Source organism: Patella vulgata, chromosome 7 (genome assembly GCF_932274485.2).
Source record: "Patella vulgata chromosome 7, xgPatVulg1.2, whole genome shotgun sequence".
Lineage (NCBI taxonomy): Eukaryota > Metazoa > Mollusca > Gastropoda > Patellidae > Patella > Patella vulgata.
In genome coordinates, this window is record NC_065885.2 from 68520229 (window position 1) to 68664407 (window position 144179).

Here is a 144179-nt window from a genome sequence, read left to right on the forward strand (position 1 = left end):
GACGCGGATTATATAACAACTCTTCCAGATGCTAGTGCAGTAAGAATGGTGCCCCAAGGAAGAGTTGCACCGCCCTGCCATTCAACCGGACAAATCGACCAGACAAACGAAAACGACCTAAATATATATATATATGAACTTACTATGTCTAAATGTTTGTCTCTGTCCAAATGTTCGTCCACATTCATGTCTGTCTTGTTACAAATTCGTCTGTTTTGTAAACGTCCACTGGCACCTCTTTATTCTTTGCACCTGCTATCTCTTGCTGTTATCTATTGTCTTCTGTACATATATATAAAAACCTAATTATCCTCTTTTTCACTAATCACATTGTAAATTATTGCACCTTGTATACATAACATGTTATTGTCTGCGTTATCACTTCGGTGGAAGCGGACGTAAACAATTCTAGTGCAGTAAACAAAAGTAAACCGAAATTTTGAACAATAAAAAAAAACGAAAAGAAATATGATCTGTGTTTAAATCAGATTGCCGTAAAGTGTGCTGTGAGGACAGCGGCTCTACGGCCTACTCTTAATTCGAATTCCAGCTAAAACGGTTCTTTTAACTACACGCCAATGTGTACACATGATCTCGGTATTCGTGACAGCTGTCCTTGCCAGGCCTTCCATCATGCACCAATGACAAGGGGAAACCATGCCAACTCGAGCATCAGGTACGTGTAAATGAATATTGAACATGATGAGCAGGATAGAAACTCGACCCTCCTAAATATTTCAAATATAAAGGAATAAACCCCCAAACAATTATCTGTTAGCAGCGTGTAGTCGTTCGAAAGACGTACACGGAAAGGTGCCCTCTGTAGCACACACCATGGCGTATGGTCGTTTTTAATATCAGAAATCGGATTTAACGTCCTACTGTTCTGCTTCGACTGGGCTAATAAAGACGGGCATAACACCATACAGTGTGCTATTAGAGAAATTTTGCCCGGATAGCCTCGCTACGGTCTACTCTTATATCGAATTCCCTTTGATAGGCACTCGGCCAACACCGGGAACGAACCCGCGACCATCAGGCTAGCGAGCCAGCGTCTTACTCACTTAGCCACCGTGGCTTCCCTGTCTTTAATACCCTGGTTGGTGCCGACAAGTAGGGTATTAAACCCGGTTTAATTCTGCTGGTAAGAATTGATTATAACAGACCTCGTAAAGTAGATTTTAAAATTCCATCCAGGGTGTTTAAATATTCTCAAAAATATATGGCCAGAAGACATGTTTGCTGTGTCTGTGTATAGTGATGATGAAGGATGATTATTTAGACAATATGATCGAGGCTATTTGAACAGCCAAACTCGATTACCCGGTCTGTTTATACAAGTCTCGTCTTGTCAAACAATCAGGGGTGCCAACACGTATTTCAAGATATAATCGGAAAGAATAAATTGTCCTGAAAACTGAATTAAATTGAAGTTAGACTGAGGCACCACCATGTTTTCTAGACTGTAATATGAAATTATTTATATAAAATAGACGCGAATGTAACGTCAAACACGAAGCTTAAAGGGAGATAACAAAACTCTTAACTATTACGCGGTGTCACACCACTAGTTACAGCTCTGGATATTGTTCACGAACAAGTGAATTATTCACCGTCTCATCATTGATCTCAGTTAAGGAAATTATAGAATCAGTCAAATGATAAAAAGAACAATACTAAAACTAAGTTGTCTCAACAACTCGCAAAGATATTGTATTGATTTATGCGTCAAATGGACGGAAAATTGTCTTAGGGGCAGAACAATATAACGTTAAACTCCATTTCATTTTTATTTGTGATTTTTATTTGTAAATTTTATTTTCTTTGCAGTTTTTATTCTTTTTTGTAATTTATTTTTGTATTTGTATTTTGTAATTTGTTCTTTTTGATTGCAACATTTATTTGTGTTTGTAATTTGTACGTTTTGTTTGTAATATTTGTCATTTGTTAACGAAATTATTTGCAACAACTGGATAAGAGTATTAAATTAAACGAAACTCTTGTATTCAAGGGATATCAAAACAAGATACATAAATGATATAAACATGTGGGTCAACATAATATAATAATTTTATAGAAAAACAATATAAAGAAACAAATCGTAATAAATTATATACATTAAAACAATACATGTCAAAAACCCATTTTTAAACATAGCTCCTCCCAATTACAATATCTGTTAATTTAAATGTAATAATGGAAAGTGTTCAGAGTCTTTTACATCAGATCAAATCACAAACACAGTCCCCCACCCCTCCCAATCCATCAAACGATCATGATCTATCATATTTAACATCACATAAAATAAACACCTAAAATCAAGATCCCGTCTTTCATCCAAGGGGTAAACATACATAGGTCGTAATATGTCACACGAAACCATCGGTGTCTTTTTTTTCGAATGCACATTAGTAGGTAATTTGCGTTTTTCGACACATGTGTGATACCACGTCGAAATTACCCCCCCCCCCCTGCGGCAGCCCATACCAGTTTATTTCCCTTTGGAGACAAGTTATAGTTAGTTTTTGTTTCTTGTGAGCAAGACTTCGATCCCGGTGTCAGCCGAGAATGTTCCTTTGGGTTCTCCTTGGGTACCCCGACAGAGGGCCTAGCAAGGGACAGATAGTCGTTTCAATGGCACGAAAACTCGAGGTCCCATGTACACTATGGTGTGCACGTAAAAGATCCCTTGCTAGGTGGAATTCGATATAATAATAGGTAATAACGCCGCTGTTCGGGCACCATTTCTCTCATAGCACTCTGCATGGCATATCCGCTTCTTCATTAGCCCAGTTGGAGCAGAACAGTAGGACGTTAAACCCCATTTCATTTCATTCCAGATAACTAATAAGTACATAAAAATTCCATACACCATGGAGTTATCATAGTCACAAGAATGTGATTTGATTTCGTGTACATTACGGATTATTAGCAATTATCAAGGTATCCAAGTACATCATCTAATATAATCTCGAGACTGTAATTCACAGAGAATAGCCTTGAAATAAACCAAAGTACAGACTGTGATTAAATTACAAGATACAGGAATTATATCGCTTCGTTCTTCTATTATCCCCATACTTATCTAGAATCTTGTACCCCCTAGTTAAATCTCTATCATTAATTGGGTTGTCTTATTAACGTTATTTTCTCAGACATGTCGATTTAATTCAACCCCTAAATCCATCTTCCATTTGAGAACTAATGCCTTGTTAGTCACGTGTTTTAATATTAACCAATTAACCCCAACATCGTAACGATTTCACAGAGGACAAGCTAAAGGTTCCGTACACGTTTCCCGACATCGATGGCTCTAGATATGAAATGGATTGGGGTTTAACGTCCTACTTTTCTGCTCCGACTGGGCTAATGAAGACGGCCATACACCATAAAATGTGCTATGGTGGAAATTTGGCCCGGACAGTGGCACTACGGCTTACAGTTATTTTGTTCGAATTTTAACTACCAAGGTTTCGTTTGCCTGCACGCCAATGTGTACACGGGTTCTCTAGTTTTGGTCCCATCTGAACGACTAGACAGCTGTCGCTAATTATCAGGCCCTAAGCAACAGCTTGTCCATAATGTAAAATCGTGATCAGTATTCGTATCTCAGGTATTAAATGTTTTTTATAATTATTTGCGGGGCAGAGGGCCTAACAAGGAACAATGCCTAACCTTTCAGATGGGACGAAACACCGAGATCTCCCGTACACATTGCCATGCACATAAAAAACTCTTGACAGCTGGAATTGGTTATAAGCCCAGTCTGCGCAGGACGTTTCATTTCATTTCTTGTTAAACACGCATTATGCAAGAGCTAAATCTGCCTATTGCAGATCCTTCTTGAGGCCTGAAATGTTATCTAAATTATTAATTAGACATTAATTAACTTATCCAGACAATAATCAACTCTAGATGGCATCGCTAGCCTGCGATCTTTATTGGATTATTAGCCGATTTACTGCATAACTTTCCTTCACGATTTAACGATTAAATGGATAATCGAGACTATGCTGTTTATCGTACTGACTTTAGTAATGATGATCAAGGCTAGCCGGAAATTTCAACCCCTTAGTTCTCGGTTCATAGTCGATCAATTTGAATTAAACTTTCACCAAATTGGCTTTACGTTATCTAGTTTTTAATTATTATAGTGAGAACTGCCAACTCGTTATCGAATCTCCCATAATGTATCTTTAACGTGTCAACAAGAAAACAATATATATCATAACCACGCATGCCAACAAAATCGATTCCGGTATCCATCATGTTCGTCCACTGATTTGTCAAAATGTCACAAGATCGAACATATTAATCATGTTTCTACAACCTTTTACAACTTTTTTTTAAAACTTGTATTTAAAGAAGACACCGACGCTCTGATCATTCCCCTCTCGTTGTGTTTACTTAATTTAAATACTTCACCAAAAGGATGACGGGTGATTTGATGAACTCGAACGAAAACGATGAAAGATCACGTTCTTGCGAAGCATACACATTTTTTTTCTTCGATTTTATTTTGTGGTACTAAAAATTTAAAAATCCTGAAATTAGATTATCGATTTTGTCAAGTTAGCTGATTGGTAATGTTGAAGGTCAACAGAAAAGCTTCATAATTTTTTTAAATAATGCAAGTAATTATGTGAACATACCCTTAACACGAACTCGAATGTCATTAATTACCTGCAACGGGTAAAATTCAACGTCAGTAATTTCCGTCGTTCTCCGTGAGTAGTCGTAACTTCCCGTCAATAAACAATTCATGACGTTGAGCAGAAGGAAGAGAGAGAGAGAAATGGGGTTTAACGTCCACTTGACACAAACTAGGTCATTTCGGGACTAACATATGGTTTAATTTTATTTACATAATTCGCTTGCGCGTAGGGGTCTTTAGCAGTGGGAGGAAACCGGAGGACCCGGAGAAAACCCACGAGGTTGGACAGGCGACCCTACTCCTTGCCACGTACAAACGGGGATTCGAAACCACGCCAGTCAACTCAATGACAGACTTTATGATACAGCGCGCGCACGCTAACCATTCAGCCATCCACCCCCACCCCCCACGAGCAAAAGGAAGACTAAACGTTGAAATTCGGGTTCGTGTTATACGTATGGAAAGGATATGTTGACATAATTACTTGTATGATTTTTAAAAAAATGGAGCTTTTCTGGTGACCCTTAAGTTTTAATTAACAATGATAATTGAAAACATTACCGCGACGAGCTGGATATGATAAATAGATTAAACCATGGTCTATATATAGATTTTTGTAATATTTAAAGTTATTTCATTAATTAGCCTGACTGTATTTGAACTCAGGACTGCTTCATCGAACGGTCTAACACGTGTCATTGAGTCGTGGTAGGGTCGTCCAGCTTCAAATTTATCCTTATCCGAAATAATGGCACCATGATATCTTGTTTATTTACCTTAAAGATACATTATGTAAGATTTAAATAAAGAGCTGACAGTTCTTGCGATAATAGTTCCAAAATAGATCATTAAAATTTAATATAAATATTTACCATAACATTCTAATTACTTTATTGTCAGCGAAATTATGAATGTCTGAAGTTTTCACCAACTTTAGCGGGCCTAATTAGCCTCAATACCATTTCTACTATGACTATAATAAAGAAAGTGTCGATTATGCGTTATGTATTTAAATTATTAAATAGCGCGGATATTCTACTCTATTTAATATCATCCGATAGTTTAGTGAATTGATTATGGACTTGTCGTGTAAATAAATGTCTAAATATTAATTAATATCTGGAATGAGCAGATTTAACTCTTTCATCTTTAATACAAGAGTTCTCGGATTACTAAACGGGGTTGAGTGCACACTGATCAGCAGTGAATTTTCGCTAGGCCGCTACAATCACTGATAAGGATGACATCAATGCGACTTAATGAGTCCCAAATATTAACGTTTTTCTTCCGTCCAATTAAATTCTAAAACATTTTTTTCATTTATTAGAAAAATAAATAAAGACGTTTGAATTATTTGTAGGTAAAAATCATTTCCTATTTAGGGTAAATGGGTATTAAAATAAGCAAAATTCACCATTTAGCCCTAATCAGTAACGTCTTATGTAAACAATGCACGTGCTATTGAGCCAATGATTGACGCCGTGTGATGTGACGTCACGTGTCGAAACAGTCATCTGTTACAGAGATATTAGAAGATCTCTGTGAAACAGATTGGGTTGAGTGGTCGAATAATCTAACGCCTGTACTGAGTCAAGTGGCGTAAGATCGAGCTGGTGAATTTAGTGTGGGTCCTCCAAATTCCCCCGACAGATAAAGACTCAACTCTAGATTAATCCCGAAATGGCACAGTTTGTGTCGAGTGGACGTTAAACCCTATTTCTATTTCTTTAATTTCAATCTCTAATTGTAGGCATTCTAATTTGCCATGGAGCAATCGATATTATCAAACATGAGTGAAGAATAAACGAACAAGGTCAATTAATTAACTGTTTTTGTGGTTTGTGACGACCTTGTCGTATCCGGTTCATTAGCAATGTTGGTATAAATATGTCACACCATCTCTGTCTTTAGGTTATGGGGTGGGGTGCTTAAGCCATTTTCGCAGTACAGTGACTGTTTTTTCCAATAAATTCAAATTTGCACCTCCATATCTGCTAAGAAATAGGGGTGGTCGAAAGGTTTAATGCATGTGAATTGCATTATAAGATCTATTCTTGAATCAAGTGACGCTTGTATGTGACAAGGAGAAGGGTCGCCTGTTAAACCTCGATCCCTGATGTTAGCGTATATATGGCTTGAACATAGAACCGCCTTCTCAACCCCTGAACGTGCGCTAAGAATAATGAAAAAGACAACTTGATAACAATATCACCACGGACGCTAAACACTAACAGAAAAAGATGAATCAAGTCAATAACCAACCAGTAATGCCCATCATATGACAAAAATCTGGTAAAGAAAATTTCAAACACTAATAATTAGTTACTGCCCAATAAATCCTGTTTTAGTTACAAATTTAACGTTCAATACATTATATATGTGATTAATTAAGTTATTTACATATTAGTAGTAATAAAAAAGAACGGGTAAAACATAAAATTATAAGCTCTTGTATATAAAAATGTAAGTTTAAAACACGGTGTTAAATGTCCCTGTCGTAAGAACAGATGGTGGGTCATCTTCTCACTTCGTCATAATAAAATTTATTATTAACCCCTGTATTGAATTTATTATCAAGCTACGAGGTCTGACCGAAAAGTTCTAAGCCTATCCGTGAAAGACCTGTATGAAGTCTATGGTTTTCATTTAATTTTCGAGGTGTACACACTTTTGCCAAGACGTTGCAAGGCCTGGATGCCGGTCAGGAAGAATTGTCTTCAGCCACAGTAAAACAAAAAGTCGTTCACAGCTAACATGACGTTATCATTATTAGGAAAATGACCATCGGTTAGTTCCTTTTTCATTTTTGGAAACGGGTGGAAGTCTGATGGGGCTAAATCGGGTGGGTAAGGTGGATGGCCAATGAGTTTGAAGCCACAATCATGGATCGCTGACCGGACAGTCACCTTTTTATAAACAAGAGCACTGTCTTGGTTAAACAGGACGCCTTCAGTGAGCATTCCCAATCGCTTATCTTTGATAACTTCACACTGCCCCAGTAGGTCTGCATAATATCTTCCATTGATAGTCTGGCCATTTTCAAAATAGTCAATCAGCAAAATGCCATTGGAATCCCAAAAGACTGAAGCCATCACCTTTTCGGTAGAAGGAACCGACTTGGTTATAAATCAGTGAAACAAATTATCAAGATCTGTTTCAAAACGCCGCAGATTGCCACGGGACGTCAGGATTCTGACACGTTTCTGATGCACAGTCAAGAGCTTTGACACCCATCTTGCATAAAATTTTGTCATTCCTAATTCGCTGGCGATAATGTGCTCAACCCCCTCATGAGAGATGCCCACACCACTGGCACTATGTCGAGTGGTCAATCGTCGATCAGCCATCACCCTATCATGCATCCGGGTAATATTAATTTTACTTGAATGGTTGCTGTTGATGGCCTTCCAAGACGAGGGTCATCGTCAGGGCTGTATTTTCCACGCTTAAATTCCACAGCTCATCTCTTTACTGTAGAAAAGAGAGTGCCATCATCAGCTAAAAATGGAGACCATGTCGGCAAGTAAATGTGTTGGGGTTAGTCCTTTCAGTTGCAGGTATTTTATAACTGCCCTATATCCAATTTTGTCCATTTCTCTTGATGGCCTGGCGCCTGGTACGATCGGGCATTTTTATGCGCGAATTGTTAGTTTTTCTTACTGGCATGCGCACAGGTACTATTTCTTTTTCTTTTAACAAGTACCCAAATCGGGGATTTCGTGCGCAGGTAGTTCGGAGGTAAACAGTCTGTGAAGTACAACATTTGCCACTGTACCTGTGTATCGCTAATTATAAACCGAATGTGTGAAGACAGTTCATACATATCACTCAAAAATTTTTCAGTACAAACTCAGTTGATTCACGCTCGATTTGCTACTAAACAAACCCATCGGTTTATTTTCTCAACAGTGTGACCCGAAGTGACCGCGGATTTATTGACCTTGTATGAACTTATCCATAGCTATATCCTTACACCGAGAGGAATTATCTAGTCTCGGTGAAAAGAACCATGGTTATCTGGTAGAAAATTACTTTTGTATTTTTTGGAACGGAAAACAGTGTTTTTAGAAGCAAACTAACCTGCCGCACATGAGGAAGTCCTTATACTAATAATAAAAGGCGAGACCTCTTTTTGCTGCGCAGGATTATCACTGAGTAGTAAACCGTCCACAAACAATAATATAGGAAGCCTAGTGACGAGTGTAGTACTGTAAGTAGGCTATAGACTATAGGTTTGAGTCGAGATTACTCGCTTTCAGTTTAAAAGTTGTACGCGAACTAAATGCGTTTGTTAGATACTGACAGAGCAGCCCCGAGTCGAACAATCGCCGCCCGAGCTGTCTTCGTCAGCTAGTTTCACAATATCGTGCAATAGGTGTATTAATGTGATTTTTAGGTTTAACCCCGCAAACAATGCCAAAATAGTGTTTTCACTGCTTACAGAAAACTGAAATTTAAAAAAAATTTTTTTTATGAGGGTGACCTTCCCACACACTCCCTATCGAGCTGCCGCTCGGTCTGCGCAGCCTCATGCCTAGCACATACCGTCAACATTGTATATTTTTCCGTTTCCGCCCTCCCCCCCCCCCCACAATATATATTTCACGGCTACGTTGCGACGGTACCAGCATACCCAGTTGTTGACACCCATTACATCACTCCTGTCTAACAAATCATAAAGCTGTGGTGTTACGGTGGCGGCATAGTATTTCACCGTAACACCACAGCCACTCTAACCATTCATAATACATCTAACTATCCCTTTACAGCACTTCACTCCCTACACATTTCCCCTCGTCCTACTTTCCCAAACGTCAACAACACATCTCATACATCCAGTTCGCTGATTAACCCTTGTACCACGTCTACTGGATTTCAATGCGTAGGTTCACAAGTTGGTCTGGTACTAAGACAAAATTAACAATACAGTTGCAGTTCCTATGTCTATGATTCATTCAATGATTGTACTAAGACAAAATTAACAATACAGTTGCAGTTCCTATGTCTATGATTCATTCAATGATTGTACTTGCTGGTTTTGTTTCAACCCAATTGATCTATCCTTTTCAGGCTAAGAACTTTTCAGCAAGCCCTCGTATGAAATCAAATCTCCATATTGACTTTTGGAAAAACATTTAATATCACCTTCAGGTCATCTCAATCAGTAAAATTGAAATTGTCGTAGATAATCTGACGCCATCTACAGCAATATGGCAAAAAGATAAAACCTAAATCACTTGACATTTACCTCAAGCCGTTGCCAGTAATCTTAGTTAACTTGATCTAAAGGTTAGGCTTATCTCAACATTACAAACCATCTAGCCATCATATTAAATACAATTTTATTTTCATTTGTAACCCTGTTTTTTCAACTTTTAATATATTGATAGACTATATGGTTCTATAGAGGAGAATGTGGCTGGTATGAGGTCGAATACATTAATGTGTTTTTAACTTTGAATAGAATATGAATGACTCAACTCGAGCAATGACCAAGTTCGGAATAGAATGAAATGAAATGAAATGAAATGGGGTTTAACGGCCTGTTATTCTGCTCCGTCAGGGCTAATGAAGACACGGCCATACAGTGTTCTATGAGGGGAAATATTGCTCGGACCACGGATTTTCCGGCCTGGTTCCCATTTGTCATTGCTGCAGAACGTAAGACCTTGCAAGGGACAACGTATAGTCGTTCGGTTGTGACAAAACACTGATCGAGGTCCCGTATACACATTGGCGTGCATCTTAAAGATACCTTGGCAGTTAGAATTCGATCTAAAAGTAGGCTGCAGTCCGGGCAAAATTTCCTTCATAGCACAATGTATGGCGTATGCCGGTCTTCATTCGCCATGTCGGAGCAGAACAGTAGGACGTTAAAACCCATTTTATTCCAATTCCATTTTGTTTTCCCGGGAGTAGACCAATTTTGAAGCTTTCGATGTAAGCCCGTGAACAATTGGGCACGTAAATCCTGTCTGCTGTTTTGAAACTTTGTGACAAAAGTAAATATACTTTAGCATCACATTTTAGCGTTAAAATCCCAACGCACAATGTATCTTCTTTATACAAACTTGTAGACAATGTGAACGTTGGGGATATTTAATGGTTAAGTGTTGAATGGCTGTGAGGAATAATGTCGAGTCTAGGGTTGTTTAAATAATAAAACATCATTTAAACATGGTTTCACTATAAGTTCAAAGTTCGATTTGACATTAACCCTATAATTTCATTTTTTAAAATAGAATGCGAAATGCTCACAGTACATGTATCTTGGATTTAGCCGTGAGAAATTTGATATTTTAGTGACAAATGTCAATGTTGCATCGTTACTTTAATCCCTATATTTCATTTTAAAACAAAAAGAAAGACACATGCGATATACTCATTAGACTGGTGGTTGTTTATATAGCAGGTGGTTACACTATGATATATTTTATATAGCAGGTGGTTACACTATGATATATTTTATATAGCAGGTGGTTACACTATGATATATTTTATATAGAAGGTGGTTACACTGTGCTATATTTTATATAGCAGGTGGTTATACTGTGATATATTTTATATAGCAGGTGGTTATACTGTGAAATATCTTATATAGCAGGTGTGAGATATTCATATTTTATATAGTAGGTGGTTACACTGTGATATATTTTATATAGTAGGTGGTTATACTGTGATATATTTTATATAGTAGGTGGTTACACTGTGAGATATCTTATATAGCAGGTGGTTATACTGTGAAATATCTTATATAGCAGGTGTGAGATATTCATATTTTATATAGTAGGTGGTTACACTGTGATATATTTTATATAGTAGGTGGTTATACTGTGATATATTTTATATAGTAGGTGGTTACACTGTGAGATATCTTATATAGCAGGTGGTTATACTGTGAAATATCTTATATAGCAGGTGTGAGATATTCATATTTTATATAGTAGGTGGTTACACTGTGATATATTTTATATAGTAGGTGGTTAAACTGTGAGATATTTTATATAGTAGGTGGTTATACTGTGAGATATCTTATATAGCAGGTGGTTATACTGTGAGATATTTTATATAGCAGGTGTGAGATATTCATATTTTATATAGTAGGTGGTTACACTGTGATATATTTTATATAGTAGGTGGTTAAACTGTGAGATATTTTATATAGTAGGCGGTTATACTGTGATAGATTCATCTTTAAACATATAACCCTAATACTCGTTCACAAATTGACTACATAAAAATATACTAAAAAAACACATCTTTAACAGACCTCGTCATGCACTACAATCGGTTCTTTTACAGACGTCTGACCAAAAACCTCATCACTTGTATTTCAATTAAGTTTAAATTTAATCTAAAACTCGCGATGACGATCCGCACGACATGAAGGTAATTTATTTATTTATTTATTTCACATTTATTCGTACATTAGTGTACACTTCTTTACAATATTTACAATATATATAAATACATTTAGTCAAGGCATAAGTAAGTAATTATGTCATTAAGATCTTTTTTATGTGAGTAAATTTCGTGCGACTCACGCATATTTATCATATCTACAATTTGACCAGCTCTTTTGAGATAAGACTGATTTACATTGGTATTATCCCATTTATTTATTATGTTTAAAAGTTTATTTCCTTTTATATTATATAAATCGTATCTAGAGACGCCGTATCTGTTACAGACATAACTAATGTTATTACAAGTATTGGAAGAACTTCGATGTAGGGCATGGCGGGCACATATCTTAATACATTCATTATTATTTTGAATTGAACTAATAAACTGTTTTACAAATCGTTTATGAAGCTGAGCTTCTATAGAATAATCCTGACAAATTAATGGAATAAGGACATTGTGTGTACGACATGGGATATCCCACAGCCTACGAGTGCACTTGCGCCAAGTACAGTAAAATCTTTCAATGGACCTATCGGAGAAATCCACAGCTGACAACCATACAGTGGCATACAATATGTCTTAAATAACTTATACTTTACATTTGAATGTACATGTTTGAAGTGAGTATTTACGACATTAAAACTGGTACAACCATCATATACTCTTTAATTTCATATAGTGAATTTTAATGATTTTAACTACATTACGTTAGCATATCTTATAAAGACGTGAAGTATTTTGATAGTTGAATTCTGTTTACTGTGGCTTCATACAGCATGTAAAATATACAAGCATGCCTAATCGCAAATTTGTATTTCAAATTATATTATCACCATTGGTTGGAAAAGTAAAGAGTCGAATAGTGACGATTCTCGAGTGAGAAAACGGTCCGCCATTTGCTTCACATTATCGTCGCCAAAATGCTCTAAAGTGAAAGATGGATACAATTGTAAGAACTTCATTCTATTACCTTTACGGTGCCTGAAAATAACACTAGGCGTATTGTACACGCAAAACATAAATTTTAGAAAATTGGCAATCTTTGGATGAGATTTGACGTGTAAATACTGAAAATATATTGTGCAATACTGTGTGCGAATAGACTAAAGTCACCAAAAATAGAAGCTGATCTTTGCAAAACATCTCAAAATTGGGCTAATGTATTATGTAAAGACGGATTTTTTAAGCTGTTGTATATTGTAATTATATCGTTAATTGTTTTATAATAGGACCACACATTTTTGTTTTTGCAGATAAAATATTCCAGTTGGCAGGGGGAAAATAATATGAACATTTTTCTAAAACAAAAAAAATATCATCCATTTTCACGGAACAAAAAAAAGCCAGTGTGAGCCCCGAAGACTTCATATATTCTCGATTTTATTTCAGTTCAGATAATGGATTTTAATTTTTTTAAAATTTGGGCTCAAACTGAAGAACATAATTCTCACTACATATGCTAATACATTTTTTTAAACACTTTATATACTCTGTAATATTGGTTCATGTTCGGAGCAGGACGTTAAACCCCATTTCATTTAATTTCATTTCTCAGTTAAAGGTGCTTTCTCACTTACAAACTGTGTTATGTGATATTATATCTGGACTAAAATCATACCTAAATTAATCTATCAAAAGCTTGCTTCATACCCCCGTAAGATATTTTACTCGGAAGCAAACTACCTTGTTTATAAAGTAACTCGATTGGGAAGAATCCATTTTTATCCTGTATTGGTCGGTATTCATTTTCTATAAATATCAAAGTCTAAGTAAATTACTTGATAATCATCCGCCGTTAAATTGCAGGGTCTACTGGATGTTAAATCACATTATAGGGTCTACTGGACGTTAAATCACAGTACTGGATGTTAAATCACAGTATAGGGTCTAATGGATGTTAAATCACATTATAGAGTCTACTGGACGTTAAATCACAGTACTGGATATTAAATCACAGTATAGGGTCTACTGGATATTAAATCACAGTATAGGGTCTACTGGATGTTAAATCACAGTACTGGATATTAAATAACAGCTAAAGTGTCTACTGGATGTTAAATCACAGTATAGGGTCTAATGGATGTTAATTCACAGTATAGGGTCTACTGGACGTTAAATCACAGTACTGGATATTAAATCACAGTATAGGGTCTACTGGATGTTAAATCACAGTACTGGATATTAAATAACAGCTAAAGAGTCTACTGGATGTTAAATCACAGTATAGGGTCTAATGGATGTTAAATCACATTATAGGGTCTACTGGACGTTAAATCACAGTACAGAGTCTACTGGATGTTTGATTCTCCCAGTGTTCTCACAACCGTTAGCCAATAGATCACCACGTCACCGGTGCTCCTTACGTCACTTAAGGATACAGGTTGTCTTTTAGGGATAGCCTTACTTTCTTTGTCCTGTCATGGATGTTTATGAGGGAATTGAGTATTTTACTAGTAGGAATGGGTCGTTCTTACGTTCCTTAAGGTTTAATACCCGCTTCCATCCAATATGCCATAGTGTTACTGGAAATAACTACCGTATAAACAATTTCGTGGGAATGTATCTTTAAGATTTATAGATGTATGAAATAAGAGCTAAATCGGTTTATTGTAAATCTTTATTTTGGCTTCAAATATAATATGAGACGTTGATAAGACATTTATTCACGCGAAAAGCCCCCCCCACCCCCCAAAAAAAAACAAACAAAAAAACAAAAAAACAAAAACAAACAAACTTCCTAGACCTTTGGATGATTGTGTTTGAAACACGATGGCAATTAATTTATTTATTTAAAAAATGGTAATCGAGACTTTGTTAACTATCGTCACAACGTTAGCAATGAAAATCGAGACTACGTTATTCTTAAAACATTTACAACTCCGTTCAGAATGAATTAATTTTACTGAAGCCCAAATGTTTATGAGACATTGATAAGACATTTATTCACGCGAAAAGCCCCCCCCCCCCCCAAAAAAAAAAACCAAAAAAACAAAACAAAACAAACAAACTTCCTAGACCTTTGGATGATTGTGTTTGAAACACGATGGCAATTAATTTATTTATTTAAAAAATGGTAATCGAGACTTTGTTAACTATCGTCACAACGTTAGCAATGAAAATCGAGACTACGTTATTCCTAAAACATTTACAACTCAGTTCAGAATGAATTAATTTTACTGAAGCCCAAATGTTTATGTTAATTGTCTACAGTCAGACTGCAATTCTGAATGGATCATCTTGGAACTTTGCATATGTATTCCTTATACCGTAAAGACAGCAATTATTTATTTTGTCTAATATTAGTGAGAACTATCGCCCTTTTATCTGCATCTTAAATAATACATCTTTAATGTAATTCATGGATTTAAAAGAAAAGCTTTTATAATCTGAAATGATATAATGTACAAATCTGGTTCTATTTTATAATCCTTTTGTCGGTTTTTTCGACAACATGTTGTAATAAAATCTATCTTTAAGAGATTCCACTCGTTATAATACATGCTATTTACATTCTTGTAGGCACTTCTTGCCTTAATAAAGATGAATAAAACATGTTAGGTTTAAGCGGTGGCGCAGTGAGTTGGCTCGCGAGTCTCGGGGTAACATATTCGAAGCCTGTGTTGACCGAGAAAGTTCATTTTCCGGCGTGATTGTCCCCTTGTCAATGGTGGAGGACGGAGCGACTGGCAAGGGACAACCTATAATTATTCGGATGGGACGTCAAACAGGGGCCCTGTGTACACATTGGCGTTCACGTAAAACAACTATTGGCAGTTTGAATTCCATATAAACGTAGGCCACAGCGCCGCTGTCAGGGCAAAATGTCCCTCATAGCACACTGCACTGCGTATGGGTTATGTCCGTGATCATTAGCCCAGTTGGAGCAGAACAGTAGGACGTTAAACCCCATTTCATATGATTTACATTTTCAAATAAATTCCAACGTCCCTTTGTCAGGTGGAGTTGATTAGCAAAAACATTGTGATTTCGCCTAATAGTTTGGATGCAGCTATGGCGGCTGTGGCGCCAGGCAGGGTAAGCTTACTCTTCCGGACACCTGTTAACACTGTTTGTCGTGTATTTTGTACACGAGGAGCAGTCCATTTGCTGATTACACTATTTTGCTTGAATACACTATTTTGCCTTTAACGTTTTTTAGGACTTCGAATTCTGTCTTATGGTTTGGATTGTTCTTACTTGGTTTTATTTTATTTTATTGTAACCCCGGCTGTCGGCATTAAGTCAAATAGCGTGTTTTCAATCCCACATTTGTACATGTGTTGATATATAATATCGTATTTATCATTGACTCCTTTTGTATGGTAAGTGTAAATATTATACATTTTACAGTTATTTATCGTATTGACATGTGTCGACAGTCGAATAAAAAGAGTCTTTATACTGGCAAATCAATCTACTCGTATATAATAGAATGGACAATTTTAAAATCAAAGTCGGGCTTTAACTCAAGTGGTGTAGGGTCAGCTGTTCAATCCATAGCTTTGGAGCCGCTGTCCGGGAAGAAATTTCCCCTATAGCACACTGTATGGCGTATGCCCGTCTTCATTAGCCCAGTCTGAGCCAAACAGTAGGACCTTAAACCCCATTTTATTTCATTTCATTTTCCTTTCATCTTTAAATCAAGCCCAAGAAAACTTCATTATCTTTAGAGTGTATCCATATTGTTGACAAATCGGAGTTTTATGTGCAGTATAAGGTTATTACTGTTGTAAACTCTAAATACGTGACAGGCTTTAAATAATGTCTTGATGGCCGTTCCAATCTTGTACTCGATTATCGTCCCGTAAATCCTGTTTCTGTTATCTCTCATCATGCACTTTTTTTTATCCCACTTCGAATATCAAATCAATTCCGTTGTTTTTTTTCTAAAAAAAAAAAACTTTAATATCAACTCCACGAATAATTACGTTGACTCAAACTGTAATCTCGGTAATTCAGGAAAATTGAATTTTTCTGAAATTGTCTTTGATAAAATGACGTCATATAATCAGAGATCTTGTACAATATCAGATATAATCATGATGAACTGTTCCTAATTCATTTGACATATGCCTCAAGCAGTTTCCAACAATCTTGTACAAGTTGATCTAAAAGTAAGATTTATTAAAGATGCAATCTGTAAAAGCTAAATCTGCTTATTGCAGATCCTTTTTTGGCCTTAAATGTTATATAGATTATAAAGTAGAGATTTATTCACATAATCAACTCTCCTCTCTAGACCATCGGGTGTGCTAGATTTTTAATGGGTTTATACTCAATCGCCATTTAATAATTTAATTCAAAAATGAATAACAGAGACTTTATTTATCATCGTATCAATGGTAACAGAACATTAACATTATGTATCAATGGTAGCAATAAAAAAATCAAAATTCTTATTCTTATGAAAACTTCCATCATTCATAAAGTAATTTGAAAGATATTTCACTACAGTCCCTTTGTATTATCTGTATTGTAACCATTATAGAAAGAACGACCAACTCTTTATCGAAATCCGGTTTCCTCCCACTGCTAAAAAACCCTACGCGCAAGCGAATTATTGAAATACAATTAAACCATATGTAAGTCCCGAAATGACCTAGTTTGTGTCGAGTGGACGTCAAACTCCTCCCTCTCTCTCTCTCTCTCTCTCTCTCTCTATAAAGAAATCTTACATAATGTATGTTTAATATAACTATTATAGCAAGAACAACCAGCTCTTTATCTAAATCATACATAATGCATCTTTAACTAAATCTGAACTATTATAGCAAGAAAGGCCAGCCATTTATCTAAATCTTACATAATGCATCTTTAAAATACTAGTAGGTGAACATGATCGCTGAACTTGCAAGTATTAAAGTAATATTGCCTGCAGGAAATGATTAGATGACAACTTCCCATCCTAAGTTTTTTTTAATTTCAATTATACTATTTGTTATTCAGCTTTATTATTCTGGTGTTTTCTGTATTAAAAGATTTATACAACATTGGAATTCAGCTGTTTGATTCTGATATTTATTAGATGTGGGACGATACAATATGAAAGACTGTGTGTTGTGATATATCTACGATGTAGTCTGGATTAACTTGACTTTGTTAGTAGCACCTTTATTCTAATACTTTAATGGGGAAGACCAACTATTTTCAACAAAGTTTCAATCAATCTTCAATATATATTCATATATAATACCCTCTGTAAAACAAGCAAAGATGTTTTTGTAAGCGAGAAATTAATTTTTATGAAAACCGGAAGTGAAGTGGATGGTTCAACACGCTCACTGGTCTCTATAGTAAGCACACCGATTTGGCATAAGTTGTATTTTGTGTACACGTCGTCCTTAGGTCTAACACTCTGATCAAATGAACTGTTTGTTAGGATATTATCAACACGAATGTATGTTTAGTACACAAAGCCGTCGCGTAAATGGATTCATACTGAATAGTACGCGGTGATCCAATTCACGCCTCATAGCTAATTGTTTTACATCACGTGGTTTGTTTGACAGCTTGCACGTGACATGTATTCCGTTTGTGTGACAGATTGCAAGTGACATGTATTCCGTCTGCTTCGATGTTTTTGTGCTTGCTGACAGTGTTTTTCAAGATAAACAGACCACAATTATGGGCACGTGAGACATATAGTGCATTTTGGCACATAATGTCGACGTGAACGGCTTTTCCATTGTTTCTTCCATTTCCTCTTGAGAATATAATAATAGCTGGACATGAATCTGTATACGGTATTATTATAGATCCATAGAAGCGATATCTTATATTTCGATACGTTGGTGCCTGATGTTGACATACTTTGGAAATTTATATATTTTTGTTGAAATAAATAAAAAACACTGTCAGCAGACTCAACACGCACAACAATCAAGCAAACAAAATATCTCTCACTTGCCGGGTGTCAAACAAACAACGTGATGTAAACAATTAGCCGTGTGGTGTGAATTGGTCCACAGCGTCTTTGTTCAGATAAATGAATGTACGCGTCGGATTTGTGTATTTTTTGTTAACAAAAACATAATTCCATATTTATAATATCCAAATAAACAATCCCTTTCTTCGGTTTCTCATCCACACGAGGACGCGTGAACAAAATAAAACAGCAAACTTATGCCAACTCTGTATGCTTACTATAGAGACCAGTGAGCGTGTTGAACCAACTACACCACTTCCGGTTTTAATAAAAATTAATTTCTCGCTTACAAAATCTGTTTTGCTTGTGTTACAGAGGGGATTATATATCAATATACATTTAAGATTATAGAAAGCTTGTTGAAAATCGTTGATATATACCCCTTTAAAGTAATAGATTTATGTAAAGATGTAAAGATTGTTGAAAATCGTTGATCTACCCCTTGAATAATGTAGAGATATATGGATCACTCACTCACTCACTGGGAGATCACGGGACCAATCATCGTGTTGGCCGAGTAACTTTGTTTGAATTTCCGGCGTTGTTCCCCCTTCTCAGTGGTGCAGGACGGAGGGCCTGACAAAGACAGCCGTCTTGTCGTTCGGATGGTACGAAAAACCGAGATCCCGTGTACACATTTGCGTGCACGTAAAAAATCCCTTGGCTCTTGGAATTCGATATAAGGGTAGACCGTAGCGCCACTGTCCGGGCAATATTTCCCTCATAGCACATTATATGATCTGTGCCCGTCATTTATCGTTGGATTTTCCAGCGTTGTTTCCGGTTAGGGTTAAATATTAAGGCCAACTGCAGATTTGGTCAAAGTTCACAAGGTGTAAACAGGGCTAGCGGTAACCCTGGACAATTATGTCGCCTACCAAAACATCAACAACTAACACCAGTTGATCTCTACTACAACTTCACCAAACGTCACCACACTACCAGTCTTCAAGGGTAAAGTAGAATTGAAAGGAAACGACGCCATCCACTGGAGTCCAGACACACCCAGAGCGTTCATCAACTGTTGGGTAATTTATACTAGAATCAGGGAAAAAGATCAAGAAGTCGTCTTTAGGACAGACATTGGTCAATTTGAGCGACAGCATACTTTACAAAGTCCTCCAGTTTATTCCCCCCCCCCACCATAGACCCATTTCTCAGGCAACCGATCGCTTTTAAAGAACTCTTATTCGTTGACTTATTTCTTTAGGAACAAAACCCGGCAGAGGTAAAAAAAATATTGACAGAAAAATCTTCATGGAAACCACCAAAAACTTCATTATCACCAGCTGCCATAAACAATTTCGGCGAAATGAACAACACAGAAATATTATCCATTCAACCACAATCCGAAACACCAAATCTCAGCCGGGCAGCAAAAATAGCATTAAATACCCACAAAATAAGACAAAAACATAATAATCAAAGAAAAGCGACACAGGCTCACGTTGTGTCATAATAAATCGCACAGACTATATATCCCTGAGGCAGAAAAACAATAAAGTAATCCTAAACATTACACTAAATTAGACGAACCCATCTTTAAGAACACCGCAACCTTAATAAACAACATCTTACATTACTTGCAAGACAAGGGATACATAACAGCAAAACAATGTGATTATCTATCCGCTAAATCTGACTGCCGACAACGACATCTCTATACGCTACCAAAATTACATAAAAATCCAGAAACGGAATGGTTTATACCTAATAAATTACCCAAGGGACGCCGAATAATATCAGACTGTGGCAGCGAATCATACAACGTATCACAATATGTAGACCATTTCTTATTACCCCTAGCATGCCAACACGCTTCCTACCTTAAAGACACCAACGATTTTATTCACAAAATCAAACAATTAAGAGTCCCTGAGCACACCAGCTTAATGACGTACAGGGCATGTACACGAACATCGATAATAACACAGGAGTTGAAGCAGTTTGGAAAGCATTTCTATACCGGACGAAGAAATTCTTAAATTACTTGATATTTTTCTGAGGAGGAATGACTTCACTTTCAACGATCAACTATACCTCCAGTCTTCCGGAACTGCGATGGGAAAACGATTTGCCACGAGTTATGCAAATCTCTTTATGGCTGAGTGGGAAAGGGACGTTCAGCCCCTCTGCGTCTAAAAACGTTAAAACGTTTAGCCTAATAAGAGAAAAATTCTGGATTGACAAATTGAAAACAACACCCCTTTTGTAGTTCCACTTAGCAGCAAGTACATCCGAAATTATTAGAACACACTATACTGATCTCCAGGAAAATCACCCGAAAATCTCCACAGAGAGAGAGGGAGAGAGAGAGAGAGAGAGAGAGAGAAATGGGGTTTAACGTCCACTCGACAATCTTCACACAGAAACTTATAATTGCATATTCTAAAAATAAAAATCTAAACGAAATCTTAGACTAAATAAGACTAGTCCTCACCCTAACCCAACGCAAACAATATCTGAAACCATAACCACAACCCTAAGTAAATAAAATCAACTAGATTATAAGAATCTCTTGCCCTAACCCGGGGATAGTGGAACAAAAACGTTTTTAGAAAATCCAATCTGATGTGGCTCTCACCCGAGAACCTAAAATTCATTCAAGACCATCAGCGCCTCCAACACCAAACAAACGGCGACCAGAATCACAAATCAACTTTGTGTATAAATATATAATGTATATATTATGTGTTTTTATAAAACTAGGAAATATCACGAACTAATTTTTAATCATCCTAGGTCAGTGCTTCTGTAGAGACTTAACCTCTCCCTCAAATTCTTAAACCTAACACCACACCTAGCCCTAACCCCAACCCACACCTTCGTCAACAATCACGTGCCCTAACCCTATTTACGAAATTTGCAGTTGGCCTTAATGTTTAGACCTAACCTTTGTTCCCCCTGTCAGTGGTCTAGGCCTGGCAAGGAACACCGTTAGTCGTTAAAAACAATTCATTTAGATTTCTGAAAGCAATGGCAGGAACCGTAACTCTTGTGAAGGGTTTATACATTTCTACGAATGATTAGCCATTTCATGTGTTTTTCGTAATACAAATACATCTTAAACAGCGTTGATCATAGTAAAATTTCGTTGATCGGAGCAATAACTCAATAACTCATGGTCTTGTACCACACATCACCCATACTGAACATGTTACTTTATTCTGAGCGAAGTGATAAGTGTTTGAAGTTTTCAGAAGAATAACGTAGACTTGATTGTCATTGCTCTGATAATAAACGAAGTCTCGATTATCCTTTTTAACGTAAACCGATTAAATGTAATATACCAGCCATCTTATGATCTGGAAAGTTGATTATGCGATTGCCATGGTAATTAAATGTCTAAATGATAATTTATATAACAGTTGAATCCAGAATAAACACCTGCAGCTTTACCTCTTACGTAATTCACTTTTAACCTTCGCCTCTGTCGTAACCGTTGTCGATGAATCGCTGATATGTCTTTTTTTCTAGCTAAAGATTCGATGACGTGTGATAGATATATGGCTGGTTCCGTCAATACAATATAGTTTCTGTCAGTGAAATTATCTGCTAACCAAACACATCGCACCACTCTCACGGTCTTTGATACCAGGCGTGTATTGAATTTCTCACTTTCAATTGACTAGTACGATATTGCAAAGGCTCTTTTGTTCCTGTTTTGATGCTCTTGAAGTCGAATTAGAAAAGTATTAGTTTAGCTAGTGATCGACACCATCATAGATTTTATATAAAAAAGACAGAGAAAGATCAAAAGATGACAATAATCCCTGCAGTATTAAGGCCGATAAGAGTCTAGAAAAGTTGATATTATATTGGTTTCAATATTTCTTTACTCTGACGTAATCTTTATGGGTGGATCTAAAACGCACATTTGGAAAACCTCGGCAGACTCCGGTAACCTACATTTAACCTCGGTTCTATGACGATAAGAAATGAAATGAGGTTTAACGTCCTACTGTTCTGCTCCTGGTATAATAAAGACGGGCATACACCACACAGTTTGCTAGGGGGGGGGGCAATTTGGCCCGGGCAGCGGCACTATGGCCTACTCTTATATCGAATTCCAACTGCCAAGGGATCTTTTACGTGCATGCCAATGTATACACGGGACCTCGATCTTTCGTCCCACCCGTCCTGCATCACTGACAAGGAGAAACCACGTCGGAAAATCCGCTGAACTACTACGATAAGTGATGTGTAGATACACCAATTGTGATACGGCTACCGGTTTACTTATTAGGAAAACTTGCCGCTTTTAGAAAGAAGTTCTTAAAATGGCGTCGTTCGAATAATGTGTAGAATTCCTATTGCAAAGTTGTCGTTTATTTAAAGAAAATTGGATAAACTTGAAAGAAAAACAGCATGAAACATTGCAAGCCTTGTATGATTCTCAAGATTGTATATCTATTTTGGTATATACATGGGCGCCTCCATTTTTAATCCGGGAACTTGAAAGTAGTTCCACTAGGGAAATATGTCATACAGCTGAGGTTCGATGTGGGGTACCGGAGTCTATCGAGGTTTGTTGAATGGTAAAACGCACAGAAATATGGACTAGCATGCGTGACAAGGAGTAGGGTCGTGAAGTTTCTTTGGGTCGCTGCAAATAAATCACATGTTAGTCCCAGATTGACAATTTCTGTTGAGTGGAAGTTCTACGTTCAATCTACGTATTAAACAATAGAAAAAAAGTTGCTGAAATTCCGTTCAGAAATATATAAACCGGAAGACTTAATATTATGATGTTTAGTCGTTCCCGTGTATACATTGGCGTGCACGTTAAAGATCTTTTAAATTCGAAATAAGAGTAGGCTGTAGTACCGCTGTCCGGGCAAAATTGACCTCATAGCATATACTGCATGGCGTATGTCTGTCTTCATTAGCTCAGTCAAAGCAGAACAGTAGGACGTTAAACCACATTTTATTTTATTTCGAGGTCGCGTGAAATTCAATTGCTGTCCAGCAAATACCCCCCCCCCCCAAGCACACTGCATGATGTATGCCCGTCCTCATAAGCGTAGTGTATGTCCGCCCTCATTAGCCTGGTGTATGCCTGTTTAGCGTAACTTTGCTTTAGTGTGTTACGTTTAATTTGATCGGAAGACGTGTTCGTCGACCTCTACGTCAACCGACAACACTGCAAGAATTGGCCGTGGTACTGCAAGAGGAGTGGGTCAGATTGCCCCAAATTGTGATTGGACGGTTGATTAGGAGAATGCTACGACGAATTGCTGAATGTCTGAGGATTGGTGGAGCAATTGTCATTATTAAGACAAAAATCAAAAACGTCCATTTTCACTTTTGACAGTGTATCTCTTTGCGAGTGAAATGGGCCGTCAGATAAGCCGCCCATATGAAGTGTTTATGTTCATGTGTAGGCAATTGGCCTGTTATTAACATTCACTGATTACTTCTAATAAAAACAGCAGTTTTGTATTGTTTCTGAATATCCCCTATTTTTTTAGAAGAGTATATTATGCTGGCAAATTGACAGCTGGAATAAGAGTAGGCCGTAATGCCACGGTCGGGGCAAAATTCCTTTCATAGCGCGACAAATTATTCGATTTGTAGAGAAAATTTAATCTCCCTTTAAATTCCACCAGATATTTTGATGGCGAATATGTGAAAATTATCAAGAATGTTTACGTGGGTCGTTAGACAGTTATGCTAAAAGTCCTTCTCTTAGTCAAGTACCAAAATCAAGTAGAGTGATATGTTGAGGCGGCGGAATATAAACCGCTAATAGTGATACTCGAGACAAACTGTTAACACAACGATTGCTATTGTGTCCGGTATCGGACACTCTTTAACAGCAATGTTCGTATTCATTACACCAATCATCCAGTTATATTCGTGCTTAACACCCGGTCCATGTACAAATTGAAGAGAATTGTTTTTAAATTAATAAATGCGTCTGATTTTATGAAATGTTGAAGTATAATTTGGCTGCCAGCGATTGTTGGTTGATTTGCGGCTTATTGCATGTCTGCCTTCATTTCGTCACGAAATGGATAATAAAAAGAACCGTTTCATCATATTATTTCTTTCTGGATAAAATAGACAATAATAATTTTATTAATATAAACTCAATTAGATGCATATTACATTGGCGAAAGTTTTTGGAAAATGTAATCTCCCATGAAAGTGATCATAACGTGAAAACGCTATTCGCATAATTTAATGGAGAGAGAGAGAGAGAGAGAGAGAGAGAAAGAGAGACTAGGTCATTTCGGGACTAACATATGGTTCATTTTCATTTCAATCATTGCCTGCGCGTAGGGGTCTTAAGCAGTGGGAGGAAAACGCACGAGGTTGGACAGATAACATTACTCCTTGCCACCTTGCACGTACATGCGGGGGAATCGAAATCACGCCACTTGACTACATGACAGACCTTATGAATTTACGCGCATGTGTTAAACCACTAGACAACCCAACCATCTATTAGAAATAGATGAAATATAATATTGAAATGTGTGGTGATAGCCAGAATATATTTAAAGGTGTTATGTAAATGCTATTAAACTAAATAAATGCGTGAAAATACACCAGGATAACGAGGGCGGACATACACCAGGGTAATGAGGACGGGCATACACCAGACTTATGAGGACGGGCATACACCAGGTTAATGAGGACGGGCATACACCAGGCTAATGAGGGCGGGCATACACCAGGCTAATGAGGGTGGGCATACACCAGGATAATGAGGGCGGACATACAACAGGTCAATGAGGACGGGCATACACCAGACTTATGAGGACGGGCATACACCAGGCTAATGAGGACGGGCATACACCAGACTAATGAGGGCGGGCATACACCAGACTAATGAGGGCGGGCATACACCAGGTTAATGGTCTAAAGAACCCTTCGCACAGAGGAATTGATGAAATAAACTATTAGTACCGGAATGGCCATGGTTGTGTAATGAGTGGATGTAACCCCCTTCTCTCTCTCTCTCCAACCGTTTCCCTTGCTCCCTCCCGTCACGCTGGTGTTAATATCGCCATCTTGATTTTAATGCTAAAAATATAAATGCAACATGTAAAACAATAGCGTTGTGTTTGATTGTAGATGATCTAGCAAGATTATTTATGAATTTTAATTTAAATACTTTTGTTCTAGAGTCAGCTTACAAGACTCTGACCCTAACCCTAGCGAAACCTAGGTCCACTATGGAAACGAAAGCTTTAAATCCAGGGACAGTGGAAGTAACTCCACAAAAAAGAAAAAAAAAGATATTTCAAGATACTGGATAACCTAGTCTAAAACATACGCATCATAACATAACCAGGATAACCTAGTCTATAACATATGATACGCATATTCTAGCAAACAGTCCTTTATGTCCATATGATGGAGGTCATAAATTTACTGAACGGTAAAAACTGGTTGCTGTTTACCTCCCTATAGGCCGATTTAAATTTACTGAAAGGTAACCCCCTTGTAGGCCGATTGATTTGGTTATTATAATCCCTGTCTAGGTGGTAATAATATTGGAGAGGGCGGGGTCATCTTCTCACTTTAATACATGTATTCGGATTTGAGTGGGAGCAGAACAGTAGGGCTTTAAAACCCATTTCATTTCATTTCCACAGATTTGTACTACAAAGTAAAAAAGAAACTTTTAAATGAATGAATCTTTAATTAATTAAGTCCTTCTGTCTGGGAAGCCCGACTTTTCAGCCTTTAATCTATATAAGAAGAGCTTTCAACATATTTGGTTAGGGTGTTCGTCGATAGAGAGACGGGTTAAACATTAAATCCCTCTATAATGATATTAACTCGACTTAAAACTACTCGTATCCTTCTCTTATAAGTCTTCTTTGAACTTAATCATCCCCACTACAGCAATCAAAGTATGATCACAGCCCACTTTATGTCTCAAAGATTAGAAAGTAATTACCCATAAACGACTTAACTGAGAAAAACAAGAATCCTTAAAGGGTAGATAATTCCGTGTTTACCAAGACGGATATTGAACTCAAAATGGCTTCTAGATCAAATAGATAGCGAAGAGTATCCCCGACATTTGACACTTTTCTAGGGTCTGTTTAATGACACGGGTCTCACTCAATAGGGTTCAAGTCCTTATCGGCATAACATATACCAGTCCTACTACAGTCAATAGGGTTGTAGCCCTTTTCGGCATAACAAACCAGTCCTACTACAGTCAATAGGGTTCAGGTGTTTATCGACATATCATACCAGTCGCAATCAGTTGTGTCCAATTTCGGTTCTGCATAACACATTAGTTTCAATGCCACCCATTCGCCTATCATTCCACTGTTTGATAGGCTACACTTCCTGTATGCCGACCTTCTGGGATTTTCAAGATTACAATCTTAACTTGTGTACCGTACAAATTATCTGTTACCTCTGACAAAACAGGCAGAATTGACAGGCAGATCTCAAGATTCTGGCCCATTGACCCCCATTTCTGATCCTCCCGTTCACAAGAATTTACTCCTTGCAATCACCTCAAAAGTCTGGTTTTGCCTCAAATTTACTAAATTCTCTCAGCGGTTGAACCCTCGCCCAGCCCCCCACCCCCATCCTTAGGTTGCTCAGTGTAACTTATAGTCACTTCTCTAAAGTTGACAAAAATCAAGAACACAATCAAAATCAATCATAATATGACATGAACTTTATGTCAACTTGAATAAAATTGCTTTTCGGCAAGATAACGATCGGCGAACAACTAATAAGCAATACGATATACGTTCTACAGGGGTGCTCAGACAGTGTTATAGCCATTATTTTGTTGACATTCATTCATTTTGGAGTGGGATTGTGGCGATGGCGCTTTAGATTTGGCCCCCAACCAACCCCTATTCACAGTTTCTAGATCCGCTACCGATGACAGACCTTAGGATCCATCGAGCACGCGTTAAGCCATTCGACTACCCAACCCCTATTTTTGAAAGGCCTATCTATAAAAGAAATTGATGTGTATAAATGTATATAATTTTATATAATCCATCAATGTATTATAACATTGCACTGTTTTTCCAAAGTTATATAAGAATATCTAGCATGTTTTTATACGATTCATATATTCAAAAGAGAAACTGATGAAGATTAATGATGGAGGTGTTAAAGTACATGTTAACTTTGCTTTCAGACTGGATAAATGACATCAATTCATTTAAATCTTGATATATAGCCCTCTTATCGTGAATAAAACACACGAGAGAGAGAGAGAGAAATGGGGTTTAACGTCCACTCGACACAAACTAGGTCATTTCGGAACTAACACATGGTTCAGTTTTATTTCAATAATTCGCTTGCGCGTAGGGGTCTTTAGCAGTGGGAGGAAACCGGAGGACCCGGCGAAAACCCACGAGGTTGGACAGGCGACCCTACTCTTTGTCACGTACAACCGGGGAATCAAAACCCCGCCAGTTGACTCAATGACAGATCGTGTGATACAGCGCGCGTGTGCCAACCATTCGGCCATCCACCCCCCTCCCCACACACACACACACGAGAGAGAGAGAGAGATAGCCTTCTTATCGTGGATAAAACACACGAGATAGAGAGAGAGAGATTCATTGTCACGTACAAACGGGGAATTGAAACCACGCCACTTGACTCAACGACAGACTTTGTGAGGAAACGCGTACGCGTTAACCATTCGGCCACCTACCCCACCCCACCCCACCTGACAAAGAAAGAATTTCCCAATCCCAAAACATTGTATGATAATCAGCTACACCGCGATCCCAGTGTAAGTGTGGCGATGTTTCACAATTTCAAACTAGCCGAATCTTTACAATGTTTCAACCAGAACAATTTCTTTAGCCCAATCGGTACAGGCTACTAGGACTTTAAACTCCATTTCATTTGAATTTGTTTACATAAAAAGTTATAGATCTATCGTATGGGAGAGTATCGCTGCCAATATTAAATGCTCTGCGACCATGTCGTTTCCATTGATTATATGTAAAAAGTACAATGTACAAAGTCCGAATACCGATATTGATAAAGTCAAAATACATCTAAGGCAAGAGTTAAATGTAAAACGTCAAATGTTAAGTGTTAAATGACAAATGTCATCGGTATTAGGACTTGGTACTTTTTACATATAATCAATGGAAACGACATTGTCGCAGAGCATTTAATATTGGCAGCGATACCCTTCCATACTATCGGCCTGTTTGAATGATTAGCCCGGCCTGTGTATATATAGAAACGTAATTTGAATTTATTAACCCGGCCTGAATACGTGCAGTTACGTAAGTTGACCTGTTTTACTGTATCATTTTCTCTTAAATCATTCTTATATTTCCATATTTATTTGATAAAATCAAACAATCTCTTCAATTCAGATGTTTTTTCTCTCGATTCAGTGTTTAAAATAAATGTTTTATCCGAAAGCATGAATCTAGCGTTATATTCCCTTTAATTTGTCAGTAATGCAGGACAGAAGGCCGGACAACGGATAACGGATAGTCCTTCAGATGGCGTGCACCCTTTGCAATTGGGATTCTATATAAAAGTAGGCTATAGCGTAGCTATCCGGGCAAAATTGCCCTCATAACACACTGTATGGCATATACCCGTGTTCATTAGCCCAGTCGGAGCGGAACAGTAGGACGTTAAACCCCATTTCATATACGCTTTCTTTATATTAATTATAGTTGAAGAATTGCAATCTGTGGTGGGAATGAAGTTTGTTCAAGACTACCTACACATGTTTATATATATATCTGATAACAGATTAATAGTCCTTCGCTAAATCATAAAAACTGATTTTGTTCGAGAGTGCATCATCGAAGAGAAAGAGCGAGCGAGAGAGAGAGAGAGATAGAGAGACTACATAGTAGCAAGCATGGTCTTTTTCACTTTATACTACGTTAGTTGACTCAATGACAGACATTACGATACAGTGTGCACGTGCTAACCATTCGGCCATCCAATCCACCGTGCATCATCGCATAAAGGTAGCGAAAGCGTGGGAACTTTGCCCGGGCAGCTATTGAATTCCAACTGTGAAGGGACCTTTTACGTGCAAGCCCACCTGTACGTGGCACCTCTGTTTTTCGCCCCTTCCGAACGACAAGACGCGAATACTTGCCAGCCCATGCGCCATTGACAAGTGCAGACTACAGCGAACTTATCGAACCCAAAACCACTTGGTTATTCAGCCACCACTGAGAGAGAGAGAGAGAGAGAGAGAGAGAGGGAAACTGGTATTGGACAGGTGTTAAAAGATTCTCCCACTCAACTCCCTCTTATAAATATAACGAATAAACAATTTGTGTAACTTAGCAACATGCCATCTGTCTATTTTGAATTCTGCAGTAAATGTTCTTTCTGTATTGATCTGTTTCTGTGTTTATTTCATTGAGTTCCGACCTGTCTATCAACTCCAGTTGACATTTACCTTATAAATCTATACAAATTTAATTTTTATTTCTATGGGGTTCTTGATAAATGAAACGACATTGTGTCTCACAAGAAGAAGTTTTATTGATAATTTCTATGAAATATAATGGAACTAAAAGATCCACCGAAGTAATGTAAATTACTATATATAGATAAAATACAAAAATGAAATTGTTGTTCAAAAGAACATGCCCCGAGTTCACAAAACATTCTCCGACTTAAATTAAGAAGATATTCAACTTTCAATCCACTGTTTATGAGACATATCTTGATCCAGAAACCCAAAACTTTGCACATAGTTTCTTATTGATGTATTTGATACATTAAAACGACAAAAGTTTTATAAAGGGCTATATTTCAGTTAAAATAAGGCGAACAATTTTGAGTTCATTTTAACGTAAATCTAAGAGTGCTTTGTGATCTCGGGGGCCGGAAGTTGAAGTGGTGTAAGCCATATCAACAGTAAATTAAAGCGTGGGACTTCTTCTCTTTAGATGTCCCAAAAGGAGTGTGTGATAAAGTTTAATTATAATAGCGATTATGTGATTTAATATGAAATCTCGCCTCTCTGGTGTCATTAACATCTATAAGCCTAGTGAATCCTTAGTATCTAGTCCTTCAGATAGGACGAACAAACCGAGGTCCCCATGTACACATTGGCGTGCACGTACAAGAACCATTGAATACGAAATAAGACTAAGCCGTTTTATGGGGCACTATTCCCTCATAGCCCCTATTCTAAGAATGACATTGTATTATGTATCATGCTAGCTAGCCCCTACTTTAAGCATAACATTGTATTATGTAACATGCCGGATAGCCCCTATTCTAAGAATAACATTGTATTATGTATCATGCTAGCTAGTCCCTATCTAATAATAACATTGTATTATGTATCATGCTAGCTAGCCCATATTCTAAGAACAACATTGTATTATGTATCATTCTAGTGGAAAAAATTGCATTATTTAAGAAAACGACCGGTAATGTCAATACAATTTCACAAACATGTCCGTGAATTTTTTTCAATATTATATTTTATTTAACCAAAAATTGATTTACTTGGACATAGACTTGATAACGTCGGCTACACGACGTTAAACATGGTCGCCGTAACCAATAGCAACCTTTAATCTGATGTTATTTTCTGCACAACGATCGAGGTAGGTTAATTAGCTATTGTCACGGCACAGGCATTGTTCTGGTGGTCGTATTGCCTTCAAATTTTCACAGCTAAAAATAGAACAGTGTCCGATTCCGAAAACATTGAAAATAAATTCGAAGCGCAACCCCACCCATCAAATTGCCGTTTTCTCAAAACAGAGGTTATAGCTTGCACCAGGTGCAAGACGAGGTCATCCACGTCCCAATTCGTGACGTCAATCCAATATGGCTGCCGACGTTGGTATATAAAGAACAAACAACACGTGTTTCAGTCACTCGCAACTCATCTCTGGTGTTCTAACGTCTTCATTAGCCCAGTTTAGGAGCAGAACGTTAAACCCCATTTCATTTCATTCAAAAATGTTTTTTTTAAGAAAACAATCAACAAGCTAACCAGAACCAGGCGGACCGAATACAAATTAGAGACTTATGAGTACATTTCGCGTCCAAAGGCTATCCGACTTTGTGAAACTCACCCACTTTCAAATCGCGCAGGAAGGTACTTAGCATTTGTAGGCGACGAGGAGCGGCCAAGCTGTGATTTTCACAGGGACCTCGTCGCCTACCTGGCACTTTGTTGCCTTGTATATTCAAGACAGAGAAGCCTACGTTTTCTTTGTGGAATGACTATCTCTGACGTTAGGTGTGCCCGACCCTCCGAGGACAGCCATATTGTGCTGGTCACGGTTGGGCCAGCTAACGTCAAACAAATAAACATGCCCAACAATTTCTTTTGGCATTTATTTGAATTTGCAGGGCTCCTTGAGTCAGACTCTACCCAACTACCCGCCATCCCACCCATACCACCGAATCATTAAAGAATGCTATCAGGACGAGGTATGGGCTAGCAGTTGGGAAGGCGCCCAGACCAAAAATTGTCAAACTGGGGCTGGTTGCAGGGGCCAGGAGGTTCGCCGCCCGGCGATTTGCTCGCCAAACTGGGGCTGGTTGCAGGGGCCAGGAGGTTCGCCGCCCGGCGATTTGCTCCTGAACCTGCTAACGAGGAGATCGCGTTCATGTAGCACCACAAGCACCTCCTGCTCCTGTCCCAGACCAGCAACAACCATTGTTGCCTCCTCTGTCGTGTCAGATCCCGGCCGGTACCAGGCGATCTTTTTCGCCTGCGTGTCGATTGGCAGTTCGGCGATTGTTCACCCGAATCATCGAGGGTCGACTGCCAAATCGGCAAGCGGTGATCCGCGATCTCCTGCTGTCGGCCCCAAGCGTGGACCGGGAAATGCTATCCGGGTTCTCACTGAAACAATTGTACGACAGGGTGAGAAACTTTATTCAAAACCCAGGATCCTAAAAACCTAATTAGCTGGGGAAAAAAAATGAAAAAAAGTTAAAAAAAAAATATAAAAAAAAAATTAAAAGGGTGTTTTGTTTAATTGAACTGTCTCCTACTTCGGTTAATTAGTTACTTGTATTAAGCAGTTCAATAAAACAAAACCCCTAGCCAAAAAAAACCCAAATAACATGACCACATTTGTGTGCCTCTCCGCGGCGTGGTTAGAAACTAGGTTGGCTAATTAACCCAACTAGGCCAAACACTACCCCCCCCCCCTAAAAAAATATCAACAAAAGTTCATGACCTTGGCTGACATATCACGACCCTGGCGGCAACATAGGTAAAAAGTCGGATTCAAAATCCCGGACTTTGAAAAAATCCCATCCCCAGACACGACCCCTCGTCTGTAAACGCCCCGAAGTGATCGTGGGCGAGGTCCCCGGTTGGGTATTCGTAAAGTATATCGACCCCCAAATTCTCCTTCGATCACATCAAAATTGACTTCCGGCAAACGGAAGTGTGTCAAAGACATACTTGATGGTCATTTGACCTTGACCTTTAAGGGTCAAACCAAGGTCACCACGCGACTCCCAGGGGTCGATTTAGGTTTAAAGGCCGCGACCTCAAGGTCGTCGGATGAGATTTGGACATCAAGTTATCTCCCCTTACCATCGGTAGGGCTAAAAACCGGCTACTTCTGTTTTTGCAGTCCAGGGGCTGAGAACCATCGGACCTTGACCTTTCGACTTAACATCGGAGCCCGCATGACACCGGTAAGTCAAGGTCATCTGAGAGGGTCGAGGGCAAGGTCACCAAAATATCTACCGTCTCACGTGCTCCGGGGTCTCGGGATCCCAAGGCCACGTGGCATGTCAAAAGTCATGACCTTGGATGGACCCATCAATGATCTTTTATTTGTGACCTTGACCTTTGATCTGACATTTGACCTTAGGGTCGAAAAATTCCCAAAACTTGGGAGTAAAGCACAGAGTCTGGGGTGGTAATGGACGTATTGTGTTCAAATTTCAGGGTTTTCGGACAATCGGTGCCGGTGTCGGAGCCAAATTCCACTTTTTTCCCCTTGTGGAAGCCGCAATTGCGGTGGGTATATTTCGGAGTGGTTTTGTGGGTGAGTCAGGGTGGATCTACAAATGGTCGCCGTATCCAATAGCAACCTTTGATATAACGCTATTTTCCACTAACCAATTCTTTTTGCGATACGGCGCTATTATGTTACGACCCAGGCATCTTTCCGGTAGTCAGATTTTAACAGATTGTACCTTGGTATTCTAGCTGTGACATATGAAACATAGAACAGTGTCCGTTTCCGAAAAAGGTTGAAAATAAATTTCCGCGCCCCACCCATCAATTTCCCGGATATGATCGATACAATCCTCGTTATCGTGATTTAAAATTTTCTTTTCTTAAGGATAATGTGTATGGTACTAATACCTATCACGTACGGAAGAGGCGATAAAATCCCTTTGCATTTGCAACTCCAAAAAAAAAAATGAAATCTGAATAGCCTAGTGTAACGGTTAACGCCCTTTTTAATATGGCCGCCGTAACCCCTAACCCTTCTGTGTGGTAGCAACGTCAGACATGACGCCGTAACCATGCATTTAAATTATTTTAATTTGTGCTGACCTAATTCGCAGTATATAAAAAACAGACACAGCGGTTTTAGTCACTCGCTCGTTTAGCTTGAGCGGGGCCACAGCCATGCTTTTTGAGGTGTGCAACTATTTTCTGGGAAACTCGCCCACACACGAGTTCCGCGCCCAGATATGGGAGTACATACGCCCCTCCAGGGCGCTGTTCATTTTTGCGAATAGCCAGGCGTCTGAGGGGTCCGCTGATTTTCTTTCCATGACAAGGGTCAACGAAAGGCCAAATCCCAGGGTGCACAATTGCCTATTTGGTCATGGCTATGCTCTTAAATAATTTTCGCAAGCTGCGGGCATTCGTCCGGATGACGGTGGACAACGTTCTCAGAGCTGTGCCATCCGGGAACGGCTACCGCATCGCCGTGAGGGTAGCGCCCGACGACATCGTCCATATCAGAATTCCGCCCAGCGTCTACGGCCACCTGTCAGAGTTCGCGGCCATCTTGCCCAGGGCCCTGCTGAACCCTGATTTGTCTGTCTTGCCGGCCCTTCCGACATTGACCGGTCGTGTGCACACACCATCGCGCCCAAGAAGGCTGTTAATGAATTGGTACGGCATCGCATACGGGGTCGCCCCAAGCTAATCAGGATGCACCTGACCGATCCAACAATCAGGCCCGCCACCCGTCGTTTCAGGCCCTTGGCCCTTCATCAGAACCCTAACCCCCAGCACCTGCTGTGCCCCCTTCCCAGCCCCTGCTGTGCCCCCTTCCCAGCCCGCAGCACCTTCTGTGCCCCCTCCCCAGCCCGCAGCACCTGCTGTGCCCCCTCCCCACGGGGAAGCAGCTATACGATCGAATCCGGAATTTCCGGACTGCTAGGGCTGCGCGAAACTGAATTACAAAAAAAAACAATGAAAAAAAAACAAAAAAAAAAAACCCATGTATCACTGCATCTGGAACTTCTGGAATCTGAAATAAAAAAGAAATGAAAAAAGTTAAAAAAAAAACAAAACATGTATTACTGCATCTGGAACTTCTGGAACCTGAAAAAAAAAAACCACATGAAAAAAATTTAAAAAATAATTAAAAAAGGGGGTTTTGTTTTATTGAACTGTCTCCTACTAGTGGATTATTAGTTACATATATTAAGCAGTTCAATAAAACAAAACCCTAGGAAAAAAAAAATCATTTGGTCACACAAGGACTGTAATTGTTATATATTTACATAATTACAATATTTTAATACAATTTGGCTAACATGTCCAAGAATCTTTTGCAATAATAAAAAAATAATAATATTGGATGATTATTGTTTTATTTAACCAAAACAGTGATAGGGTGCACAGTGGCATGCGCATATCACTATGACTTTATATTTGCATATATTTTAATAATTTCAAACGCTACAGCGTTCTAATTTTAATGACAGTTTTTAGAAATATCCACGATCATTTTATAATAAAAAATATCAGACTACTGGCATTATTTTTCTTTAAATTATTTAAATAATTACTTAAACAGTTCAATTACCCCTATGTCAAGGTCATACAATTAACCCCGACCACTTAAAAACAACCAGTCTGGCTGCGCAGCGCAGTAGGAGATGCGCATATCACTATGACGCTATATTAGCTTATATTTCAATAATTCTAAACACTACAACGTTCTAATTTTAATGACACTATTTAGATATACCCAGCATCATTTAGCAATAAAAAATATAAGACTATTGGCATCAGTTTTCTTTATTTTAGCAAAATAATCCGTCTACTTGAATGCAAATAACCTCGAATCACGTGATACTGGACTTAGGACATTTTCTTGTTTAGCAGGTTTAGTATCCAAAACAAAAGCCTTGGATGAATGGAGGTATCGTCTTGAAATTTTCAGGGTACCTTGGCATTATCGTGACGAGTTCGTAGCCGGAGTTTGGTAGTCATGGTAACATTGGTTCCATCGTGCGCATGTGAAAACTTTAAAATTCCCTTTCTCGGCTCTGCACAGTAAGAATCTCAATGCTATAGTCCCATGGGAAGACTTAAAAAGACAGACTTACTTCGGTCGAATATTGGGCATGCACATAATAGATCCCTTGACAGTTGGAATTCGATATTAGAGTAGGCCGTAGTGCTGTCTAGAATTAGTCAATGCACAAAAAGACTAATAACAGCGTAAGTGCGTTTTATATGTCGACACTGTGGAGCTAGCCCACGCCTTCTTTATCAATCTTGCTACTTCCTGGTTTAGTTCTTGAACAAGGCCATCTGGAAGACATAAAATTAGGGGACATATGAGTCTGTAAGTTTGCTAAGCTAAATTCTTCTAGCTGCAGAGAAGGGGCCAAAGTATACAGCAAGTCAAACTTATCCTGGTCGTGTAAACGCGAGCAAGCATCAGTGATTCTGTTGTCTTTACCAGGGTAATAAACAGCAGATAACGAGCAATTGTTAAAGGCACATATCCAAAATAACATTCTGCACATGAAGAAAGCAGGGGACTATTAAAATGGTTTCGTCCGCCCATCTGTCTGTCCGTCACACTTTTTGGGACACAATAACTCTCCTTCTAATTGACCTAGAATGTTTAAACTTGGTGTATGTGTTTATTAGGTCAATGCCTTGATGGAGTTCGAAAATGAGCATTTTCTGCTTAGGATAAGTGAAGCAGTCAAGAGCCAGGATGATCGCGACTGCTTTGTTTTTTATATTTACTGATACTATCATATTTCATTATTTGTTAGCGTAGTACATTGTCATTTCTATATATATTAAACATGTATTATATCATAGAAGTCTATAGTGTTATGTTCTTTCGTAATCATTTCTATATATATTAAACATGTATTATATGTCTTATCATAGAAGTCTATAGTGTTATGTTCTTTCGGAATCATTTGTTTAAATACCTTAATTGATCGTACCTTTATAACCAGTAATGTGCTCGGACAACAATCAAATTCCAACTTTTACACGGGGTTGCATCCGAACGACTAGACCCTGTACTCCTTGCTAACCCCACCCCGGCCCTACACCATTGACAAGGGAAAGTCACAGTGGTATCATCCTCAGTTTCCCCGGTAGTATCGTTAAGTTCTACTCAACTAACCCATGGGCCCATTCACGGGGGACAAACTATCCAAATTATCGCCCCTTATTAATGTTGCTATTTTTATCGGCCAATCAAACAATTTCATGAATTGAAAAGGGGTGGGCGAAAGGGAAGTAACTTGCATTTTGTTGTAATTAAGATCGCCGAACCTTTTTGTCAAATTATTTTACGTTTTTGATGATATTAAATTTCTTGCAAACTCTCTCATTATCTAGCGTTTTAGCTGCTGTACTATGGTGAACGTAAACATTGACGCTAAGACTGGTATGTAAACTGTGTTTGGATTGGTTCGTAGATTCCATTTAGGTGGCCAATGAAATCACCAGGGACAGATAACTAGAATACCATATGAATGGGTCCAAGGATTAGTGGAGTAGAACGGAACGAAGTTACTGTGATACATTCACATTCATTTTCCATCTTCTTCATCCAAATATCCGTTGTCTTATTACGACTAAGCTGCGTATCATCAATACTGCTTCAAGTGCCATAGTGATACCTTTTGACTAGAAGGTTAGACCACAATCTTGAAGATCCGTGTTCATAATTCCCTCTGTATCTTGACTACTGTATGATTGTTCACCCTGAAGAGATAGTCACCATCTCACTTGTACCTAGTTTTTTGTTCTCTGGTATAAACATCGTATTTCACTGGCAATATTCTCTATAGGCCACATGTTATGGCACATCTTATTGAGAACTTAGGAGAATGTTTCGTTACAGCAGACGACATCTGGGAGTGAGTTGGGGCGTAATTAACTTACAATATACGATCTGACCATACATGCACATTATATCTGATGTGGGAGTATAACGATATTATAAAGAGTCGCATGTATCTATAATGTACATGGAACATTACATCATTCTTCCTCTAATCTTAGACTGGGCTTGAACAAATTGATTGTGATTGAAGTTTTTACTGTGTTGGTCTATCATAATAGATCATCTATATTGCATCGTCTTCGTTTGAAATGTGATAAAAGTTTCATGCATCCTGCATCTTCTCAAATATGTTTACAATTTTGTTGTATCAGTCTTTATTACATTCAAAATTAATGAATAAAACGAAACAGGCATTGCCGGCTCCATGGACCTGCAGTTTGAGACTACAGGTTTGGATGGGCCAATTGTACATCTACAAGTGACTAATCTGATATCCCGATTGTTGGTTGATTGTCCGTCGTCAGGACGGAGGGCCTGACAAGGACAGTTGTCTAGTCGTTGTAATGGGACGAAAAACCGAGGCCCCGTGTACACATTGGCGTGCACGTAAAAGATCCCTTGACAGTTGGAATTCGATATAAGAGTAGGCCGTAGTGACGCTGTCCGGGCAAAATTTCCCTCATAGCACACTGCATGGCGTATGCCCGTCTTCATTAGCCCAGTTCGGAGAAAAATAGTAGGACGTTAAACCCCATTTCATTTCATTGCATTTGTCCGTCGTATATTTTAATTAAAGTCCACACCCAGAGCATATTTTCACAACGTTGGCATGTAGTCTTAGGATAATGCAAGAATACATCGATGTAGTTCGTTGCTTCCGGATATTTGTCGTACACGAATATAACCCTCATCCTCTAATTCTAGTTTTCCATCTGATGTTTATAGTTCAAAATCATAGACAATGATTGAATGTCGACATGATGCTCTACTCTCCATCATGTGGTGTAATTAGGATGAATTCCAGTTGAATACACGTTCGTGTTGTTTTGTCAATGTGTAGCCGTTATGAAGAAGCACATTAAACAGTTAGATGGACATACATGAGAAGTCGGAATTACTGAAACACATAGAACTGGAAACATAGCTCATCAATTTATAGGTTAAAATTCTAGAAAAACACGAATGGGTATCTTACGCTAGAACCATCATCTACACATGGATTGTTTGCCATATAAATCGAGGTCGTCTAGGATAAAACGTCAGTCGGGTACGTCTGGTGGTCCCCGGATCCATTCCCTTGATTTGATATTTGATTCAGTCTTGTCGGCGGTTTTATCTTGTATATTTATGTTGTGTGTGTAGTGCGGTCCTCCTGCACTTGCTAATAGAGATAGATGGGGTTTAATTTTAGGACTAACATATGGTTCAATTTTATTTCAATATGGGGTTTAACGTCCACTCGACACAAACTAGTTCATATGGTTCAATTTTATTTCAATAATTGAATTGTGCGTCTGGGTCTTTAGCAGTGAGAGGAAACCTGAACAACCGGAGAAAACCCACGAGGTTGGACAGGCGAACCTTCTCCTTGTCACGTACAAGCGGGGAATCGGAATCACGCCAGTCGACTCTATTGCAGACATTATGACCAACGCGCACGTGTTAAAGAATCCCCCGGGCCTTTTTCCCTGTGTAAATAAAACAGTCCAGTTTTATTCACTACTTTACATGAATTAGGTCAACCACCGCATTTACTACCACGATAATTGGGTCGTCTAAAATAGAAATATATTTTACTCGTCAATAAAACCCCCATATATTACCATGAACTGTTCGACTATATGACATATACCGGAAATGACCGTCCATTCCATGAGCGGAAGTAGACTGATGTGTTTATTATGTGTATAGATTTCTGTAATGGATTCTTCAAGAGTCGATTGAAAGTCGACACTGATATATTTGTCTGGTATATGTTTAATTCGGACAATAATGGCGGTAAATTGAATGCTAAATGTATACATGCACACATGTATCAAAGGACAATATGTGCCGTTTGTCAAGTAGTTTGTTCGGGTCCCAATTATAGACTTTAATTCTTATTTTAATAAAGACGATGGATTAAACAGTAAATATAATCTATTTGACGATATTAAAACGTGAGTTTATAATTGAAAGTCAAACAGTGGTGTATTTGTTTAGTTTAATACTCTTCAGGGGATTTGTTTAAACAGATACGGTTGTATGTGACAAGGAGTAGGGTCACCTGTCTAACCTCCTGGCTTTTTCTCCGGGTCCTCCGGTTTCTTCCCACTGCTAAAGATCCCCACACGCAAGTGAATTATTGAAATAAATTTGAACCATACGTTAGTTCCGAAATGACCTAGTCTAGCTGACATCAATTTCATCATATCTAGGTCATTTATGGTCCAGTTTTATTTCAATCATTCGTAGATGTTTTTAACATCAAGTAGCATGGTTTGGATCCCCCGTTTACTCCCACTGTTAAAGACCCATGCTCTCAGGGTCAAGTTTTTTTTATGATTGATTGGTTATGATCTTCCCCCACTTAATTCCCGCTAACATGCTAAATTACAGTTCCACGACCACTGTATGCTTATTCCTTGGACACTTGCACATCGTTATGGCGTCAAAATTACCAGATGACATGAATGGCGTCATAATTACAACATCAGATGAATGGCGTCATAATTACAACATCAGATGAATGACGTCATAATTACAACATGAGAGAGAGAAATGGGGTTTAACGTCCACTCGACACAAACTAGGTCATTTCGGGACTAACACATGGTTCAATTTTATTTCAATAATTCGCTTGCGCGTAGGGGTCTTTAGCAGTGGGAGGACCCGGAGAAAACCCACGAGGTTGGACAGGCGACCCTACTCCTTGTCACGTACAACCGGGGAATCGAAACCCCGCCAGTTGACTCCATGATACAGCGCGCGCGTTCTAACCATTCGGCCATCCAACCCCCCAATTACAACATGAGATGAATGGCGTCATAATTATGAGATGACGAGAATGGCGTCATAATTGCAAGTTGACGAGAATGGCGTCATAATTACAAGATGAAAATGTCGTCATGCTTGGTTTCAGGTCAATAGTACGGCCGCACTAGTTTAAAACCAGGGACGAATTATCATCATCGTCTATACACTAATTGTTTTTGAAGTCTCTGATTGGAGTAAATGAAGTCCACAGTCTATTTGTTTTTCTTAGGGTGCCTTTGGGGTTAATGAATGTCTAGCTAGATGCTGGTCACATTAATTGACTCCTAATTGTAATAGCTGACTGTCTGGAGCTGTTACAGCATGTTTATTATAACAAGTAAGGATATCGACCCGTTGTTTTAAACATACATGTATTTATTGTATGGTTTATATTGATAGGTTAATTATTCCACATACAATGTCTTCTTTAATAGTAAGAACAGGACGACCGCACCACACATAAACAATTACATAAGACAAACCAGCGGACACGACACACAATATACACAGACACCTCAAACAACAAGTGAATGGATTCGGGGGCCAAATGTTTACATTTTGTTGGTTTGCAGCGGGTATGTGGAGTCGCGGAGGCTCAGTGATTAATGAAATAAAAATGAAATGGGGTTAAACGCCCTACTGTTCTGCTCCTACTGGGATAATGAAGACGGGCATACGCCATACAGAGTGTTATGAGGAAAATTTTTTGCCCGGGCAGCGGTACTATGGCCTACTCTTATATCGAATTCCAACTGCCAAGGGATCCTTTACATGCACGCCAATGCATACTCGGATCCTCAGTTTTTCGTCCCATCCGAACTACTAGACAACTGTTCTTGTCAGGCCCTCCGTTTTGCACCACTGACAAGGGGAAAACCACGCCGCAAAATCCCGATAAACTTTCTCGGCCAATGCAGGGATCGAACACGTGATTTCTAGGCTTGCGAGACAACGTCTCACCCACTTAGCCACCGGGATCGAACACGTGATTTCTAGGCTTGCGAGACAGCGTCTCACCCACTTAGCCACCGGGATCGAACACGCGATTTCTAGGCTTGCGAGACAGCGTCTCACCCACTTAGCCACCGGGATCGAACACGCGATTTCTAGGCTTGCGAGACAGCGTCTCACCCACTTAGCCACCGGGATCGAACACGCGATTTCTAGGCTTGCGAGACAGCGTCTCACCCACTTAGCTACCGGGATCGAACACGCGATTTCTAGGCTTGCGAGACAGCGTCTCACCCACTTAGCCACCGGGATCGAACACGCAATTTCTAGGCTTGCGAGACAGCGTCTCACCCACTTAGCCACCGGGATCGAACACGCGATTTCTAGGCTTGCGAGACAGCGTCTCACCCACTTAGCTACCGGGATCGAACACGCGATTTCTAGGCTTGCGAGACAGCGTCTCACCCACTTAGCTACCGGGATCGAACACGCGATTTCGAGGCTTGCGAGACAGCGTCTCACCCACTTAGCCACCGGGGCTCCCCAGTGAGTAATGCGCTTACTCGCTCACCAGGTGGTCTCCGATTCGATCTCTGTGTTGGCCTATAAAATACCCCGGGATTTTCCGGCCTGGTTTCCCCCTTGTCAGTGTTGTGTAGGACGCGGGGCCAAGCGTGGGGAAGTGTCTAGTCGTTCGGAAGGGCCATAAACCGACCTCCTGTTTACATATAAGTACTGCACTAAAGAATCACATCGTCATGCAATATACGACTTAGAACAGAGAGAGAGAGAGATGGGATTTAACGTCCCCTCGACACAAACTAGGTAATTTGGGGACTAACAAATGGTTTAATTTTATTTTAATAATTCGCTTGCGCGTAGGGTTCTTTAGCAGTGGGAGGAAACCGGAGGACCCGGAGAAAACCCACGAGGTTGGACATGCGACCCTACTCCTTGTCACGTACAACCGGGGATTCGAAACCACGCCAGTTGACTCAATGACAGACTTTATGATACAGCCATACTTTATGATACGTACTAACCATTCAGCCATCCAACCCCCCACGACGTAGAACGTCCACTCAACGCATATTAGGCAATTTCAGGACTAACATGTGGTACAGGGGTCTTTAGCAGTGGGAGGAAACGGGTAGACCCGGAGAATACTCACTCGATTAGGCATCCCCTGTCACTGTCAAGCTTCGAATTGATTCCACGCCACTTGGCTCAATGACCTTGTGATCGACCACATCAATATAATATAATATATAAATATCAATATCTAAACATTATAATTGTAGAAGACGGGTTGAGATAAAATAAACAACCGATAAAAGCGCTACTAAAACCATTCACACAAAAATGAATATTGAACGATTCGGATGAAGGAGTGCTTTTAATAGTAAATGGATGTTTGTTCCAAAAGTTTGGGGTGAGATTCGAAAAGGGTAATTTTAAAGAACGAATTACATATTTTAATTTAAGAAATAGCCCTGTCAATGGCCAATACAGCTTAGGTTGATCGGGTACCAAAGTGTTCGGATGATAAAAAAAATACGATGTCTAGCCATTCTCGTCTTATTGCATTTGTTTACAAACACACTGTTGTCCCCGTCAAATCACAGACGTGAACATACGCAATCCCCGACTCGAAATAAAATGGCGGTTTAACATCCTACTGTTCTACTCCAAATCGGCTAATAATGGACGACTAAACAGTATGACGCCAGGGACATTTTGCCTGGACAGCGGCGCCACGTCCTACTCTTATATCGGATTTCAACTGTCCATGGTTCTTTTACGTGCACGTAACGGTTTTTCCTCCCACCCGAACGACTATGCATTCGCCTACATCACTGGTAAGGGGAACCAGGCCAGAAAATCTATATAAACTTTCACAACCAAGACCGGGATAGAACAGGGGAACTTCAGGTTAACGAGATAACGTCTTACTCACTGAGCCACCGCGACTCCTGGCAAAGAATTGACGAAACGCTATTTCTATCCTCCGTTCGATAAAACAGTCTTTAAAAGAAAAATGGCAAATTATCATTACTAAAGGAAAAACAGCTAAATAAAAAAACCCAATGAAATCAACATTGCCATAAAGTTGTTATATTAAGGTCATTAGCTACAACAGGCATTAAAATGCATTTTGAAAACGAAATTCCTTCATTAGCCGATGTAATTTGAAAGCTTCAACGTTCAAACGAATATTGAATATTTGGTTAAATAACCATTTCAGATAGTAATGCCTTGATGATGTATAATGACTATTACAGGTCTGGTATAAAAACCAATTACTACTTTTATATTATGTTTTTGCATCTTTATGATTCACGATACCGCCATTACCCATACCGATTACTTCAAGTATTTGGGTATAATTATTATAGTGATGATGGTCTTATATCAGTTTTTGTTTTTAGAGAGAGAAGTCTAATTATAATTATTGTAGAGATGATGGTCTCATATCAACTTTCTACCGTTTATGTTTTTAAGGAAAGTTGTCTAATTGTAATTGAAGGTTTCGTTAGGTAATAACTAATTCCTCTTTAATAGAAAGAAAATATAAATCTCCTTTGCTTTTATCTTTCTCAATATTATGGAACAGGATCAGAAATCTCGATAAGCCAAAGAAAATAGACACGCGTACTCGATTACTTTGTGATTTTGTTTTTCGTACAGCTCTGTGTGTGATATAATAATATTGAGGTGTAACATCTAAACAATTCTTATAATACACTTTTCATTTATTTTATTTGGCTTCTTTCTACTGATCTTGGCCAACTGATGAAATATTGTTGTAAAAGGAAATGTTTTTTTCTCGCTATTTAGACCGTTAAAAATAATGTCAGTTTAGACCCGTGTATCCCCCCCCCCCTCTCTCTCACTGTGAACCTTATATGTACTTTTGAGCAAGAGATTGCCACACGTTTCTCTCTCTCTGTAGTAGAGAGCGTTCAACCCAACGAAAATTTGTGAAAAACTTAGCGCTGGTAACAGAGACGAGAATTAACATTAGAGACCATGAGGAGGTTAATCTATTAAATGTCAACTTGACCGACATTCTAATAAAAATAGAAAATAGAGCCATAAAAAATAACGTTCTGTTCCGGAAATAATTCCATAATACTGTCTACCGAACTTGTTATTTGTAAGGAAGTGAGTTTTTACTTAACAGTACATATTAAATAACACAATAGTTTCAATTTCCTCTAATTGTTTATCTGAAATCGACCAGGTTGACATTAAATCGAAAGATATATTTCATATTATAGATTATTTTTATTATGATATAGACCTATTAACTCTAGAAATATTCTCATTGATTTAAAATATTAAGCTTTGAAACATGCAACAAACATAATCTCTTAAGCTTCTTATATTGATACATTTTTACAGATAATGATCGATTGGTTTTACATAGATAGGTATTCAAACCCACAGAAAGAAATGTCGATGACTTCTACAGAGATTGAAATATCGACGAACAATAGAGTTTAATGTTATTGTGGAAATTTATAGCCAAGATTATGAAATCTCAACATCAATACATGATATCACGTGATACAATACATCAATACATGATATCACGTGATACAATACATCAATACATGATATCACATGATAGTTAAAATATTACGTACAATAACAAGTAGGGGCCTACTATGGACCATGCACTAAGCATGACGTCATCGCTGCCATATAACGTCAATCAAGTATGCCAAGTTTTATAACTCGGCAAACCTCGGCAGATTCCGGTACCCTACATCTAACCTCGGTTGTATGATAGTAATTGATATGTACCTACGCCCATACATTTGCGATGCGGCTACCGGTTTACTTTAACAGGAAAACGTGCCGCTTTTACAAAAAAGTCCCAAAATGGCGTTTTTTGTCGAGTGTATATAACCAAACGAGCAGATATATTGTCTCAGGCTGCTGGTTTAATATAATTCCTTGGTAATTCCCCAAACCCAATGCCAAACTTGACGTTTGTTGATATAATACACTCTCCACAGAAATCTCTATGGGTGCAGACATTTTTCATCCGGGACCTTTAAAATAGTTCCAATATGTCGGAATTCGTCATACAGCCGAGATTAGATGCGTAGAATCTGTCGAGGTTTGCCAAATGAAGTTTTATGTTAATCGAACTTCAATTGATGGACTTTTGACTTGAGTTGTTTTCGAAGAGCATCGCGACCAATAAGTCCCCCCACCCCGCCGCCAAGAACAAGAAAAACAACAGAGTAAAGCTTGAGACCCAGTTCCTCGTCCGATAGCACATCAAGGGAGAGGGGGAGAAATGAAGTTTAACGTCCACTCGACACATACTAGGTAATTTCAGGACTACCACATTGTTCAATTTTATCAGTGGGAGGAAACTGGTGGACCCGGAGAAAACCCACGAGGCTGGACAGGCGACCCTACTCCTTGTCACGTACAACCGGGGAATCGAAACCCCGCCAGTTGACTCAATGACAGACCTTATGATACAGCGCGCACCTGCTAACCATTCGTCCATCCAACCCCCCGCATATAAATGGAACGCATGCAGCAAATTTAATGTCAGCGACTGATTTCCCCATTAGTTTAAACGATGTTTATTTTGTTTGAATTATATTAGGATTAAATCTAATTTTCCCTCCACTCTTCTTAGTTGAATATATTTATATTGCAGTAGATCATATTACCAACAGTAATCCATACTACTTCTTTCCGTCACGAACTGTCACAGCTGTCATTTAACAGTGTCACAAATGTCGTTTCAAAGTATACAGATCTTGTTAAATACAGGTAAAAAATCCCTACTTAATATTCGATCACCTCTTTTCCCCTGAGTACATGTCAATTTGGATGTTCTGTCCTGTTGTTTTTTTAACGAGAATTCTGTTGAGAATGTAAAGTGTCAGTGACTCAGAGTATGATATTAAAAGCATGCGTTGCGTCTATATACATATATACATATCTATTGCTGCAATGAAACGACCAGCTAAGTGGTTATGTACGTTTAAGGAAACCCCCGAATGGCTAAGTGGTTATGTCCCTTTAATGAACCCCCGAGTGCGGTATTGTTGTCGAGATCAGCTATATGGCATGTCCCTTTAATGGAACCCCCTGAGTGTGGTATTATTGTCGGGGTCAGCTAAGTCCCGAGTGTGGTATTATTGTCGAGATCAGCAATGTGATATAATTGACATCATATTGACAATTGATTAGTATGTAAGATCACGTTCCTGTACCAATTAACATTAGTAGTACTAACTTAATTTACCCACACCAACATACAGCATCATATACTCTTCTCTATACTCTAAAGCCTACCTGATGTCGGCCACTGGTTTACGATCAAGTAGAACTGATCATTCGTGACTACTTGGGCGACCTGAGCGCTCTTACGACTGGTGTCGCCGTCCAGTCGTCTCCAGTGTCTTTGAGTCGCACATGTTCTACTCTTACGACTGGAGGCAAGCGACATGAGCGCACCTACGACTGGCTTGAATCGGAGCCTCGCTGACGTAGCCAATGGGATTCGGTTATTTAATAACGTGGTGCCCATGGGGCGGTAACAACCATGGTGGACAAGTGAAATGAAGCCATTTTAAAGGTTATCACGTGTCAGTCATGTGATCAGTTGTGGCCCCATTTCTTCAACTGACGCCGGGCGACATGAGCGCTCTTACGACTGGTTGCTGGTGATTGCGTCCAGTCGTGGATAAATTCAGTCGTAGCCACATAATATTAAGCTGTCAGTTGGCGTTAGTCGCCGTCAGTTTTATCGCGTCGTAGGGTGACATACGCTAGGCTTTAACCACACTGTAAGCCGCGGTAACTCAGTGAATAAGACATTGGCTCGCTAACCGGGAGGTCCCATTCAAGGAATGTTTCGACCTGCCCGGACAGCGGTGTTATCGCTAACTGTCGAGGGTTCTTTTACGTACACGCAAACATTAACACGAACCCCGGCCTTTCGTCTCATTAGAAAAACTAGACACCTTTCAACTACAAGCTCTACAGGACTAGTTGATAACCTATAGAACAATAATGACATGAAACGAAACGAAGGGTTTTAACGTTCTATTTTTGGGAACCATCCGGGATTATGCAGATAGACATACGTCATGCAGGTAGACATACGTCATGCAGGTAGACATACGTCATGTAGATAGACATACGTCATGTAGATAGACACACGTCATGCAGGTAGACATACGTCATGCAGGTAAAAATACGTCATGCAGGCAGACATACGCCATGTAGATAGACATACGTCATGTAGATAGACACACGTCATGCAGGTAGACATACGTCATGTAGATAAAAATACGTCATGCAGGCAGACATACGTCATGTAGATAGACATACGTCATGTAGATAGACATACGTCATGCAGATAGACACACGTCATGCAGATAGACATACGTCATGCAGGTAGACACACGTCATGGATATAGACACAGTTCATGGATATAGACATACGTTATGAAAATGAAAGTGGTAAATGGTTTGATAACATGAAAATATCACCAGATTTTATTGTATCAATACGTCCAGGGGTCTCACTAATATCAAAGCATCAATAGCCTATAGAAGCGCCGATACATCATTAAAAAATCTTTTAAACTTGTTAGGCTTTGGTATTTTGGGTAACTTATTAAGCTGATTGTGAATTCTACGAAAGAATAACGATAAAAACTGGTTAATGAGAATTAAAGAAGATTATAGTTAATCATGTTGTACCATATCAATCATTAGACGTACAGATCACGTAATTTTAGACCAATCAGAACTCACGAGTCTAACGCCCACACACGTTTGCGCGCTATTCAAACGCTAATGCTAAAGGCGCCATGTATATTTACTTTAATTATAATCGATGCAGCTGCGCTTGATCAAACATTGGGCCAGATACTGTCGCACTTCCATACCCATAACATGGTTGACTACGAGTTTCATTACAGGAGGCAGATGTCTGCGTGGGACTTCTAATTACCATGTAAAATGTAAAATTCCAAATTGATTGAGATATTGCAGAGAGTATTCTGGCATTAAATTGGTTCTCCACAAATAATCGATAACAATAAAAACAAATAGTGTTATGTTACTGCATAAACTATTAATTAAGAACATCCGAATATAAAAGAAACCCAACGTCTCCGCGATACCTGTCTACAATCTTGGCAATCTATCCCAATCATTTGTTCAAGATATAAAATAAATATCGAATTAAGTCCTACAAATACTCTTCCTGTTTTAAACCTATGTTTGAAATTTGTAATTTAAAATGTGTTAAAACCCAAAGTTAAACGCGCCATGGAATACTTCCCCGCAGCTGTAGTTATATTTAATATCAAAATGTTTCCAGAATGGTGGACATTGGGTGTTCTCAAGGTGGGTTGATAGACGTGACACAGTGTTCTCACGGTGGGTTGTTAGACGTGACAAGGTGTTCTCAAGGTGGGTTGATAGACGAGACACACCTATCAAGGTTATTTGATAGACGATACACACCTATCAAATCAAGTACATGTTATTTGTAATTCGCAAGAAGATATTACTTACTAAAATTGCATTATCATCTCAACCTGCCCTGTAATTTCCCAACCTGTTTCAAGGTGTTCCCATGTGTGAAACATGTCGGGTATTTCAAACCTTCTCGCTGGTGTTCCCAGGCTGCTCTCGGTTGTTTCAAACCGGATCCCAGGTGTTCCGTCATGCCTTTGTTTTTCTTAACCGTGACTTTGGTCTTCCTAACAGGCTTCAAACCTGATCTGTGATATTCTTGAAAGAATCAGCATAACCTGCCCCTTGCACAGCAGGCATCATTACCATGATCCCCAAAAGGAGATGGAACCTGAACCACCGTACTGTTGTTAGTTACATCTATTTATAGATTATAGGTTCTGCATGTCCAATGGCCATTCGCCTAATGAATGATGTTTTGGATGGGCTTAGTATATCCACAGAATGTCTTGTACCGGGTACAAATTCCTTAATGTCATCTTCATGATGGACTGCCTAAAGGAACTCATCACATTCGGTAACTGGAGACATCATGGCTAGCAGCGTTTCTCTATTTGTCGTCGATGGCCTTACTATTAAATGTACAAACACGGAAGGTTTAATTACGTCTGGGAATTCCGGCATATATGATTTGGTGATCTTTCATATGTCAATTAGTAACCAACGGCTTTCTTTTAATAATCGTGTTAGCTAACAGTATTTCATCTGACCATGACCCTGCACCTGGTCTTTAAAATAAAATCAAATACAATATGTCAGGTAGCAGATTATAGATTGGTAATTATTTCTTCTATTATTGCGGGTAAATGAGAGGTAGCAGACCTGGAATCATTTTATGGAACAAATAATTGCCATGTTTCTTCCAAAATAATCGAAATATCGACGATGTCGTATTCGTTATTTTAATATAATATAATGAACCTTTCTAGGAACCCCCTAGTTTGTTCAGCCGTTTCTAGGACCCCCCTAGTTTGTTCAGCCGTTTGTATAAAACAACTAGTTTGTTCAGCTGTTTGTATAAACCACGCCGCTGTTCTCAAGAACATCGCAACACGTGAAACATGGGAAAATAAGGTTGTGCACAAGTACCAGTAAATTCTGGCAAGTTAAACCTAAAGATTCTCTGTGTAAATCTAGCGGCTATATAATTCCTTATAAATTACAGGATTGAGTTGCATCTCTTAACGGAATTTCAGTACAAAAATGGTTGAATTCCTGGTAGTATTCACAGTGAATTGATCTATGTTGCCCGCTATGTAGCAAGCAAACCGCCTGGTTTAAATCCGATTGAATCAGAACCGGGTGTAGTGGTCGTGGCAGTGGTGAGGGGTATTGAGGTTTTGCCTTTTTCATTATCTCTTAAAATAATCAATCCGAGTACATTTTAGTGTGGAATAGAGAGGGAGGGAGAAATGGGGGTTTAACGTCCACTCGACACAAACTAGGTCATTTCGGGACTAACACATAGTTAACTTTTTTATTTCAATATTCGCTTGTGCATAGGGGTCTTTAGCAGGGGTAGGAAACCGGAGGACGCGGAGAAAACCCACGAGATTGAACAGGCGACCCTACTCCTTGTCACGTACAACCGGGGAATCGAAACACCGCCAGTTTACTCAATGACAGACCGTGTGATACAACGCGCGCACGTGCTAATCATTCGGCAACCCCCTTAGTCTGGAATAAGTCATGATGAATTTGATATTTTCCTAAAAAGCCCATTACACGTATTTTTACTTTAATGTCACACCACAAAGCCAAATTTTACCTCTTAATGCATATTGAAGCTAAAGAGTCGTTTCCGTGTCAGTGATCAGACGAACGATCACATTAGCAGAGAACGTTACAATTAAAATATGAAGATGATGGCCATTCACTGTAAAACTTTATTAAAGGGTAAAAGAGGTGGTGAGATTATTTGAGAAGCAATTTGTATGGGATATGTGTTGTGAAAATCCTCGTCGATACCATTGATCTATCTGGAAATACACATTATCGCTACTTTCATTATAGTTCTAATTCCATTTTACATTAAGGCAGAGAAAAACAGCTGTCGTTAATCGTATTTAACGATATAGTAATGTCATACAGGCATTAGTCCAATATTTGGTTGTAAATTTAGAACGGACCTCGGAGCGAGCATTTTAATAAGTAACGAAAACATGTTATTCCCCGATCATTAAATACATGTTATTCCCCGATCATTAAATACATCTTCTCCACTTTTTAAAAACCCACTTTTTATGATGCCAATAAAAAAACGAGTGACATGCAAATGGTAATTGGGTGATATACTTTATAAAAGGCCAGACACGTTTTAGCATTTAATTTCGTGTTTTCTGTTTAAGTTCGATGTCCACTTTGATTTTAAATTTTAAAGAGAGTAGCTGAGTGGTCCAACACGTGCACTTTAGATCATACGATCTGTCACGTGACGTGGTGTTTATCCCATACTTGTAAACCACGTGAGGCGTTGTGATAATTATGTAACAGGGTGAGTTTTCGCCGTGTTCCCATTGTTTCCTGCCACTGCTAAACACTTTGAATGGCTTCCGTCTTTAAACTGTTAATTAGTTTATTGTTATCCACTTGTATATAACCTTCTGTAACATGTTTGATTGTATCATTGTTTGATAACGGTGAGAGTATCCTCATTGAAACGTTGTAGGTAATAAACCTAGTGGTATCATTGTTTGATAACGGTGCGAGTAACCTCATTGAAACGTTGTAGGTAATAAACCTAGTGGTATCATTGTTTGATAACGGTGCGAGTAACCTCATTGAAACGTTGTAGGTAATAAACCTAGTGGTATCATTGTTTGATAACGGTGAGAGTAACCTCATTGAAACGTTGTAGGTAATAAACCTAGTGGTATCATTGTTTGATAACGGTGAGAATAACCTCATTGAAACGTTGTAGTTAATAAACCTAGTGGTATCATTGTTTGATAACGGTGAGAGTAACCTCATTGAAACGTTGTAGGTAATAAACCTAGTGGTATCATTGTTTGATAACGGTGAGAGTAACCTCATTGAAACGTTGTAGGTAATAAACCTAGTGAAAGTTATCGCGTTTACTTAATGCCCTTTAAAGATACTGCTAAATACGCAAACAAATTATTGTAATATGTTAGTCCCGAGATAATCTAGTTTTGATGGGTTGTCCTTTAACCCAATTTCTCTGTTTCTTTGTTTCAAAATACACGTATGACTAGTGTTTTTTAAATATTGATAGATCATGATAAATTATTCCCATTCTTCATCATTATTTCTTACGAACGAGCTACACTTTAACTCTTTCCTAATGTTTTCTAATTATTACCCACATGATTTCAATTATTACCCACATGATTCCACATGATTTCAATTATTACCCACATGATTTCAATTATGTCTGAAACGCGCTGTATCCATCAAATATAAATGGTGGTAGTAATTAACACAGTGTACACACATATTGACTGTCTCTCGGGTTAGCTCTGTTATGTGTTTTGTTGGATTCTCAGCTCGTAGGTGACAAGGAATAGGATCATGGCATCATCTAGTTTATGATAGTTCCGAAACGACCTAGTTTGTGTCGAGTGGACGTTAAACCCCATTTCTCTCTATTTCCTATAATAGATGTATGTCGTAAACAATATTAGTGGGGTTCGCTTTGGTGTTTATTTAGCTATATTTTCTACGTGTCACAAATCCGACCAAATATCAGTAGTTCATATCAACATCCCAGCCTGTATCTCAAAAACAAAATTACTGGTTACTGGACATATAGCGTGACCTAATTGTCAACTACTGCGTTTCATTGAAAACTAGCGTGTAATTTCCAGTTTCCTGTGCAAATATCACTCACATCTTGACACAGTGCTGTAATACAACTACTATTTTATATTACGCCTCAAAAATAAAACTAGAACAACAGCTGGACAACGTCGCAGTAACAACTAGAAGAAATCGGAACGATGAGCACAAAAAGCCAAGCCAGAGAACGTCGCCGTCAGCCAGGCACTAAGCTTCAAGTGTCCTTCACCTTGGTAACGAGCTCGCGGATATATTCGGTCAGCTAACCTGGATTAAGTAGGGAATAAAGTGTATGACGACGTTGCCGGAAGTCATCTGTTAGATCTCAGCTGCGTAGCAAGTGCTTGTGTAATGGTTGACCCCCTGTATGTCCCGGGGTTTGTTTAAAATGCTGAGTAATGCCTATCTGCAAATAAGCTTAGTCTTGTCAGCAATTAAAGATGACATTTATCCAAGTCCCAATGGCCATTCAGTATAATGCGTCGCATTTCATCTCGGCACTCGTCTTATTTGAGCTTTCAGAAAATAATCAGTTTTTTGGGTTTCCTTTATATTGACGTTTTTTTCTACCCTGAAAAGGAGTTTGTGTAGAATGTTCAATTAAAAACAAACTTTTCAGCGGGTTGAATATTTGAAGACTTTGTAAATGTTGTTGCTGTGTGTGTGGTTAGTTTGTTGGGTGGTCTATCGCCTTGATGCAACTTGTCTGTGATTCGATCCGAGCTTTTCCGGCATACGATGTAGAGACCTCTTGATACAGTCACATAATATCATGTATATCACGTATTGTATCATGTGATATCATGTGATATCATGTATTGATGTATTGTATCACGTGATATCATATGTAGTGTAGCATGTGCTATCATGTATTGATGTATTGTATCACGTGATATCAAGTATTGATGTATTGTATCACGTGATATTATGTATTGATGTATTGTATCACGTGATATCAGGTATTGATGTATTGTATCCCGTGATATCATGTATTTATGTATTGTATCATGTGATATCATGTATTGATGTATTGTATCATGTGATATCATGTATTGATGTATTGTATCATGTGATATCATGTATTGATGTATTGTATCCTGTGATATAATGTATCCTATTGATGTTGAGATTTCATAATCTTGGCTATAAATTTCCACAAAAACATTAAACTCTATTGTTCGTCGATATTTCAATCTCTGTAGAAGCCATCGATATTTCTTTCTGTGGGTTTGAATACCTATCTATGTAGAAGCAATCAATCATTATCTGTAAAAATGTATCAATATAAGAAGCTTGCATGTTTCAAAGCTTAATATTTTAAATCAATGAGAATATTTCTAGAGTTAATAGGTCTATATCATAATAAAAATAATCTATAATATGAAATATATCTTTCGATTTAATGTCAACCTGGTCGATTTCAGATAAACTTCCAATTACAATTAGAGGAAATTGGAACTATTGTGTTATTTAATATATACTGTTAAGTAAAAACTCACTTCCTTACAAATAACAAGTTTGGCAGACAGTATTATGGAATCATTTCCGGAACAGAACGTTATTTCTTATTGCTCTATATCCTATTTTCAATTTTCTATTAGAAAGTCGGCCAAGGTGACATTTAACAGTTCTTACTTTTATGACGTTTAACTTTTTAATTTTCAAAATGACTGTCCATTAGATCTGACCTCAATTTCATCATATCTAGGTCATAATTATGGTTCAGTTTTATTTCAATCATTTGTAGATATTTTTAGCTGTGCGAGGACATCGAGGGACAAATGAAACTCATGAGCTTGGACAAGCGACCCTACTCTCGTACAAGTGGGAGATCGAAATCACGCTACCACCCTCACCCACCGAATACAAGATCAGAATCTGACATCGTAATTTTATACATGGTATAAAAACACAACGCCCCCATCCGAACTTTCCAGATAAATCATAAACCTATTCTCAATAAATCTCTACAAACATCATTGTCAATGTTGGAGTTGCCATTAAAATAACACCAGGAAATTCAATTAACATGGTAACGTTGAAACTTGATCTAAAATCTTCAAAATAAAAGTAAATAAATATTAACTTATGTTGTTTGAACTAGATTGATAAACAAGTTTCAGGTTTTTCTATATTAAATGCAATCTTTATAATATTTTATATAAATATCAATGTTCTATGCAAGTGAGGGGGTTTTAACCATGTCATTTCGGGATAACATATGATTCAATTTTTTACAATAATTCGCTTGTATTTAGTAATCTTTAGCTGTGGGAGGTAAATCATATACGGCATCGTCAAAAACAATATTTGTTCACGGCGTTAGTCTTACATTCTTTTGGAGATCCCTTGTTATACTAGACAATAACTCTGCGAAGGATTTCTACAATATAATCCAATATATAAAAGCAAATATACAGATGAAGATATACACATACGTGAACCCCCACTATAACTTGTCAGATCGTCATGTAGTGTAGGCCATGGAGAGTATAAAAAAACGAAACGAAATATAGATCTGTCTTTTAATCAGCTGGACACAAAATAAAATAAATAAAATGGGGTTGAAAGTCCTACTGTTTTGCACAGACTGGGCTAATGAAGGCGGCGAGATACAAACAATATTTTCATCATTAATTAATGTGATTTATGACCATTATAAACATTAATATGTCTAATCATCTTTCTAGGTTTAAGCGTATTAACGAAATACCATACATAACAGAATTATTACAATTATCTCAAGGAAGCATTAGAAATAAGCACAGAGGACATATTGGTGTATAATTCAGATGGTGAAAGCTAGAAGGGTCAACCATGTTCGTTAAAAGATTGGATATTAAGAAGAAGACATCTGCGAAGACTATAATCAGATTAGAGAACTAACTACTGACAATTAGTGCTGATCATGTGGGGAATTTTAACCACGGAAGGTCATCGGTATTTCATACTCATTATAAACATCTTACTACGTGCATCACAAAAACATCTTACAAAAATGAGAGTGGGAGAGAAATGAGATTTAAGGTTCACCAATAGGGATGGAGGGATTGGGGGCGTGGGGGGAAAAAGGGTGGGAGAGAGGGGGAGGGGAGGACAGAGGGAGATACGTGGAAGAGACGAAGAGAACGAGTGGGAGATGAGAAGAAATGAAGTTGAACGTCTACAAATATGCCATTTCGGGACTAACACTTTGTGGGTTCGGTTTTATTTCAATAATTCGCGTAGGGATTTGGTACTGGGAGAAAACCCACGAGGTTGGAGATACGGCCCTACTCCTTGTCACTTTGAAGAGAGGAATCGACACTACAGCACTTGACAAAATGACAGACCTTCTGATCCAACGCGCACCCGTTAACCATTCGACACTCCACCAACGGCTATGAAATGGGGGTTAACGTCATAGTATTGTCTTACGTGGTTAATGAAGTCAGTCATACATTATGCAATGTTCCATGGGGGACATGTTGCCCAGGCAACGGCGTTTAATAAGGGCTACTCTTATTCCGATATCAGCTGAAATGGGTTCTTTATCGTACATCCAATGCTATACGCGGGGTCTCTATTTTGTCATCCCATGTGGACGACTACATACTATTCCTAGCCAAGTCACCCATCCTTCGCAACTGACATTACAAGGTAAACCAGGCTGGAATATCAATATAAACGAACACTCTCGGTAAAATTTAGGATCGAATCCGGTACCACCGGGGTAACGAGCCAGTGCCTTCCTAGCAGAGATACCATGGCTTAACACCTCAGCAAAAAAGCTCAAAGGATGGCGTCAATCTGGCCCCAAATAAATATGAATATTGGAAGAGGTAACTAGCTATTGATTTGCTCGAATTGTCAGAATACAAATATGAATATGATTCCCAAAATTATATTTTACCAAACGAAATTATCGTCTTTGCTATGTATGGAAGCGTACAGGGGCCAATAGCGCGATAAATACTGCGATGATGCGATGATTTTACACCCCAAAAGAAATTTTTGCCGAGTTATTTGAATCAACGCACTATGTTGTATATCGTCATTTCGTTTTAAACAGGCACGTTTGCGTAAAGCTTTTGCTATCCTAACGGTTTGTTAAAATATTCCATTTCACCATAATATATGTCGATATAGCACATGATAAAAAATGGAAGATGTTGACAAAGCCTCGGAATAGCGAACGCAAAAATATATATTTAAAACGAAATGACGACAGATTCAATTAACAAAGCAAAAACTATGGAAGCGTATGGGGGTCATTATCCGAACGATATTGCGATATCAATAAGGTAGTATGTCGTTGACTTGATTTTAACTCTAAAAAGACAAGTTTTGTTGAGTTAATTGAATCAACGTGTCATGTTGTGCCGTCATTTGGGTTTAAATGCTCACGTTTGCGTTAACATATTGCTATTCTAAAGCACTGCCAACGTATTCCATTTCGCCGTAGTATATGTCAACATAGCGCATGGGTATCAATGGAATATTATGACAAAATTTCAGAGTAGCAATATCTTAATGCAAACATGAGCATTTAAAACGAAATGGCAACATGCAACATAGCGCATTGGTTCCATTAATTCGGCAAAAATTGTCTTTTGAGGGGTAAAATCATCTCAACGATCACATGTAGACATATTATCAGATTAATATTGCGATATCTTTCGCGCTATTGACCCCTATACGTTTCCATAAAAAAACTAGCTTCTCAGGAGTTGAATCATCCCATACCGAGGTATCTTTCACCATATTGACCCCTATAGGCTTCCATAGTATAGTAAAAAAAAAATGGCATTGTGTTGCTTTTTTAAAAACCTGCTCCTGGTTTTGAATTCAACTGCCGCTAATTTGTCACAAAAACACTATGGCTTAGTTTTTCATGCTAAAGAAAGGAAATGAAGAAATTATGCAATTGGCCCACAAAGGATATTATAGAATTGTCTTGTGATGGGATTCACTAAAACATCACGCATATTTTTTCTATTACCATAATCAGAATTGGTTTTTATTATTTCTCCAGATATTTTCTACGTAATTGCTTCTGATGTCGTCTGAATTTGTTTTGTGTTGCTACATGTATATTATTTTTTGTAATTCCTGTTATAAAAGACGTTGTAGTCTAAGAAATCCTGTTATAATATCGGCAATGTTGGCTGTTGGCAGATTATCTTAACCTTATCCAGACCACTTGAAACTACTTGTTAATGTGATGATATGTAAAAATGTGATATTATTACCAGTATTTTAATTGGGGATACGTTTATAATTCGCTGCCAGTAAGAAATATACAATAATAGCGTTTGACCTGGTGTAGCATGGCTATAGCCATGAACCGGAAGTACTAGCGTTTGACCCTGTGTATCACGGGTATAACCATGAACCGGAAGTAGCATAACTCAGAAACAGGAAGTGGTAGTCCATCGCCACCAGGCCCATGTAACTCCCTGGTCTAAACTACCCGTATCCGCCAAATATCAACCGCGGCCAGCCCTAGTGTAACCGCGGACAGATAGACACACAAACAAAAGCCATAACAGTCACAAACGTATAGATAGATATACCTTAGTGTACTTATAGTAGGGGACCGCAATACACACAAACAAAACACAAAACAACAAACCTATGGACATGACAAACACTAGACAGACATGGCAAGACAAACACCAGACAGGCATGGCAAGACAACCACTACACAGACATGGCATGACAGACACTACACAGACATGGCAAGACCAAAACTAGAAAGACATGGCAAGACAATACTACACATACATGGCAAGACAGATACTACACATACATGGCAAGACATATACTACACAGACATGGCAAGACAAACACTACACAGACATGGCAAGACAAACACTACACAGACATGGCAAGACCAAAACTAGAAAGACATGGCAAGACAAACACTAAACAGACATGGCAAGACAATACTACACATTCATGACAAGACAGATACTACACAGACATGGCAAGACAAACACTACACAGACATGGCAAGACAGATACTACACAGACATGGCAAGACAAACACTACACAGACATGGCAAGACAAACACTACACATACATGGCAAGACAGATACTACACAGACATGGCAAGACAAACACTACACAGACATGGCAAGACAAACACTACACAGACATGGCAAGACAAACACTACACATACATGGCAAGACAAACACTACACATACATGGCAAGACAAACACTACATAGACATGGCAAGACAAACACTACACAGACATGGCAAGACAAACACTACACAGATATGGCAAGACAAACACTACACAGACATGGCAAGACAAACACTACACAGACATGGCAAGAAATAAACAACAAATAGTAAATCAAGTGAATAGATCTGACGACCAGCCGTGCGAAGCAATTTGAATACGAAATGAAATGAAATGGGGTTTAACGTCCTACTGTTTTACTCCGACTGGGCTAATGAAGGCGGGCATACACCATACAGTAATAGGGATATTTTGCCCGGACAGCGATGCTATCAACGCGAATACCTTAGGTTGTGCAATGTTCATTATGCTCCTTTGCACCACTATCCTAAAAACAGACGGGCCTGCATCGCGATTACCAAGGTTGTTTAAGACTTCCCGTGCTTCTTCTCAAGATAGGCCACTGGAAGTAAACCACAACCACGTCTCCGATAGCAAGCGGGTTGTACCGATTTGTCACCACGATTTCCAATCTGGAACAACAGTAACTAAATCGTGGGAGGAGGAATATCGACTTTATATTTTTAATTAAATATAGAACTGCACGATCGGCTATGCGCCAGGCTTTGGCCTATACGCTTACACGTCATGTCGACTAATGCCGTTTTTCAACAGAAAACAGTGCAGGAATGATAAGTCTAGCCATCATCTGGCGCGAACAAAAAGTCGACAACGACATACTTTAAACTTTTCTTAAATCACTGCTGTATATAATCATATTTTATAACTATAGGTTCTAGATCTCCTTACTGGAATAAACTATTTATTTATATATACTTTAAACACAGGACGGAGAGCCTGACAAGGACATTTGGATGATACGAAAAACCGAGGTCCCGTGTACACATTGGCGTGCACGTAAAAGATCCCTTGGCAGTTGGAATTCGATATAAGAGTAAGCCGTAGTGCCACTGTCCGGGCAAAATGTCCCTCAAAGTACACTGTATGGCGTATGCCCGTCTTCATTAGCCAAGTTCGGAGCAAAACAGTAGGACGTTAAACCCACTTTCATTTCATTTCATTTTCCTGTTTATTATTGAGAATGGCGAGCTCCACAACGGGTTTATGAATTGGTATACTACAGTTAATCGAATACCAATAAACACATACACGATTGACTTGTGATAAATATACAACAATCTTCAATACAACCAAAACGGGCACCTGTTCTGGCATAAAGACCAGTCATTAGACATTTAATATATAACACTGTTGATTCAATTCTATCACATGTAATACCCTCTAAGGCTGTGCTTGGTATTTGTCGATAGACAATATGGGCTCGGACCTGGAAGTCATTCTCCATTGATGACTACCCTCCTTGCATTAAGATGTTTTTGAATATTCTGACTGGAATTGGAACTGTGCAGATAATAAACTCAATTATAAAGTTGTCTTTCTTGCAAGAGGTTTTCTTTTTTGCTGTAGAAATATCATTACATATGCATTTTCTACACACCATATTCAAAATTTAAATATTTTCATGAAATATATTGCAAAATAGATGAATAAAAGGCGACGTAATAGGAACTACAAATGTTTTGTAATACTTGTAGGTTCTGGTCGGTGAATACGTCCAAATGTTTCAGCTCATTTTGTCAATGGTTTATGATAGAGAACCTGGCAAGGAACGGCATCTAGTCCTTCGGATAGGACGGCAACCTGAGGTCCCGTGGATATTTTGGCGTGCACGTGAAAGAACCAGTGGCAGTTAAAATTCAATATAAGAGTAGGCCGTAGTGCCGCTTTCCTGGCAAAATGTCGCTCACAGCACACTGTATGTCGTATTAGCCCAGTTGGTACGTGAACCCAATTCATGTCATTTCATTTTATACAAAATGTAATTACATTCAGTTACTCGTCGGATAAAATGACACACAACCAGAATGGTTCGCGCTGAATGGTTTAAGTTACATGAATATATCCAGACTTAATTAACACCGGTATCGTCTCAGATTGAAAATAATTACTTTAGGAGTTATTTTTATCCACAGGTTATTGAAACAGGTGGCCGGTCAATATTATTATGGGTTAGAATCTTGTAGAGGCAGGTGCGTTGTCAATATTATTCTAGGGTAAAATACTTACCACCTTTAATATCAACCGCTTAGTGTGTGTAAACGGAGGCAGACCACCATTATTTTCCCCATTGACTTCAATGCTAATTCTGTCTCTTTTCCCTGGTCCATCTTTTCCTCAAACCTTTGTTGGGCTGAATGCTTTTCACTACAGACAAAGGAACAAATTGTCATGTCTTTACACTAAAATGTGTATGAGGTTTATCACCAAACTGAGATACACCTACTTAAAGTAGCATGTAGAGAGGGGTAGGGAGAGAGAGAGAGAGAGAGAGAGAGAGGTGGGGGAGGGAGGGAGAGAGGGAGAGAGAGAGAGAGGGAGGGAGAGAAAGGTGGGGAGGGAGGGAGAGAGAGAGAGGGAGAGAGAGAGAGGGGGAGTAAGGGGAAGAGAGAGAGAGAGAGGATGGAAGAGAGAGGTGGGGGAGGGAGGGAGAGAGAGAGAGAGAGAGAGAGAGAGAGGGAGAGAGAGAGAGGGAGAGAGAGAGGGAGGGAGGGAAAGAGAGAGGGAGGGAGAGAGAGGTGGGGGAGGGAGGGAGAGAGAGAGGGGGAGAGAGAGAGGGGGAGTAAGGGGAAGAGAGAGAGAGAGAGTGGAAGAGAGAGAGAGAGAGAGAAAGAGGGGGGTAGCTACAAATAGAAGAACTACAAAATGTTGAAAAGTTCAGTCCAATTACTTCATTCTGAGCGAATTATTGCCGTTAGAAAAATAGCGTAGTCTCGATTGTCATTGCTACTATTGTCTCGATTATCCATTAAACATGTATCATGAAATGAACTGAAATGGGGTTTAACGTCCTACTATTCTGCTCCGAACTGAGCTAATGAAGACGCGCATAAGCCATGAGGAAATTTTGCCCGGACAACGGCACTACGGCCTGCTCTTATATCGAATTCCAACTGTCAAGGGTTCTTTTACGTGCACGCCAATGTGTACACGGGACTAGGCACCTGTACTTGTCAGGCCATTGGTCCTGCATCACTGACAAGTGGGAAACACGCCGGAAAATCTGGATGATCTTTCTCAGCCAATTCAGGGATCGAACGCCCGACCTCCAGCCTAGCGAGCCAGCGTCTTACCCACTTGGCCATCGTGATCCCCCAACCATGTAATCTAAAGCATTCTAAGACGATAAGTCATCGATCCAACTTTGATCAGAATTAATAGAATTTTCAAAGTCTGTTAAACATATCCATAGAGCATATTAATAACATCTATCATCACTCATATTAATAACATATTTAATGACAAACAAGATATATAATTCTTGATACCAATATTTATAACTGTCAATATTGACTGACACCTAAAGATACAGGTAGGATAACCTAACGATACCTGCTACTCAATCCCGCTAACACATGTCCTTCCACTATGGCTATATAATCATCATCACAAACTGCAGATATGGCATTCCCGATACCACCCCCTCTCCCAACAAAACCGTAACGATAGTTTGTACAAGATTACACTCATACAATCTGTCTATCCACCAGTAGGAGGTGGGTGGCCGAATGGATTATAAGGTATGTCATTGAGTCAGCGGCGTGGTTTCGCGGCGTGACAAAGAATAGGGGCGGCTGTCCAATCTCGTGGGTTTTCTCCGGGTGATTTCATTTCCTTCCCCTATAAAAATAAAATATCGAAAAATGTTAGTCCCGAAATAAACTAGTTTATGTCTAGTGGATCTCACTCTCTCTCCCTATCTCTCTCTCTCTTTCTCACTCTCCCGTTCACTGCCCTCTGCCCCAGCCCACATCTCCATCCACCATCGCCAACTGGCGATAGAAAAGCTAACCTAGGGATATCATGTACAAACTATCTATCTTCCATTGGTAAACAATCACCATAAAAAAAATTGATAGATACTGAAATGTCAACAGGAAATCTCTGCCCACATGATTTTTGTTACGTCGCATAAACAATGATGAATATTTCTCCGTTAAAAGGATCAAATATGTCATGTATTACATTTATAATTCTACAGGGAAAACAGAATGAGTAAATATCCATATTATTTTTACTTGGTTCGAATAAAACGTGTAAATGTTTTATATAGATCAGTCAGTACATGCAGTCTTCTTCGCGTAATGTGCAGAAGTAATCGTATTATGGTTGAAACATTTTCATTTTATTATTATTACAATTCTGTTTATTTCTAATGCTTTGTGGATCATATTAGTTACAGTAGATTTACAGTTATACGGTGTGATGTTTCTCTTGAATCAGATTATTTACAGCCGATTTATTGTTATTGTTCTTTCTCCTGCTCTGATATTGGTCTTTAAATAAACGCACACTCATCACTATTAATAATAGCTTTAAAACGCATACTCATCACCTTTTGTAGCTAAATAAACGTAGATGGTTACAGCTAAATACACGTACACGACAAACATCACTATGGTAAAATACACGTACACAACACACATCACTATATCTATATACACGTACACGATACCCATCACTATAGTTAAATTTCACAACGACCGTACTACATGAATTGGCTGGACCTTGGACTAGATGAGCGGTGGATGGGGAACAGTCTCCGGTCTAAATGAAATAACTTAGCATTAGTCTCAGACTAATCAAAAATCAAATGAAAATTCCCGATGAACTTTCTCGGCCAACACCGGGAGCGAACTCGCGGCCTCCAGACTAGCGAGCAAGCGTCTTACCCAGACTAGTGAGCCAGTGGCGGCCAGCATCTTACCCAGACTAGCGAGCCAGCGTCTTACCCAGACTAGTGAGCCAGTGGCGGCCAGCATCTTACCCAGACTAGCGAGCCAGCGTCTTACTCACTTAGCCACCGTGAATCTCTCATACTAATCTACTGGAATATTTGGAAGACAAAAAAAACTTACTGCTGTGACACGAGGCTGTTTGTTCGTTCTTAACGCGACTGATAAATATATATCGCGTTAAGAACAAACAATATATATAGAAACAAATATCACGTTTTTGTCTGGCAAAACACAATTAAGAAGTTTCAAAATATACACCAAGACTTCTAAATTTAACAGTAGATATGAATGAATTAACTCCCACATATTTAGACAGACAGTTTCAACAATGAAAATCTAAATATGTAAATGGTTCTATAAGGAAATCCTTTTAGGGGCTGATAAACTCCTATCTTTACGTCATCAATTAGGTATAGAACAAGCACCCCCACCCCCGATAGTTTCTCTAAACTCAATCAAATAACATTTAAAACATTGCCCCATAAAACACACCACATCCCCCCCCCCCTCACACCTCCCTTCTGAAAGGCAATCTAACCATGCAGTCCTTTAGACAAAATGAAACAGGATTGAACGTTCGACTGTTCTGTGCCAACTTGGTTATAAATCAAGACGGGCATACGCCACAGAGTGTACTAATATGAGCGAAAATTTCCCCGGACATCGTGTAAGCACGAGGGCTCAGGATTTCGTAGCAGACAACACTGGTAAGGGGGAACCGCGCCGAAAAATCCAGATCGAACACGGAACCTCCAGGACGTCTTACTCTAAATTTAAAATTAACTGGGTATGACGTTAATAACAATTTCATTTCAATTCATTTGAAAGCCTCAAGTCGACAGACGAACTAATAATACGATAGTATTAATGTTCTGGAACGATTATGTATACCCTACAACGTGTACAACACAGTACATTTGAAAATAGATGCGAGGTGCGATCCCAAGATATACCGATTACATACTCTCACAATGACCTTAGTAAATGGGTAGGGTTCAACTATAGGCATAGCTATAGTTGAACGTCTCCATGGTAACCATCATATGTTGAATGATGGCGATCTGTCTCCCTGGTAACCATATCTTGAATGGTGTCGATCTATGATCATTATCTCCATGGCAACCATATGATGAATGGCGTCGATGTATAATCAGTGTCTCTATGGTAACCATATCTTGAAAGATGTCGATCCCTCTCCCTGGTAACCACATTTTGATTGGTCGATCTAGAATAATGTAAAATTAGTTCTTTCTTTTTGTTAATCTATTTCGAGAGGGCTGGTCGGGTTGGTGGGATGTCTGACTTTTCAAAATGATTCCTGGGAATGTGCTGTCAAACCTTACTCTTTCAGCCGCAACCTGGCGTGATGTAATCAAACCATGCTTAAATGCTCCTGGGAGGGTTGGATGGCCGAATGGTTAGCACGTGCGCGCTGTATCATAAGGCCTGTCATTGATACAACTAGTGGTGTGGTTTCGAATCCCCGGATGTACGTGACAAGGAGTAGGGTCGCCTGTCCAACCTCGTGGGTTTTCTACGGGTCACCCGGCTTTTCCCCCACTGCTAAAGACCCCTACGCGCAAGCGAATTATTGAAATAAAATTGAACCATATGTTAGTCCCGAAATGACCTAGTTTGTGTCAAGTGGACGTTAAACCCCATTTCTCCCTCTCTCTCTTAGATGCTTTTTGGATATACAATACCACTGCGGATCTACGATAAACCTTTCAAGACCCCGAAGAAAGGAAAATCAAGTGGGCGTGGCTGTAACGTCATGTACAATCCGAATGGTGATTTACATTAGAACAATATTCTATGCACACAGTGATCCATCTATTTCATACTTCGAGAAAAGATCTCTGCCCTAAATGGCCGCCATATCCAACAATTAGTATACTGTTTCGTGATGCGGTTCTACTCCGTTTCACATCTGTTCTACACACAAAGACTAAATAAACTTTTTCAATTTTATTAAATAAATACTTAAAATAAATACTTAACATAATTCTAGATGTATACTTAGTGTTTTCGACTAGGATTTAAAATAACGGTCAACTAGCTTTGTGTCTGTTGTCAAGCGGAGCTAACTGTAGACAGACAGCCTAAGTTTAGTATATCTTCTATGCTGGTCCGTCTATTCAATTATAATAATATAATATATAATTTATTTATAATGTGCTCAATGGCACAGTTAACATTTTGTGGACATCACACATAGAAAAATAAAATAAAATTAAATGGATGATAAAAGAAATTAAAATGGCACACGATAACAATCAAAGTATAATAGTAAAGTTTATAAAAGAATATGACACGTAATAAACAAATGACAATAGCTAAAATGATAAAATAGAACAGCTCCTAAAACAGAATAAAATGAACTCGGATACCTGCTTTAAAATCTATAGTAGTCAACAGAAAGGTGTGTTTTAAAATTGCGTTTAAAATTTTCAATGCTATCAGAGAGGTTAGGTTTTCCACAGAAAAGGAGAAGCGTAGGAAAAAGAACGTTTACCATAAGATGTGGAAGGATAAAAAGGTGTAAGCATGGAGCATACGGGATATGGTATTTAAGGTAATCTAGCGAATTGTCTGAATGTAATGTAGAGTAAGGAAGTGTAAGTATTTTGAACGTGATACGGTGTGATATAGAGAGCCAGTGTAGATCATGTAAAATAGTGGTAATGTGATCGGTGGGTTTATTTCTGGTAATGATTCATGCTGTTTTATTCTGAATTTTCTGGAAGAGAGACAACTTATTTGCAGGAAGATTACATAGCAGGGAATTACAGTGGTCCTTACGAGATGTAACAAGAGTATTCACAAGCATAATTTTACAAGTTTTGATGTTAATGAAGTTTCTTATTCGGCCAATTTTATACAGTTGAACATGTGATGATTTACACATAAACGATATATGGTTACACATGTTAAATCTACTGTCAAAATAAACATCTAAATTTCTAATATTCTTAGCTGGAGACACTTCACAACTACCAACTTGAATTTTATCGATGGACAATTTTTGTAGTTTTTGATTTGATCCAATAATAAGCACTTCCGTTTTGTCGTCATTTAGTTTCAGGAAATTGTTTGTAATCCATTATTTTATTGAATAGACGCAGTTTTCAAGCTTGGGGTTGATTGAGAGTCTGGTTTGATAGCTAAATTTAGTTGTGTATCGTCGGCATAACAGTGATAGTCCAGATTATGTTTTCTAATAATATTACCTAAATGTGTAGTGTAGGCTGTAAACAGAAGTGGGCCTAATACCGATCCTTATGGCACTCCAAACTGTAGATTAACTGGATTTGATTCAGCTTGGTTAATAACAACTTTATGTGTTCTGCTATTAAGGTATGACGCGAACCAACTTATAATAGCGTTTGTGTTATCTAATTTACATAGAATGTAATCATAGACCTGACGGAGGGCTGTTTCTGTACTGCGGCCAGTTCTATATGCTGATTGAAAAGGTTTATTTAAATTGTGATTCTGAAGATTTTCTCAATTAATTTAGAATTGACAAGTTGGATACAGGTCTATAGGTTTTAAAGCTGATTTTAAGTTGTCAGAAAAACATCCGGTTTCGAGAGACGTGTTAATAATATGGGCTAAATAAATAACAATTCATCGATACACTGTTTAACAAGTTGGGTTGGTAGTGGATCTAGTGCACACGATTCAGATGAACTGGACAAAGCTACTTTTTTGATTTCACAATTTGTTACCTTTTTCAAATTGGAACAATGAAGTGCAGTTGGGGCTTCCTTTTTCAATAATATCAGATGTTTGTTGTAAAGGATCACGAAAAGGATTCGGCAAGTGTAGCATTATATGAGTGTTCGGGGAGAATATTGGTAACATCACTATTTTTCAATTGACCATTTATTATATTTTGGACTTCCTTCGGATTAGACTTATGTTTGGAAATTTCACTGATAACGTAATTTGGTTTAGTGCGTTTATCAATCCATTAATTTCATTCCTAGACGGACAATAGAACTGTCTATGAATTTCAATTATAAACTGATTTTTTTTTGACAAGACATATGGCCTCGTTACTCCAGTATATATATTCATTTACTTGGACGACGTCTACCAATCCTGAAAGGAGTCGCATAAATGTCTGTATAAATGCTGTCTCTACTGATCCACTATCAAACGCTATTAATAAAGGCAAGAACTTCTCACTAAACGTCTCCGAGGTCTTGTCTGCGACATCACCTTTATAGAAGTGGACGTTAAAGAACTAAGGTAATAGTAGTCAACGTGTTGTCAAATTCTTGATAAAGAGAGGCACAATCGTCGAAACGTCGCTAATAACATCAAACCGTAATATGTTTTAGTTATTATCCATCCATATGTTTATTAATATGTTTGGTTATTGTTTATCAATATGTTTGGTTATTGTTTATCAATATGTTTGGTTATTGTTTATCAATGAGATTATCAATATGAGATAAATATTACTCTAATCGAGGGTTGATATGTGAAATAACCCATGTGAAATATACTGAGCGCCATGGAAAACACATCACTTAGTTTTTCGTATAATAAAATGATCCTGTAAACATATCTTATTTATTTTGCTTCTTATTGTGAACAATATTCAAATGGGAACACATCAATAACAACACATCTGTACACTTATGGATGTTTAATCTGTAATCAAGGGTACAAAGTCAGAGGGGTCAAAACCAAAAGTACGACACAGATGTCAGTAGCGCGCGTGTCCTCCACGGGCCATCATCACGATAGGCTACAGCATTAATGCGACCCCTGCAAATGTTTAGGGCGGTCCGGTGATGAAATGTGAAGCCTCCCCACACCATTACACTTTCCCCACCCCTTCGATCCGTTTCGAAGATGCAGCAGTCTGCAAGACGTTCCCCAAGACGTCTCCACACACGTTGACGGCCATCAGCGTGATAAAGATGAAAGCGACTCTGATCACTGAAGAGCACACTTTGCCAGTCTACTCTTCTCCATGTCTGGTGTCCTTGAGCCCATATCAAACGCCGCTGACGGTGATGATCCCCGAGGATAGCTCAAACATAAGGTCGTCGTGCACGGAGTCCTACTTCTCTTAGACGACGTCTTACGGTGTTGGCACTTACTGGTCCTTGTCTTCCGACGACTGCTGCACCTGTTCGAGTCGCTGGGCGGAATCTGTCACGCAGATGAGTGACCCGGATGTAGCGGTCTTGAGTCTGGGTTGTAACGCGTTGTGGACCAGGACGTTGACGGTCACGTGTTGATCCAGTAACTCGAACACGTTCCACCAACCTTACAATAGTCCAACAACAAATTACGACAGATTGACGTTCACAGTTCATGTACTGCACGTTAAGTTGAAAACATGCTTTTAAAGGGCTCACGCACAATGCTGCGCGTGAATATTGGGTTTTTCATGTGCATCTCGTGCAATTTTTTGTGTGCACATGGGCCGATATTTTTTGCGTTTTGGAGCATTGTGTGAAACAATAGTTCATAGTATTGCATAATATTATACATACAAAACCACCTAGTAATAAAATATTTGAGAAAACAAGTGATGCGTTTTCCATGGCGCTCAGTATAATAGGGTAATATTTGTCTTATATACCGACATCAATGTTAAATCTATCCTAATTGATTTTACCATATCGGTCCTGTGAATGATATAACAATATTAAGAAAACCAGTCGTAAGTTGCACGTGCATTACATTTTAGTATCCACGTGTTTACAAACTGGCAATCATTTTGTGCAATGTTTCTAAACGATTCGGACGACGAACTGATCCGCGCACGTCAGTTCCCGTGTGTGCTGGAAGATATGTTTGATTATTGTTTATCAATATGGTTGTTTGTTGTTTACCAATATGTTTATCAATGCGTTTGATTATTGTTTATCAATATGGTTGTTTGTTGTTTATCAATTAATAAAATGCCACTTACAGAAGCAAAAATTATGATAATAGTTGATTCGTCATGTCTTTCTCAAATAGTTGATTGAAAATTTATATATTTGTCATTCGGTAACTCCTCGGGTGGGGGGGGGTGGCCTAGTGGTTAGTGCGCGTGCGCTGTATCATAAGGTCTGTCATTGAGCCAGCTAGTGTGGTTTTGATTCCCCGGTTGTACGTGACAAGGAGTAGGATCGCCTATTCAACCTCGTGGGTTTTCTACTGCTAAAGACCCCTACGCGCAAGCGAATTATTGAAATAAATTGAGCCATATGTCAGTCCCGAAATGACCTAGTTTGTGTTGAGTGGACGTTAAACCCATCTCTCTCTCCCTCTCTCTCTCTCGAAAATTCCCCACTGTCACTTTTGAGAACATGAATTGTCTATGTTCATCCTTCTGAAATTATTTTTTTGTGTGACAATAATTGTCATAGTTAATATGTCAACCATCCAAACAGATTAATGAAAATTTGTTTATTTGTCATTTTGTGAAACTCATTTCCTTTCTAGTGTGGATAGAACTGTCCGTGCCAGAAGAAATGAGATATATTGGTTGTCATTTTTCTATAGGATACAATAAATAATATTAAAGATTAAAGCTTTGACAGTTGCTGTCAGATATGAAAATAAATGTTCATTTAGGTAGAATCATGTTATGTCATTTTGACTTGAACAAAATAAAACCAATGACACATGTCACGACACATGTTATTTATTCAATAACCTTTAGTAGGCTATAGCTTTGTTGATTAAAGTATTATTACAATAATTACTATTATTCTGACAAGCTACCAGATCGGAGAAAAGTACTATCAAAATTTCGAAATCAGTGTTACACATTGAACCCCGTGGGGAAGGATCCACTTGCAGTAAGAACTTCACATTTTTAGATACCATAGCTACGAATCACCTGACAGATCAAATTGTTGGATACCATAGTCACGATTAACTACGGAAGATCAAATTGTTGGATACCATAGTTATGGATCACTTCACAGATCAAACTGTTAGATACCATAACCATGGATCGCTAAACAAATCACTGGATTGGCATTTAAATATATTCTGTTATTTTTGTGTACCTAAGTTTTGTATCACACTGAGTAATTGAGAGAGGGAGAGGGAGAGAGAGAGAGAGAGAGAATTTGTGGTTGTTGTAAACTGGTGAAATCGCCATTAACAATAAAACGTTGTTATCAACTAATGATTATGGTGGATTAGTATTTATTCTCCAGTTAGGTTTAACGATCTCAACAGCTGCTGCTAGATCAATAGGAGAAGAAATAAAATGAGATTGAGATCAACGTCCTACCTTTCTGTACCGTTCGGATTAATGAAGACGTGCATACGTACTGCAGTCTGTTGTGAGGGGAAATTGTACCTACTATTATTCTAAATTCCAGCTGTCATGGATTTTTGTACGTGCATGCCAATGTGTACACGCGACTTTGGATTTTCTTCCTGTCCGGGTGCGATCGAGAGCCAGTACCTTACGCAAAGAGCGACTCCGGTTCACAGAGATAAAACGGCCAGTGATACGTCGGTGAATTCCAAATATCAATGGGATCTGTACTTGCACCTAGGTTTGAACACGGATGGTACGCTTACTTTATTTGTCCACCTCACACGGATGGTAGGCTTACTTTATTTGTCCACCTCACACGGATGGTAGGCCTACTTTATTTGTCCACCTCACACGGATGGTAGGCCTACTTTATTTGTCCACCTCGTACATTTTCTATAACAACTCTAATTCAATATCATTGACTGCACGTATAAGTGGAAAACGAACTTGTGGCTAAAACATCAATTAAGTCAAAACTACACGAAATTAAAATGACCTGATAAAACGGAGAAAATCTTCCACGTCTCTCAACACTGATTGATAACATCGACCATATTTTCACAGAGCCAAATGGACACTTATAAAAAGTGTTAAGATCTTAATTGATGGAACTAAAAACTATAAAACTTAGATGAGGGTGTCGATAGAAGACGATTGATTTATGTTTCAACCCAGACGATGTAGCCATTACTCATTAGCTGATGAACAACAAGACAAGGGTCAAGGTCGAACAAGTGATTACAGATCCAACTAATTAACGACAAGCCCCGACAACATCGTTTCTTTTGTTTTGGTAGTTTTCTTTGGGGTGAGGTGGGGGATGTTATGTTAATCTTTATGATATATAAATTTTGGATATGATTAGTAGCCCGGAATAATTACAGTTCTTAAACATAAATAAAGATTATATGCTGACACCAGCGTTCCAACCTCGTGGGTTTTCTCCGGGTCCCCCGGTTTCCTCCCACTGCAAGCGAATTATTGAAATAAAATTAAACCATATGTTAGTCCCGAAATGACCTAGTTTGTGCCGAGTGGACGTTAAACCCTATTTCTCTCTCTTTCTCTCTGACACCAGCGTAGTTTTTGTTAAAGTAGGCATAATTGTGTCGATTATTTTATGAAATCATTTCAGTTACAGATAAGATTAGCGAATAGGTTAGCGAATAGTAAGATTAGCGGTATCTGGGGGGGGGGGGTACTGGATGGCCGTTTCTTCGGGTCCTCTTGTCCCCCCCCCCCACTGCTAAAGACCCTATGCAAGCGAATTATTGAAAATGAAATTGAACCATATGTTAGTCCCACAAAGACCTAGTTTGTGTCGAGTGAACGTTAAGCTATTTATTTTATTTTTATTTATTACTTACTTTGAACGATGAAATGGTTTTGGAGTGAGAGGGTGAGAGAGAGAGACACAGAGATAGAGAGACAAACACACACACAGACAGGGGCAGACAGAGGCAGACAAAGAGATCCACTCGACAAAAACTAGGTCATTTTGGGACTAATATATATAATATCTAATTCACTTGCGTGTAGGGGTCTTTAGCAGTGGGGGAGAAACAGGGGTGACTAGGAAAACCCCACGAGGTTGGATAGGCTGGAAATCGAAACCACGTCACTTGACTCCATGACATACCTTGTCATTTTAACGCGCACGCGTTAATCCATTCGGCCACTAAACCCCCTCGGTGGTTATGGAATCAGTATCATCACTATCTCTGAAATGTACCTATTATTTGTGATAACGGTTTACCAATGCCGAGGGGAAATGTCCACGTTAACTTGTAAAGTATCAACATATCAGTAGAGACAGCCACAGTGGCTCAGTGCGTTGGCCGAGAACGTTCACTGGGGTTTTCCGATGTGCTCCCGTCCCCCGCCCTTTCATTGGTGTATGGTGTATGACGGAGGGCTTGGCAAGGAACAGGGTAAAATATCCCTTGACAGTTGGAATCCGTCGTAGCACACTACATGGCGTATGTCGGTCTTCATTAACATCTCAATAGACTTCTGGCTATCACACTATATTGATACGAAAAGGATGAATATTGACTTATTGAATGTCGGGTTTCTTTCACCAACAATACTCCTCCTGCTTCAACTGTACAGTTCAATGAAAGTGACAATACTTGGAACATGTCGACACGGATTAATCTAAATTTCTCTACAAATAACAATACAATAGAATGATATTACAGGAGAGAAGTTGTTGAGACATTAAGCCTAAAGCACTTCTATACGAATCGTATTTTGTATCCCTCTCGAGATTTTAAGAGTACATGCTGTTGAATTATCTACAAAGATTGTTTAGATGAGGTCGGATCAATGTATCTTAACAAATAATTCAAACCTACTCCAAACATTTAAGAAGGAGGCTGTATACGTGTTGTCTAGTATATTGAAACTAAAGAACAATAGACCATGATGAAAACTCTCCCGGCAATATAGTTCATTGAAAAATAAAACAATTTTATAGACAATTTATCATTGTTGTTGTCATATACCAACAGAGAAAACTAAATTAAGCACGTATAGACCGCTAACGTTTGACAATATTAACAATAATTATCTTTTTATTGTATTTCGTTTTTGGAAAATATAATTGGCTTGTGACGTGAACCGACCGAAGAGAAGATAAATTAGAATGTTGCATGCAATAAAATTATCGTCGCAGTTTTTATAGGCTCTCCAAACTGAAAGGTTATTTTTCAGTCTGCAAATCAAACGCGAAACAGTACATCTTTGACGGTACATCGTATTTGTTTCTCCACTGTGTTTGCAAATCAAACAACCTTTCTAACTGATCACAAAACCAGACAACAATATGTTACTCCTAAAATGACTTACTTTGTTTCGAGTGGACGTTACTCCTCATCCCCCCTCTCTCAAATGGACATTAAACATCATCATCTTCATCTCCCCCATCTCTCTGTTTCTCTCTCTCTCCCACACACACACACTTGGCGGTTGGCAATCCCAATGGTCGTAGCTGCAGTGCCATATTGACCGGTAGATACTGTAGCCTAATTAACCTTTGTTCCACTTCATCCCATGATCATATACATGTATACTGTAGCCTAATTGATATTATAGAGCTTGTTCGGTAATACGCCAGGTAAAGATACAGATCAATCCACGAAATTTAATGCTGGGGAACAATCATCACATGACTCATCAATTTCCATCGGTAGTACATCCCCGAGGCAAAAACAAAACCCCAAAAAACAGTGGGACCTGGGCCTTAACGCCTGTATCAGCTGGGAACATTGTGAGGCGTGGTCACTGGTGCAAAACGCGTTATTGTTAAACAGGCTTCAGGTGTTCACGGTTTGAAAATAAATAACATGAAATGGGGGATAACATCCTAGTTTTAATTAGGATTGTCATTCATTTCTAGAACCATATTTCTAAAAACATTTATTCACATAATTTATTGAAATGTCAGTTCAATAACAAAAACTGCTAAAAGGCCCAGGTGGTCAATGGAGTCGTAAGCAATTAATTGAAAACTCGGCAAAAAAAAAAACAACAACAAAAAAACAAATATGGAATATCAGATAAAGGTTCGTGAAACCTATTTTCCAACTCAGTAACAGACCAGCTGATCGCTCGGAGCGCGAGAAATTATATGGAACGCGTTCATTGGAAAATTAAAAAAAACATGAAATCTTAAACGTCAATGGAAAAACTATGGAAAAACATTCGAAAAGGCGATAAATCATTACCCAGTAGAAGTTTGTCAGGGGTGTAAGCATTACCCAGTATAAGTTTGTCAGGGGTGTAAGACAGTGTGTGTGTGTGTGTGTGTGGGGGGGGGGGGTGACAACCCGAAGCCCCGTGTACACACTGCCGTGCACGTAATATACCCCTTGGACACAATCTCCCTCATAGCACAAATACACTATATGGCGTATGCCCGTCTTCATTGGCTGAATGGTTAGCGTATGCGCGCTGTATCATAAAGTCTGTCATTGAGTCGACTGGCGTGGTTTCGAATCCCCGGTTGTAAGTGGCAAGGAGTAGGGTCGCCTGTCCAACCTCGTGGGTTTTCTCCGGGTCCTCCGGTTTCCTCCCACTGCTATAGACCCCTACGCGCAAGCGAATTATGTAAATAAAATTAAAAACCATATGTTAGTCCCGAAATGACCTAGTTTGTGTCGAGTGGACGTTAAACCCCATTTCTCTCTCTCTCTCTCTCTCTCTCTCTCTCTCAATAGCCCAGTAGGAGTAGAACAGTAGGACGTTAAACCCGATTTCATTGCTGTACATAATATTGGTAATTGTTAGGTCTACCGGTGGAAACTGTAGACAATGACCTGGGGATTTTAAGCTACAAAGCAAAACACGATTAAACAGTATCCAACAACCCTGGTCTTAGTATAACATCTGGATTAATTTAAAACAAAGACGGATGTTATAAGTTGTGTCATATTGCATATAATTGAGAAATGAAGTTGTTTATAATGAGTTAATTATTTTGATCATATTGTTTATAATGTGTTATTTTTTTTGATCATATTGTTTATAATGTGTTCATTATTTTGATCATATAGTTGTGATAGATAAAAACATAAACAATTTTGTGATGAAGATGCAAATTACCACTCCCCGCACGAAGATCAAACAACATTACTGAACAAATTTCACAATTCATCAGCGATGATGGAAATTTTGCCCGGGCAGCGGCACTATCGCCTACTCTTATATCGAATTCCAACTGCCAAGGGATCTTTTACGTGCATTACAATGCATATACGGGACCTCGGTTTTTCGTATCATCCGAAGGACTAGACAGCTGACACTACAGCTTGGGTATAATTTAGTTGTGTAGTTTTAGTGGGAGTTTCTGTATTTAATGTTTAGTTTCAAACCACTGTTGAAAAACTGTTCAAATCTGTTGAGAATTATAGAAAACCATTGGGTTTCTACCATTGTGTACTTTAAAGGGTCTGTGTATATAACTATTAAGTTTCTAGAGCAGTGTTGATTAATTCATTAGTCTGATAATTACTCAACACCTTTTGAGAAACAAAACAGTTATAAACCAAACAATGGCTTAAAACTATACATTAAAACAGAAACTCCTGCTAAAACAACACATCTAAATGATACCCAAGCTGTAGTGGGAGCAAAATGAACAAACAACGTGTTACAACTAAATGTTGCAAAAAGAACAAACCGCATTTTACAACTAAAGATAACTAAAAGAACACGCAGCTAGAAATGGGGTTTAACGTCCACTCGACACAAACTAGGTCATTTCGGGACTAACACATGGTTCAATTTTTTTTTTAATAATTCACTTGCGAGTAGGGGTCTTTAGCAGAGGTGGTGGGGGGACTGGATGACCCAGAGAAAACCCACGAGGTTGGACAGGCGATCCTACTTCTTGTCACGTACAACTGGGGAATCGCAACCACGCCAGTTGACTCAATGACAAGCCTCATGATACAGCGCGCACGTGCGAACCATTCGGCCATCCAACCACCCCGCTAAAAGAATAAACCACCTGTTACAGCTGAAGATAAATAAACTTAAGTGTAAACATTTTCATTCCACGTGACACTTTCAATGTACACTGTATCTAAATCACAAATATGTAAAAATAAAATAATTAATGTATTTTGTAATCGGTCCAAAAACATCATTGTCTAAAATTACTAACACCAATTTAAATATACGTATTGGTTTACATTGTGTAGTCGCCTGTAATGTGAGCTCGTGTTAATGGTGTAATGTTTAATATCTATTTCGATTATCATGGCATCTAAAGGCCCGTTCTCACGGTGCGACTTGTAGTAACTACTTGTAGTATCTACATGTAGATTACAAAATCGTATATAAATGGGTTGATACGACTTGTAATCTCGCGATAATCTCGTCTTGTCTTAGCATAATGGCGTCATCAAGCGACGAAGAGACGCTGGCTATTATTGCTCTACATTTGATAAATAAGAACAAAAAGAAAAAGAGAAAACCCAAATCCGTCTGGGTTAGACAGTGGATACTGCGTAGACCCACTGCCGGCGCGTACAGTTCCCAATTACGTGAACTTGAAGAAGAAGACCTTCTCAGTTTGAAAAACTTTCTGAGCGCGTCCATGTTTACTAACAACAAAGGGAGAGAACTCGCGTTTGTACTAATACTCGACGTCTCTGATTGGTCAATTTCATACGATCTGTTGACTGAAATAGGGAAGTTTCTATTTCGCTCAACTCGCTTTCAACTGGTTGGGAGCTTGTAAAAGTTGGTACGACTAGGGTGTTCTCACGCTGCATCTCGGGTCGATACTACAAGTAGTTACTACAAGTCCCACCGTGAGAATGGGCCTTAAGATGAAGCTATGTTATTTTAATCTTAGAGATGACATTATTTAACAATAGTAAAACATCTCTATCTTGTAACTTCAGACCAAGATAATTGTAATTTCCTCTCTTTCCTGGTTTTTCGCTGTATTTAATAAATAAACTAGGAAGAGGATAAAATCGTGACAGGGGGCCGCTGTGGCTCTGAGTAAGACATTAGCTCGCTAACCTTGAGGTCCTGTGTTCGATCCCAGTGTTGGCCGAGAAAGTCCATCAAGATTTTTTGGTGATGCAGGACAGGGGCCCTGGGGGACAACATTTAATCGTTCGGATAGAACCAAAAACCAAGCCCCAGTTTACATATTGGCGTGCACGTAAAAGATCCATTGACAGTTAGAGTTCGAAATAAGAGTAGGAGGTAGCGACGCTGTCCGGGCAAAATTTCACTCATAGCACATTGCTTAGCATATGCCCGTCTTCATTAGTCCAGTTGGAACAGTAGGACATTAAACCCCACTTAATTTCATTTCACCTCTACAGTAGGGCTTGCCAACATTGTTTATACCATGCATCCATTTGTACCCCGCTGGTCCACACCGTGTAAAAAAGAAGTTTATAGACGGGTCGGTTATACATGAAAAGTAAATATTTTCATTCAAAACAAATTAATATGAAAGCCAACTACAATCGATGGTTGACAATTCTGTACATAAAAAATAAAATCCTTACAAAAATGAGAAGGGATGTCATGTGTCACTTCTAATAATCCAATTCGCCAGGCGTGCTGCCCCTCAACGAACCCCTTGTCAGGCCAGTGAGGAAGTACAGGGAGAATGACAAGGGAAACGTATAGTCGTTCGGACGGGATTAAAAACCGAGGTTACGCGAAGACAATGGCGTGTCTGCCATCATTAGCCCATTCGGTGCAGAACAGCGTTAACGATTCTGGTCTGATATTGACGATTACCATTTATAAGGTTTTTTTTATCTAAATGTTATAGTCAGTTAATCTAAGTGCATGAACTTCTTAGCGATCATAATTCAACTCCAGGCAGAAACACTGCTCGTTGCAAATTTTTTGTGATTTATATTTGTTTTTCGAAAAGCCGTATTTCACAATATACACAGCGTCAATTTCTACAGAGTGTGTTTTCAGTACATATAAGTCAATTTGTGCAGCCGATTACATCAGGAGATATTATTGTACGCCTTATTCTTTCTCCAGCGATATACGGTAGTGATGAATCGCTTTCTGTACAGGCGTGGTAGTAGGTTGGGTAGTCAAATGGTTCAATGTGTGGGCTTTAGATCGTAACACCCGTCATTGGGTTAACTAGTTTGTTTACGATTTCCAGTTTGTACGTGACAAGGAGTGGTGTCGCCTGTCAAAACTCTGGGTTTTCGTTGGGTCCTTTGGTTTCTTCCCCTAAGCGAAAGCGGATGATTAATCCCAAATTGTTTTATTTTATGAGGGTTAAACTGGCCTTTAAACATCAACTCTCTCTATCTATCTCTCTATCTCTCTCAAACGAGTAGAAATATGCTCCAAGATTATGGCGAAATTGTCTTTAGTGTTTGTCTATCTTATCAATCCCTCACACATGCGTTGGTTTTTCTGGGTTATTATTTATGGTAAAATTAGCAAAATTTTGCCAGCGGTTTGTCTTAAAATAAACCTCATTAAGATGTATGACTATTTATGCTATCTGTTGTTGTTTGGAATCGGTCAATTAGTTCTGTCCTCAGTTCAGGTATATAGTGCCAGTTATTTACAATAACCAAGTCTTCCCTTTGGTCTTTGCAATGCTCGTTTTGTTTATTTGTCCAATAGTGATGAAATTTTTTTAGAATATATATATGGACACTCTCTCCGTACTAAAATAGAATATTGCACTCACCGAGTCCCTCTTGAACCTTATTATTAGGAAGTTGAGATTACTACACCACGGAATTTAAGGATTAAAACAATCCCACGCCTTTGGCAACTTTTAAGACCACCTCATCTGATTTCGCGCTTTCCTGTTTCTATGAGTGGGATAAAGTAGACGCAGCGATCCTGGGGTCAATGGGTGCCACAGTGACTCAGCAAGTGATGTGTTAGCGTATGAACTATGTGGGTCCCGGTTTCGATGGCGGTGTTGGCTGAGGCAGTTCCACGAGATTTTCCTGCGTCGTTTCCACTTGTTAGTGTGGCATGGAACAGTTTCTCCACTGGCGTGCACGTAACAGACACTTGGTAGTTGGATTTCAATGAAAGTTAGTAGTATACGCTGCTATGTCTCTCATAGCACACTCTATGTCTCTCATGGCACACTACTTTTCTCTCATAGCACACTACTTTTCTCTCATAGCACACTCTATGTCTCTCATGGCACACTACTTTTCTCTCATAGCACACTACTTTTCTCTCATAGCACACTACATGTCTCTCATAGCACACTACTTTTCTCTCATAGCACACTACATGTCTCTCATGGCACACTCTATGTCTCTCATAGCACACTACTTGTCTCTCATAGCACACTACATGCTCCCATAGCACACTTCATGTTCCTCATAGTATATTACATGTCGTATGACCGTCTTCATTAGTCTGGTAGGCCGTTAAACCTCATTTCTTTTTACCATCAAAGACCTACTGCTTTAAGACAGTACAAGTTTCAGAAGCTACGTACGCTCTCTCCTATCCAATGATAAATTTTGTGATTTTGGCGCCAATCGTAATGATGTTGCTTTTTAGCAGGAGATAAGAGGTGGACAACGGGTTCGCTTCTTCTGTTGGTGTGTTGTTTTCTTGGGGCTAATGCCAACACTAACGACAATTAAAAAATTGTACTTTTAATAAACGTGCGTCTAAAACTGGCTAACGGTCACAATAACGAGATGAGTATCGCTCGGACGTGCCGATCACCAGATTATATAAAGCGTATGTGTGTTATATTATATAGGTCTAATCCTTATAAAACATATAGAAATAGATTTCACAAAATTAGACTTGGATATACTTCTTCTGAAATTATACAAGAGCTAAATCTGCCTATTGCAGGACTTTCCCGGTTTACAGTGAAATAATTTGACTGAAATTTTCAGCATATTCCCTTTACATTATCTATTTTTTAACTGTTTTATCTCTTTATCTAATCTTTTATAATGTATCTTTAACATAGCATGTTTATTAAAATAAATTTCATATTTTTTATTTTTAATTTGATCTGTAGGTGTGTTATGTATTTACAGTGTCCTATATAATAATATACTCATGTATTTTTGTAATCTAAGTCGATGTATTATTAAAACAATAAATTGTAAAGAAATCAAAGGAATAAAAATAAATATATAAAGATACACTATAAAACTTATGTCTGGTCAGCTAACGAACTGTCTGACTTGATGTATTGTTTCAATTCTAATTTCATCTAATCAATGTTCATTGATGGATTTTCTTATCTCGCTTATCCATTTACCAAATTCATTCTCCATTGAACTGGAGCGAGTGTCATAATTGATTACGGTTGATTCTATATTGCCTCGGTATCTCGTTTCTAAATATAAAACAGAAAGAAGAGTGGGGATGGGAAAGGGCAAGTGGGGATGGGCAAGTGGGGGTGGGCTGCAAATTTATATCTATCCGCACGTGCGCCGTTCGAAGCTCTACTCGTCATCGAATTCTAACGACGGGTGCTCCACTGACCCGGGCGACCAGCCCCAGGAACCATATTTTTAGCGGCGTCTTTAACTCTTAACTGACCCACGGCGACTTTTGTCGACACCTATAACGTTACCGTTAAGTACCCACGGCGACTTTTGTCGACAAAACCGGTTAGCCGAATGCAACGTTTCTAGCGTAATGAGAGTTATTTCCCTTACGGACAGACGACTTTATCTCATTTGTTTACTTCCTGTTTGACATTTTGACAGTTAAAAATCTTACTGTTTCTCCTTGAAAAATTAAAATAAAACGGTGATATGTCTAGACCTATTCGGCAACGTTCTTCTTATGACGGATTACCATCCTTATTGAATGACAGTGATTCAGATTTTATCTGTAGTGTTGATTTTTACAGTTTTGCGTTAAATTAAGCTTAAATTAAAAGAGATTCATGATGAATAATTTTTAGTTCACAACAGCCGAACAAAAAATCGAAATAACCATTATATACATGAATTTTGCATGAAATGTCTTCATTAATTTTTTGTATAAATTTATATTTATGAAAATGGCATTAAATTTAGATTATTTCATCCATTTACATGAAGGGTCTATCTACAGTTGTTTTCTTAATGATATGACTTTAAAATGCATATGTATATTTTAATACTATTGACCATTATGACGTGGGTTTTTATGACGTCAAACCCCTGGGTCGTTTAAGAGTGTGACATACATGAACTGATTAGGCAATTATTATTCTATCTTTGTACCATCTTTATATCTTGTGATAAGATGAAGGGTGTAAATCAGGATTATATATAGAGAGTTATCTCATTACTAATGATACAAGTTGTCAAGTAGAATAGGGTAAACGCTTGTTTCTAATCTAGTTACAGATTATTTAATATCTATAAATCATTGTCTAATAGTCTGATCACCGACATTTATTGAATTCTATAGATTACAATATATCTGGAACCAATCATCAAGAAGGGTTGACATAGATCCACATCGTTCCGCTAAATGTATGTTATTGTGTTTGTTAATTCTAGTCTCGTAAGTACCAGAGGACCGCACCACACGCAATATAAAACCGACACGACAACGATGCGGACAAGAAAAAGCAAGAGGAGAGAGGTGATTATATGCCTAGCCTGTTCCTCAATCCTTTTCTGAGAATAAAATATTGTTTATAAAAAAAGGAAATAGACACTGCAAGAAATGAAATGGGGTTTAACGTCCTACTGTTCTGCTCCTATACTGGGCTAATGAAGACGGGCATACGCCATACAGTGTGCTATGAGGGAAATTTTGCCCGGGCAGCGGCACTATCGCCTACTCTTATATCGAATTCCAACTGCCAAGGGATCTTTTACGTGCATTCCAATGTATACACGGGACCTCGGTTTTTCGTCTCATCCGAAGGACTAGACAGCTGTCCTTGTCAGGCCCTCCGTTCTGCACCACTGACAAGGGGGAACCAGGTCGGAAATAGACACTGCAAGAAATAAACAACTGAATATCCGATCATGTGGCCAGTCGATTGCGTCCACTGCCCTGAACAGGTTTTACTCAATGATAAAAATATGATTTACATGAGAGAAGTAACAGAAATAATGCGAACCATCTTGACGGCTGTCTCTTGAATGGCGATAGATAATAAGTCGCTTTAAAGAAATTCAACTTTCGAGTCAGTTTGTGTGTATAGAAGGTAGGTTCTTCACAAAAGGTGTAGTTACCAGCGTTGGTGACAACGTAGGATCGTGACTCCATCGTGCGGTTACCAGCTCCATGAAGAATCGTGACCCCACCGTGCGCAATGTAGGTTCTTAATCTCAGCTTTGTGAGCATAACAATGTAGAATCGTGATCTCAGCATTGGCGATGAACACAATGTCGGATCGTGACCAAAACGTGCAGTTACCAGCGCAATGTAGGATCGTGACAACAACGTGCGATTACCAGCGCAATGTCGAATCTTAATCTCAGCATTGGCGACCAACGCAATGTAGGATCTTCATCTCAGCGTTGGCGACCAACGCAATGTAGAATCGTGATCTCGGGGTTGGCGACCAACGCAATGTAGAATCGTGATCCCAAGGTTGGGTTACTATAGATACCGCAATATTAAGTTGGTAATATGTCAACATAATGTGGCTGTTCTGATGATTTGAATAACTCGCCCTAACCCTTATCGTCATTTCGTTTTAAATGCACACGCCGTCGACATAGCGCATGGCGATATTTCGCGAAAATGTCGACATTTACTATAACGACGAAATGGAATATGTCGAAAAAGCTTCAGAATAGCAATATCTTAACGCAAACGGACACATTTAAATCGAAATGGAGACATATAACATAGCGCATTGCTCATTCAACTCGACAAATTTTCGAAGATAAAATCATCAGAACAATCACAATATGTTAACATATTACCAACTTAATATTGCGGTATTTATGGCGCTATTGACCACTATACGCTTCCATACTAAAGTCTTGTCATTCCGTCGCAGTATATTTTTATAATTTAATCTTGATTTCTGTCATGAAATAACCTGATGCAGAATAGTTGTAGAACAGAAAACCTAATGGTGAATAGAAAAACTGATGCAGAACAGAAAAGTCGAATTGAAGATAAAAAGTACATGCATGTTAATTTTGCTACCTCACTAAACAGACTCATAAAATTGACGAAGTAGTCAATAAAAGAATTTGTCCTTGATTGGACTAGACAATAAACGAATATCGGTTAATGAAATAGGTTGTTATTGTCGTACCTACCATCTATGTGGTTTTAAATAAATGGCATGGCTTGTGCTATATACCCATATTCATTAGGGGGAGCATCACAGTGGATATAAAAACACAGATAGTTTCAATCAAACGATGATCAACTTATCCTAGTTGTATCCAGAGTTTCTGTAAACCGGAAAGGCTCACTTGGTTGTCATGGATCTACGTGATAGCGTTCTGAAGGGAGTATTTTTCTGTTCATTTTCCTCATCTGATTTAATAGTACTAGGAGAATTCTGTTCATTTCTCGTTGTTTTCAGCCAGTTTCTTTTTAAAATCCATCGCATCTCTCATAAAATAATCCGCGGCGTGAAGGGTGACTAGTATTCCACGCAATAACAGGAACATAAATACCTTTAATTTAACTGGTTGAATACTATCCAGTTTCGTATCTTGGGTCACATTCATTCGAACAAGCGGTTGTCATGCAAGATACACTCACATTTTGCAAGCTAAAAAATAAAAGAGATTTTTTTCCCGCACAATCAGGGGACATAATCCAGGAAGTTATGGTCTGATATGCGCGAATATCAAAATGAATCGAAATCTCTGGGATATATTCTGACCTCTAGAGGGTTCACAACCTTGGTATTAATACTTTAACGGTATTTGCCTACAAGGAGCTGCCATTTTGTTGGGAAGTGTCGGTCTGATTTTCACGAAATTCGAACTCAATCGAATATACATTTTGACCTCTAGAGGGTCCACATGCTAAAACTGTATTTTTTGTACAACCAGGGACCATAATCCAGGAAATAACGCTCCGATATGCGCGAATATCGAAAGGAACCATGATCTTTGGAGTTTAAACACGTTTTAAGTTTCATCAAAGTCGGTTCAAAATTATAACCTTGATATTACATACTTTAATATTATTGGCGTACGTAAAGCGGCCATGTTGTCCGGCAGATTTGGTTCGATTTTCACGAAATTCGAACTCAATCATTATTATGGTGTAACGGAGATATATTTGATCGGATTTTGAAATCGGATAAAAATTGTGAGCTCTATTTATGGGGACCTGCAAATAAAAAACGCGATTTTCGTACAATCAGAGCCATAATTTACTGTTCAAATTTAATGAAAATAAAACTGAAAGAGTAAAATATCAAAGATAGGCCTTTCATTATTGATAGACTCGAGTACATGTAAGATATTCCCAAAGTTTCATATTTATTCGTGGAGCGATGCAATACATAATTAGCGTTTGAAAAAGAGGGATATTAGCTATTTTCCTGTGTGAGTCACCGAACATAATTTATTAGAAATTACAATAATGGCTTAAAAATTGAATGCCAATCACTTAATAAACACTCATATTATATTAATATGTGCTTTTGGACCCGTGGACATTGTCTCGCAAACCTGTAGGTCCCATATTCGATCCCGGCGTGGCTCCCCTTTGTCAGTGGTGTAGAACAGAGGGCGTGGCAAGGGACAACGTATAGTCGTTCGGGTGCGACGAACACCGAGGTCCCGTCTACCCATTGGCGTGCACGTAAAAGATCCCTTGGCAGTTGGAATTCGATATATGAGTAGGCCATAGCGCCGCTATCTGGGCAAAATCCCCTAATAGCACACTACATGGCGTATTCCCGTCTGTATTAGCCCAGTCGGAACAGAGCAGTAGGACGTTAAACCATACTTAAGTTCTTTTCGATGCATTTGGACCCATATTTAAAGGTTCCGGAGAATAGAACTATTGGTCTGAAAGAAACATTGATATTTCTGAACGCAATATTGTTTCATTGACCAAGCTTAATTTGCTTATCGTTAGTAGTAATGCTCCACATTACTGGAACTCCCTTGCTTGTTACGCGCCTAGAACTCTATCCGATGGGTCATCAGGGTTATCTAAGGGTACATTGTATCTGATTGTTAAGATTGAAATGACCACAAAGGGGGAGATGGAAGAAATGAAATAAACGATTATAGCCAGAGAATAAATGTAAAGATGGGATCAGCAGAAGATAATGGTTAGTGGGGGTCACCAATAAATTGTATTCTTGGTTCTTATCTTAGAACAATTATATTTATGTAGGGGAATATAAAACGACTTATCGTTCATGATTTATTCTGGTGGTCAGTTTTGTCTTTTGGCCATAAACAACTGTCTATTGTAACGACATGATCTAATGGTTCTTGTATTGAGAGTATCAAGTTGAAATTACCGTAGACCCTTCCAAAAATTGGAAATGTGTGAATAACCATATCCAGTCTCTATAGTGACCCAGGCTCGCAATAAAAATATTTTAAAAATATGAAAGAATAATAAAAAAAATAATTATATTTTTAAAATTTAAAATAAAATAAAAAAAAATATATTTTTTTTAAAAATAATATCTGTCTGGCTGTATACTGGGTCTGGATACTCAAGACACTTAAAATGTTATTTTATCTATTTATTTTTTTTTATATCGTTTTTTTATTTAAATTCGAAATTTTATGTAGATTTTACTTTTAGTTTTAAAAAGAATATTTTTTTTTTTATTTTAATTTTAAAAATATTTTTTTTTTATTATTATAAATTTTAAAAACACTCCTTTTTTTAAAAAAAATTGTAAAAAGGTTTTTTTTTGGTTCATATTTATTTTTTAAAAAATGTTTCTTTATTAACTAATATTTTTTATTACTTTAAATGAAATACTAATAACCTCAAAACGCTATTGCAACCATAGAGGCCGTATACGGTTATTCACATATTCCCAATTTTTGGGAGGGTCTACGGTAAGACCAAAATAAAAAAAAATAACAGTGTTTACCGTTACCCGACTAGCCCTCTCGGTTCTCAAGTCCTATAACTCGTTTTAAGTGTGGTTACTCTGGACAATTCCAACACTGATATTTCGGTGTTATTGTCAAGATCATTCACCAGTAATTAAGCTCGAAATACTAGTAAACTCACCGAGGGAAAAGATCATCCGATCGACCGACCCTAACCGTAAACACGGGTATTCTGTTTTTCTTGTCCTAACAGTAATAGTGCCAAGCTATAAATTGCGAGGTCGTATATAGTTAATCGCTCTTTCCCAACTTTTGGACATTAATTTGAATCATACGATGACCTATTCATTTAGACCTCTGTTCAAACATATGACATTAATGCAAAAGACACTTTCTCGGGACAATATACATATGTCAACTCAGTGGAGAATATTTGTGATGGAAAGGTTTTAAAAATTATTATGTACGAAGTCGTAGTACCAACTCGACTTGCGGGACGAGTTGATGAGTTAAATTAATATTAAACGTACCAAGATGACACGTACGACATATAATGTTCACAGGTTCGCGGAATAAAAAAATAGGGCGCTATGGAGAGAAGGTAACCGACCCTTTATCTTTAATAGAGTAATACTACCATTGTCCAAGTAAAATAGATATTTTCATATCAGCTTTATCTGACATATATGGGGGCCACAGCGGCTCTGTAAGACAGAGATGGTTCTATGGGACGTATCAGCGTGGTATACATGTGTCCGTGTCGCTAACAAAATGGTGAGGCCACGTGTACATGATGTCATACACGTAAAATATCCCTGACACATTGCCAACTTTAGTGAATGTTCGTTTTTATTAGTTCAGTTAGTGCAATGGGGTGTGTAACCACATTTCATTTCATATCATATGTTAAGTTATGTGTCTTAGTACCTATTGTCCTGTAAACCGATAAAACCACTCTGACCCAACAACTAATTGATGCATTGCACTCTCTGTGATAAATTAATTGAGTTATGATTTGTAAGGACTCCCCCCTGGGGTGCGTAAAGTGATAGAATATGTATGGCTACCTACACGATTTCATAGTTAAGCAAATGTTATTACTTAATTCATCTACTGAGACCAACCGGTAATCGCCCGAACCAATCGCATTATGTAAAACTGACGGTCCACTAATAACTCTAGGGGTTTCCAATTTTATAAAAGTCTTGAGTTCACGCGATTCGTCTGACCTAGTCTGAAATGATTTGACCCAGTCTGGAATGTCTTCCGAGTATTCTTTTGTCACACTTAACAGATGAAATATCGTGAGCAACGAATTGTTCTGCACTCTTACTTCCGTGAAACTGTGAATATCGTCGCTGTAGTTTATAACTATAGGGTCATTTGCTAGATTAAATGTTCACTGAACACAGACATTTTCATTAATTCGCGAGACCAGATAAACATCATATTTTGTTGCATGTCCGTGTAAATAACTTAAATGTTACAGGCGGATTCCGTGGAGCCGGGTGGCATGCGTTACAGTTACGGGTTGTTGATGACGCCTGTGACTTTTGTTCTTATAATGTATAACAACCTAACAGAAATACAAAAGGCGCATCATACATATAGTCTCAGTGGGTTTATACGAATGCGTGAGTTGAGCATTGATGGGTAGGGTGTAGCGACATTGATTTCCACCCGTGTATTTGGGTAGATCGATATCTCGAACAACGTAATCAATTTCCACCACCCCTTACCGTACATATCTCGAACAATATAATCCTTCCTCCATCCCCTTGATTTTATCGTTGAGCATACAGCTTCGCTATTTACACTATAATGCGAAAACTACATGTTTGAAGATAAATCACTGAGGATAGTGAGAAATGAAATGAAATGAAATGGGCTTTAACGTCCTACTGTTCTGCTCCGAACTGGGCTAATGAAGACGGGCATACGCCATACAGTGTGCTATGAGGGAAATTTTGCCCGGACAGCGACACTACGGCCTACTCTTATATCGAATTCCAACTGTCAAGGGATCTTTTACGTGCACGCCAATGTATACACGGGTCCTCGGTTTTTCGTCTCATTCGAAGGACTAGACAGCTGTCCTTGTCAGGCCCTCCGTTCTGCACCACTGACAAGGGGAAACCACGTCGGAAAATCCAGATGAACTTTCTCGGCCAATGCGGGGATCGAACACCCGACCTCCAGGCTAGTGAGACAACTCACAGATATTGTAAGTAATATATAACAGGGGTAGCTCTGACTGGGGAGTAACATAAGCCTGGTGGCTTCCGGTTTCGGATTTATACTACTTCCGGTTCCGGTCACAACTCATGCAGCGCCGGGTCATTCATAAAACCCTGTATGCGTTGAAATTTCTAACAACTTTAGTTTGATATTGACTGTGGATTTATTGTCGGTACTTGTGTGTTACATTGATCTAGTTTGTTAAATGCTGTCTGATATCATTGACTTATGAACCTAGGCGGTTTAGTAATGAAAGTCATTAAATCATATAAGTTATCAATATTCTAAAATAATGTTTAGTATGTATAGAAAGTCGTTAGAAATTATACAGTAGTCCTAAATTACAAGGTGTGTAACTAGCTATAAAAGATGCCACTAATGGTGTAAAAGCGTGACTAACACCTATCAATATTAATACACAAACTTAGACAATAGTGGTGTATATCATTCAAATGTCACGGTTTTAACACCTTAGTGACATACCACCTATTTAATAACTAAATATTGAATATTAAATCACAGCTGAAGACATCAATCTTCAAGCAAATATATGACTAGCGCTCTTGAGCAGTTTACTAGAAAGAATTGCGCGCTACAAATTCATAATTTATTATTATTATTATTATTATATTATATTATATTACTGACTGATTTCTAACAATTTTAACTGACTAATACACATTATGTATACAAACTGACGAGTTTCACCTGCAAGTGTCGTATACTTCCATTTATAAAAGTTATTTTTCAACGATATCAACAATATAGGGTATGTAATGGTAGGGCCAGATAGTTCACTAATGCGAGTTGAGGCCTGTAAGTCCAAACGGAAAATGATGGAAACCCAACCCGACTTCCATCTTACTACAATTTTGGGAGTTAATCACGAGAAGTATAGGTAGCCACGGTGGCTAAGTGAGTAAGACGTTGGCTGGCTAGCCTGGAGATTCAGTGTTCGCAGCCAGATGTTGGCCGAGAACGTTCATCCTCCCATAGCTAAAAACCCCTAAGAGCAGGGGCTTTAATTGAAATAAAATTGAACCCTATGTTAGTAGGGAAATGACCTAGTTTGTGTCGAGTGGACATGAAACACCATTGCTCTGAACACCAATCAAAGTAAGAACAATGTTTAATTGACATTGAGTTATGTAAATCGAATACAATACTCGAATATGTCTGCATTTTGAAATTAAATTACGCCAAGTTGTATCAGCTGGCAATTAAGGAATAAAGTATAAAGTAAACTTGTTGCGTGCATTTTACACAAATATAAAAAGGCCCTTGACCCGCTTAATAATCTGCTAATAGACGGTAAATGAGATACTTCATATCACAAGCGGAACCTGATGAGGTATTTCTAATCTATAAAGAGGTACTCGTCATGACTAATTGAGGATACAGGAAATGAGGTCACTTCCTTCAAGTTACCATACGACTGTTGATAAATTAATAACAACACAAATTTAATTGGTTTCGTCCACTTGAAATTGTAATCCTATAACGACCAGCCTTATGAATAATTGAACACATTGGAATAAACAATATCTTGAAAATGTCTGCTTGTTTCAGCGAGAATAGAACCAGAGAGAGAGAGAGAGAGAGATGGGGTTTAACGTCCACTCGACACAAACTAGGTCATTTTGGGACTAACATATGGTTCAATTTTATTTCTATAATTCGCTTGCGCGTAGGGGTCTTTAGCAGTGGGAGGTAACCGGAGAACCCGGAGAAAACCCACGAGGTTGGACAGGCGACCCTACTCCTTGTCACGTACAACCGGGGAATCGAAACCCACCAGTTGACTTAATGACAGACTTAATGATACAGCGCACACGTGCTAACCACTAAGCCCCCCCCCCCCCGAGAATAAAACCAAACCGACGTCCAACAGAAGGTTTAGGATGAGATGGGGTTTAGCGTCATCCGGTGTTCCTGCGCGACCTGACTAATGAACAAGAACATACAAAGACACCCCACGCCTACACCACTGACAACGGGAAACCATGATCAAAAATCGGGCTTTCTTAAAAAACACGGAGATCGAGTCTGACCAGGGGCACTTCCGTCTTCTCTTCATCCCGTATACCAAGGTGTACACGGGCACCTACCCCCGGTGAAGTAAATTGAGTACTTTCGATTTGATTAAAAATTAATAAAAAAAAAATAAAAGGTTATAACGAAACGTTGTGTATTTTGAAAGCACGCCAGGAAATCCCGAGGAACTTTCTCGGTCAACAGACGATGGTTCATACAGCAGGTTGTATAAACCTGTTAAAATATAGACAACATTATTCTACACGAACTTAATATAAATAATATCAAATATATTTAATCATATTTATTCTACATGTATGTATTAATACCACATTTAGCTTTCGTCGGATAAACCTGACAGCATCAGATTATTACTGGCCATTTTTTTTAGCTCTGATGGAGCAGAGGACAGAGACAGAGATGGGGGCTAACGTCTACTCGACACAAACTAGGTCATTTCGGGGCTCAATTTTATTTCATTAATTCGCTTAAGCGCGTAGTGGTTTTAAGCAGTGGTAGAGTCCGGAGAAAGCCCACTAGATTGGACAGCCAATCCTACTTCTTGCCACGTTCACGCGGGCAATCGAAACCACGCCACTTGACTCAATGTTACCCCCCCCCCCCCGTTGGAATCGAGATGTAGGATTAGTCATAATAAGAGACTTGCAACTGGTTATCATAATATGGAGGCATATATTTAAATACATATAGTATAAACACATTTTTTATTCTAATTATCATTGGTCCAGAATTATAATCGCAATAAAAGATACATTATGTAAGATTTAGATAAAGAGTTGGTCATTCTTGCTATAATAGTTTAAACATAGATAATGAAATTACTGATGAATGTTTCATAATAATACAGATCGTTGAAATTATATGAGTTAAAACGTTTACTAAATATCACTGGATTCATTCAGGTGTCGTTATTGTGATAAATCCTATCCTAGTCTCTCGAATATTGTTCGAACGATCACTACTGACCTCTGGCTAATCCTATCCTAGTCTCTCGAATATTGTTCGAACGATCACTTCTGACCTCTGACTAATCCTATCCTAGTCTCTCGAATATTGTTCGAACGATCACTACTGACCTCTGACTAATCCTATCCTAGTCTCTCGAATATTGTTTGAACGATCACTACTGATCTCTGACTAATTCTATCCTAGTCTCTCGAATATCGTTCGAATCATCATTCGTACTGAAAACCACAATATGCGTGGAAAGCCGCAGATGAAACAGGCGCATTGACAATTTGACCAAGCGTGCCTTTTGATCTAGCACTCTGATTGGCTAATCAAAATCGTCTGCGCGAACTGTCTTCAAACATTAACTCTGTGTGAAATATCCACGGTTTCCCCCGCGATCAACACTTCGGCACGTGCTTTCTCTCTAGAACACCTGGAAGACAACTGGCCGTCTGATGACTGGGACCATGTGTACACGGATGGCTCACGCAATCCTGAAAGAGGCACCAGCTCGTTTGGAATATACCTGCCAAACGGGGAACAGGGAATAAGCAGGAAACTGCCCAATAACTGTTCGGTGTACACTGCAGAGCTTGTGGCCATTCGTGACGCTATATCATGGATTTCCCATCAAAAGACTAGTAAGTTCGTCATTCCAAGCGACTCTCTGAGCAGTCAGATTTCAATCCAAAATGACAACTCGGACTCAAGACCAGAAGTCATTTTGGAAATCAGGCAGCTGTACTAGAGGGTTTTAGAGAAGGGAAGCAAAGTAGAACTCGTGTGGATTCCATCACATGTCAACATTAGAGGAAACGAGTAGGCAGATCGACTAGCCAATGAAGGTCTCAAGGACACAGCACAACTCCGCACCATAGACTACAGCACCACGGAAATCTACAGTATGGTCAAAAGACAGGTCAATTCAATCTGGGAATTAAATCTTGTTGAACTTGACACATACAGATTCCGGCTGGATGATAAGATCTATACAAAGACAACACTCAATCACCCTAGAAGAGATATATGTAGACTTATATCGAAGCTAAGGGTGAAAGAGCGGCTGCGAGACTACAAACACCAAATCATCATCTGTGAGTGCGGAGAAGAATGTACCACCAACCATGTACTGGTAGACTGCGAGGTATACAAGGAGGAGAGAAGGGAACTAGTGAGAACAATGGAGACCAACAACATACCATTCAACACTAAGAATCTACTCTTCCCGAGACCAGATCTGAAACTGCAAATCTTCGAACAAATCCACGCCCTAATGGACACAGTTAGACTAAGTAGAATAGTGTAGTAAGAGGGGGTCACGGTTAGACGGGCTCGGCATCTAAACACTAAACTACATGGGGGATTTATACCAATCTGGCAGGATAGTGGAGTAAGGGGGAGTCACGACCAGACGGACTCGGCATCTAAACACTATTCCGCCAAAATCAGACACCAAACCTACAGAGTGGGATAGTGGAGTAAGGGGAGGTCACGATAAGACGGGCCTGGCACCTAAACACAAACCCCACAAAGATGACATCTACCAAACTAGCAGGGTAGTGGAGTAAGGGGGAGTTACGGTCAGGCGAACTCGGCACCTAAACACTATTCCGCAAATAAGACTGATACCAAGCCCAAAGAGTGGGATAGTGGAGTAAGGGGAGGCCACGATAAGACGGGCCTGGCACCTAAACACTAACCCCAAACGATGACATCTACCAATCCAGAAGCAGACGAAATCATCTACCAAACGATATGTTTTATATTAAATAAAGGGAAGAACTTCCCACTAAACCAAATCCATGGCCTAAGGCCAAATGAAAAGATTGCAAAATCATATTCTAAAAAACAGGAATCAGCTTCGGCTCTCCTATGTCTTGTCTGCGATATCACTTATGTGGAAGCAGACGTTAAACACCAAGAACTACTACTACTACGAAGTTAATCAATCGTTCATCGTTCGCGCTAAGAAAAAAGACCGGGGGGGGGGGGAGCGAATGGTTAGCACGTGCGCGCTGTATCATAAGGTCTGTCATTGACCTAGTTTGTGTAGAGTGGACGTTAATCACCATTTTTTTCTCTCTCTTTAAAGACCGACTTTACAAGTAACGTAACCCCTGACCCAGCTGTCAGTCAGCTCTACAAACCTTGCCTAGGCAAGATCATAGCATTGATGGCAACGCAGACCAGAATACACACGCTCGCCATCTTAGGTTTTAGTACCCGGAGCAACCCCTTTGGGTGAAATTTTACCTTGGACGCCACCCTACAAAAGGTAAAGTGTCTTTTTGTAAGGAAGCGGGATCAAATATGCCTACTAGTCAAGTATGTGGCTTCTCGGGCAAGTTTCTTAGGAAACACTTGTCTGCGATATCACGCAGGGTGGAAGCAAGTTAATAAGATGTGATGGTTTTGACCTACATGGTGAGTAATAGCTAAAATAAACAGCTTCCCCCGAAATACTCCCCTATATTTCTTTCCGGCGTGGTTTCTCCTTGTCAGTGTTTCATGACAAGAGACTGACACGGACAGCTGTCTAGTCGTTGGGATGGGACGAAGAACCCGAGGTCAGGTGTACACATTGCCATGCCCTCAAAAGATGGAATTCGATATAAGAGTAGGTCGTAGCACCCATAGCACACTGTATGGCGTATGCCCGTCTTCGTTAGCCCAATGTAGGACCCGAACAGCAGGACGTTAAACCCAATTCATTTCACGTTTTCCTTCTTCTGTCTAATGGTCTATTAAAGTTTTCCCCATCTTCTACTTCAAATGAATTGTGACATTTTTATCGCATTAGATTCAAGTTTCATTCCTTTAAGACGGATGCGGTAGGGACATAAATAAAATGTAATGACTTTCAAATTCAATTTGTTTTATTGAACCTGTAAAGATGGTTACGTTTGTATAAAAGAAAATAATGGTTGAAATACAAGGCCTATACAGCATCAAGTCCCTAAAGTCATCCATAGCGGATGTCATGGCGACTTCACGTGTATGAGCCACAATGCAGTGAATCGGTGGCAAAACTAAATACGCATTGGGGACGATTGATGAAGTTAGTGCAGGAAGTACCTAGACTGTTCCAGACCCATAGAGTTTAATATAATTATTTTCAAATGTGTGTGACATCATCAAAATATTGTTTTCTGATTGGACGTGGCTAATACTCGGGATAATAGCAAGACCAATTAATAGTACATTGGTTATTGAAGCATTTATGGTGCTGAACTTACTATGACGTCATGTTTTTTGATTGGTTGAGCTAATTATCCGTTCAAAACACATGAATACTCATGTCATATGTGTAAATGTGTTGGGTTTGCAGACATATGTATTATAGTTGAAAGGGGGCATTTTCTAATATTTATGGCGTCATCAAAATGTTTTAATGGTTGGCCAAGGCCAAATGTTTTCTGATCAGCTGAATGAATTATCCAATTTTTCTTACGATTTCCATTTGCCTTTAGATTTCCATTTTTGATAGGCACCACGTCTTCCAACTATATTATGGAAGCCATCTTGGATCTTCCAACTATATTATGGCATCAATCTTGGATCTTCTTGATTTCTGCTATGAATCAGTTAAACATAAATTTCCAGGGTATACAAGAATATTATCTAGAACATGATTAGAATACTTTTATTGTCAGGACAGCTGTCTAGTCGTTCGGATGGGACGTGTACACATTGTCGTGCACGTAAAAGATACATTAAATAATACAACAGTAGAAAATCAGTCACCATCATTAACTTGAACCCAGTTTTAGGCATCCTTAATTTCGTAACTTATAGGCAGTGTGGACAATATCGTTTTCTTTTTTTGGTAGCTTCACTCATCAACAATGTATACTTAATAAAGTAGGGAATATAATTTGACACTTGCCATCCCATATTTATTATATGGAAAATGGCCGCTGCGTGACTTGAAATGGTTTCATCTCACTAGACTACAAGATATAAGTTATGGTCCGTCATAAAACACGCTGTACTACCAGTTTGTGTAATTTATCAAGAGAAACTGTCCGTATTATTATCATCGAGTTTATGTTCAGCTATCGTGAGAACATCCATTGTTAGACGGACAAAACATCACCTCAAGAAGTGACAAAATACATAACATAATTCAAACAATCTTCATCTGCCGCCATATAACTGGTAACACGCGACTATAATTGTATTTATGTGGCATAGCGATCCCGTCTCTCTTCCTTCCTTCCACCAATTGACGGATTATTAAATACCACAATTAGATGACAAAACGTTATTCACGTTTGAAAAAGTCTGCCCTTGAGAGTCGTGAACTTCAGACTTTTGAACTCCCATAGTTATCGTACATAATGTTGTCTACACAACTCTATTAGACGAAGGAATGATATGGGGTTTAACGTCAAATAGTGCTGCACCGATTGGCATAATGTTGTCTACACAACTCTATTAGACGAAGGAATGATATGGGGTTTAACGTCAAATAGTGCTGTACCGATTGGCATAATGAAGAGTAGGCAAAATTTTGAAAAGTCGAGGGGGCTACTATCAATTCAATTTTTCAGGAAATTGTATCGTTTTCCTAGACTTTTCCTTCTAGCCCTTCTGTTGTAGTTTCCGGTGTAACCCAAAGGGTCCGTCCTCGGACTGATCTTGATTAGCTTATACTCTAAACCACTTGGTTTCATAGTAAAACATCATCTACATGCTGATTGTGGATGATACACAATTGTACATTTCGTTCAAACCAATTAAGAGTGACTTTCAAAGCTGAAATATTAAAACTTGTATTGCAGACATCAACATTTGGATGAGCAACAATTGTTTTTAAACTTAATGGAGATAAGACAGAATATTTGTTTATTGAGTCGTCTTTAAACAGGAAAAAGTGAAACTTAAACTTTGATTTTTCAATACAAGCAGGAAACAGTCGCATTGTCACTTCTCAGTCAGTCAGAAATATTGGTGTAATGCTTAATTCAAATTTTATTTGGGAAAATCGCATAAACTACATCTGTAAAATAAGTTATTTTAATTTAAGAAACATAGGTGAAATACATCAATATTAATACATTAATAAATTCATTAGTTATTTCTCAGATAAATTCTTGTTATTCTGTCCTGTATGGTCTACCCTCCAAACAACTTGACAAACTGCAAAAGTTAAACAAAACTCAGCTACAACTCTCCTTATTTCTAGAACATTATACAGGGATCCTATCACACCTATTCTAGATAAACTACAATAGCGTCCTGTAATTTTTAGAATTGAATATAAGATGTTATTATTAATTTTTAAATGTACAAATAACCTGGCACCTACTTATCTTAGTGATCTTTTATGTTTTTATGAATCTCGTCGACATTTGTTCTTCAAGTGATAATTTGCTCCTTATTGAGAAAAATGCCAATCTCGACCGGATGGAATGAACTTCCTTATTCCGTCTTTTAAACAATAGAGATTTTAAATGACGACAGAGAGGTTCATGACCGGATACTATAAGTCTTCTCGCTAAAACTGACGAGATTGGCATTTTCCTCACTATGGAAAATATCGGGACTAACATATGGTTGCAATTTTATTTCAATAATTCGCTTGCGCGTAGGGGTCTTTAGCAGTGGGAAGAAACCGGGGGACCCGGAGAAAACCCACGAGGTTGGACAGGCAACCCTACTCTGGAGCAAATTAACACTGGAAAATATTGAAAAATGAACCCAAATATGCGATTTGGTGGCATATCTGATTATAATCTCTGTCAAATAATATAGCTCATAAATCGATTAATTTAGGCTAAAACCCCGACCTACAAGTAATTTACAACCATCAACCTGTGAAATTATCATATCGTCATATTATTAATAAACGTGTTATCATTGAATATTTTTGGGGGGAGTTACGAACCCACAAACAGTGTGCAGGTGACTTAATATTTAGTAAATTTGCGGGCGACAGTGTCGGGTGAATCTGATGAAATTTTCGGATGAAATTCGGAATCTCCATTGCACCCCCGGCCCAGAAAGTCTATTATACCAGCCCATTCCAGACTCCAGTGATGGCGTGGCTGCCCGTTAAAGCCACCGGCCACATACAACTTGATCATCATCGCTCTATGTTAGTCCCGAAATGACCTAGTTTGTGTTCATTTCTCTCTCTCTCGAAGTTCTAACTAAGTGAAAGTGAAGACACTTGGTGAATAGCTTTATTACATCAATGCCTTGAATAAGTTTGATAATTTTCTGCGAAGGGTAAGTAGAGCGATAAGCAATTTGATTGGTTGAGAATTTGGAACACAATAACTCTCCTTCTAATAGAGGTAGAATGATCAAACTTGGTGTAGGCGTTCATTGGGTGAATACATTGATGGAGTTAGATGATGAACATTGCCTGCTTACGGTAAGCAGAGATAAGCAATCTAATTGGTTGATGCTTTGGGGCACGATAACTTTGGTTATAATGAGGTTAGAGCGATGAAACTCCGAATATAGATTCATTATATCATTACCTTGACTAAGTTCGATGGTGCTTAGGCTAAGGAGCGATAAGCAATTTGATTGATCAAGACTTTGGAACATAAAAACTCTGCTTGCTTTTAATTGAGGTAATATGTTTAAACTTGATTTAGATGTTCATTAGGTGAATGTCTTGACTGAGTTCAAAGATTAACATTCCGAGCTAAAGCTAAGCAGAGCTAATCAATTTCATTGGTCGATGCTTTGGGACATGATAACTTTGATTCTATCTGATAGAGAGTGATGGAACTTAGTGTATAGTGTGATTGCTTGATGCTTTTGAAAAAAAAAATAAATAAATGTGCGATTAATTAATATGTGTCATCTATTTATTTTGGGATTTCGGCGGGGACATCAGCCTCACTTTTGGCTTGTTATGTCTGCCATACAAGTTGCAATATTCAGCTTTGAACGTGACTTTTAATAGATTTGAACGAAATGTACAATTGTATATCATCCGCATGTAGATGAGATGAGAATCCATGATGTGTTTATGAGACCAAGTGATTTAAGCTAGAATAGAATAGAATACTGTAATATACATCCAAGACCAAAAGTTACAAATATAACATATGTACAACTTTATTAACATCATAAATCATCAATTGGTGACATTCCAAATAGATTACATTAATAATTTATAATAAATAATATATAATGTAAAACAGATTTGTTAGAGCAAACTTTTACAATAATTTGTAACATTATAGATATACATAGATTTTGAGGACTAAATATGAGGATCATTTGTATTTGACAAGCTGAAACATACATTATGCAAGAGCAAAATCTGCTTATTACAAGTCTTTCTTTAGGCCTGAAATGTTATCTAAATTATCAATTAGACATTAATTAACTTATTCAGACCATAATAAACTCTCGATGTGAAGGCTAGCCTTCGATGTTGGCTGGATTAGATTCCTAAATGCCGCTAACGGCCATTGATAATTAAATCAAAACAAGTGGATAATCGAGACTATGCTGTTTATATTAATGATTTTAGTAATGATGACCGAGGCTATGCAAAAATTTCACCCGCTTCTTTCTCGGCTCATAGTGGATCAATTTGACTGAAATTTTCAGCAAATTACCTTTACACTATCTTGTTTTTAACTATTATAGCGAGAACTGCCATCTCTTTATCTTATCTCCAATAATGTATCTTTAAATAATTAATTCGATTTAAATAAAATAAATCAATAGTATCGAAAGAAACCGATCTGTTTCGTTTTACAACATTCAAACATAAAATGGAATAAATCTTCTTCACATTGGTGAATCAACAGTTAGCTTTCTCTTCCCATTGGTGACATAAGGGGCAAGTGGAATCGACAGTTAGATTTCTCTTCAAAACAATTGATTTTGTGGGTAAAAGATTTAATCTAAATTTTGTAATGTTACGTTTATATTTAAAGGGAATATTACTTGTTAACAGGTCTCCTGGCTCAAACTAATATTAAAGTTAGAGTACTCACTTAAACTTTCACTTTCTAGTAATTTTGCTGACCATTCTTGTAAATTTATATCCATTAATCTTCCTTTAATTTGACTTAAAACACGTTTTGATTTACATTCACTTTCAAAAGCAAAACCAAATCATTAGTTTACACCAATTCTTAATACAAGATAACACATTCTCCTAAGGTGCCAACAATTGGTGAACTCTTGCTTATTTCTAAAATAAACTTGTAAAACTTATTATGTACTTTTTCTACTCCTGAACTATATTCTACACCGCATAATTCGCTACCATAAAACAGAATTGGTTTAATTACATCAACTATTTTAAAATAATCTTTCATCCCTAAACTTGTTTTTTGGATTAAACTTTTTTATCGGTATCGATGCCGTTTCCGCTTTGATTGACAAATTATGTATATTCTTACCCAGTTTAATCTGGAAGAAAATATTAGTCCTAGATAATTATAATAGGTTACAGTTTGTATTCATAGTTTTTTCAGGATTGACTTTAAGGTTAATGTTTTTTACAAAAGCTACTTAATGCATTAATCTTATGTTGTAAATCACCATTATGTTGGCTGAGTACATTAGCTACTTCCTCGTGTACAGAATAAACGGCTTTTATACAAAGTCATTTTCCGGTAACAATGGAGTCTAACTGAAACAGACCGGAACCGGATACACTGGGAAAAACAGGCAATGCGCATGTCCACATAGCCAGAGTTATCTCCCCTCTACCAAATCGCGTCCAGACGGAGAACGCAAGGTCGGAAACGGTCGGCCTCGCACATATGATTGTGGGGTAGGTTTAAGAATTTGGGGGAGACATAAGCACTGACCTAGGATGATGAAAATTTGGTTCGTATTATTTCCTGGTTTTATAAATATACATACAATACATTAGATTTATATGCAAAGTTGATTTCGCTGGTTTTCTGGTGATGGTGGCGCTGATGGTCTACCTTCATCAAACGTCCCCACATTACCAAATTTCAAGGGCAAAGTAGAAATGAAAGGAAACGACGCCACGCACTGGAGTCTAAACACGATCAGAGAGTTCATCAACTGCTGGATGGGGAATTTAAACTAAAATCAGCGAAAAGGAATGGGAAGCCGCCTTTAGGACAGAAATTGGTCAATTTTGACCGACAGACTTCTCAACTTAGATTATTCCAACCCCCACCATAACATTCATAAATCCTATTTTTTAGGCAACAGACCGCTTTTGAAGAACTCATTCATTGTCGTATTTGTTATGAATAAACCCGGCAGAGGTAAAATATTATTCACAGAAAAATGTAAATGGGTCACCAGCCGCCATAAACATTTTCGACGAAATGACCACAGAAATATTACCCATTCAACCACTATCACCAAAACTCAGGCGGGCAGCACAAACAACATTAAATACCCAGACAAAAACATAATAGTCAAGAAAAGCGACAAAGAGTCGTGTTGTGTCATAAAAAGCCACACAGACTCTATCTCTGAGGCAGAAAAACAATCAAGTAATCTTAAACATAACACTAAATTATACCAACCCATCGTTAAGGACACCGCAACCTTAATAAACAACATCTTATATGAATTGCAAGACAAGGAATAAATAACAGCAAAACAATGTGATTATGTATCCGCTAAATCTGACTGCCGACAACGAAATCTCTAAACGCTACCAAAAATACATAAAAATCGAGAAACGGAATGGTTTATACCTAATTTATCACCCAAGGGACGCCCATTAATATTAGACTGTGGCAGCGAATCATACATTTATAGAACATTTCTTAATACCCCTAACCTGCCAACACGCTTCCTACCTTAAATACACTAACGATTTGGCCACCCAGTCCACCTCAACAGCTTAGAAACTGAATAACTGTTTTATAAAAGGGTTTCAAGCACCCAGAGTATATTGTAGCTGAACAGCTAATAATATCTGGTTTTCAGCTCCACCTCATGTTTCTAAAATCTAATCTTTCACTTAAATACTTCCCTTAAATATTTTTATTTGGCATAAAAACTACTTCTATGCTCATGGTTGGCTTGTGTATTACTCCCTACTGATTTCAAAGTTAAATTCCTGGCATATAACAAGTTCCTTAACATTCCAATAATCTTAATATTTATGATTAATACATTAAAACAGGTAAACCGTCTCGACATTTTATTTACACCAGGTAATGTTAGTAGCCTACATAGATGATTTCTTTAATCCATGTTTGTTTACTTCTTGGTCTTTCCGCTTCCGCCTCATGAATATTCAACAAAAAATGGCTGGAAGATGTGAATTCAAACACTCTTCGTGTATTGTATACCATAGCGACAATAACAATTATCATGCACAAGGGGGCTGGTGGCGGGGGAAAGGATGGGGGGGGGGGGTGCGAGAGACGAAGCACAATAATAGTCCTAATCGAATATGGTGCCTTTTTCTCATGAGTCGATGATCGTCATTTGCTCAAGTTTTATTCTCTACTGAACTGCAAGATTATAGAAGATGGATCTCAAAAAGGATCATTCCAATAAAAGTTCAGATTCCTTTATACAGATACGATACTATCACTGAGAGTGGTGACAGCGAGGCGAGTTAATTAGCACTCAATATTAACTTTCTTTCTGCAAATTAAATCGTAAACAATTTTTGAAATGATTAAGGAAAAAAATAAAGGTTTTAGAAGAATGTTTTCTATTTAGTGTAAATGGGTACATAAATTAGTACGCGAAGGCCCGTACCAGTTTGTGTTACTGTGTCTTTTGTCAACAATGCAGGTGTTATCGCATACTGCACGCAACGACCCATCTACGTCATACTTCCCAGAATGTGACACTGCCCTGATAAGCCTCCATTTAAAACGCTCACGTGATCATTTTGGGGCGGGACTTATCGACTAGACACCGTTTTGTTTAGACAACAGAGTAAAAATAACCCAAGCACGTGTGTTTTATGTAAACACGCCATGTCTATGTGCTATAATATGTGCTATGGGTAATATTGCAATAAATTCTTTACCATTGTAAACTGTCTTTAGAGTTTCAATCTGTTTATCTTTCAAAACAAGGTTAGATACTCCTAAATTTGTTTTCGCAAACAAAACCGCCTCTGTGAAATTATCTGTCATAGGCGCCGCCATGTTGAATAATTAGGGAACTTTTTTGTGATTCGGCTCTGATTAGTTTGACATCTTTCATACACACAACGGCTAAATAAACATATTTAATTTCATTCAATATGACAATAGAAGATAAATAAATACTTCTAAAAATTTCTAAAAGCATACTCAGTGTTTTCGACTGAAATAGTCGATGTAGGAATTAAAATGTCGGTTAATTAGCTTAGGGCCTATTCTCAGCCGGAGCTAGCTGTAGATAGGCAGCCTAAGTTTGGGATGGTGTTATCGGCGCCGTCTGATGTGACGTCACACTCGACCAAAACTCCACGTGACCTTAAAGGCCAGTCATTTTGTACAGAGTTAAAAGAAGTAATTCGCAATACCCATATGAAACAGATTGTAATTTCCCCAGCTTCATATTTGACTGGTGCGAGCTCAACGCCCAAGGTAGTGGTGGGGCATCTTGTACACATGGGAGCCTATCAACCTGCTTTCATAATGTCGCTCTATTCGCATCGTACACTAAGCTGGTCTGAGGGAATTCCTACTTTTAGCCTGTCAGAAAGCAACAGCATGACAGCTACGTTAACATTTGTAGATTGTGAAAAAAGCATACATGAAGAATATGGATACCTACATCTGGCTTAATTGGTAATATTGACATCTTAAAATCCTGATTGCCCCTGCTGTTACATTTGACGATAATAATGGGTCGGTATTCAGTAGCCTAGTTTATGAAAGAGAGCAGGACTTTAACCCCTTTTTCATTTTTATATCTGTAGTAACTGTATAAGTGAACGACATTCTGATAGTTTAAGGATATTGAATTTGGAAAAAAATGGATTCCACCCAATTCTTAAAATATCACGTGCTGGTTGCTGATAACTTGAAAAATGTCACGTTCCACAAACCACGTTAGACGATCAACGATAAACAAACTAAGACGATATTGTTCCATAATACACATCAATATATGGAGTTCGTGATATTTTACTCTTTCGTAACCATCACAATTCTTGATAATAGACCCTCCACCCACCCCCGACGCAAAAAAAAAAAAAAATAAAAATTTAAAAAAATATGAAATGGTATATTACGTCCTATTTTTGTGCTCCAACCGCGGTAAAGAATACGAGTTTATACCATGCAGTATGATATGAGGGACATTTAGCAGGGAAAGCGGCACTTCTGACTAAGATTTATATCGAATTCCAACTGTCATGGTTTCTTTGAGGTGCATACTAACAGGATTCGGTCAGGAGTATCAATAGGAAATTTCATAAATTCTGTCAAAAAGTTTCTTTTTAAACTGAAAATAGAAAATATCTGTTTTTAAAGATAAATTATATATGAATATAAAATGAATAAAAAAACGAAAAGAAATCATGAATTCTTCTTTTAAATGGAAATTAAAGCGCACAAAAATACAATAATAATAATAATAATAAAATTTTAAAAATGAAATGAAATAAAAAATAAAAAAAATGAATCGTATTTTATTTTTAAAATTGAAACAGAATTGTAAAACACCTAAGATCAAGGTCAACAGAATAATTAAACTCTTAACAATAGGCCAGATGTGCTCTTTAAAAAAATACGATTATAATAATATTATAATATGTTTTTTATTTTTCAAAAATTTAATTTCGTTTTTTTTTAAATTCAATTATTATTATTTTTTTTAATAGAATTTATATTTTCGTTTTTTTTTTATATTTTTTTTAAAACAGATGTTTTCCATTTTCTATTCACAAAAGGTAACTATTTAACAGAATTTCCTATTGGCATTCCTGACAGAATCCTGTTATTCTGATGTGGCAACCATGGGCCACCATACTAATGTATTTTGCATCCCCTCGCAACTTAAGTAAAAGAACCATGCACAGCTGGAATTTGATGGAGAGTTTGTAGAAACGCCGCCATCTAGACAATATTTCTCTCATCGAAAAATTTATGAAACAAACTCTTCTTCCTTACATCGACTGGTATAGAAGAGCAGGTAGTGAAACACCATTTCGTTTCATTTCGAAGTATTTCGTTAATCTGGTCTAAACAGTATGTTGATATACGATTGTCTGACTGGACTGCTAACGACTATACGACATAGACTAGCTTACCATAGAAGGTCGTCTGTCTAAATCTCGCGGGTTTTCGTCAATTGCCGACTACTTTTAAAGATACATTCAAATGTCACGCAATATACATCCGTGTAGAATCCAGAAACCATTCCATCCCACGAAATCAAAATCCTAACTGGAGGGTTTTCAGTTAAAGAGTTGGTATCAGGTCCAATAAGAGATAATATTGGAGAATAGATACAGTGTTACCATCTATTCCGTGTACTCTGTTATTCATTGTGTGTGGAGGGGGGGGGGGGCGAATTGTTAGGGCGTGCGCATTGTGTCATGAGGTCTGTTATTGAATCAACTGACGTGGTTTCGATTCCCCGGTTGTACGTGACAAGGAGTAGGGTCGCCTGTCCAACCTCTTTGGTTTTCTCCGGGTCCTCTCCGGGTCTTCCAGATCGCTCCCACTGCTAAAGACCCCTACGCGCAAGCGATTTATTGAAATAATATCATAGCATGTGGTAGTCCCGAAATAACCTAGTTTGTTTTGAGAGAACGTTAAACCCTATTTCTTTCTCTCTGTTCCTTGTGCTCTGGTGTCTATTTCGTGATTTCTATTTATATTATGAAAGCAGGTTGATAGACTCCCATGTGTACAAAATGCACAGTCTTGCTCTCGCACCAGTCAAAAATGACGCTAGGGAAATACCAATCTGTTTTATAGTAGCAATGAAAAGGGCTTGGAAGTGGCCAGCACACCAATGAAAACCATTACTTGTGTGTGTGACAGAGCGCGAGGGCGTATTACGAAACCTTTTAAATTGCACCCGTATGACAAAATCTAAATGTAATAGCCTTCTATAGAGCCTCTAAAAAAGTACTAAACGAAACACCAATACTTTTGTTTTTACAGCCGGTTCCTTATTAAACGTTCTAAATTGTATTTGCACGCGTCTTCTGACATTTATTGTAACGACGGGATAAAATGACACCAACTGCTATTGCCATATTATCTTTTTCAAGTTTTTTTGTTCAAATTTGTAAATGCACACAGACCCAACTGTAAATTGATGTAATTCTATTATACTAACTGCATGTAATTAACATTGAAGGGGGTATTATATTTCTCTCCTAACAAGTGCCATTACACACTCTCAGATAAACAGACAAAAAGTCTGCCAATAATTTTTTTTGTTTCTTGTAGTTTAATTTGATACTGCATGTTATTTTTTAGTGAACCAAACTATATGTCATGTGGCAAGTCGAGAAATGTCAAAGACAATTGAACGATTTCCATTATTGCAATGCTTTGTAGGGAAGGTTAAGTTATATAAAATATTTATGTGTTAATTCTCTCGAGACTCAATCTTGATTTGTCACAGACGTACATTTGCACCCATTCTGATTAAAATACAGATCTATATTTCGTTTCGTTTTTTAATACTTTCGATGGCCTCTACTACATGAAGATCTGACCAGTTGTATTGGTACGTCGCGTCAGGGCTATTGACCCTATGACGTCAGACATTGATAAATCAATCATCGTTGACGTTTGTAGTGGTTTACCCACAGTTCCGTGCACAGCATGCCAAGAACTCGCCGTAACAGATCGTTTCATTAACTAATCCCTCACATCAAGCAGAACGCCTGTTATATAACAACTCTTCCAGATCCTAGTGCTGTGAAGACAAGTAAAACGAAATTTTGAACTATAAAAAAAAAGAAACAATATAGGATCTGTGTTTTAATCAGATTTGCACCGCACGTGTTAGTATTGATCAAATCAAATAAAGTGTTTTCAGGTGGTTGGAGTTTAACATCCTATTGTTCTGTACCAAGTGGGCTTATGAAGGCGGAGATACGCCATATGTGCAGTTAGGGAAATTGTGTCCGGACAACAGCGCTACGGTCTACTCGTTTTTTTCGAATTGCAACTGCCACGGGTCCTTTTACCTCCACGCCAATGTGTACATTGGACCTCGGTTTGTCGACCGTCCTGTACCACTAACAAGGAAGTCCCCGGAGAAAACCCACGAGGTTGGACAAGCGACCCTACTTCTTGTTACTTACAAACCGGGTATGGAATCCACGCCACTTGAGATTGGACAACCGACCCTACTCCTTGTAACGTACAATCGGGGATTCCACGCCACTTGACTTGATGACAGACCTTATGATCTAACGCGCATTGAAAATAGCCACACAACCACTAGACCCCCCCTCCCCACCGACACACACACACCCCTAGCCACACAACCACTAGACTCCCTCTCTCCCCACCGACACACACACACACCCTAGCCACACAACCACTAGACTCCCCGCCCCAGTAATCTTTAAGAGAAAAATTTATAATAATATAAAATACAAGGTAATATATAAACACTTATAATGTTATAGAGTTGTTCTCTTAAAGATAACCCCCAAGCCTGTGAAGCCTGTGAGATCATTGATTTAAGTCGCTCAACAGAAATGGATGAATATGCTGGTGACTTAAGGCACCATTGTAACAACAACATTTTAAACCGCAGATTAGTTTCTTGCAGCTTACAGCACAATACTAATCAAACATATTTCTTGAAAATAATCAAATTATATCCGCATTATGATTTAAACGCAGCCTATGGGGATGATGATTAGTATCGTCGTCTTGTGTTTTGATTAGGTCCCGATGGCGAGGTTGTTTTACACGTTTTGTTACACAATCACATGCTGTATGGAGGACTTCATAAAATAAAGAGCAACCACGTGGTGTGATTTCCTTATTTGAAAAGCATCACCGTATACACAGACTGGACAAAACATATATAAGGGACAATACTCAATGACGAAATGAAATGGGGTTTAACGTCCTACTTTGCTGTACAACCGGGATAATAACAACGACCATACGTCATGAAAGTATGCTGTGAGGGAGCTTTTGATTGGACAGTTGTATTTTCGCACACACTTCATCGATTAAATTAACGTATACGCTGGACCTTGTTTTTGTCTCACTAACCACTGTTTCTTGAAGGTAATCAGTCTTGCACCCAGACCAAAAGAAACAACGCTAGCTCCAGCCAGGTGTAGCGAGCCAACGTTTTACTTACTGATCCATCACCTCCAACCAGGTTAGCGAGCCAACGTATTACTTACTGTTCGGTGAGTTGTCCACCCTTGACATGCACATATGTCACATGACGACTGCCAGTTGTCACTTGACTTGAAGACATCAACCCGTCAACAGTGTGCAAATGCGACAGCAAGACCGATCTGGGATGTTGCAAAACCTTTTCGAATAATGGAGGTTTTGAAATTGTTCAGGGAAAATGGTAATCCACCTAAGAGAAAGGCAGATTTAAAAAAAGAGGAGAGGATAGAGATTTCGTCTTTAGTAGATTTAAATAAATTTTTCAAGACGGCAAAATTAGACAAGGCCGAGATAACTACTATTTTAGGTATCCCCCCATCAAGAGAGAATTTAATAAATGTTGCGGTGGCAGCTGTGTTATCCCAGATTTGCATGACCCGACAACTACAAATGACGACGTTCCAGAACCGCCTGCAAAGAAAGCTAGGACGGATGAAGCTGAAAAGGTAGAAATGTGTTTTGTAAGGGTTAATACTAATAGTATGATGAATTTTTTGGTTGATATGTCCTGTGTGGCGTAGAATTTAGATATGTTAAAGAAGTAAATCCACGAGTTTACGCATTTTGCTGATTTGGGGTGAAAAGACGGGGTGGTTTAAGTAGATGTAGTGATATGAAAATAAGTACCAAATTTGTTTTTTTTTTTGTTTCAAACAGCATTTGTTAGATTTTACATACAAATTTTGAAATGTTTGGTATTGGATTGAAATTTTCATAACCCACTCCAGGTTTTGACGTGTAACCAAGTCTGGAAAGGGGTTAGAGTGTGGGTTAGTTGTATATTACGTCCACTTCCACAGAGGTGATATCACAGACTAGAGGGGTTAGAATTTGTTAACCATTTTTTTCTTTTTCAATGAATTGTTACGATGATGATGAGTTAGTTGTATTTTACGTCCGCTTCCACCGAGGTGATATCGCAGAATCGTTACAGCAGCTATTTTCTTTTTTTTGCTTATTGAAGTTTGATAATGTAAGGGGATTCCATGTTCAGTTTTACGACCGTAATTTGAGGTTATTAATATAATGTTCGATTTTTAATGTAGTATTATATCGGTTTGTTATTTTCCTGGGTTTTGGTTTACCATTTTTCAGTTTATTTCTACAAATCTGTGCTTTAAATATTAAATTTTAATTTAGTTGTTTGTAGTTTATTTTAATTGTCTCCCTTTAACGTTATGATTTGATCTAGCTCTATCATAAATACTTTAAAATAGATCGTTTTTGGCAAAAAAAATGGTGCCGTTACATTTACGGTAAGATAGGATAGTCAAAAAATAAGCCATTGGTCCAGTAACATTTGATAGTATTACGTGTTTTAAAACAAGCCATGGTGGTTCAGTATTGAATAAGATGTTCGTATACTAACCATTTTCGATTCCTTTGTTGGCATAGAAAAAATTTCATTGGGATTCAAGAGTACAGTCGTTTGGATGGTCCTGTGTATACATTCACATGTTGGTTAAATATTCTTGTCAAAATTTAGTAGAATTTAAGCGATTTTTTCTAAGGTTCATGGGTATAGCACAATTTAGTTTCTAGAACTAGTAAAAAAAATAAGAATTAGATAATGATCTACTAGTGGTTTTATTCGTAGTAGGCATTAAAATTCAGAGAATAAACTGGGGTATTTTCAGTATTTGCCTGCTTGGAATTTTGCAGTTTCGTTTTGCAATGACTGGAGAGGAAATGGGGACCTAGTTGTTATTTAATTTTGATAGCTTGCATTTTAATTGGTAGGTCGACCGGTGTTGAGTTACATCAGTTCTTGGTTTTAATGGTTTCCTGTGTGGAATTTAGTATTTCGTATTTTGCTTGTGATGTTTGTCTGTATGGAGATTTGGATAGTGTTTGGTTTTAGTCTTGTTGCCTTTGTGGAATTTAACACTTCGTAATATCTGCCTGTGTGGAGATATGAATTGGGTTATTGTCTAATATGAAAGTTTTCTATTTTTTAACTATAATGGCTGCCTGTGTGGAACTATTGAATGAGTGGAAGATCATGTCGGAAAAAGAAGTAAACACATATTATTTGGTTAACGTTTTCAGTTCTTTTGAACCCCTTCAGACCATATTTAATATAATTCAATATAAGACAATTGAGGTTACGTTATAATTAGTAGGGGCTTGGATAGCCAAATGGTTGGCGCGTGCGCATTGTATCGCAGGGTGTGTCTGTCCAACCTTGTGGGTTTTCTCCGCCCCCCCCCCCCCCCTGCTAAATACCTATACGCGCAAGCAAATAAAAAAAAACGAACCATATATTACTCTCATAACATAGTTACTAAAACAGAAAATAATTGTATTCAGAATTGAAATTTGTTAATTATTAATAGAAGCTAGTGTAATTTGTTGACAATGTATTTTTATTCTCTAAAAAGGGGCTTGGTAACACCCCCCCCCCCTCCAATGACATTTAAAAAAAAAAAAAAAAAAATTTTATTTTTTATAAAATGCTATGTATTTAAAAAATTAGTTACGGCATGTTGTCAAAAAAAAATGACAAATGTCTCAAATATAAAATTATTTGGCTAGTCTGACTGAGCCATGGGTAATGCGGAGTTAGTCATGGGGCCTAAGAAGTTTCGATAAATGTAATTTTACACTGAAATTTTATCAAGATGTTCATTTAGAAAACCAAGGTTTAAAACATAATAATAATGATAGTAAAGTACAGGTATTTTGTATCTAAAATATGGAGTTAGAGGTTAGTTATAGGGCTTATTCGGTTTAGATGGTAATATATCAAGCAAAACATAAAAATAGGCTCCATTTCATTTCAGTACGATAAAGATCTCGTTAGGAAAAGGATAAATGATTTGGATGGCTTACTTGAAAGCAAGAAATACAGGAAACAAAAAGAAATATTGGAACGGGAGTTAGAGGAATTTTGTAGTTATTTGACACCTGCAAAGTCGTTGGACAACGTATCTCCGTATAACCTTAGGGAATTTTTAGTATTAAAGGATCGCGGCGGGAAAACTCAAGTGCATGTGTTGGGTTGTGAGTTCAGAGGATGTGAGGGTATTCAGTCTTGTAAATGTCCAGTTAGACGGGCTGCGTCTTCGTTGGATAGTTTAATAGGACAGATTCGAGCGATTTTCAGAGACAGGGGCAGGGGATCATATTGGAATGCAAAGCTAGCTTTAGGAAATCCGATGGCGTCTGCGGTCATTAAGCGCCATCTTGAAGCAACTAAACTTGAGCAATCCACGGCTATGGTCATTCCACGCCAAGCTAAACCTTTCTTTTTGAAAAAGCTCGTGCTTTTGTCGCGTTATTTGGCATACAAACTTTCGAACACAAAATTGTCTAAGCATGAAACGTATCTTTTTAGACGAGATAATGCATTTTTCAAGTTCCTGTGCTTTTCGGGGGATAGAGCTGGTGATTTAGGGCAATTGCGGACGGATCAGGTGAAGAAAATGGATAAGGGTTTACTTATTCGAATGACGAAAGGAAAAACGATAAAGGGGAAGCTCGAACATTTGTGTTAATGAAATCTGATGAAGTAGAAGTCTACCCAGTAAATGAAATTAAAGATTACATTACTTTTTGTGATGAAGAAGGTTTTGATATAAGAAATGGATTTCTGTTTCGTTCATGTAGAACATTATGCGAATTGGTATTAGACAGACCCGTAAGTTCATCGGGGATGAATCGAAGGCTTAAGATACATTTAAAAGCTGTTGGAATTTGGGAGGGCGAGACACCCCATGGAGCAAGGGGGGGGGGTGTGCGATGTCATTGCGGATGCTAGGTGTACCGGAAAGTCAAATTCTTTCGCATGTCGGTTGGAATTTGAATAAAATGTCAGATAGATATTCTAAAATGATGAAGTTGGTTGAGAATAAATCCTCGGCACTCGCACTGGCAAAGACTGTGGTTCCAACAGATTATACAGACGCAGTAGTTGATGTTTGTAAGCATATGAATGACTGGTCTGGAATGTCGTCGTTATGATTGTGTAATAATTAGCAGTTTTTTGTTTGTAGGATTTATCTAGAGAAGTGAAGGAATTGAGACAGATAATAGAGGAACAAAGAAAAATTTCATCGGATGAATCGGTAGAGGTAGCGTTACAAGAGGTAAAGGAATATGGTTCTAGAACTGTTGATTTTAACCTAGACGTGCTATTACAAAAATTGATTACCCTGGATCAACGTGCAAGGAGAGCTAACCACCCGGACGCGGAGATGTATTCTTTTGTAATTCAACGATTTAATTATTTTAAGTACCATCCTAATGTTGGAAGTATGATTGTAGCCATGTTATCGACATCAGTTGAGGCGAAGTTAATGAAAAAGGAGCAAGATTTTATTAAATCCTGTTCCCCTTTAAATATGATGGGTGACAGAACAATGTTTCCTGGAACAAGCCAACCGTATAATTTTCGTAACCGTTTATCACAAAACATGAAGATCAGGTGTTACAATTGTCAGAAATATGGTCACATCTCTCGAAACTGTACAAAAAAATAGTGATTAACTTAAGTTCAAACAGTAAATCTCATTGAATGTATATTGTTAGCCCAATTTAGGTGATGGTGTTTATATGTTGTAATTCTGTTTTAGGAACAGTTTGACAGTTTGAAATCAGAGATACAGTTATCAGAATGGATTTCATACAAAGGTGAACCAATGGTCTGGTCTAATCACCCATCCGCGGAAGAAATTGTTAGCTGTAAACAACCCCCGGATTTGTGTTTTATACCATTTCGAAATCCAAAGAGCTTTAAAGCTGGTCAAATTCATAAGTATGCGTCTGAATGGGAGACGGTATTAGAGAACAACAAAATAAGCGGATTAGACATCTTTGATATTGTTAAGAATGGTGTAAACATATATGATTACATCGTTTCATTCCATGGTACTTTTAAGCGGAAATTTTATGATTGTTGTTTCCCACCGTCGATGCATTTTAAGAATGCCGAAATTTGTGAACGATTTGATGATTTTATTACAAAAGAGATAAAAAATCGATTACAGACCGGGGCTGTTTCGGTTTTTCAAAATGAACGCTTAGAAAGACCACACGTTGTATCACCTTTGACAGTTGAGCCCACAAAACCGCGCCTCTGTTTAGATTTACGATATGTTAATTGTTGGATGAGGGATACCCCGTTCAAACTGGATACACTGGTGGACGTACCAAGAATAATTGATAAAAACACTTTAATGACGAAATTGGATGATAAATCGGGATCAATGAAAAATCAAAATTATTGGTGGGGTTTTGTTGGAAAGGAGTGTTTTATGTAAATAATACTATCCCATTTGGCTGGAAAAATTCCGCGTATATTTACCATTCATTTAATGTAGTAATAGCGTCTTATCTTCGGGATTTGGGCATTTCAAATTTAATATATATTGATGATCGTCTTATTGGCCAATTGTACTCCACTTTGTGTTCAGACTATAAGCTGGGAGCAAGAATAGCGATATATGCAGCTTGTCAGATTGTAAGTCGATTGGGGTACTGCGTAGGAATACAGAAATCTGTACTTGAACCAACAAATTCGTTGGTATTTTTAGGTTTGCGTATCAATTCTTTGAAGCAGGCTTTTTCTTGCCTGATAACAAAAAACAGTCTTTTGCTATTTTGAGAGAATCAATTTTGGCTAAATCTGTTGTTTCATTGGCATCTTTGCAAAAATTTCTTGGAAAATGCATATCATTTGTTTTGGTTGTACCTGGAGCAAAATTATATACATCCTCTGTATGTATCGCAATATCCCAATTAACTAGATCTGGAGCTTCACACATCCCTGTTCGTGGAGATCTAATGGAGGAAATTCAGTTTTGGAGAATGCTAGAAAAATGGGATGGGATTTTGCCTTGGAAAGATGAGGGGCATTTAGTTGTACACCTCACAACCGATTCATCCGAATACCGTTGGGCGGGAGTATTGAAATTACAAAAAAAGTTCATTAAGTTTGGTGATTATTGGACAAGGAATATTATTACAAGTCCTATAGTAGTTAAGGAAGCAAAGGCTGTTTTTAATTGCATGTGTGCTATTAAAGAGTACATAACCGATACTCGTATTGATATCGGTGCGATTGTAAATCGTTTATTGCCGCATGGGAGGGACAGTGTTCTCGTTCGAAAGAGTTAAATATTATACTAAAGAATATTTTTGAAATGGTAAGAGATTTAAGGGTAGTTATTCGCTTTAGCTACGTTTCATCAAAAGATAATTTGGCTGATGATTTTTCCAGAATACTTTCCAAAGAAGATGCTATGCTGTCGTCTATGGCGTGGGAGAGAATACAACAGGTTATTGGGGGATCGGGACATACTCTTGATTTAATGGCCTTGGATTCTAATACCATGTGTGATCGGGAGGGTAAGGCGTTAGCACACTTTACACCCTATAATACCCCTTTTTCTGGGGGTGTTAATATGTTTGCACAGGATATACTGGAATCAGAAATTTGTTATGTATTTCCTCCGTTTGGAAAAATAGCTTCAGTATTAAGGTTTATTGAACAACAAAATATCTCTTGTACAATAATTGTTCCGGAATTTCAGCCTAAATCGATTTGGTTGCCAAAATTACGAATGAAAAGTTCTGTGTCCTTTTTAATTGGGAATGAATCCGACAAAGACATAATTTTATATCCCTCTAAAAAACGGGGATATTTCAGAGATAAAAAGGGCCTTCCTTGGGATTTGTTCTGCTACTATATTTGTAATGCCAATTGTGTCGGTACACACAAAACGTTTTTACCAAGGCATCTTTATGAATCGGGCGTTTCAAAGGTCGTCGTTGGAGATTCCATAATTAAACAGATGGTCGACGAAGTAGATCGCACATGTTGTGTTTTGTCTTTTGGGGGTGCCACAATTAAAACGATAGCGAGTCGTATTTCGGCTATTTGTTCTGAATATAAACCGTTATATCTTTTTGTTCATGTTGGGATAAATGACATCAATAACTCATGTAATGACGGGTTTAAAGTAAATGTTGTTCAAAGTATTGCATATTTATGTCACATATTAAAACAATTGGAAAATGTTACCATTTTCATTTCTGCTGTTGTCTTGTCAACATTAGCTGGAAGAAAGATAGGGATTGGGATTGTAAATGGGGCGTACCGTGATTTATGCAGGAAGAACAATTGGCGGTTCATAGAGCATACTATATTGGAAAATCATCTTAGAGACGGGTTGCATTTAGAAAGAGCGGGTATTAGAATTCTGTGTGATAATTTGGGTCTTCTGTCAAGTTAATGGAATAATAAACCAATTCCCTTCATTACTTTACTGTATTTAAATATGTAAGGGGGTTTAAGTATGTAATGGGGGAATAAAGAGTTTATTTGTATAATGTTTTTTCTTATTACTAATGTAATGTAGATTGTCCGTCCAAGTGAACGCACTATGACTCCCAATACGTACATCTGCAGGGCAAGGGTGGGCAAATCAGACAGAAAAGTATACTGTTCCATCACGTTATCCGTTTTTGAACGGTACAATCTCTCTCTCTCTCCGGTACAATCTCTCTCCCCTGGTACAATGTAATCTTTGTGTTGTGATAGGCAACCTTTGCTTATTCTATTGACCTATATTTCTCACAACAATGATTGCCATGAGTACACATGAACTGTGTGGTGTAATAACAAATCTTGTGTTCATCTGTAAGTAAACACGCTATTCAATCAATCTTCCATGAAAATAATTTATCTTATTTACAGACAGAAACAATAATCTTGATATCATCAGTCATTCGTTACCTGATAAAATGTGGAAGGTGACAGTTTTGTCTCTAGGTTTAGACTTTCTCAATAGGGAAAAGGGAAGTCGTCCGCGATATATAAAAAAGAATAAATCTGTTAGTCGCCCCCGTGTTCAATAGTGCATTTGGGTCACAAACATCAATCTCCCGAGGCAGGTTTGTCCGGCTTCCCAGTAGATCAATCCCTTGCAGGTTTGACGGGAACATTTCAAGATTTGTACAAAATACAACGTTAACTAAGTGCCAGTGTCAATATACCCAATATACTAGGACCAGTGTCAATATACCCAATATACCAGGTGTCAGTGTCAATATACCCAATATACTAGGACCAGTGTCAATATACCCAATATACTAGGTACCATGCGTTAATATACCCAATATACTAGGACCAGTGTCAATATACCCAATATACTAGACACCAGTGTCAATATACCCAATATACTAGGACCAGTGTCAATATACCCAATATACTAGGACCAGTGTCAATATACCCAATATACTAGGTACCATGCGTCAATATACCCAATATACTAGGTACCAGTGTCAATATACCCAATATACTAGGTACCATGCGTCAATATACCCAATATACTAGGTACCATGCGTCAATATACCCAATATACTAGGACCAGTGTCAATATACCCAATATACTAGACACCAGTGTCAATATACCCAATATACTAGGACCAGTGTCAATATACCCAATATACTAGAACCAGTGTCAATATACCCAATATACTAGGACCAGTGTCAATATACCCAATATACTAGGTACCATGCGTCAATATACCCAATATACTAGGTACCAGTGTCAATATACCCAATATACTAGGTACCATGCGTCAATATACCCAATATACTAGGTACCATGCGTCAATATACCCAATATACTAGGACCAGTGTCAATATACCCAATATACTAGACACCAGTGTCAATATACCCAATATACTAGGACCAGTGTCAATATACCCAATATACTAGACACCAGTGTCAATATACCCAATATACTAGGACCAGTGTCAATATACCCAATATACCAGGTGTCTGTGTCAATATACCCAATATACTAGACACCAGTGTCAATATACCCAATATACTAGACACCCGTGTCAATATACCCAATATACTAGGACCATTGTCAATATATCCAATATAATAAGACGAATATAAAACTGGCGAGGAAGTTATAATGGGAGACCTGAATTCTACCCCTGGTAAGAAACAGGGCTGAATCCTGTTATGATGTTTTAAAGGGCAAACAATCCTATTCTTTGCAACCTTAATATAGACCATAATGGGTCTAAAAGCCCATATTAATGTAATATGAATGTATAAAAAGTTATTTATATTCAATTTTTAAACAAATTTTCGTCATTTCTAATCAATTATGTTCAGTGAAATACGTAAGCAGTCCTAATTGAATGGCAGCCCAAATATTATTTTGTCATTTGGGAATCAGTCACTAATATAACTTCCGCATTGTCTTATAGAGCATGTTCATTTCAAATGGCACCCGAAACCATAGACTACAAGAATCGTGTAGGGATTGTAAAATAATGGATATTAGAATACAAGACTCGTGTAGGGATAGTAAAATGTTCATTGTGTTTTAAATGATGGATAGTAGGGTCTCATATTTTGAAGGCAAAATAACAACATTAATATTGTTTGAAATGAGCCAATATTAAATTCCTATCGAATATCAACTCTAGAGTCTGACTTCCTGATCGAAAACCTGTAATGTAGACCATTTTTTGTATTTAAATCATAAATTTAAGCATGCAATTGTATATATGTGGGCTTTTATGTACATTTAAATTGTATAGTGTTTTTGTAAAGCCCCTCTGGGATGGAAGATGAAAGTCATATAAATATTGTTTTAATAATAATAATAATGATAATTAAACTGAAACCAAATATCAGTTCATCATATCATCCAATAACCCATGCGGACACATTGTAGTATAATCGTCATATCATCCAATAACCCATGTGGACACATTGTAGTATAATCGTCATATCATCCAATAACCCATGTGGACACATTGTGGTATCGTCAAATTATAAAACCGTTTTGTTTAAGATCTAAATTCCACCAATAATGAATGAATGAATGAAATATGGTTTTATGGCACGCCAGCTCCAACCGGGCTATATTGCGCCAACCACCAATAATGGGAAATCATGGTAACTAGGAGGTTGCGTGCTCGATCCCTGCATTGGCCGAGAAATTTCGACTTGGTTACCCTTTGTCAGTGGTGCAGGATGGAGTGCCCGACAAGGACATCTGTCTAGTCGTTTGGATGGGTTTCCCGGGCAGAATTTCACTCATGGCACTCTGTATGGCGTATGCCCGTCTTTATTAGCCCAAATAGGAAAATAGGAGCAGAACAGTAGGGCGTTAAACCCCATTTCAGTTCCACCAGTAATGCCTATCAGAGCAAGACCAGATAAAAAAGGTCTATTCTATGTCTTAATGAACTGCTATAAGACACATTATTAAGAGTGGTGATATTAGGATAGTGGATGTATATGGTTTTGTTAGTAACATATACGATATATTCAATCCGGCGTTAAAGTCGAAATAAAATGGGATTTAACGTCCTACTGTTCTGCAGCGACTGTCTCAGATCGACTATAATGGACAACAACTTCATTTCTTATTGATCGTAAGGTTTAACGTCTCCTTCCACAGAGACCTGACCTTTATCACACCAGGGCTGTAGATCACGGGGCTAGTGATATCGTACTTCCCAGTATCCCTATAAGTAACTACATACACTGTACACAGCTTGTTCCAACGTAGTAAAAATAAAACTGGGCGTCCACGCTGACCACTTGTACCGCCGACATGTTATAAATTAAAACATAGGATATTCACAAACACAATCACATTAATGACTATCGTCAATTCCTCGACTTTCATTACTCAGACCAATATAGTAGAAACACATTGATTTAATTAACACTTTGGTGGTAGCTATAATCACAGGGACCTCATCGTCGATGGATTGTTGAAAGTAAAATCATACGCCTCAATCTACCCAGGTCACGGGGGCAGTTTAATTAATAAAAATGTTGTGTGATCTTCGCGTCGAGTGATTCAATCTATATCTACTTCGCTTGTCGTTCGACTTACTCCTGAAAACTTTTTCTTTCATCTATTGATCGAGTTGCTCAAATCCTGTCGTATCTTGAATAATGATAGACAGAATCTCAAAGTAAATTCATCTTTTTATTCGACTTAAAAAGATGCTTGTTGATTAAATCTCCACCATAGATTAAAGGGAACTATACATTTAGTCTCAACTTTCCACTTTATCATGATTAGCACAGCCGTCACATAATTCTATCTGCGTTAAATTCACAAAATATCAAAAAAAATCACTTGGATATTTTTTTATTTCTATTTCTTTTAGTAATGATGTAGTTTGATACTGTCACATACTCCTATTTCAGTTAGATTCATTTTAATTCAGAAAAAAAATGACTTGACTTTGGTATTTTTACTTATTTTTTTATTGATTTTAGCTATTATACAATTTAGGACTGTCAGATACCTTAATTGAGTTAATTGAGTTAATTGAGTTAATTGTATTTAAAGAGAGAGAGATGGGGTTTAACGTCCACTCGACACAAACTAGGTCATTTCGGGACTAACACATGCATCAATTATATTTCAATAATTTGCTTGCGCGAATGGGTCGTTAGCAGTGGGAGAAAACCGGAGGACCCGGAGAAAATCCACGAGATTGGACAGGCGACCCTATTTATTTAAAGAAGCTAAATCGCCAACTCAATATTTTCCATAAAAGTAGGGAGTTAAACTCTAACTAGTTTCGTATCAATTTAATGGTTTTTATTTTCGATCAGCAAATCAGGATTAAATATTGATAGGCGAAAGATATCTGTAACTCAATATTTTCCATTATATTCGAAATTAAAAACACGAATAAAAAATACAATTCAATACTAGTCAATTTAATGTTGATAATATCCTAATATCCAATATTTAAGACACAATTAGCATTTTGTAATCAGTACACGATTCCTATATTCTTTGGTTTCGGGTGGCATTTTGCAATGAACAAATCCAATCAAATCCTACAAGAAAATATGGAAATAATAAGCACTGTTTGATCCACAAAACGACAAAATAATATTAAAAAAAACCTCGTAAAATGGACTAAGCAGGCGTAAAGACTGTCATTCAATTTGGACCGTTCACTTATTTCACCGAACATAATTATTTAGAAATGACAAGGTTCCAAAAGAACTAGAGCCACGCCCCCTTTAAATTAAGAAAAAATGATTTTGCGTTGGCATGTTGGCAATACAGGAATTAGATACTGCAGAGTGAGAAAATTTAATAACAAATAAAAATATTAAATTATGATTTTATTTCCTTATCATTAGTCTAATCCATTAGAAGTTTTTTTTATACCAATTTGTTGAGCGCCATTTCCTGTATATCATACTAAAAATCCACCTAGGATTTTGGAAGGTAACGACCTGACAATTTAACCTTCAAAATGCGATGAATTCCCCCGAAAAAATTGGTCCGTAAGAGAATATCCATGGAGACTATGACGCAATAGGCCTCAAATGTTATATAAATTTATTTACATGGCAGGCCCATAATCAGCTATCTAGAACTTCGGATGGTTTTAATTTTCAGCAGGTTTATGGTATAATTTAAAAATGTCAATCGAGGCTACACTATTCTCTAAACGACGATAACTCTTCTCAGAATGAAGTAATTTGACTGAAATTTCCAACATATTCCCCTTCCATTATCTATTTTTTAAACTATTATTGCGAAAACTGCCAGCTCTTTATCTAAATAATACGTAATGCATCATTAACTTTCTCTGATTGATCACCATGTCATGCTATATTAATAATCGAGTTACCTATACACCATCATGTTATACATCAATAGATATACTGTATTTGAATATTAATAATTCAGAGACCACAAAGCGAACGCGAATGTAATGGATACTCAATAAAATCAAGTATAGATTAAAATAAAGGAACAAACAATTCGATACATCCGTCGTCTTTCAATAGCTTTGCATTGTATAAAATAGAAATGCATAGCGTGTTGGGTCACGGCAAATGCCCCAGTAGTCAGCTTATGTTCTCGGTTTCTGTGATTCACCATGTAACAAATACTAGTATTTATTGACTTTTATTGTTCTTTATGCAAGGGGGGGGGGGGGGTTAACGCATGCACTTTAGATCATAATTTCTAATTTGGAGTCAAGTGGCGTGGTTTCGATTCCCCGCTTCTACGTGACAAGGAATGGGTTCGTAATCTACCCTATTGGCGTTTCACCTGGGCCTCTGGTTTCCTCCAGGGCTAAAGAACTTATGTGAAAGCGGATTAATGGTTTGTGTCGAGTGGGCGTAAATCCCATTCATCTCGTTCTCTCTCTTCTCCCTCCCTACCTCTAATGTTTTGAGTTTTAAATTGCCCACTGACAATAATTGACTTTGTTTATTCCACAGAAAAGTTCCAGCGTAGGACAAAGCACGTTTTCCAAGTTGTAAGCTAATAGTTGGAGATTATAGAAGATGTTTTGTTTCAGAACGGAGATTTCTACTGGTAGTGCAGAGGTCTTTACAATATATTTATTTTTTTATAGATAAGATGGAGATTAATTATATTTATTTAATTTTATTTTGTTCAGAGTATGCTGACGGCCGTGCTGTTGTCGGTTTCACTAGTAGTAGTGGTTGTAGTTGTAGTGCAAGATGAAATGAAATGAAATGGGGTTTAGTGTCCTACTGTTCTGCTCCGAACTGGGCTAATGAAGACGGGCATCCGCCATACAGTGTGCTATGAGGGAAATTTTTACCTGGACAGTGGCACTACGGCCTACTCTTATATCGAATTCCAACTGTCAAGGGATATTTTACATGCTCGCCAATGTGTACACGGGACCTCGGTTTTTCGTCCCATCCGAACAACTAGACAGCTGCCCTTGTCAGGCCCTCCGTCCTGCATCACTGACAAGAGGGAACCACGCCGGAAAATCTGGATGAACTTTCTCGGCCAATGAAGGGATCGAACACCCGACCTGCAGGCTAGTGCAAGAGGGAATGGGTGTCAATGTTGTTATATAAATTATATTCGTTGATTCTTGTCTTGGCAGAGGGCAATATTTTTCATTTCGATCTTGACGTGTGTTTCTTCAGAAATTTCAATATTTACAAGTATCGATGCAGGTTATTGAAAGATTAATTTATTAATTCAGTTATTTCTAGCCAGTCTAAACCCCTAGAAAAACAAAAAGTATAAAAATGTTTTCCGACCGACCGACATTAGTAAAATCGGGAATCTTTTATTTATGGATAATGCACCATCCCATATCTGTCAGAAATATAGCAACGTAAATATTAAATTTTTGCCACCAAATACATCATCTATTTTACAGCCACTAGACCAAGGAATAATCAGAGCCTTTAAGGCACGTTACAGACATCATATGGTGTCTCATTTGATAATGAGGATTGATGAATGTAGCAAAGCCAGTGATTTAGTGAAGGATGTAACTATTCTAAATGCCATATTGGACCGCGAAAGCATGGCGGAGAACAACAGAATCAACAGTCATCAAGAGCTTTAATAGATGCGGATTTGACGTTCGTGTATCTTCTGACGACGATGAAGACAATATACCACTTGCTAGACTCATGGAGTCCTTGATGCCCGAAACAAATGCGATCGAAGACAATTTTGTCAATTTTGACAATGAAATTCCGACAGAGTGTGACGCCGACCTGGACATAGAACGACAGATTATCAATGAACACGTGACAGCAAAGACAAGTGTGTAATCAACTGAAGACGGAGACGATGAAGAAGATAAATTAACGACAGACTTGACCTATTCCAAATACCTACGCATGCTAAATGGAATTCGCCCAGATTAAGGACGACACGATGGTCGTAAAGACTCAAGTATTACGGTATGCATCCGATAATCAAAAGCAAGCAACATTAAATGATTACTGTATATGAATATAGCATGCATTGTTATTGTTAAATAACTTTAAATAATTATAATATGAAAATAAAATAAATTGTACGCATGCATTGTTATTATTACATATTTTAATGTAATACAATTTTGAATGTACAGAAACGTTTATCATTTTTATAGGAAATAATGTTCTGGGGATTTGAAGCTACATTATAATACTTCCGGTTTTCGAAGTTACGATAATATTTCCGGTTTTGAGAAAACTGAGTATTCCGATACTCTGCATAATCCGACATATTGTAACGATCCCGCACGATGTCTGAATTGACAGAGTCTATTGTATGTTTATAGTATTGCTTGTTTCTGTTATGACGAAGTGAGAAGATGACCCACCCTCTCTTCTCTCGACAACGATTTTAACACCGTGTTTTAAAGTAAATATCTGATATACAAGAACTTGTTTTTTTATGTTTTTACTCATTTTCCCTTTTTTTTTTATATATCACGCCTTGGTATATAAATAACTTGATTAAATCAACCTTTCCATAATATCATATTACAATGTATTGATCATATTACAATGTATTGGTCGTTAAATATGAATTAAACTCATTAATTATATGTCCATAAAATTGTAGTTTGTGTTCATATTAAAGTTCCCATGGAATCTCATTTTGGTAAGGTAGTCAGATATATTAATTTACGCTAGTTATATGCCAAATACACGGGGTTGAACGCATTACTTTTCTGCGCCAACCAGGCATACGTAATACAGTGTGATTTGAGGGAATACATGTAATTGTGCCCAGGCAGCGCCTCTACGATATATCAAATTCCAACTGCCAGGGTTTTTTTTTCACGTGTCCAGACCTGCACCACTGACAAGGGGGAAACCTCGCTGGAAAATACCTGGGAACTTTTTCGACCAACACCCGGATCGAACCTGGACCCTCCTGGTTAGTGAACCAGCGCCTCTAACGCTGATCCACCATCTGAAACGATCCGGGTCTAAACAGGTTTGATTAATTCCATTAACAAAGGTTAGATTTCTTAATGCGTTGGTTTATAGAATAAATGACAACTTTTCACTTTTCGAGACACGTTTCCTGACCTGTGTCATCGATTTAATTTGGTTCATCAACTAGAAACAGGGAAGTAATATGACTTCCTTATCATTCAGCGTCTGTCAAAACTTTGATCTTTAATATTATTTCTTTATCCTATAGAAACGCAACCAATATCTCTAGTTCCTTCTGGTATTTTGATATCAATATGGACAGTTCTGTCCACACTAGAAAGGAAATGAGTTTTACGAAATGACAAATAAATTTCCAATATCTGTTTGGATGGGTGACGTGTTAACTGTTATAATTCTTGTCACAAAAATCATTTCATAATTGGATAGACGGATGAATATAGACAATTCGTGTTGTAAAAATGATATTAGGAAATTTTCACGACTTTGTCTTCGGGGAATTCTTATCTTGATCTCTGTGGAAAAAATGTCGCGTCAAGAAATTGACAGTCAAATAATCTTAAGCGATGACATATGACTGTGGTATTTTCAAATATGGAGGCCAAAATAGTAATAATTTAAAGGTTGCTTTCCATACAAAACCAAAACATCGGTTAAATATGTAAGTACAAGTGGTATCAGGTGTTCTAGAAATAGTAAGCATACCCTGTATAATGTACAACATCTATCAATACTATATATCAACACTAGGTGGTATCAGATGTTCTAGATATAGTTAGCATACCCTGCCTCATGTACAACATCTATCTATACTATATATCTAGACTAGGTGGTATCAGATGTTCTAGATATAGTAAGCATACCCTGTCTAATGTACAACATCTATCTATATTATATATCTAGACTAGGTGGTATCAGATGGTCTAGATAGAGTTAGCATACTCTGTATCATGTACAACACCTATCTATACTATATATCTACACTAGGTGGTATCAGATGTTCTAGAATGATTAAGCCACTATTTTAGCTGGACTGGGACATATAGGATCAGGGTGGGGAAGACTGATATAAATTCCACATTATGAAACATTTAGTGAAACAATGGACGTTCTTGCTGTAATAGTTCAAAAATAGATAATGAACAATAAACAGTTATATTGAAATTTTCCATCAAATTAATTCTGATTGAACAAAGTAATAAGGGTTTGAATGTTTTGACAATACATGGCCGTGATTGGCAGATGGACAAATTTTATTCCATTAAATATGTATGCAAATTCTATATGAATATGCATACGATATAATACACTAAAAGTAATGCCTATATTAATCTTTCAGTCAGGCCTTGCTGGCTGCGGAGGGGCAGTGAAGGGTTTAGAGGGGGGCACAGTCTACAGTAGGTATTTTAGAGCTATGGTCGGCACCTTTTTTTAGGGGGGGGGGGGGGCTCTCCCTTAAAAACTCTAATTACTGCTGATAAGCGACGTCTTTTTCAAACGATTTTATATTTTATCTTTAATTTGCTTGATAAAGACGAGATAAGTCGAAACGCCGCTCAGTAATAAGCAGTAATTGTATTCCGTAGAATGGTAACCTGTATATTAGTATATAAAATATAAAATGTAACATCGCTCAGTAATAAGCAGTAATTGTATTCCGTAGAATGGTAACCTGTATATTAGTATATAAAATAACCTGTATAGTTCCATTTATTAACACGACAAGTCCATAATCAACTCTCTGGGACTCAGATTTTAAGCAGCGGCCAAGTTAGGCACCGTTGTTACGATAATAAACAGTAACAATACATTTTGTGGAAACTTTAAACACTCAATATTTATTTTTGAACAAGTATATCAAGGATGGCCAGCTCTTTTTTTTATGCCCGCCTACTGCATCTTTAATCCTATTAAAACAATTGATTTTCTTAATCTTTTAAAATATCTATGAAATATGTAACCTACGTTTACAATAACTTCAAGGTAGTCGGGGTGATGGCCGACATGGAGGAGTTCAATGTTTTAAAATAGATATGTTTGTTGCTCTTAAAATTAAGGTAATAATTATCTATCTATTGTATTTACATAGTTTGATAGAAAAGAGAGAGTGAGAGAGAGGGAGAGAAGACCATTCGGTCAAGCGTCTTGATCAACCAATCACTTTATATTATGCTAGAGTATCTGTCACCATCCTATTCATCCGCACATTTTGTTCATTATTGGTTCAAAAACGGATAACGTGATGGAGCAGTAAGACGTTGGCTCGCTAAACTGGCTGGACGTGATGGCGCAGTGAGTAAAACGTTGGCTCGCTAAGCTGACTGGAGGTGATGGAGCAAAAAGTAAAATCTTGGCTCGCTACACCTGGCTGGAGCTAGCGTTGTTTCTTCTTGTCTGGGTGCAGGACTGATTACCTGACAAGAAACAGTGGTTAGTGAGACAAAAAGAAGTCCCGTGTACACGTTAATTTAATCGATGAAGTGTGTGCGGAAATACAACTGTCCAATCAAAAGCTCCCTCACAGCATACTTTCATGACGTATGGTCGTTGTTATTATCCCGGTTGTACAGCAAAGTAGGACGTTAAACCCCATTTCATTTCGTCATTGAGTATTGTCCCTTATATATGTTTTGTCCAGTCTGTGTATACGGTGATGCTTTTCAAATAAGGAAATCACACCACGTGGTTGCTCTTTATGAAGTACTCCATACAGCATGTGATTGTGTAACAAAACGTGTGAAACAACCTCGCCATCGGGACCTAATCAAAACACAAGACGCCGATACTAATCATCATCCCCATAGGCTGCGTTTAAATCATAATGCGGATATAATTTGATTATTTTCAAGAAATATGTTTGATTAGTATTGTGCTGTAAGCTGCAAGAAACTAATCTGTGGTTTAAAATGTTGTTGTAACAATGGTGCCTTAAGTCACCAGTATATTCATCAATTTCTGTTGAGCGACTTAAATCACTGATCTCACAGGCTTCACAGGCTTGGGGGTTATTTTTAAGAGAACAACTCTATAACATTCTAAGTGTTTATATATTGCCTTGTATTTTATATTATTATAAGTTTTTACTCTTTAGGACTACCGTGTGGGTGGTGGTTGTGTGGCTACTTTCAATGCGCGTTAGATCATAAGGTCTGTCATTGAGTCAAGTTGCGTGGAATCCATAAACCGAGTGTACGTGACAAGGAGTAGGGTCGTTTGTCCAACCTCGTGGGTTTTCTCCGGGGACTTCCTTGTTAGTGGTACAGAATGGCTGACAAACCGGGGTCCAATGTACACAATGGCATGTAGGTAAAAGGACCCATGGCAGTTGCAATTCGAAAAACGAGTAGGCCGTATGTAGCACTATGGCCCTTGAGACAATTTTGGCTCTTTATAAAATTGTCTCTTCAATTTGGTCTATAACGTCAAATCATAAGTACTAAATGAACGTGGTTATAGTTGTTCGTAAAAAACAGTGATGTTTTAGTTAAATTATAATCATTGTCAAAATAGTCCACAAATTCTAGCTGTTTATTGACCTATGGTCGGTTGACCAAAAATAGGTAATGTTGCCTGTCTTGTTTGTGGGAAATATAGAGTTTTATTCCTTATATGGCGTGGAAATTCACGTCAAGGTTATTAAAGACCTTGGAAAGTAGGAGGTATAAATCAGGGTGTAGAGGAGAGCTAGATTAGAGCTCACCCAGAAATTCTTACCAGTCATTACCATTGAGAACGAGGAACCTGCAAAGTTATTTCCAGTTTACTAATAAAGCTGTGAAATCATTGTTGCTGTAGTATTATTTACGATCACAAGGAACACAACAAATAAAGAAGTCCGGTAGTACTACACGTAGCGCTGTTGTCCGGACACAATTTCCCTAACTGCACATATGGCGTATCTCCGCCTTCATAAGCCCACTTGGTACAGAACAATAGGATGTTAAACTCCAACCACCTGAAAACACTTCATTTGATTTGATCAATACTAACACGTGCGGTGCAAATCTGATTAAAACACATATCCTATATTGTTTCTTTTTTTTATAGTTCAAAATTTCGTTTTACTTGTCTTCACAGCACTAGGATCTGGAAGAGTTGTTATATAACAGGCGTTCTGCTTGATGTGAGGGATTAGTTAATGAAACGGTCTGTTACGGCTAGTTCTTGGCGTGCTGTGCACGGAACTGTCGGTAAACCACTACAAACGTCAACACTGGTTGATTAATCAATGTCTGACGTCATAGGGTCAATAGCCCTGACGCGACCTACCAATACAACTCACGCGCGCGCTGCATCATAAAGTCTGTCATTGAGTCAACTGGCGTGGTTTCGAATCCCCGGTTGTACGTGACAAGGAGTAGGGTCGCCTGTCCAACCCCTACGCGCAAGCGAATTATTGAAATAAAATTCAACCATATGTTAGTCCCGAAATGATCTAGTTTGTGTCGAGTGGACCCTAAACCCCATTTCTCTCTCTCTCTCTCTCTCTCTCTCTCTCTCTCTCTCTCTCTCAACAATACAACTGGTCAGATCTTCATGTAGTAGAGGCCATCGAAAGTATAAAAACAAGAAACGAAATATAGATGTGTATTTTAATCAGAATGGGTGCAAATGTACGTCTGTGACAAATCAAGATGGAGTCTCGAGAGATTTAACTCATAAATATTTTATATAACTTAAACTTCCCTACAGAGGATTGCAATAATGGAAATCGTTCAATTGTCTTTCACATTTCTCGACTTGCCACATGACATATAGTTTGGTTCACTAAAGAAACATGCAGTATCAAATTAAACTACAAGAAACAAAAAATTATTGGCAGACTTTTTGTCTGTTTATCTGAGAGTAGTGTGTAATGGCACTTGTTAGAAGAGAAATATAATACCCCCCTTCAATGTTAATTACATGCAGTTAGTATAATAGAATTACATCAATTTACAGTTGGGTCTGTGTGCATTTACAAATTTGAACAAAAAAACTTGAAAAAGATAATATGGCAATAGCAGTTGGTGTCATTTTATCCCGTCGTTACAATAAATGTCAGAAGACGCGTGCAAATACAATTTAGAACGTTTAATAAGGAACCGACTGTAAAAAAAAGCATTGGCGTTTAGTTTAGTAATTTTTTAGAGGCTCTATAGTAGGCTATTACATTCAGATTTTGTCATACAAATACATTTTAAAAGGTTTCGTAATACGCCCTCGCACTCTGTAACACACCCAAGTCATGGATTTCATTGGTGTACTGGCCATTTCCAAGCCCTTTTCATTGCCACTATAAAACAGAATGGAATTTCCCTAGCGTCATATTTGACTGGTGCGAGCGCAAGACTGTGCATTTTGTACACATGGGAGTCTATCAACCTGCTTTCATAATAGAAATAGAAATCACGAAATAAACACCAGAGCACACGGAACAGAGAGAGAGAGAGAGAGAGAGAGAGGGAGAGAGAGATAGAGAGAGTTATTTCAACAATTCGCTTTCGCGCGTAGGGGGTCTTTGGATGTAGCATGAACGCGGAGAAAACGCACGAGGTTTGATAGGCGTGACATACAGTTGGGGAATCGAAAAGAATGCAGTTGACTCAATGATAGGCCTTGTGCTTTCACCCGCACGCGTTAAACACTAGATCAACCAACCCCCTATATACAATAAAATTAAAGGAGATAAATCGCTAATAATCGGGACCTAGAAATTGAAACAAATGGGTCGCAACGCATATAATAATGTAATATTAATGTATATGAACTGATTTCAAATAAGTTAAGTTCGGCGAAATACGCCAGAAGTCTCAAACAAATGCCAATTTCTAGCTTTATGACTTGTGGAATATTTCTAGCCTCGTTCTTCTAGTCCCTTGTTACAAATGGGACCGAAACGCGTTATGATTCGTGACCAATGGTTAAATGTCGATTTAAATTGACAAATAATTCGTGTTTTTAATATCGAATACTGTGGATGATATTGACTTTAATTATATTATTATTATTATTTTAACCAGTTGTATGTTTCTATCAATCATGTATTATTATTAACAATGATGAATATCAATATCATATTGTTTATTGATCAATAATACCGGGTTATAATATAAACAATGATGAATATCAATATCATATTGTTTATTGATCAATAATACCGGGTTATAATATAAACAATGATGAATATCAATATCATATTGTTTATTGATCAATAATACCGGGTTATAATATAAACAATGATGAATATCAATATCATATTGTTTATTGATCAATAATACCGGGTTATAATATAAACAATGATGAATATCAATATCATATTGTTTATTGATCAATAATACCGGGTTATAATATAAACAATGATGAATATCAATATCATATTGTTTATTGATCAATAATACCGGGTTATAATATAAACAATGATGAATATCAATATCATATTGTTTATTGATCAATAAAACCGGGTTATAATATAAACAATGATGAACATCAGTATGTGTATTAACCAATAAAACCGGGATATAATTGACTGTTGTAACGTCTTATACTGAAAATATAACGTTGACCTGGTAGAAATATTTTATTGTTGATTCCCATTTAGTAAGACATTTAATATCACTCTTGAGACAAAATTTATTCAATAATATTCACTAGATTGTTGCTTAATATATCTTATGCACTGCGTTTAAGTATCGCATTGTTCTCACAAGCACTAACCATTCTATTATCAAAACGAAGCGCCTCCTCCTTCGTTATTCAAACAGACCAACAAACGAACAGACTGCAAATTAGTGACCAGGCATATTTTCCTCTTGTCCTCGTATTGTTTTTTTTTTCAGGGAACTAGTATTTTTTATAGTGTCTTTATTTCCCTATTTATAAAATTTGTCATACTGTTAATGAAAATAAATACCCCATAAATACTTTCGTGGGTATGTAGCTTTAATATATTATTTCATATTTTTTCTCAGTTTTATATTTACCAGTTTAACGATGCATTAAGTAAGATTTAGACAAAGAGCTGTTCATTCGTGCTATAATATTTCATATATACATAATGTACAAGGAATATATATATATATATACATATATTTTTAAACAATATTTTTATTCAGGATATCTGAATATAATTGGGGAACAGTCTTAGCCTATGTACAACTCATCTCCCTAAATATTATATATACATTTAAATATTAATACAAAAGAAGAAAGGGCTTTATATACATAGTTAAAATGGTAAACACATACATATTATATAAATTTATTACAATGAACAGTATATATTATAGAGTATATCTATACAAACATACATACCAATTATGCTACTAAAAAACATTATAGAACAAGCTAACAATATACATAAAAATTGAAAATAAAATACTAATTGATTAAAATATATTGAACATTTCAGTTAAATTACTTCATTCTGGGCCAAGTTCTGATTGCCTCGATTGTCATTGCTACCGTTGTTACTATAATAAACAAGTCTTTATTCATTTTTAAATTAAATGGGGGTCGTGTTTCAAGCGGTTCGAAATGCCTACCATCCGATGGTCTAGAGAGTTGATTATATATTTGTCATGTGAATAAATGTCTAATTGATAATTTATATAACATTTGAAGCCAAAAGAAAGACTTGCAATAGGTAGATGTAACATAATACATCTTTGAAATAATATTGCATACGTTCTCAATTTCATATTTTCCTAATTTCGTTAAACATTTGCGTTAGTTGTCAGTTTATGATATTTTTGAGTTAATGTGTTTTTTCATTATGTTTGTTTTTCTATGTATAACTGGAGATTAAATTCCATTAAAAAACGATATGTGTCATCTTGTTATTCTCTAGCCAAATAAAGTTTATAATATGTGTGTTAACATGATTACTAGTGTTCATTGGATGGGAATCAGGCCTCCTCCATATTAGCACGCGCGTGTTGTAATAGATTCTATATCTTGTAATCAATCTAAATATTTTCACAAGAGAAACTAACACGTGACAAAAACAATTTATGACAATCTTTAGAGAGCATTTAAGTCAAGAATTGAAATGAAATGAAATGGGGTTTAACGTCCTACTGCTCCGAACTGGGCTAATGAAGACAGACATATGTCATACTGTATGCTATGAGGGAAATTTTGTCAAGCGATATTTTACGTGCACGCCAATGTGTAAACGGGGCCTCGGTTTTTCGTCCCATCCGAAAGACTAGATAGATCCCTTGACAGTTGGAATTCGATATATGAGTAGGACGTAGTGCTGCTGTCCGGACAAAATTGCCCCCGTAGCATACTGTATGGCGTAAGCCCGTCGTGGCATTAGCCAAGTCGAAGCTGAACATTTTAAAGTTCAGCTAAAAACTTTCCAGTGTCCAGTGATGTTTTCTATAGTGCAATAAAGAAAACTTGAAAAAAACACAAAAGAAACTTCTGTTTAAGCAGCATCGCGCTATATAAGTGAAGGATTATTATCATTACCTGCACTATTCAATACTGGATGAAACTCGCAATGTCTCTGGTAATGGTGTTTGGATTTCTTGTATCCGCCTTATTATACACTGTCGGATGCAATTCTGGACTTCCGCGTTATACACTACCACTGTCGGATGCAATTCTGGATTTCCGCGTTATACACTACCACTGTCGGATGCAACTCTGGACTTCCGCGTTATACACTACCACTGACGGATTCAACTCGTGGCGTTGTGATGTTTCTGCTACGGATGTTTGGATTTCTTCTATCGGCGTTATACGCAGCAACTAGCGATTTCCATGCTACTGGCAGAGTTAAATCAGCTCTACCTTTCAGAAAAGTGAACACAATAGACCAATCACCCAATCTTGTCTTGCAATATTACTGTGACCATGGACCCTAACCCTAACCCTAACCAAAGTAATCCGAGAATAAATTCACGAGTTCAGTGTCCGTTTCCCATTACAGAACCATCACCGGTAGCATCAAAACACGTAGCATCAGTCCGTACACCCACAGAACTATCACCTATTACTTTATGACCCGTTGCATCCGCCCGTACACCATTACAGAAACATCACCGGCTATTTCATGACCCGTTCCATCCGCCCGTACACAAACAGAACCATCACCTATTATTTTATGACCCGTTGCATCCGCCCGTACACCATTACAGAACCATCACCGGCTATTTCATGACCCGTTCAATCCGCCCGTACACCAACAGAACCATCACCTATTATTTTATGACCCGTTGCATCCGCCCGTACACCATTACAGAAACATCACCGGCTATTTCATGACCCGTTCCATCCGCCCGTATACCAACAGAACCATCACCTATTATTTTATGACCCATTCCATCCGCCCGTACACCATTACAGAACCATCACAAATCATTTGGTTTTATTTTGTTCCTGTAGAATTATGAATGTAACACATGACAAGATTTCATCCTTTTACCAGAGAAATATTGATGAGTGTTTATGGGAAATAAAAACTAAATTGCACAACGATTTCCTTTTGACATTTCAGTGAATGGATACCATGTCTGTCAAAGAGTGTTATTGTCATTATAAAGCTACAATGGATGGACAGAATGCAGATGAGTTGGATTTCGAAGGAGAAATGTTTTCTTTTTTTTTATTTTGATCGACGATACCATTTCAGCAGTTTGGTGGATGCCGTATAGCAATGTGGTTCTGTGGAAGAAATCGTCAGGTTTTTTTATTGTCCGAAATGCCATAACTATGGGTCAATAGCGCGATATTGTAATTGTTGGGATGATTCTACTCCAGAGAAGACAGTTTTTGCAGAGTTAACTGAATCAAAGCGCTATGTTGTATGTCGTTATTTCGTTTGTGCTAAGAAAATGCTTTGTCAATATATCTCATTTCGCCTTAGAATATATATTGTAGACGATGTTGATAGGTTGTTTTTCTATTATCGAGGGTGCCGTATCTGCAGTTTGTGGTGCTTATCATATAGCCACCGGTGATAGAGAGATTGTATACGAGCATGATCTCGTTAGGGTGTTTGTTTGGGTTTTTTTTATCATCGGGAATGCCATGGGTTTGTGATGGTGATTATATAGCCATAGTAGATGGACAGATTGAATATGAGTGTAATTTATTGGAGAAATCATTATGTTTTTTTTTTATCGACGATGCCATATCTGCAGTTTGCGTCTATTGCTGTCAGTCAATATTGACAGTTATAAATATTGGTATCAAGAATTATATATCACGCTTGTCATTAAATATGTTATTAATATGATTGATGATATATCAGTATAGATCCTTTACTCCTGATAGACGTCAAGTTTAAAAAAGCAATAAAAAAACATTTATCAAGCTGCATTATTGGTATCATGAAGTACGAATTGGAGTATAACGTCCCCCCCCCCACCATCCAAGATTTTATTTTTGACAAAGTCTTGTTGACATTGGATACTATTTTCCTCGTTTGACGTAGGACAACCATTGTTTTATTTTTGTTGGGGGATCACGGTGGCTAAGTGGGTAAGACGCCGGCTCGCTAGCCTGGAGGTTGGGTGGCCGTGAAAGTTCATCGAGATTTTCCGGTGTGGTTCCCTCTGGTCAGATGTGCAGATCGGAGGGCCTGACAAGGACAGCTGTCTAGTCGTGCGGATAGGACGAAAAAACGAATCCCGTTAACACAATGGCGTGCACGTAAAAGAAAACTTGACAGTTGGCATTCGATATAAGAGTAAGCCGTAAGCCGCTGTCCGGGCAAAATTTTCTTCCTAGCACGTTGTATGGCGTGGTCTCCGTCTTCATCAGTCCGATCGGAGCAGAGCAGTAAGACGTTAATCCCCATTTCATTCATGTCTAAACCTGTTCTCCAACTACCAAAACAACCCTAGTTAAACACAGTCTCGTATTAGACAAGTCTTTCGAGAATACTTGATGACACTTTGTAATGGGGCGTTTACATAAACAGCAAAGTTATATGAAGATTCAAAGAATGGACCACGGTGGCTCAGTGGGTAAGTTGCTGGCTCAGTGAGTTAGGTGCTGGTTCAGTCAGTTAGATGTTGGCTCAGTCAGTTAGGCGATGGTCCAGTCAGTTAGGTGAGGGCTCAGCGAGTTAGGTCCTCTCGCAGTGAGTTGGGTGCTTGCTTAGTAATTAAAGTGCTGGGTCAGTGCGTAAGGTGCTGGGTAGGAGATTCAAGCCCTATGGAGTTACCTTGTTTTTTTTATCGTGGTTTCCTCATAGCACACATCATAGCGTAGACAAGTGGGATGTTAAGCTCATAGCACACATCATGACGTAGACAAGTGGGATGTTAAGCTCATAGCACACATCATGACGTAGACAAGTGGGATGTTAAGCTCATAGCACACATCATAGCGTAGACAAGATAAGTCCCAGTTCATTTCAATTCATAACCATTCTAAAAAATCTAATCAACTGTTGATTTATGAGCTCGAGAGTTTAAATCAAAAACCATTTATCGTCATATCAAACTTCTAAACAGACAGATTGTCTAATTCCTATCTTACCAGCAATCTTAGAGAAGCAATTTTCATAATACTGATTATACGTCCAGAAATAGCCGAGACGTAAAACGCTTGAAATTAATCTAGAAAGTAAACACCAATTAATGATCGTCTGGTGGGGTGGAAATAAAAACTAAACCTTCTCAACATTGAAAGATCGGTTCCCGTACACTAGCAGCTTTGTCGTCACAGTTTTCCACTTGATTTGTGAGAGAGAAGGCTGCCTATTGCGGGTATTTTTCTGGTTTCATATGATTGTTATTATTAAGAGGACAAACCCTCAATCAACCCTCTAGACCATCGGATGGCCGTGATATGAAATGGATTAGAACACTTTTATTTTTTTTAGTCATTTCGGGACTAACATATGGTACAATTTTATTTGAATAATTCTCTTTTGTGAGAGGGTCTATAGCTTTATATCGAAACCATGCCATTTGACTCCGCGACAGATCTCATAACTCAAAGCCCCCACCCCACCCTCACTTTTGTTGATATAAGGCAATATTTATACAGAGACAGAAAACAATAAATTATATGAATTCAGAAGCTAGTATTAATCCGTTTCCAAATGAATAAATGAAATGAAATGAAATAAAATGAGGTTTAATGTCGTACTGTTCTGCTCCGAACTGGGCTAATGAAGACAGGCCCTCCCTGCACTACACTACATATACATGTGATCACAGACTACTAAATATTTCAGAAACTAGCCAGAATCCCAATATCTCAACACAACGATAGGCAAATAACCCTTTTTCACTGAAATATAAGTATTAAGATAGATACATATGTTATTATCTTAATAACCAGTCTGGCTGTGATAGCGATATGGTTCTTATCAAAAATTATACAACGTCATAAGGAGGAGTTTTCAATATTGTATTTTTTGTCGTAGAAATCGACGTCATAATAAACAGTTTCCGAACGGTTTATTTTACTCAATGAGAAAGAATTAATTACGTAGATATTATACAAGAATCTGTTTATTATTTATTAATATTATCAAAAGGATTTCTACTGGCAAATAGAAACCCTAACCGGCAATTCGTTTAAACAAAATTTGGATGGGCGGTGTTTAGTTAATCCGATGTTAATTAGGATATTTATTTTTCTTCATTTATATAATAATTGTCTTAAAATAGCCAAATTCGACTTCCAGATTGGTAAACAACGTTTTATATTGGTGACCGGGGTTTATTTAATACAAGGTACGGTTTTATAGATACACAATTACTATGGAGTGTTTCGACGTTAAGTAAAGATTGGCAACACAACGTTTTACAACGTTTTATATTGGTGACCGGGGTCTATTTAATACAAGGTACGGTTTTATAGATACACAATTACTATGGAGTGTTTCGACGTTAAGTAAAGATTGACAACACAACGTTTTACAACGTTTTATATTGGTGACCGGGGTCTATTTAATACAAGGTACGATTTTATAGATACACAATTACTATGGAGTGTTTCGACGTTAAGTAAAGATTGGCAACACAACGTTTTACAACGTTTGATAATTGTGACCGGGGTCTATTTAATACAAGGTACAAAATTTAAGGAAACTGCGATTCGGGATTAAATGAATCAGATTTTGGTTTAACCGGGTTCAAAACTAATAAACAAATAACGACTATACGTACCATATTTTAGACGTAAAATCATTTTATTTAATAGAATAATGAGCCATAAAAAAATTATGTTTTTTTTTATGTTCGAGACTCGTACGCTATGACAATTATGATGTCGCGTTAAAACTTGGGCCGTATACTTGTTGAGAAATTAATAACGAATGCTATAAAAATATTCTCAGACATTTGATGTTCATATTGGGCCATTAGTCCATCAATATAGATAGCCATGGTTTAACTATCTCTATTTTTACTCGATGGAAACGCCATTCCTTTATTTATCTTTGATAACAGTTGATGCCAAACGTTGTTAAAGGAATATCGATTATCTAGGATATCTCTAGGCTGATATCTTTAAAATGAGGAATTGATTTCTTCCATAATCCTTTCAGTAATCATCGTTTTCGTTTTTTTTTCAATTTTCCTTTTGACAAGTTTCAAGAAATATGGTAGTGGGGTCTAGATGCGTTTCATAAGCGGATTTCATTTTCATATTTTGTCTTTATTTCGGGTTTGTTCTCATGATAGCCTAAATACAGATATTCTGTTTTGAACACATGTCCTAGATTGGGTCTAAAAGCATACGTTGAAGTCTGTGTGTGTTCTTTTAGCGCTGTATGTTCTCTAATTGGAATATCGGTCTATTGAAATTTCACAGATCAAGGTTGTTCGCCATGTTATAAGCCTGACGCCATTTTGTTTATCGCGGAAACTTAATGATAGGACTGTTTAAGGCTCTAATCGAATTCAAGCCGAGACATTATCTAGCTCTGGTCATTTAATTTTGATTTCTTAATTCAATTTTAAATAATCAATCTCCGAACATATTTACGGAAGTGTATTAGGGCCAAAGAAAAAATAAAATAAGATTAACTCCTAATTTAGGAGATACTTAGTCCTGATTTGGAAATAGTAACTACTAATTATAACATCGTATCTCCTAATGAGAACTTACCATCCCCTAACCGTATCTGCCAATTAGGACATTGTATCTCCAAATTAGGACATAGTATCTCCAAATTAGAACATGGTATCTCCTAATAAGTATCTCCTAATTAGGACTTTGTTATTCCTAATTAATACTTAGTATCTCTTAATTAGGGCTTAGTATCTCCTTAGTAATATGGACTTATTTTTGGTGGCCTGTCCGTCCGACCGTCAGGCCACCCGTCCTTCCGTTATCAATGTATTTCTTAAGTATTTGGTGTGAGCGAAGGGGTCATAATGGACAATCCCTATCGATGCCCCCCACCCCTATCCCCCACGCCGACAAGTTTGTAAACGCGATAGATGCTACCGATTTTAGCACTGGTGTCATGCGACGGAGTGCCCTATCGATATTAACGCTAGTTAAACACTTTCATGTAAACACGAAGTGTGAAGTATAGTGTTAAGGACATGTTTCAAATTTAGTTTAAATCACTGGGGTTTTGAGATGACAAACCCCATCGGTATTCAGCGTTCCGTAACCCTTTCTTGCCTAGTTACACCCCTCTAGGAGCTACAGTTCATAACTGATATTCTACAAATTGTATGTGAAATATTATATCGGTATTCAGCGTTCCGTAACCCTTTCTTGCCAAGTTACACCCCTCTAGGAGCTACAGTTCATAACTGATATTCTACAAATTGTATGTGAAATATTATATCGATATTCAGCGTTCCGCAACCTTCTATTCCGGGGTTACCCGCCTTTCCGAACGCGATAGGCGCTACAATTTTAAGCTTGTCCAGGGTCCTCATCAAATTATTAGATCCATGTTTTCCTTTCGTATATAGCTGCTCTGTGGACGTATTTCCACGTTTTGTGTAGCTATTCTCTATTCTCTATTTTTATTTGGCCCTAATATTAAATCCTAATTAGAAGATGCTAAGTGCTAATTAAATTTTAAATAATGAATCGAGAACATATTGGCGCGGATTAAGCCGTGACAAATTAGATATTTTAGCGAAAAATGAAAGTAGGGCATTGTTACTTTAAATAAATAAATATAAAATGATTTATATTCAATTGTTAAAAAAAGAATTGTTATTGTAATTTATAATGATTTATATTCAATTGTTAAAAAAAATATTCTTATTTATAATAGGGAAATTAAAGAAATGGGTTCAATTTTAACTGCAGTCGTTTGCGTATACTTAGACCATTCTGCGGAATATTTTTGATTATTATTTTGTCGGTTGTGAATCCAGTTCACCAAGTTTGATCCTGATTAATCAAGTCTGTGGGATATATTGTCCATTGTTATTGTTATTCAACGATACTGCATTATTCTGTATTATATGTTTTTCTTTATTCACTACAAATGGCGACCGAAACCATGGAGTACACGACTCGTGTACTGGTTATAAAATGTTAATTATGTCTTAAATATTGGATATTAGGATCCCTTATTGTCACAGCAAGATAACAACATCAATATTGATTGAAATTGGCCGGTATTGAATTCTAATTCGTGTTTTTAATTTCAGTTGTTATGGATAACGTTGTTTTATTTATTGATTAGTCGCTTCTAGATTTTGTTGTTTTACCGGTTAATAAATTGATATTTACTTGTCGTTTTAAGACATTATTATCTTGCCAGTTAAAATCAGTCAGTTAAAAATAAATTGTGTTTATTTATATAATGAATTTTAATACGGAGTTATTATCTGTTTTGACAGAAGAACAAAGGATGATATATCACCAACATTCATCATTGTCGTTTTTATATAATACACGACGAGTCCAGCTGATTACAATCATTCTATATCTCCAGTGCTTTCAAATCTTTGATGAAGAAAAAGAAAACATTGAATAGAAATTAATAAAAGTGATCCAGGTACTTCCCACGTGGTTGGCAGTCGACCCTACTCCTTGACAAGTACAAGTGGGTAATTCAAATCACGCCACGTGATTCAATAACACACATTGTGATTTCACGCGCACGCATTACACCACTAGAGGGATTTAAAGATGGGATTTAAAGTGCGAGAGAGAGAGAGAGAAATGGGGTTTAACGTCCACTCGACACAAACTAGGTCATTTCGGGACTAACATATGGTTTAATTTTATTTCAATAATTCGCTTGCGCATAGGGGTCTTTAGCAGTGGGAGGAAACTGGAGGACCCGGAGAAAACCCATGAGGTTGGACAGGCGACCCTACTCCTTGTCACGTTCAACCGGGGATTCGAAACCACGCCAGTCGACTCAATGACAGATTTTATGATACAGCGTGCGCACGCTAACAATTCAGCCATCCAACCCCCCGATTTAAAGTGCACTCGACAAAAATTGGATTAATTTTATTTCAATAAGTCGTCTGAGCATATGGGTCCTTAGCATTGGCGGGAGGATGCCGGAGAACCATGAGAACACCTACGAGGTTGGACAGGCGACGACCCTTCTCCTCCTCTCGCTTAAAGTAGGGAATCGAAACCACACCACTCGTCTGAATGACAGACGGGTAAAGCTATTCGCCCCGCACGGTCCTTATGCCGTTTGGCAGTAAGGCAGTGACTCACTATCCGAGAGGACACGGTGTGGATCTTGGATTTGGTGTAGAACATGCTTGGTAATTCTGAGCAGGGTTATACCCGTTTTCATAAGTACAGGACTCACGGTGGCTAAGTGAGTAAGACAAATGCTGGCGCGCTAGCCTGGAGTTCGCGGGTTCGCTCCCTTTGTTAGCCGAAAAGTTCATTGGGATTTTCCGGCGTGGTTTCCCCTTGTCAGGGGTGCGGGACGGGGAATGGTGCGGGACGGAGGGCCTGACAAGGAGAAAAACATTGGCGTGTACATAAAGAGCCTCTGGCAGTTGGAATTCGATATAAGAGTTGACGTACTAGGATCTGATTGTTCCACCAGTCTTGTAGACGTACTAGAATCTGATTGTTCCACCAGTCTTGTAGACGTACTAGAATCTGATTGTTCCTGTGTAGATGTACTAGAATCTGATTGTTCCACCAGTCTTGTAGACGTACTAGAATCTGATTGCCTGGAGATGTCAACACACTATGAATATAGCTCAATATGTAATAACTATAACTGTCTATTGTTGGTCTTTATTCTCACTCCAACATAATGTTCTATAAACTATCATTGGAACCGTTATTAACATGACAAGACAATAATCAACACCACGTTCATTTAGGAGTTTAACGATACAATGGAAGGTGGAAATGTATTTCAGGTACCGTTGCTACGATAATAATAATCAATCCACGTTTCATTTTGTGAAATCTTCAAACAAAGAATAAAGTTGATATAAATATTCAATATTCATTATTTATTTTTTGTCAACTACCTTATTTGGAGTGAGTAGAAATCGGTAACTTATAACATCCTGTTTCCCCTGGTTACTTCTTCCCCAATCTCCATTTTGAATGTATCAGATTATCTGTCTATGTTAAAGCACCGATTTCGCTAACCCAGTGTTTCCCCTCTTTGTTCTTCATATTTATGTTTTTTGATTATATATTTTATCTATTTCTTCGTTTCAAGCGTTCTTCTTCTTTATTAGTCCCGGAATGACCTAGTATGTGTCGAGTGGACGTTAAACCCCATCTCTCTCTCTCTCCCCCCCCCTCTCTCTATCTCTATCTCTTCTTCTTCTTTCTGTATATTTGATTCTGTTGAGTGCAATGTAAATAAACACCCGACAACCAAATATACCCTACAACATGTATAAACACCCGACAACCAAATATACCCTACAACATGATGTACCTTTAACGTATCTTCACCCTCATCCTGTTTGTGTTCGCTCTAGACGCATTTACACCCAGCTTTTTATAGTCTTTAACCAAAGGATCCTGTTAATTACTTTCAGAGTTATTGTCTTTGATCACTTGTAAATGTCATGTGGATGCTCGGTAAACAAGAGGCATGACGCCCATGCAAGCCCGTTGAACAATTTCTAATAATTACGTTCAGGAATATTTCCCTTGATCACTTTGACAACGGATTTTGTGGTCGTCTAGAGTTATTGACCTAGGTCACCTTAATAAATTCTTATTGCCCTTGATCTCTTTGACAAATCTCGATATGTCAACGAACACAGCAAAATTTTAAACACAATTACGTTTTCTACAATATTGTATTGCTTTTTATGAGAGAAAAATGGGGTTTAACGTCCACTCAACACAAACCAGGTCATTTCGGGACTAACATATGGTTCAATTTTATTTATTAATTCGCTTGCGCGTAGGGGTCTTTAGCAGTGGGTCGAAACCGGAGGACCCGGAGATAATCCACGAGGTTTGACAGGCCACCCTACTCCTTGTCACGTACAACCGGGGAATCGAAACCACGCCAGTGACTCAATGCCAGACCTTATGATACAGCGCTATGTGCTAACGATTCGGCAAACCCCCTGCTTTTCATGAGCCACGGTGACTCAGTGAACAAGACTATGACAATGAGGTCCGGAGTTCGATCCCATTGAGGCTCTGGGTCAAGGTGAGGAGACTGGTCTCATTAAATTTTAGTCTAATTTACTGTGCATTAAGATGTCGTCCAGATTTTTATTTTTAGAATATGCAATTATAAGTTGTTGGGTGAAGATTCGGGTGATTTTCTTGGAGATCAGTGTAGTCTTTTCTAATGATTTTATATGTACTTGCTGCTGTTGCGCTAAATGGTACTACAAAAGGGGCTATTGCGCTAGCCGTTTCTAATGGCGTGAAATGCCATGGTTTGGTTGGTTGAAGTAAATAGATACCGGTTTGTCTTTTTTGGTGACTATGTCCGATCGGTAACTGTTAATTCTTTCCCTAAGTGTATTTTGAGAAAATGAAATGAAATGAAATGGAGTTTAACGTCCTACTGTTCTGCTCCTAACCTGGGCTACGTATTATTTGTTACATTGTCTACTTGAAATTAGATCAATTATGTTTGAACTGCTGCATGAAAATTGATCTAATACTGGGAATTGTGTGCCTGATGTTTTGTTGTTGAAATGGTCGGATATGTTTATGATGTTGCATGTTTGACATCTCGGGTGGCCACAAGTTTTGGTTTTAATTGCTAATTGCATATTGTTTGTTTCTTTGGCTGCAAGGTCAGTTAGAGTGTTGTTTTTTGATACTTTGGAGATAGCGTTTGGAGTATCCCATTTCTCCTATTCAATGGAAACGGAGAATCTGAGATTTTTTGATGCCAGAGAACGTATGTTTTGGTAAAAGGAGCTTTTGAACAGTAATTGATGTGTATCGGTTTCTTTGAAAAATACTTTAGTTTCCAATTGGCCAGTGTTTTAATAACGGTGGCGTCAAGGAATTCTATGCTGTTATGACTTATCTTTGCGGTTAATTTGACAGATGGGTGAGAGAGAGAGATGGGGTTTAACGTCCACTCGACACAAACTAGGTCATTTCGGGACTAACATATGGTTCAATTTTATTTCCATTAGCAGTGGGAGGAAAAAGGGGGACCCGGAGAAAACCCACGAGGTTGGACAGGCGACCCTACTCCTTGTCACGTACAACCTGGGATTCAAAACCACGCCAGTTGACTCAATGAC